Below are 144,179 nucleotides of genomic sequence, written 5' to 3'. Positions count from 1 at the left end.
TAAAATAAGAACAATTTTCTCCACTATACTTTACTTTTAAAAAAGATGGAGCTACTCCCACATCTTCTTTCAGACTTTAGCTGCCTGAACTAACTTACACTCAAAGCTTAATTAGTTCCCTAACTATCTATCCTATAAGTTGACCTAGCAACACTGAAAAATATCCACTTTTATTTGCATTTGAGAAAGACTTGTAAAAAAAGGGTAAAACATTTCATGTGGAAATATTTACGATCATTCAACAGAGTCAAATTAGTCCTGATGACCTCTGGAAGCTTCCAATGTTGAAAACAATGGAAACCGTGACAGAACTTTCATCATCAAAAAAGGAGAAAGGGAGAAGGAAGAAAGGAAGGAAGGGAGGAAAGAAGGAAGGGAGGAAGAGAGGGAGGGTAGGAGGAAGGGTGGAAGGGAGGGAGGAAGCAAGGAAGGAAGGATGGTTTTCCTATAAATGTAGAATGAAGAGTAATTTTATGCTTTCAGTTTATTTATTCATAAAATAGTCAATAGACTTATTTCTGAATTCATGTGTCTTTTAAAATAGGATGTCAATACACAAACACTTATTAAAGAATTACTCTTTAGCCTGCTTTAAGAATACTGAATCAAAAGGAGTAAGGTATGTCCTTAGCTCTAAAATATTTATCTGTTTATAGAGAAGATGCATATTTATCAAAGTAACTGTGACATAACAGACTACTGCAGCGCTTGTAAGAAATATATTTTGCACCATGGGAACACAGGAGGTTCACTTAGCAAGTTCCATGAATGAATTCACTGAGAAAGTGCCATTTGCTGGACCTTGAAATATGGGCAGATATTTTCTGAAGTAGAAAAAAGTTTTACAGATCAAGGGAACACATGAGCCAAATATCCAGACTATAGATTAATCTTTTGGTATTATCAAATTCCTGATACAATATGGTTACAACATGGTATCACTGATAATATCCTGGTCAGTAATAAAATCATTGTCAGTCTTATATTCAAATTTCAGCGTTATGATTAAATGCTAGATATTCATTTTGTAAAATAAAATTCTTATTTGAAGATCTCATTAAAGTTTAAAAAGAGAAAAAAATGGACAGCTATCTATATTATTAAGGAAAGATTAATCTGCCACTTCAGTATTGTACATATAACATTGTAATTTTCTCTACTAGATTCTTGCTTGTATTCTGAAAAATATTTTGTTGGCAACATACAAGTGACTTATCTATAGTTGACGATGCATGCCATGAGTGTCACAAATGCATTCATTTAAATTTAAAATTAGAAAGAAGGCTTGGTTTACATCTTCTAAAACCGTATTTCACAAACAAAGAACTAATTTTTCTAAGCATTACTGATCACACATCAAAAACACATGCAGCACACCGACTGCACACACACAAAGAACCTCTTGCTCAGGAAGCTGGCTGAATTGAAGGAGCATAATACCACCTTGTGTTGGCCACGCACAGCATCTATCAACAGGAGAAAGACTGAAAGACCAAATTAGTAGGCAATAGAAAACAAGCCCCGTTCATTTTTTCTTAAATAATCTGCAAAGTAAATGTTATTAACTATAAGCACCCTCTGCCTCTCCCTACCGCTTTTAAAATTTTGTACCAAAATTGTCAAGAAAAGAAGTCTGCCATTTTGCTGTTGACTGACCTCACAAGAGCCCGGCAGATTACTAAACCATATGTCTTAATAGTGTGACCTGTCCAGTCTTCCTTCCAGCCCTATGGCTCCACTTTCCATAGTTTCCTTCAGTTACCCTGTTCAAACACAGTCTGGAGACATTAAATGAAAAATTCCAGAAATAAACAACTCTTAAGTTTTAAATTGTATGCTAGTCAGAGTAGTGTGGTGAAATTTCAGGCCAGCCTGCTCTGCCCTACCATGAATCATCCCCTATCCAGTGCATCCATGCTGCATATGCTACCTACCCCTTATTCAATTATCATAGCTGCTGTCTCAACTATCACATCTACAGCTTTGCCATTTCAGTTCTTGGCTCCAGCACTACATACTGTCATGTTACTGTATTTTAATATTAGTTATTATTATTGATTTTTTACTTTCTCTCATTTATAAGTTAAATGTTTTCATAGGAATACATGCATAAGAAAAAATGCGGTTCATTTAGGAATCAGTACCACCTGCAGCTCCAAGCATCCTCTGCAGACCATGGCACATATCCCACACACACGGATGATGGGGTACTGTGATCCCACGCAGCCTGGTTATCCATTGTACCATCAGCAATATGTCCTCTTTGTTCATAGCATCTATAGTGAGACTACTTTTATTGATTCTTGCCTTTTCTCTTGTTACAGGAAAAAATTGACACATCCCTAGATTGGAATGAACTGCTTTAGGAACCTGTGTCTCAGGAACTTAGTTTAAACTTAAATGATATTTTCTACATGAAATGTCCTTACACCTTAGGATCTCTAAAAGATGGGGTGCCAACAATAAATATTTTGAATTGATTATAATGTGTGTCTCATTTCTCTTTATTTCTATGTACCATCCAAAGTCGTCACAACCAGATCATAAGACTCTGATTTCAGAAGGAGAGTTCTACCTATTTTTACTAAGAAGCACTTATCTATCAATGTTACTCCAAAAAGCTATTATCTGTAATCTGTCTTGGAATATATCTTCTCATATTAAAATTACATGGATATGATTTATCATTGCACTTCAGCAGAAATTTTACAAGAGCTTAATCCACGTTTCTTCTAACACATTTTGACAATGTGTAATGAGCTGTAATGGACACATAATAAAATGTCTATATTTTGTAAATTTCATTTGATCATTTTGACATATGCATACTCCCATGAACCCATCATCACAGTCAAGACAACAAGCATCTCCATCATTCTCACAAATTTTCTTCTGTCCTGTGTACTCCCTCTGTTTACCTTCCATCCCCAGGTGTCATGCACTGAATTGTGCCCCCTAAATTCATATGTTCAAGTCCTGAACCCCATCACCTAAGACTGTGATTGCATTTGAAGACAAGCTTTCAAAGAGATGATTAAGTTACTATGAAGCCATTAGGAAGGGCCCTGATCTGATCTGGCTGGTGTCCTTTTAAAGAGATGAAGTTTGGACATACAGAGACACCGGGGTACATTTGCCCACAAAAAAGGTCAAGTGAGGTGCAAAGCATGAAGGTGCAAGCCAAGGAGAAAGGACTTAAGATGAAATCAACCCTGAAAACATGTGACATCAGGCTAATAGCCTCCAGACCCATGAGCAACTAAATTTCTGTTATTTAAGAGTATCAGTCAGTGGTATTTTGTTAGGGTAACCCTAGCAAACTAATATACTAGGGAGCCACTAACTAGCTTTCTGTCACTATATATTAGATTGTATTTTGTGGTATTGTATATGAATTCACTCATTTTGGTCTGTCTTATTTGACATAGCATATACCAACAATTCATTCTTTTTCATTACCAAATAACATTCCACTGAATGCTATACCATAGTTTATTCATTCATTTACTTGTTGCTCTACTTACAGGTTACTTGCTTATTGGAATTTTTACACATAACACTTCTATGTATATTTATTTACAAATCTTCTATGGATATGTGCTTTTTTACCTTTTGGGTAAATAAGATTGGAAAGACTAGCCATAATAGTGGCATATATTCAACTTCTGAAGAAATTCTTGAACTATTTTCCAAAACTGTACCCAGTAGCAGTCTTTTAGCCTAGGCCAGCCTGCACCATGTCCCTGCTATGTATGCTTCCCTCTTAGGTGAGATGACAGATGTGTGTCATCATCTCCAGCTATTGATGGAAATGGGGTCTTGTTAACTTTTTCCCAGGCTGGCCTCAAATCACAATCCTCCTGATCTTGGCTCCCTGAGTAGCTAGAATTACAGGCACAAGTTACTGTGTCTGGCTCCCAGTAGCAGCCTTTGATTTACAGTTGCTCTGTATTCTTGTGTCAAACTGATATGGTCAGTCACGTAGAGTTTTAGACTTTTTATTTTATATAGTAGCATGCATTGTGTCTTCTTATTTGAGGTGGTATTGAGCATCTCTTCAAGTATTTGTTTGCTGAAGTGTATCTTTGGTTCAAATTTTTTGCATTCCTTATTGGGTTGTTTGTTTGCATATTGCTGAGTTTTAAGAGCTCTTTATATTCTGAATACAAGTTCTTTATCAAACAGGTGATTTGAAAGTATGTTCTCTCCATTTGTCTTTTCATTCTCTTACTAGTGTTTTCCATAGAATAGATAATTTTAACTAAGTCAAGTTGTTAATTTGTTCTTTTATGAGTGCTGCTTTCAGTGTTATATCTGAGAGGTCTGATTAACCTAAGGTCAAAAAGATTTTCTCCTATGTGTGCCTCTATATGTTTTATACTTTTAGAACTTAAATTTAGGTCTATAATCATTTTAATTAATGTTTGCATATTATCTGTTTGCTTTATTCTACATTGACTTTTACAGCTTAGTAACACATGTCAATTCTGCTTATCTTTCATTGATGTATCTCAAGATGAGGGGAGCATGATCCTACTGATGCCCCGGGGGATATCCAGAAATGTTTATTTTATGTCAGTCTTTTACATTAATAGTTAATAAATACATTTGGCATTTAGATATTTTCAGTTTAACAAATGAATAATAATGACAACCACTCCTTGAACTGAGACTGACTGTTTAGGGCCTTTTGGGAAAAGCTTTGCGCCCATGATCTCATGCAATTATCATACTGGCCAAGAGGCAGCATGACCTGCCACGCACTGTTATTTGCCCTCCTAATATCCATTCCCTGATTCTTCCCTTTTTTTGCATGAATTGTGATTTCCTTTCGGGTAACAGTGCTTAAAGCTCACATTATCCTTAGAGTTATACTGTGAAATGAGAAACTTCTGCTGTATGTTGAACTCCCTGAAGAGAACAACTCTTTGAAGTAATAAATACACACATAAGCAAAGCCAATTAATCCTCCCTCTTCTTTGTGCAGAAGAGATACAGCAGCCTTTGGGACAATGAAGCAAGAAGGCTGGGGGAAGAGGATGGACACATCAGCCATGACATCAACATACAGCTCATCTGATGCCAGCACCCAGGTGCCTCCGACCTCACTTTTGCCTTGTATGGGAACTAAACCTGTCCACTTTTCTCTGAACCAAAGTTTAAACAATGTATTCTGTTATTTTAAACTGGATCATTCTTAGTAGATATGGCCTACACTCTTGTGGATTAATAATAAGATAAAATCAGTCAGTGAGAGGTTGTATATACTGACCAAATAACAAGACACATTGCTGTCAAAACCAGAACTTTGATCTATAATGGCCTGATGCTAAAATCTAGGTGATTAACTAGGTACTATACTATTTCCTGAATATTCATTCAATTCTCAACAGTTATGCATCAAACCCTAAACATTTAACATTTCAAAACAAGTTATTAATAAAATTTTATTATCACTAAAGAGGTATAAAACCTTTGAGGTTTATAAAATAGAATTTGCATAAAAATTTCAGTAATGTTCAGTAATTTTCAACTGATATAAGTTAGGCAATGCAATTTCATTACTTCAACACTTTTTTCAATGAAAGACTAATATGAATGAATATAGTGACTAGTACTTTCATTGGATTTCAGTTTCCTCACACATAAATTGAAGTGGTTAATCAGATACTAGTCATTACTACTGAGCCTGTGTAATCTGTAATTTTATTGTGGTGATGAAAGCAAGTAAGTTTTAGAGACCTATCCATTCTTTGCATGCCATCCCTCGAGAAACCAGTAATTGTTTGTTTTCTATAATCTTCTTTAGCACTATACTCCTTAGGAGGGTCTGCGGATGGCTGCCTAGTCACTGTGCCATTAGCATAGGATCTGCTTAAAATATAATAATTGATGGTAAGATGTTAAATATTCTGCTCAAAAAGAGGGCAGAAAGATTTTTTTTAAAAAAGAGTGGCTTTGAATTCCCTAGAGCAATTCCTGTTTGTTCTTTAATTTGGAGCCAGTGTGAAAGGTTCAAGGAAGCAAACCTAAGTTTAACTAAATTGAAAAGATTTTCTCTACTGACGTATGTTTATCATCACCATCATCATTATCTGGCATTATTATGAATTCTTAGTACCAAGAAATAACAAAAACTGTAGTACACATTTACCTTGAAAAAACAGATTTTTTTCTGGATCTGTTTGTTAGTATTTATTGATAATAATCAGATTCTAAAATTTGAGTGATTTGACAAAATAAAAACTGTGATTTGATGGTTCCTGTAACACTTGTGTGAGTTTTTTAGTAGCGTGGTTTTCCTTCTTGAAGAAATCCTGGAATCTGGGTTATTGCACTCTCCTACCTGTCCTTGGCCTCCTCTCCATCTGTACATATGTGGCACAAGAGAAAAAGCATGGGAAAGAATTTGTCACAGGATTCTTTGATCTGGCCAGGGAAGAGGTTTGTAATACTAGAACTCAGATTCAGTGAAGACCTAGTAAAGGGGTTGGGAAAGTATAGACTAACTTTATCCAAAGAGGAAAAAATAAATCAGTAAACAATGGGTCTTTGTTACTTCTGCATTACAATTCTGTAATCCGCAATTGTACATAAATAATGCAGACAGTATTTTGATGTAAAGACAAGCAACCATTCTTATATATTTACTTTGGTCTTTCAACCACTTCCCTCCCCACCACTCCAAGCATTGCATTGTCTGTTTTTCTGCGTTGACATTAAAGTTTGTGAAAATAAACCGATTCAATCCTGAGAAGTTCAATGGGGAGCTGAGAATGGAATTCCATAAAATGCTTGCATGACACATTCTTATTTCCTTAAAGACCTCATCAATGGAACATTTCATGACACTAATTTAATCTCAATCTCTATACTAATTCACATTATTTCCATTAGAAGTTCTAGTCATAACAGAGACTGGAAAGCATATAAACACAAAATTGGAAATACATTTAAATTAAGCGTAATGAGTCAGCTGCTGAATTCCCCTTATTATCTACAACTGCTAAATGAAACTTTTAGTAATGGATGATGGCCATTCTTGGGTTTCACAATCAGCTCACATTTGCTCAAAAGTCAATTGAAATGATTCTTTGGTTAAAATAACTTAAGATCATCTATAAACTGATTTATTTGTGCGTATATTCTCTCTCTTAACACTCATGTATTATTTTGAAAATTATTTTGGAATGCTTCCTTGAATTTAAATAAAAATAGAAAAAAGCAAATAGGAAATAAAATTAAGGAGAAAATACAGTGCAGTTGTTACCTTATTTTTTACTTAGTTCTTAAACATTAGACTGGTAAATTTAATGTCTATTTCTCTTTTTTAAATTTATTTTTAACTGTTACATGAAAATATAAAAGTTATACATACTACTGGGTTGTTACCTAGCTTCTTTAATATAAAATCATTTTTAATCTAATTAAATTTTAGTCTCAAAAGTCAGGGATCATTTCTCTCTGTCTTAAAATTATATTCCTTATAACTGTGTGCTGGACACACTTTATGCATTTTATTACTTACTTTAAATGTTGAAAATGAATAGACCTCAATTTAAATATTAGGCTTACCCTTACATGCATCCACATCCACCCAACATACAAATGCTCAGATACACAAACACAAGTATATGCACACAAAGTTATTTTAGAAAACCTTTAAGAAAATGACTTTAGTTTTTATTCTTAGTTATTTCTACAGACTGGTCTTTTCTTAATACTTACATAAATTTTGGAGATCTTTTAAAAAATATTATATTTTATGGACCTATGAAGCCTATTTTTATAATAGGATTTTATTAAACGATAGCAGAGGAAAGATATTCACAGAGCCAAGAATATATTTTAAAACAGACTCAATTGGGTAACTATTGTTTTGTTTTTCTTAATGCAAAAACCAGTACCAATATTTTATAACCCACAAAACACATGATTATTTTATGTGTAAACTGACATAAGTATAAAACAACACTCAGCCACTCACCTATCCGATCCACTATAAATAAAAACCCATACAACTCTAATAACTTTTGTCTTATCATTGTGTGGGTTCTTCGCAATGTGTTCCATTTACAATATTCTAATATTCTATTACACAGACATGCATGAACACACACACACTCACAGGAACCATCCTCCTCCTCTTTTCATTCCATTGACTTACTAATAACCATTAACTACACTGCCACCTGTTCCTACTCTCAAAATAAGTTTCAAGATAAGACAAGTCAGAATGTGACTCACCATGGACTTGGTCTTGACCACTCATAGAACAAGACACATTGTATTTTTAAACAGCTTCTCATCATTTTTAGCAGCACTGGGACTATGACACTTCTAACTTCTGACCCCCTAAGGAAGTATGTGTCATGACACATTTATGATCAGGAATATCTGTGAGAATGTGCCAAATATCTTATCCCATAACTCAGAGTTCATTTCTTTCATCCTCCAATTCCTCTTTAAAACCTTTGTGAACAATAAGACCCAGGCTGAGTCAGACATCACTTTATAGCAAATTGTGTTCCTATTATTCATTCATTATCTTTTAATTTTTTCAAAACTGACTTACTGTCATTCATTATTCACTGTTATTACTGAGAACTAAATAAGTAGAAGAATGAGTTTATTGTGACAATTTCATTATTGGGATATAAGGAGGCCGCTAAGATGCTTGCTAAAGATTGAAAAATAACAATGAATAAATAAAGCAATGTGAATCACTTCTCCTTATTATGTGCATTTTGGTGTGCTCTGAGTCAAGTCACCGTTCAAAGCAAAACTTTGAAAATGTCAAGGAGAATATAAACAGTATAGTCTGCAGAATCCTGAGGTTCCTTCCAATATTTTGATTGCCTGGTTATTTGATAAAAGAGTAAGCTAGATAATGCTGTGAATGGGCTTTACTAATGAGAATAAGGTTAGTAATTGGGTGCCTTTAGATAGGCAAGGTATCTTGGATTTCCCAGTGGGTCAATATTGTCCCAGAAGTCCTTAAAAGCAAACAAGACTGGCTGAGAGACAATCAGAGAGATACAGCAGAAGAGGAAAACAAAGGAGATGAGGTAGAGGAAAAGTCATATGAGGAGGACTCCACCTGCCCTTATTGGTTTTCAAGGGGATCATGAGTCAGAAAATGTGAGCAGACCCTAGAAGCTGGGGACAATCAGTGAGGAAATTGGAACCTCAATCCTACAATTGTCATGGAAGTCCAGTGATGGGATACTAATTTTGGAACTGAATTCTAGCAATAACTTTGAATAAGCTTGGATGCAGATTCTCACTAAGAACCTCCAGAAAGTACTCTTGCTGTTATCTTGTTTTAGGCCCTTTATGAATCTAAACAGAGAACCACCTGAGCCACAGTTTGTCCTGAGTCAAATAAATTGTGACATAAATTTATTTTATGTTAAGTCACTAAACCCGTGATAAATTGTTATAGCAATTCCTCAATTGGGTGTGTATGTATGCTTGTGTGTGTTTTGCTCATACAGTATCCTTAACAGTAGAGCCAAACAGTACATAGACTTCAGTTAAAAAATGGTTGGTAGATGAAGATTTGTACTTGTAGCAATCATATAAAGCTGAAAGTTAGGCAAAGTTATTCTAAGGATAATAAGATAGTTAACAAATATTTCTCCTATGTAATAAAACCATCTTTGTGACATTTCTAAAACGTAGCTTTTGAAACTGATGTTGAAATTAAGTGTCACACAGAGAAAGGATAGAGGTTAATAAGATCTTGTCAGAGATAAACTTTCCTAACAGACCCAAGCTATCTTGTTTTTCAAGACTTTGATGGAACATGTGGCATTATTTTGGCATGATAATGAAAACAATCTTTAAAATACATTCATGATTCCACTGAAAACAAAGTAAATGCATTAATAAGACACATTCTTTTAAAATGTGTAACTATTCACAAAACTAAAAGTGCTGTGAAGGACTCAGCATGTCTTTTTCGTGGTTAGTGTAGATTAAAGTCAGAGTTGTAATCATTATTCTCCAACTAAACATTTAAAGAATTTTCTAAGCTTCAGAGAACAAAGATATGCAAACACAAAGTGCTGTATAAAACACAAAGTACTGTGTAAAGAATGAGACTTACACACGTGTATACTTGAACACCTGTCTACAAAGCCAATTTTATTTCATCAAGCTCCTAGATGAGAAGCCAAAAGTAATCTTTCCAATCTAAACTGGTTTTTTGTCCCTCCCAGAGCTGACAGAGGGTAACTTACCTATATAGGTACCTCTGGACAAGTTAAGCCACCATTAATGTTCAAGACTATAAAGTGATCCAAATAGTCTTTTGACAAAAAACATGAGTAGGAATTAAAAACACTCCCCTCCTCCTTTAACATGTTTTGAGGTCTCAAATGTATCCTATTCAGTCATCGTATCAACAAACAGTGTAGTGTCCCTTGTAAAAGTCACCTGAGAAAAGGAAGCTGATAAGTGTCCACTAAAAGTCCATGAGACTAACATAAATACCCGAAGTGGTGCCTTTGGGGGTGGTGGAGGCTCTTTAGGATGTAGGGCTTTGTGACAAGTCCTTAGGTCATTTGATTCATGTCCCTGAAGGCAATTTTGGGATCCAACCCTCTCCAGTCTTTCCCTTTTGCTTCCTGGTGATGTAGTAACAACTTTGCTCTGCCACATATTCCCCACAATTACTACCCAGCACGTCTTCCCTAGAGACCTAAAAGCAGTGGGTTTGCCCAATCATGGACTGAATATGGTAGAAATTATGTACTGTATGTAAGTGGAAAAATGAGACCTGTTGAAGCTATTCCAGGAAGGGGGAACAGAAAATAGAGTGATGGAAGGGGTGAATTCAACTATGTTATATTGTAAGAGCCTTGGTAAATGTCACAATGTTATGTGCCCAATCATAACAGAAATAAAAAATCATAGACTGGAGCCTATAAAACTGTGAATCAAAATAAACCTTTTCTCTTTATAAGTTAATTATTTCAAGGTTTTTGCTACAGTGACAGAAAACTGACTTATCCAGAAGCTGAATTGCTCTCAGTCACACCAGGGAGGGGAGATGACAAACACCATAGGGGATACTGTTGGATGCACTAGGTAGAGATCCTAAATAGGTGTGGGTGTTGCTAAAAAGAAGTGGGAAGTGCATCTGCATCTAAGCCCATTGTGGCCAGCTGTTTCCTCAGAACACTTGTAGTTGGACACAGGCTGACAGCACAAAGAGGACACCAGTTACACAGAGCCGCAGAAAGGCAGACACATTCTAGGCCCAATGTAGACATGGAGACAAATTAAATCCCCTATAAATGTGGACTCTGATTCTTTGTCTAGGACAATCTTACTTCAAGTGTATTTGGCCAATACTTTGGTACAAGACAGACAGCTATGAGAAATTAGCTGCATGAAAGAAAGACTACTAAGCTTATATACACTGAGAATATTGGGGAGGAAACAAATTAATTTTTCTGTCAGGTTATGCTTCACCCTACTAACATTTTACCTGCTAATTTCTTAAGAAGTTCTAGACTTATGGTGCAAGTGTTTGCTCTGGTATAAAATAATGAATTAGGAAGTTTTGCATTTTTATGACACTATTTCCCAGTCAATACTAGCTATTACCTTATTCTTACCCTTACCCACTTACTTATTTTCTCTTCTTCCATCCTGTACTTGGACTTAAACACCAACTCTTAGAACCCAGTGATCTTAATTTACCTTAGTTCACATAGCAGCTAACTTAATGCTTGACAAATAGAAGTTTAGAAGCATTCTAAAAATACTCATTTGATTAGGAAAGCTGTTGGCAAGAGGAGGAAATCCTTATCTCTTATATCCCAGGTCACATTAAGTACTAGCATAGGAATAGCAAATATCTATCACCCATGAAGCTCTAACTCAGAATCCACTGCAGATATCACTCATCAACACCTTCACGTCCCATGAGATGGCCACAATATCCATCTCAATACAGAGGTCCAAAGAGACACTTTTTCTAAAGTAACACACATATCATAGAGTGCATAATTTTCTCATCAAGGGAGAGGCAAACTGATTTGTAAGAAATAAGTTCTTTGGATAAGGATATATAAGTAATGAGCAGTTGAAATGAAATTTAAATCCAGTTTTGTATAGTTAATGAGCTTCTTTTTTTTAAGTGCTATACTACTTGAGCCTTGCTTCCAGCCATTTTTGGTTTTAGTTTATTTTCACAATTTTTCCCCCAGGGCAGGACTTGTAGCATGATCTTCATACCTACACTCTCCACATAGTTGGAATTATGGGTGTAGGACACCACAGATGGGTGGTTTGTTGTAGTGGGGTTTTGCTAACTTTTTGTCCAGGCTGATCTCAAACGGTGATTCTCCCTGTTTCTGCCTCCTGAGTAGCTGGCATTACAGGGATATGCCAATGCTCCCAGCCTAGTTCCTAGCCTGTTCACCCTACCCCATTAGGTTTCTAGGTAAAAATAATAAAATCTGCTAAAATCAGAATGTTTCATAATAGGATCCAATGGAGAACAGTCTCTGGTATCAGAAAGAACATTTATCTTTGGTACCAATTATTTCTGAGAGCTGGACATGGTTGCTGGGATTTCTTGTACTCAGTTTTCTCATCTATAAAATACTAATAGCACATACTTCATTGTGTTTTTATGAGGGTAAATGAAACAATACATGGAAAGTGCTCAGTCCATTACCTGACACCTAGTAAGTGCATGGTAGAAGGTACTGTATATAATTATTATTGCTACCTGGTATTTTAAGTGGATGAAACCTCGATATAATACAAATTTTAAGATGGAAAATTTGTCTGTGAACAGAATAACCAAGTGCCAATTATTTTAAAGAACAGAGCCAATTGAACAACATGAACATTTTTCTCTGCAGTGGTTCCAAACAGACTTATCTCCTATCATAGGTAAGTACTTATGGTCTATTGGAATAGTTTGTAAAGGCCCTGTGCTGCTAAAGGATCTTACCGAACTATGTGGCTGGATAATGTGATACATAATATATAAACTTTATTTGTTTGAAAAGGTAAAGGGGCAGTCAGGATTACTGGGAGAGCTGTGTAAATTCAAGAGCTGCTGTTGACAATGCAACGGTGAGCACTGCAGGGGAGTGGCAGCACTTAAGAGAAAAGCAGAGGTGGTACTGAGAAATTAGAATGAGAAACTGAGCATGTGGCTACCCCTGGAGACATGTAGTAGTCATTCAGTGCGAAGGAGAGATCAGACATTCACAGCACAGGAATCCACACTCCCATGCTGTGTTCTCCACTTTTGAAGAAGCTCATTAAATGACAAGGGCAATGCCAAAAAACCACTAAAATCTCACCAAATGCCTGTCATCTAGTGTTGAAATACAGCCTTATGGACATGAGCTACTAACATCTAAAGAAGCTACAAGGGCACATTCCAAGTCATGAGGCAATCTGAAGTACCCTGGGAATTCCACCACCGTGAGGCTTCTTAGAAGGGGAGAATTAAGCTTTGTATTTTTTTCAACTTTGTGCAGTTTTTCCATTTAAACTTTGTGGAAATTGTTAGTCTGTTAGTGCATAGCAATTAAAGACAGTACAGACAGATAACTAAAGAAAGGAAAACTGGCAAACAGCACTAGAAAATTCTCACTTCCTGAAGAAGTAGCTTACAGTTCCAGAACGGAACTGTAAGTCTAATTTTCTAGAAAGTAAAATGAGGGTTCAGAGAGGTGATGTGATTTAGACAATAGTTACTAATACTCCTAGCTTGCAAATGTCACCAACAATGCCATATGACAACACATATCACATCCTTTGACTCATTATAGTAACCAGATTTCAAGAAGTCCCAAGATTCCCAATCCCTGGTGTAACGAGCCCTCTAGAGGTTATTCAGTCATGTAATATTTAGACTTTGCTGGGAAGGGGTTTTCTAAATATAATTAAGGTCCTAATCCATTGACATTAACATAGAAGAGTCTCCTCAGTGAGTCTGGTCTACTCACATGAACTCATAAAAAACATGGGTCTTTTTCTAGTGAGAGAATTTCAAAGCATAATAGGAAACTGGCATGAGAAAGTGGTATACACTGAATTGTGTCTGCTCATAATCCATACATTGAAACCGTGACTATGTTTGGAAATAAGTCCTGTAAGGACGTTTTCAAGATTAAATAAGTTATGAAAGAAGGGCCCTAATGTAATAGAAGTGATGTGTTTGTAAGAAAGAGAAAGGGACACCCCTCCCTGTGGTGAGCACACAAGGAAAGGCTGTGTGAGCACACAGAAAAAGGCAGCCACCTACAAGCCAGGAAGAGAGGCCTGCCCCAAAACTTCCCTTGAGGGCTCTTTCATAATGAGCTTTTCAGTTCAGAATTGTGAGGGAGTAAATGCCACCTGGTCTGTTAGGGCAGCCCAAGAAGACTAATACAGGAAGATTCTCCATTTCAGGTGTTGAGACTAAGAGCATCATATGACAAGGAATGTGGAAAACAGCCTCTAGCTGAGAGCCACGGAGGAAACAGGGCCCTGAAACCTACAGCTGCAAGAAACTGAATTCAGATACAATTGTGAGAACTGGAGGACAGCCCCAGGCTCCGGGAGAGGATACAGACAGCCCACACCTTGATTTCTGCCTGTGAGAACCTGAGCAGACCTCCCCACCACACTGTACTTATCCGCCTTGCAAAACTTTGCTTTATAAAGCACTCTTGTTTTAAGCTGCTAGATTTGTGGTTGCTTTTCAAAGTGACTAAAAACTAATACTTTCAATAATGCTAGTTCTAAAATTTGATGCTTAAGAAATAATCTGAGGTGTAGGCAAAAATGTCTACATTATTTAATAAGTATTTTCAAAATAATAGAGTTAAAAACCTCCACTCCACTAGTGTTTATTGTATCAATTGTGACATATCCACATGATGGAATATTCTGTAGCTATCAAGATGTATGTGAAAACAATACCATAAGACATGACTAAATGAAAATAATGTTAATATTTGCATGCACATGCAGATATTATTCATGTACATAGAAAATATTTTATGTTTCAAAAATGGTTAATGAATATAACTCTGGACATAGGATTAGAGGTTACTGATTTGAAGATTTTTCTTTTTGTGTTTTCCTGTGTTTATCAATTATTACTTATTATTAAAACAACAATTATTATTTATAATGAAGAGAAAACAATAATAAGTTGCATTTTAATGCTATTTCAAATGAAAATATTGTTATTTTTCTATCATCCTTCAGAAATGAGATACAGAGATATTTTTCGGTGGGTTGCCAGTATTATTTGGGAGAGGAGCTACTTTTTGTTTTTTGTAAAATAATTATATCTCAATTTGTGTAGGTCTTCAGGATTCATCCTGTTCACAAAGGGTAAGGTTTCGGGATCATAAGACATTCACCCCACAGAGATTGGACCTATCAATGTTAACATGTATTTTTGCAGCTTCTGAGGTATTTTTTTTATTTTTTATCTTTTATTTTCTTTATTGCTGTGCTGGATGTGGGTACATTGGGGCATTTATGAAAGTTCTTAAAATATATCGAATATATCATACTTGAATTCTTCCCCTCCACCATTCTCCTTTATCCTCCTTGTCCCCATTCCTGGAACAGTTTCAACAGGCATCATTTTTCCAGTTACATACATGTGTACAGAGTATTTGCACCATAAATACATTTTGGTAAGCTATAAGTCATCAAAATAACAATTATAATTATTATAATTGAGAAATTAACTTAGATGGAAAATTTTGATTATATTAGTCAGCTAGATAGATACATAACTGAAAAAACTGACAAAATGTAGAGGGCAAAGTATAAGAGAGAATGCACTGAGGTGTTTCAATGTGTTCAGTACCTGAGTACCAGAAAAAGTACAGCAAAATTCAATACTGATTTAATTTAGAAGTTCCCTATGCTTTATTTTTATGCTTATAGCTAGTTCATTAATTACCTTCTTCAGAACAAAGTTTGGAAGCTGAATTAAATGATACTTATAAAGCTCATTTTTAAAACAATCAAATGAAGGCAAAAATAATTGGTAATTGCTATAACAACTGGACCTGATTAATTCCGCTTTAGAAATACTGCTGCTTAGATTTGGGTAAAATGAGAGACTAGAAACACTACAAATAAGCACAAAAATGTCAAAATAAAGACAAGCATTTCATCACATTTGACTCAAGGGAAAGGTGGCAACTTTAGCAAGATAAATTATAACATTGTTTCTGGGGAATAAAAATGGCTGATGAAAACCTAAGTTTAAAACTTGGAAAATGATATTTTCAGTTTTCACAAAAGTATGGACTTGATATAAACAAAGAATCTTGTGTTATTCTTATGTCTTCTGGAAGGAAGAACAACTCTCTTGAAGGATTCATTTGTATCTTTTAGAGTTTCCAAACTGCATTCTCACAGCAAACTGATTACACAGACCCTTAGTATCCATAATTACCTGATTCCATGGAGACTGCAAGGAGGAAAACCAGGAATACTCAGGAAGCATAGTACTATATTGAGGATTCTTGATTCATTTTTCCCATAATACCACCCAACTTCCATGTCACCTTTCAACAAATCTAAAATTTTCACTTGATCACTTCAAGTAAACACATTCAACTTTTGCCTTTCTTTTGTGGGCATCCTTTGCTTTTTAGGAGGCATATTTTCACAAAATTAAGGACAGGGGAAAACACAGCAGATTACAAGACAATTTAAGCACAACTGATAATAGCACAGGACTTCTCTGCATCAACTGAGCTGTGTAATGCACATGTAGGAATTTAAAATTTAGGTTTTTTTATTTTACAAATTTATTAAATTTTTTTACATCACTTGGTCAAAACCACATGTAATAAGCCCACAAATAAAGCAGGTTTAACATATGGGATTTAGATATATTGAGTACTTACTCTGTGAAAACACTATGCTAAATGTTAGACATGGACCTATCAACCTTTCTCTCCAGCTGCTTAGTCCACCAGAGGAAAACATGACAACATAGCAAAGCAGCCAGAAAGCAAGGCGGAAAGTGACACAGATGCAAAGGTTTACGTTGAGTGTGGGCTGACAAGTGTAGGTCCTTTCTGGGCAGGACATGGATGATGTAAATAGCACCTTACTAGATAGCTTGGATGGTGATGAGACCCTGATAAGGAAGCACATTTCAGGTAGAAAGAATAGCACAGAGAAATTTGGCACCTGGGAACAGATATGTGAGTAAGCTTCTAGTAAGGCAGAGTTCAAACTTCTTAGAAGACTTCAGAGATTTTAGAAAAGGTCCTATCCTCAGTATATTTTTATTCACTTATACATCACTTAACAGCAAAGAATTTCTGCTTCAGATGAACAAAATTTTACAAAGTCTTTGCCTTGGTGGATCTTATAAGGCATCAGGTGATAGACAAGTTATCAGGCAAAGCTAATATAAAGCAGTCTTAACTATGGGCAATCCCTAGTTCTGCTCCAATCTCAGAAGACAATATTTTTGTTGTTGTTGTTTTATGATTATTTATTTATTTTAAGAGGCAAATGTTATCCTTGGTGAATGAGTTGTAACTGAGCCAAGCTATCATGGCAATTCCAGTCTCCTTCACCCAAACCTCCTTCTTTCCTCCCAAGCTGGGAGTTGCCAGTGAGCAAATTAGTACAAAATACTAACAATGTGCTCTTAAATGTGCTTTATTACATTAATGTTATATATTATATTTTGCAAACCATATATATTTCCATAGTGTATATAGTTATCTAAATATGCATGTATGTTTTCTCTTTTCCACATAGAGTACTCCAGGTATCTGCTTAAAATTATCATACCAACCTATGTGTAGATGTTAGAACCTAAGCTTCTATAGCCCTATAATCATATGCCATATGATAAAGAGTTTAGCTCGCATTTCTTTCCTAGCCTTTTAGAGACATACTCTGGTATGCCAGTGTGCTTTTTTAAGAAAGACATTTCTCAGACCCGGCCTGTATTTGGAGTGAATACAGTACACTGGGGCTGCTGGTTTCCTTGGTACAATATGGGAGTCCTTACCTTCACCTAGAAATAAACTGTCATTGAACTATACCTAGAAAGAGTCCCCTGTTTTTCATAGTTTATTTTTTATGGGTCCCTTTTTTCAGGATACCAAGTTTGAAAATAAACATCAACACAAGAAGTAGTAATGATTTTATCTTTGAAACCATTGGGGCATTGTCAACTTTACACCTGCCTCTCCACTAATTAGATTAGTTTAGTTTTTTGTGGCCTGATGCCTACTATCCTCATATCTCGAAGGACTGGTGCCTGAGATACATTCAGAAGGATGTATTAATTTTGCTTCTGCTTCACTGTGGCCCCTGTGCCCACCTTACTCTACACATGGACTCAGATTCTAACAGTCTCACCCAGTGATGGTCTGACCTCCGTCTGTAGATGTGAGGAGTCTGATTCCTCCTCTTCGCCTTGGATTATTTCTGATCTTCAAGAGTCTGCTAAGATTTCCTTTCCCCAAAATGATGCATTTCTTTCTTTCTGCAGCTAATCAGGAACACAGAAGCGTTGTGAGAAATAACACAGAAAAGACTTAATACAGATTTCTCTTTCTATCCATTATTGTCCCTTTTCTGTAAAAACTTCTTTGCATCAGAATGTGGGACAAGTGTCAATTTTAGAGGAGCCAGGTAACATGCAAAATAACTTCAACCTATTTCTACGAGTATATATGAATATGCCAGCCCCCTCCCTTCTCTGAAAAATTGAAATGGTCTGAAACTACAGAGGAAATATTCTTTCTCGTGGGACAAACTGAAGTTACCACCATGAAGAGTAATAGAAGAGAATGGTTTGTATTATGTACATGGGAAATAATCAAAGTACAACATTTTGGTATATAAAAGAGGTAATACTAAGAGAATGCTTGGATACTCCTCCCCCCCAAAAAAGACTCAGAACTTAGAAGATCCAATTGTGAGGAAAGAAATTTCCACAGCAAAAGGAATGAACTTTACTTTCTCCCATTATGATGAATAAAGAATCAGTCACTGGACAGACCAGAAGTAGGCAAACAGCAATGAGGAACAGATCAGAGTTGAGAACACACAGAAAACAAAACTCATTATGATGGATGACACTGGTAGGGATGAGTAGAAGGTTCACCTTGACTTGGTGATCATCACTGTCAAATTGTTCCACAAAAATTGCAACAACTTGCAAACCCACTAAGAATATGTGAAAGTAAACAATTCTTCCATCTTCACCTATACAGAATGTTAGTGTTTTAATTGTTAACATAATTTCATTTGCATTGTTTTATAATGAATTGCAGAGACTTTTTATACCTTTATGAATAATCTGTGTCTATTTATCTATAAATTAATAGGAAAGCTGACAATAGATATTATGATGATAATACATGATATTAAGTAAGAGACTCTACTCTGCCCTTGAGCAGTTCGCAGGTGGGTGCACTGCTGAGCTGACAAGCTTCCCATGACACTCACTCCGATTCTGAATTTTTGTTTTGAGATGATGGGCATTCCAATAATTGGAGGCGTGAAGAAGTGGGAATTACTTGCTTCTCATTCCAGCCACCAGATTAAGTATATCTTGCTATTGTTTTTGGGTGACTGATCTGCTTATATCCAGGTGCCAAGACACTTAACAAAATTAGATCTAAGGAGAAAGAACAAGACCAGCTCCAGAATAATGGTTATATTTATGGTGTTTTAAATCTTGATTTGTCTCTCGTAACAAAGGCAGGTACAGGCATTATAATTGCTTTGTGGTTCTTTTTTTCGGTAATTGCTTCAGATTCTTTTAGGTCGTTGGTACAAGAAAGTCTTCTTGACTGTAAGTTTCTCTGGAGCCAACAAGTGGCTTTATTGTGCTTTTCCTAAGATTTACAATGTGGCTTAATACATGGCAGTTATTAATCAATACTGTGGAATGGTTTCTGATTATGCAAGTGAACATTCAACAATTAATATAAGAAAAATAATAACAAAACATAAATGACATCTAAGAATATAAATTATTAAGAATTCCAACCCTCCAAAATCAATCCTGACATCTCTTCATGCTGTTGAAATTTTTAAAATGTCATTCTTCTGAAGTGGTGCTTCCCTCTCTCATTGTTCCTGACACACACAGTTCTCTCTCATGTTATGGTATGAAGCTTTGGCATGCAGCATTTGCAGGGAATATACATTCTGACAGTGTGGTGCACTCTTTGATAGAAAAATGTGCTGTATTGACCTGATAGTGGTAAAATGCTTGAGATTTACTCTCTTTTCCTTCTGTGGATGATGAGTAAAGTTCTTTCAGCTAAACAGTAGAGAAAAATTATTTTTCTACATAAATATTATTAGTCATAATATGTATCCTCTTTATAAATAGATACTAGTTATCTTTAAGAATGTCATGATCATCAGGAAAGTCAAGGCAAATAAATATCTAAAAAAATCTATTAATCTTTATGAATCAAAAATATCATACAGAAAATATATTACCATTTCCCCTTATAAAAACATTATTTTCTAATTTTATATCTGATTATGGAGGAAATACATATAATTTTCTACCATTAGAGACTATAGACATATATTCAAAAGACAATTTCAAAACATTTATATCTTCTTTACTACTCTGGGATAAAAGCTAATAGCAATTTGTTACATTTTATTCTTTCATTTTCCTACTTATGAGTTTATAAAAGAAATTATAACTTTTTTGTAAATACAATTTGAAAGTCTGTTAAAAAGCAAAACTAATTTTTTTCTTATGATTATACTTTCATGTCACTAAACACTAATTTAAAGGACATTGTTGGAACTTAACTAAAATTTATGTAACCATCTGCCTACTGCAGAAAATTTAGAACATTACAGTTGTTTGGCTATACTACATAACAATGCTGTGAACATTTATGAGTCTGTGTCCAGTGCACCCTTAATTTGAAACCTGGAATTCTCACCAACTAGTTATACCCCTTTAGCTACTATTTGCTCTCCTCCAGAGGCAGTAATGACTATGCAATTTTAAGTGCTCACTACCTAACGTTACATTGTTATCTGGAAACCTAAACATAATAAATTGACATCTACAAGATATGAGTGCTCACATAAGATTTAATATTCCATTTTAATAATGATGTTCCTCCAAAATTCATCTACAGATTTGATTTCGAATAACATAGGTGTTGCTACACCTATGTTATGTCTTACATGAAAAATACAATGTTTTTGCATATATTTTTCATCCCTAATGATAAATCCAAGGCAGTTTAAAAGAATAAGTTTAAATCACACATATATAAAATAAATCATGAAATCATCCCTCATTCCTCAAACCTACTATATTCCTTCCCAGAGTAAATCAAATTATTTTCAATTTGTGTATACATGTTATCTCACACATGTGTGTATGTGGGTGCACATATATACATATGTACAAAACACATACTGTGTATTTTTGTATAACAGCTTTTATTTTTTCCAAAATTGGGATCATATGCAATGTGTCCTTATGAGTACTTGTCTACTTAATGTCGATCAAGGGCAATTTCATTATACCTTCTTTTTTAATATAATTTTTTTACTTATCTCAACATGATCAGTTTACATCTATTAGATCAGCAACAAAATATAAGTAATTTTGAATGAGAATACTAACAGAGTCTTTTTTAAATGATTTTTAAACTATTGTTAAAGAAAGCACTCAACAACTCTACAGGTTAATCCAGTATCTCTAGGTATGGTCAAGTGAACTACTGAGTTCTTGATTTAGAACCAGAAAGCATACTATTTAACTTTTGTATATTTATGTGTTACATAGTGTACATTAGGAAAATAAGAGATGCAAGAGGATGAGACCAAGCACAGAACTCACAAATAAGCATATTCCCTGAGGAATTGCACTGAAATATAAAATAAGTGTCTTTCCAAGTAAATTTGGTTTCTTATTAAAAGGAAGAAATAATTTTTAAAAAGTAGACAGCACAGCAGGATCATATTCATAAAATATATTTTATTACAAAATAAGGCAAATGATTTGCTAAAAATACAAATGTATCGGAAGTAGAAATCTAATGTTTCTAGATTCCTCTTTTCATAGTTATCTTTGTTAACAATTATTGTTTATACATTCTCAGTTTTCTTTTATATATAACATCATTTTCTGTACAGGTACTACTAGCCTTTTTCAAACATCTTTTCCAAACCTTTTCCTCTATGCCTTTTTCACTTGTGTGTGCAAGTGTCTGTGTGTGTTGCAGTGTGACTGTGTGTTCCCTTTTATGACCCACAGGCTTCAAGTCTTGCTTTGTAAAGCCATTTCTATTTCCAAAATTATATGATTTTTTTTCTTTTGTATTTTGTAACTTGTGTGTTGTGATAGTATAAAGAGTGATTGAAAAACATTTCTTCTCACAATATGCTTTTTATAGACAATGAAATCAATTGTTCCCTAGGAAAAGAATGACATTGCATTTAATGGAGCCAAATATGTTTGGAATCATCAAGTACAAGATCAATTAGCTAGAAAACTGATAGTCCTATAAATTTATAGAGAAACATCTCAACGAACCCCCCTACAATTCATGAGCAATTGGCAAGAAGGACACTCACAGAAATTACTCACACATTTTACCATTAAAACACGTTGAAAGTTACATATGTAACTATGCTTGTGCACACACATGTGTGCACACATGTAAAGGAAACTTGTAGATTTAAATAAGTTTTTAATGTTCTTAGACAAATTCATATTGTGGGCATATATTTAAGTTGTGCAGGTTTACCTGTATTTACTAATGCATTTTTGTCTTTATCCATTATAAGAAGTTTCCCAAATCATCTTCACAATCTCTTTATAATAAATTAGCAATCCTAGGCTTCAAGACCCTTTCCTGGTTAACAGCTTTTAACAGCTAGCACATAAGCTCAGAGAAGGACAGTAATTTTTTAATTTCTTGCTCTATCTAAACTGCACATAATGTCTTTTCCATTTATGCATCTTTCTGAGCATGATGCTTCAGTTTAATATCAGGCACGGTGGGTGATACAGAATTCAACCACGGAGCCTCCCATGCATTGACATTAGATGTCATTTTCTGATGGTCATCTAAAAACTGATGACTCCTTCTAACCCCACTAAAATTCCACAGTGCTTCGTATCCTTCAGGACAACATGAGGGACAATCTACTGATGTAAACATTCTGTACATACTGAATTCCCTAGCTTTATCAGCATAACAACCCCATCACATGAATGGAAGAAAATAAACTTGTAACTGCCTTTGTGTTTCACAACTGTCAGTTGTGAAATGCTACTGTACCAATAAAATTTCTTAAAGAATGGGATTAAGTCTCCCAGTTTGTTTTTTGTTAATTGCAGATTTTTGGTGCTTGCTTAATTATACAGATTAAACACAATGACTGCAGAAATTTGGATAACAAAAGAACACAAATAAATGAAATATAATTTATAATTCAAGTATCTGGGGACAATTTGTATCAGAAATTTGTTGAACATCCATCATAACTGTTTCTTTATGTATGTTGTTTTCTATATGTTTCTTTACTCCAAATGCAGTTCTACCTCTACCAATTGATGAGTTGGGAAAACTAACAAATGTATCATACAAAAGCTGAAACAAAAAGCATAATGGCATAAAAATAAAAGCCACTAAATACATATAAAGAGACAGTAAGGAAAATATGCAGTAGTAGCTGCTGAAGAAATGTTTCCTTTCTCACTTTGTGCATGACAAGTGGCCTGGTCTTCAGCTGCATGCTAGCTCTTGTAAAGTATGGTGTGACATCAGGCCTTATGGCCTTTCTCTCAAGAGTGTCTTCCCCCACTATTTACCTGGTAACTCATGGAAGTAAATTATTACTTTTCTTCACAGAATTGAATTCTCTCTCTCTCTCTCCCTCTCTCTCTCTCTCTCTCTCTCTCTCTCTCTCTCTCTCCTTAACCCCCCTCAGCACGTACATAGACCAGAAAATTCAACTACCAAAATTCTTTACTATCTGTTAAGTCAATTTTGAATTATAATCAAAATAATGCTCTTCAGGCAACAATGATTTTTCTATCACTACCAGTGCATTTCATGATGCACAATTGCTAAATAGCTCAATCACATGGAATAATCCTAAATGGATTATTTCATGAAAATCTTTGATAACAAGACCTTTGAAAACTGCACAGTATAACAAAGGGGTTGTTCAGGATGGGGTATACCCGCAGTCTCTTAATGAACCTACTGAAAGAACATCAGAATCTTGGTACAAGGAGAGAACTTTTTAGGATTATAATCTATAGCAGTCCCACCCCTGCTTCCTCAACCCACAGTAGCCTTGAAAATCAAACATAGCTCCATAATCCTTATATACCAGCAACCTAACATCCCCTAGACAGGAATCCAAGGGATCCAAGGGGGATTTGAAAACATCTGACATATTCCAGGCAATTATAGAAAATCAAGTGTTTATATAGGATTTTAAATATATAATATATATTTTTTAAGGAAAATAATACAAAGGCCCTAAATTCTCACCGCTGTTTGACTTTAAGCAAAAGTGAAGGCAAGGACAATAACTACGCAAGAAAGAACACAAACTACAGATAGACATGGTGTGCATGACTTCCCAGTAATTGGGAGGCTAATGAAACAGAATTGAGAGTTTGAAACTAGTCTGGGTTGTACCCAGAGACCTAGACTAATGCTAAGAAAACGTGAATGGAACACGCAAGACATCTGGGACACCTAACATGTGAATCAAATGTGTAAAAGAAGAAGAGGAGATACAAACTAAAGGCAGTGACAACCTATTCAACAGACCAATGGCTGAAAAATTCCCTAACCTCAAGAAAGAAAGAGTCACCCAGGTGCTGGAAGTTTACAGAACACCAAACCATCAAGAACAAAAATGAAGCACCCCCAGACACATCATAATCAAAACAGTCAGCACACAGAACAAAGAAAGAATACTGGAAGCTGAAAAAGAGAAAATACAAATCACATATAAAGGCAACTCCATTAGACTAACAGAAGATTTCTCAATTCAAACTCTAAATACAAGAAGGTCATGGAAATACATAATCCAGGCCCTGAAGAAAAACAACTGTCAACCTACATTAGTCTACCCAACAAAACTATCCTTCCCAATTGAAGGAGAAATTAAAACCATCCACAAGGGAAAAACTAAAGGAATTCACAACTACCAAGCCAGCACAACAGAAGATACTTAAAGGACTTTTACATACAAAAGAAACTAGAGTGAGACAGGAAGACTCACGAAAGAATAAACCCTTTTGAGCAAGCAGACTGGTAAACAAGAAATAGGTAAAACCAAATAAAAGAATTAAAATGAATGAAATCAACAGGCACATCTCAACATTAATACTGTATATAGATGGCTTCAATGCCCCAATCAAAAGATACAGAATAGCAAACTGGATTATAAAAGAAGATCTTAACCATATGTTGCTTACAAGACACTCACCTCACTAAAAAAAAACAACACTGGCTTAGAGTCAAAGGATAGAAAAGGGTTTTCCAAGCAAATGGACCCCGTAAACAGGCAGCAGTAGCTACACTCATATCTGACAAAGTAGACTTCACACAAAAATCAGTCAGAAGATACATGAAGGTTCCTTCATATTAATTAAAGGAACAATTCATCAAGAGGAAATACCAATTCTTAACATGTATACACAAAACACAGGGGCACCTATCTACATTAAAAAAACAAAACCCTCTAATGGACCTAAGAGCACAGATAGACCCTAACATAGTGGTAATGGAGACCTGAATATCCCATTGTCACCAATAGGTAGGTCATCCAGGCAAAATATAAACAAAGAAACTTCAGAGCTATTCTTAACACTAGAATAAATAGACACAGTAGATATCTACAGAGTATTTCACCCAACAACCAGGCAATGCAGAATCTTCTCTGTAGCTCAAGGATCTTCCTCCAAAATAGATCATATTTTAGGACACAAAGCAAGTCCCAACAAATTCAAGAAAACTGAAATATCCCTCGGCATCATATCAAATTACAATGGAATAAAACTAGACCTCAACAACAAAAGAAACCACAGGAAATATTCAAACACATGGAGATTGAACAACATACTGCTGAAAGACCAGTGGATAAACAAGGAAATAAGAGAATAAATCAAAAAGTTCCTGGAATTCAATGAAAATTAAAATACAACCTATCAAAATCTGTGGGACACAGCAAAGGCCATGCTAAAGGGAAAGTTTATAGCTACAAGTGCCTGCAATAAAAGCAGAGACCTCCCAAATAAACAACCTAATGATGCACCTTAAACACCTAGAAAAAGAAGAACAAATCAAACCCCAAGCCAGTAGATGGAAAGAAATAATAAAGATAAGGCCAAGATCAGTGAGTCTGGGACTAAAAAAAGAAAAAAGAAAAGAAATAAAGAATCAATGAAATAAAAAGTTAGATCAACAAACCCTTAGCCAACATGACAAAATGCAGGAGGGAAAAGAGCCAAATTAGGAAAATCAGAGATGAAAAGGGACACATAACCACAAATAGTAATGAAATCCAAAGAATCATTAAAAAGTACTTTGAAAACTTATATTCAAGTAAACTGGAAGAAATGGATACATTTCTGGATGCATATAACAACCAAAAATGAACCAAGAAGATACAAAACACCTTAATAGTCCTATTCCAAGTAATGACATTGAAGCAGTAATAAAGAGCCTCCCTACAAAGAAGAGCCCTGGACCTGATGGATTCATGGCTGAATTTTACCAAACTTTTAAAGAAGAACAAACACCAATATTCCTCAAAGTTTTCCAAGAAATAGAAAGGGAAGGAACACTACCAAACTCATTCTCTGAAACCAGCATTACACTCATTCCAAAGTCCAATAAAGATGCAACCAGAAAAGAGAATTATAGACCAATATCATTAACAAATATATACACAAAGATTCTCAACAAAATACTAACATACAGAATTCAACAACACATCACAAAGATCAAAAACCATGACCAAGTCGGTTTCATTCCCGGAATATAAGGAAGATCCAACATACATAAATCCATAAACTTAACACAGCATATAAACAAAAGCAAGGACAAAAAGCACACAATCCTCTCAACAAATGCAGAAAAAGCATTTAACACCCTTTCATGATAAAAGTTCTAAAGAAAGTAGGAATAGAAGGAATGTTCCTTAACATAGGCCATATACAACAAACCTACAGACAACATCATAGTAAATGGAGAACAACTGAAACCATTCCTATTAAAGTCAGGAACAACATAGGGATGTCTGCTTCCTTCACTCTGATTCAAATGAGTTTTGGAATTACAGCCAGAATAATAAGTCAAGAGCAAGAAATAAAAAGGATTCAAATAGGGAAGAAGTCAAACTACCCTTATTTGCAGATGACATACTACTACACCTAAGAGACCATAAAACCACTACTAAAAGCCTGTTAGAAATCATAAATTCTTTCAGCAAATTAGCAGGATATAACATTAACATATAAAAATCAAGACCCTTCCTATATACCAACAACAAGTAGACTGAGAGTGAAATCAGGGAAATAATCCATTTGCAATAGCCTCAAAAACAATAAAGTACCTTGGAATAAATTGAATGAAAGAAACCAAAGACATTTTAAATGAAGACTATAAGCCAGTGAAGAAAGAAATTGAAGAAGACATCAGAAGATGGAAAGATTGGTAGAATCAATATTGTGAAAATGTCCATAGTACCAAAAGCAATCTACATGTTCAACACAATCCCTATTAAAATTCTGATGACATTCTGCACAGAAATAGAAAAATGAATCTTGAAATACATATGGAAACACAAAAAACCTCAAATAGCCAAAGCAATTCTCAGCAAAGTGTCCAATGCTGGCGGCATCACAGTATCCAACTTCAAACTATACTACAGAGTTATAACAATAAAAATAGCATAGTATTGGCACAAAAACAGACAGGAATACCAATGGATCACAATAGAAGACCCAGACATAAACTCACACAACTACAGCCAACTGATCTTCGACAAAGGAGTTCAAAACACACAATGGAGAAAAGACAGCCTCTCTAACAAATGCTGCTAGGAAAACTGGATATCTATATGTAGAAAACTAAAAATAGATTCTTGTCTTTCATGCTGTACCAAAATCAACTCAAAGTGTATCAAAGACTTGAATATAAGGCCTGAAACTTTAAAGCAATTCCCAAGAAGCAGTAGGAAATACACTGAAACAGATAGGTATAGGGAATGACTTCCTAAACAGAATTCAAAAGGCTCAGCTACTAAAAGAAAGTAAGAACAAATGGAACTGTGTCAAACTTAAGAGCTGCATAGCAAAGAAAACAGCCACTGGACTGACTCAAGAGACAGTCCACAGAATGGGGGGAAAATCTTTGCTAGCTACTCATCTAATAAGGAACTAATATCCAGAATGTACAGGGAACTCAAAAAACTAAATCCCCAAAGAATTAATACCCCAATGATAAAAAGGTCACTTGAGTTAAATGGTATTCTCAAAGGAAGAGGTATAAATGGCCAGTAAATACATGAAAAAGTGTTCAACTTCCCTGGTAATAAAAGAGATGCAAATCAAACAAAACTTGGATTTCATCTCACCCCAGTTAGAATGACCATAATCAAGGGCAATGACTACAATAAATGCTGGCAAGGATGCAGTGAACTCTTACACTTTGATGGTGGAAATGCAAATTAGTACAACCACTGTGGAAAGCAGTATGGAGATTCCTCAAAAAGACAAAACATGTAAATGCCATATGACCCAGTGATACCACTCCTGGTTATCTATCCAAAAGAATATAAGTCAGGATTCCATAGAGACACCCATACACCGATGTTCATTGCAGCACTATTCACAATAGCCAAGCTATGGAAACAACCCAGATATCCTACAACTCATTAATGTATCAAGAAAATGTGGAATATATATACAATGTAGTATTACTCAGCCATAAGGAATAATAACATGTGGTTTGAAGGTAAATGGATCCAACTGGAGCTCAGAAATACAAATGCTGCATGTTTTCTCTTATATGTGGAAGATAGGTCCAAAGATAAACATATACACAAAAATAGGCATGAACAGATGTAGACATGTTTGTAATAGTGGAACTATTCTATGGAACTTGGGGAAAGAGGGAAAAGAAAAGAGAATGACAGAGTATCAGTAATGTCACATAACAAGATATAAAGGTAGAGGATATAAGGATGTGTATTGAAACCTGTTGAAAAATGGGGAGTGGGAGATAAAGGAGTAAGGGAGAGTAATGGAAGGGGTTGAATGGACCAAAGTTAAGTATACCCACAGTGGGCATACATTGAAACACCCCTTTGGACATCAACTTAAATATTAATAATGAAAACAGGACTGTAAAAGTAGATACAGTATGGGCTGGTACTAGTGGGCAGGGGAAGGGTGAATGAAGAACATTAAGATAACAGTATAATGGTAGATGGACATCATATACCCGTATGAAACATAACTATGAAACCTCTTCCAATTTCTTTAAGTGGGGCAGGGAGGTGGTAAGGGAAGAGACAATGGGGGTAATGTAATGTACAATATAAGTCTAATCAGAATTGTCACTGTGAATCCCCCCACATAATAAATACATCCTAATTAAAAATTTATTTAAAAATGACTTCAGAGAAGGAGCTCATGAAATTCACTAAGTGAATGTTAATGTTTAATACTAATAAATAATCCTATAGAGAAATCAGATTTCTTGAGTTCCAAAGGAGAATGGTGGACAGGGTGAATTCAAGTATGATATAGTGTAAGAACTTTTATTAATGCTCCACCCAGTACAATAATAAAAAAAGAATACACTTAATAAAACAAAAAGAAACAAAATGTGCAGCTTTAACAAAAAAAAAAAGATATAACAACCAAAAAGAAATAGAAAATTATAGTCCAAACACAGGAAAAGGTAACCAATAGAAACTTTGGGGAAGTTTTAGTGATGGAATTCACAGCTGTCTTCCCACCAAAATTCATGTAGGACAGAAGTCAGTAGAATGACATATTCAAAATTATGAAAGGAAAAGAATTTCACCTAAGACATCTCTACCCAAGAAACTACCCTTCAAAAATGAAGGCAAAATTCAGATTCCCCCAGAAAAACAAAGCAAAATTGAAGAATTCTTCAATAGCAAGCCTTTCCCAAAAGAAATACTAAAGGGATTTTATAGTGGAAGGACACAATACAATAACTAAAATCAAAAAGAAATAGAGTAAAACTAAAGGCAGCAACAAATATAAATTTCGAGACAGTAACTACATAGTTTTGTTTGTAATTCCTTATTTATCTCTTATACAAAAGATAACTTCATAAAGCAATAACCATAAAATTATTGATGGGTTTGTAATGCATAAATGTAATTGAAAAAACTCAAAGAGGAAGAGCAAGGAAAATTATATTAAAGCATTTTATACATACTATGAAAGTTGTTATAAATTTGAGATTGTTTTAAATTAAGATATTAATTATAATACTCAGGGCAGCCCATAAAAATATCCAAAAATGTGGTTAAAATCAAGGGAATCAAAATAGCATAGAAAAGGTACATATTTTACATAAAAAGGCAATAATGAAAAATTAGTAGAATGAAAATTATGAGATAAAAACTGCTTGTCTAATTTAAATGATGCTATTTTGCTAATTACATTAAAAGCTCAAGGAATAGAATCTTCTAATTGAATGAAACTTGCAAAATAGACAAAAATTATGATCTACTTATCCACAGTTTAATACCCTAATAAGTTAAAAGTAAAAGAATAAAAATATTACATGCAAACATTATCCAAAAGTGACCTGGAATTGTTATACTACTGTCATTCTATTAATTTTCTGTTGTTATAACAAACAAATGAGTCTCCAACCACTGTGCCTTTTGCTTAAACTTCTCTGAGCTCCATGCCAGATCCAGTCTCTCTCCACAACCACCTCTCCTGACCATCTCCCAGAAAGTCTCCCAAGACTGCCTGAACCATGATTGTTCCTTGTGTTCTAGCCTCTAGAGTAACTCAGTCTCAAATAATAGGTCCTCTCTCAAGATGGTGTTTTGCTATATAGCCTTCCAAGATAAGAGGAGCAACAAAATGTCTTTCTTCATCAAGGCTCGCCTTCCACACCTGTCTAGTAACTATCTCACTAATCCTTGCACTGGGTTTAAGGCTTGTAGGAAGAATGGGCTTATCTTGAAGTTAGAATTGCCAATGTGTTGCCAGGGCCTCCTGGCTTAATTTGTGATTAAATCATCATCTTCCTTTGACCCTCCTGGGGAGCTAGGGATCAACTTGTAACTGTTCACTGTCTCTATTTCTCCATACTTTTTTTCTGTTCTGCCACTTATTTCATGATTCCCAATGCTCTTTTTATCTTTCCCCCTTGAGAACATAGTCTTCCCATGTTACCTGACTCTTCTCATTCATGGAGTCAAAATAGTGGATGTCATTTTCCGCCTCTATCCCCCACTTTCCATAATGTATAGAAAACTCAACCAGGCCAAAGACCAATAAGGAAATGGAGTACTTGAAAGATAAAGTAAGCCAAATAGATATAACAAGTATTTGTGGGAAATTCTGCCCAGTGACATATAATATAACACACATTATTTTCAAATGAACATGGAACATTCTTTAGGTGGACCATATGCTAGACCACCAACAAGCATCTATAGACTTACACATATTGAAATCCAACAATGTTTCTATTTTTCCCATGAAATAATAATATTAGAAAAAAGCAGCAAAAGGATATTTGGGAAGTAACAAGTATGTGGAAATTAAACAGACTCCCCACAAAGAATAAATTTATCAAACATAAATCCAAATGGAAATTAGAAAATACTTTGAGATGAATAAAAATTAAAACTTCACATCACAAAACATTAGATGCATCTTAAGCAGTATTCTGGCAGAAATTTATTATCATCAATATCTATACAAAAAAATAAATGCCTCCAATCAATAACAAAACCCTTCACTTTATTAATTTAGACAAAAGGGCAAATTAAACCTAAAGAAAGAAGGAAAGAAGAAAGAAGGATATTATGAAAATTAGAATGGAAATAAATGCAGTAGAAACAGGAAAACAATAGCAAAAATCAATAAACCCAAAGTTAGTTCTGTTGAAATGCCAACAAAATTGACAAAAGCTTAGAACACTGATTATGAAAAAAGAACAGAATAAGCAAAGTATTAAATCAGGGTGAAATATAAGATAATTTGTGGTAATATATCATAAATTTTATAAAATATGGAAAGATTATAAGTAATATGAAAAACTCTATCTAGTGCAAGAAATTAGATTAGTTACATGAAGTAAATAAAGTCCTAAAAAGACAAACTACTAATCCAAGGAAAAAATATAAAATCTGCTTAGAACCATAACATTAAACAGAGTGAATTCATAATGTAAAAAAAGAATTCATGTATATAATAGCCATCATTAACAACACCACCAACAACAGGCGTTGGCGAGGATGTGGGGAAAAAGGAACCCTCTTACACTGTTGGTGGAACATAAATTAGTACAACCACTCTGGAAAAAAATTTGGAGGCTACTTAAAAAGCTAAACATTGATCTACTATATGATCCAGCAATACCACTCTTGGGGATATACCCAAAAGACTGTGACACAGGTTACTCCAGAGGCACCTGCACACCCATGTTTACTGTGGCACTATTCACAATAGCCAAGTTATGGAAACAGCCAAGATGCCTCACCACTGACGAATGGATTAAGAAAATGTGGTATCTATACACAATGGAATTTTATGTAGCCATGAAGAAGAACGAAATATTGTCATTCGCTGGTAAATGGATGGAATTGGAGAACATCATTCTGAATGAGGTTAGCCTGGCCCAAAAGACCAAAAATCGTATGTTCTCCCTTATATGTGGACATTAGATCAAGGGCAAACACAACAAGGAAATTGGACTTTGAGCACATAATAAAAGCGAGAGCACACAAGGGAGGGATGAGGATAGGTAAGACACCTAAAAAAATAGCTAGCATTTGTTGCCCTTAATGCAGAGAAACTAAAGCAGATACCTTAAAAGCAGCCGAGGCCAATAGGAAAAGGGGACCAGGAACTAGAGAAAAGGTTAGATCAAGAAGAATTAACCTAGAAGATAACACACATGCACAGGAAACCAATGCAAGTCAACTCACTGTATAGCTATCCTTATCTCAACTAGCAAAAACCCTTGTTCCTTCCTATTTTTGCTTATACTCTCTCTTCAACAAAATTAGAGATAAGGGGTGGGGGTAGGGGGGAGAAATGACCCAAGCCTTGTATGCACATATGAATAATAAAACAATTTAAAAAAGCTTCATTCTTAAATTCTTAACCAAATAAATAAGAATTATCACCAATACATCAAAAATGCTTTTAAGATATATGTAAAGAATGAGATAGGGACACCTCCCAACTCTTTCATTGAGATCAGGATTGTACTATTATCAGAACTAGTCAAATAGCATTAGAAGAAACAAAACTGAAAATCAATATTTCTGATGAATGTTGAAACACAAAATCCTCAGAATAGTAATAAACTGAATCTATCAAAATATAAAACAAATTGTACAGCATGGCCAAGTGGGAATTACTTCATCAATGAAAGGTTGGTTTGACACCTGAAAATCAACCAATGTAATACACCATATTAATAAGCTAAAGGGTACACCCCACATAAGCACCACAGTAAATACTGTGGAAAACATTTGATGAAACTCAATACAATTTCATAATTAAAGAAAAAAAGCACTCAACAAGCTAGGAAAGCAGGGAACTTCCTCAACATAATAAAGTATATCAATGAGAAACCCATGGTTAATATATTTAATGGTAAAGCTAAATGATTCTCCTTAAGATCAGGAATAAAAAGTGACAAATGCTTTCACTCTTTCTACTCAGCATTACACTGGATTTTCTACTAGAGTTTACTTGGTCAAGCAAAAGAAAGAAATGACATCTAGACTGAAAAGGAAGATGGTGGGCCAGACATAGTGGTACATACCTGTAATCCCAGCTTCTTGGAGGCAAACATTGGGAGGATCATGGTTTGATGCCAGCCAGTGCAAAAATTTAATGAGAACCCATCTCAACAAACAGCCTGGGTATGTGGTATGTGCCTATAATCCTATCTCCATGGGAGGCTGTAGGTAGAAGGGTCATAGTTCAAGACCAGTTCCATAGAAAAAAACACAAGACTCTACACAAAAAAATCACTAAAGTGAAAAAAAAAAGTTTTGGGGAAGTGGCTCAAGTAGCAGAGCATCTGCTTAGTAAATGTGAGGCCCTGATTTCCAAGCCCAGTACCTCCAGAAAAAGAAAAGAAAAAGAAAAAGGAAGATGGTATTTGCAAATGGTTCTTACACTTCACACACACACACACACACACACACACACACACTTTGAAAAATAAAGAGGTCCAGCAAAATTGTGGAATGTGAAATCAATAAACAAAAGAAATTGCAGGGCCATGTGTGCTGGCATGTACCTGTACTCCCAGTTACTTGAGAGGCAGACACTGGGAGGATTATGGTTCCAGGCCCATGCAGACAAAAAGCTAGCAAGAATCCCTTCTTAACAAAGACACTGGTTATAATGGTATGCACCTGTAGTCCCAACTATAGGGGAGGCAGAAGTAGGAGGATCGTGATAGGAGGGCTGCCCAGATAAAAATGCAAGAAACTACCTGAAAAATAACTTAAAAGCAAAAGAAATAGGGGCATGGCTTACAAGGGCAAGGCCCAGAGTTCAAACCCCAGTACTTCCACCTCCAAAACAACTTTATTTCTATATACTAGCAATAACTTGTGTAAACTAGTATAAACAATCTTGTTAATAATAGCATCAAATTGAATAAATTACCTAGGAACAAATGTAATGAAAGAAGTGCAAAACTTGTGCACTATGGAAAAATATTATTTTAAATTAATAATTAAATAAACTAATCAAATATTTATTATAAAGTAATTAATTCGTAATTAAATAATTAAAGTAATTAAATATGCCTTAAATAAATGGAAAGATTTTTCACATTCATAAACTGGATGACTTAGTAATGTTACAACGGCAATTTCCCCAACTAATCTGAAGCTTCATTTCAAATGCTGTCAAAATCCCAGGCAGTGTTTTCTAGAAACTGAGAATTTATAATATAATTTCTATGAAAAAGCAAGGGCTGCTGAGAGGCTAAAACAATCTTTAAAAACAAATCAAGCAAAACAAGAAGACTCACATTTCTCTATTTTAAACTTACCCTGCTGGGCACCAGTGGCTCACACCTGTAATCCTAGCTACTCAGGAGGCAGAAATTAGGAGAACTGTGGTTCAAAGCCAGCCCTGGGCAAATAGTTTGCAAGACTCTACCTCAAAAAAAAAAAAATCACAAAAAAATTGATGAAGGACTGGCTTAAGTGATAGAGCGTCTGCCTAGCAAACCTGAGTTTAAACCCCAGTACCACCAAAAAAAAAAAAAAATAGAAAGAAAAAGACTTACCATGAAGGTACAGGAATGAAGAGTATGTGGTATTGACCTGAGAGTAAATACATAGATGAATATTTATGAGATGTATTTAGGATTAGTTACTGTATACATGGTGGCAAGCCAATTCAATATATAAAGCATACTTCTCTCTGACTGAGTAACTTAGTAGTTACTAAAAAAGATTTAATTTGGATTCCTAGATCAAACTGCAAGCTGGAGACAGATAGGAAAGCCACTGATATAAATTACAGTCCACTGCAAGAGAAGAGCAAAGTCCAGCTTGAAGACAGCCTGCCAGAGTGAATGAATTCTCCCCAACCCTGACATTTTCTTTGACTCAGTCCTCAAATAATAGAATTAGACTTACCCATGCTGTGGAGGGCAATCTGATCTCAAGGTCATTGCTTCCAACATAATCTAGTCCAGAGACAGCTCCACAGACACAGGGAGAACATGTTTAAACAAATATCTGAGCAAATAGCTGGTTGCCTAGTTGAAATGACATAAAATTAACCATCACAATAAATACTTGGATGAACAAATGTATATAGAAAATAGTGAATGAACAAATTAATATTTGTCAAATGTAATCGGACACAATTTCAAACAGCCTATGATACACAAAGAAGAATATTTGTAGTAAGCAAAAGAAAAATGCTATCACTATATCTGCACAAAGTCCCTATGGAGATCTTTTGGGCGAGGGAATGGACAGCATGGTAGGGTAGCTGTCTTCATGGAAAATAGGAAGGAGTAATTCATCATCAGTAAGCCAGTAGGCCCTGAACACAAGAACCCTCCAAAACTTATGCATCCAACCATCACGCACATTTTCACGCAGGTAAAGCAGCTCAGGAGCGTAGACCTTTTGTCCTCAACATCCTGAGGTCTAAGGCCGAGAGGCAAGGAAAGGAATTCCACCAAAAATAACCTTTTCTATATTGTTATATCTCTAAATAAAACTAAGAGCATAAATAATGATTCTGAGTCATAAACTATTTCTTGACAACCACAGGCTTAGACACAATGTATTGTTTGTATTTAACACAACTGAAATTATATGACATCAGTTCATGTGGAGATAATAAGGAAAAGAATAGGAGGTCTAAAGTAGTATTTCTTATACTATGAAGGCTTTTATATTACATTAATATGTACACATATTCTTATATAAATACAGTTCAATCATATTCCTAAATTTCTCAAAATCTAGGATAAAGAAAGTAAAAAAAAATCCAAGTAGAATGAACAAGGAGGTACTTTTTGCATTGTGAATTGTAGTTAAGATTTAAATAATGCTTTAGTGTTAAGCAAAGGCATATTGGATGTGCCAAATCAATGGTTGTTCAGTTCTTTGAGATTAATTGTTATTGCTATTTCTGTTTCTTTGAGGTTGTTGGGATAAACCAATGTGGCTGATGTAGATGATATTAAGTGTGGAGGTCCCCTCTGGCACACATGTCACATCAGGACTGCTGCTCTAGGTGAGTCTACCCTATAGAATTTTCGTTCTATTTCTGTGAGTAAGTAAATTGGGTTTAAACTTGGACAATTTGATGTAGAAAATTAAATTTTATCATTAACTATTTTAAAGGGAAAGATAAATGCTGAAGATTCCAAAGACAATTTTCAAGTTCAGAAGGAAAGAATGAATGAATTTGGTAAAGTGAATACATGGCCTCTGCCCTCACTCTATTCAAATTGAGTTCCTGAGGACAGAGAGTATCAAGCAGGAGGGGTTTGCATTATCAGCTGCTTTTATTGCAGTGGAAAACAGCCTTTCCAGCATGGCAAGGTTGATCTTTCTTTTACTCAGCAGTGCCCACCATGTCTTATTTGTGTGTGAGATGATCACATGCCCTTTTATCAGGCATTCTTGGGAGGAAAATAAAAGTGCAGATGTGGGACTTGACTAGATTTGTACGCTGGTGAGACCTTTGACTGACTCTGAAAATCTCTTTTCTTCCTCACTTGGGAACGAATAAAAAGCAATCATATATCTGATTATTGGTTTGTGGTTAGAGTCCTAATGTCTTCTCCTCAAAGAAGCAATAAGGGTATGCTTTTACCATACTTTCCCCAGTATATATCTTCAGGAATTTAGCTACTGTGGAAGCTATTCCAAGTTATACTGCATTTTTACTATAAGTATATGCCCTTATTCTAATCATTCTTCATAAACAGTATAAGAAAAAATTAATGGCTGAGTACAGTGACTATCTCCTGTAATCCTAGCTACTTGGGAGGCAGAGATCAGGAGAATCATAGTTTGAGGCCCACCTGGCCAAAAAGTTAATGAGACCCCCTCCGCCCATCCCAAACAACAACAAAAAAGCTGGATATGGTGGAGCACTCCTCTCTTTACAGGAATGAGGGGAGCTTAAAGTTCAGGCCAGCCCAAGCAAAAGCATGAAACCCTATCTCAAAAATATCCAAGGGCATGGCTGAGGGCATGGCTCAAGTGGTAAAGCACCACCCTAGCAATCTTGGGACCTTGAGTTCAAAACCAGAATGCCACCAAAAATAATTACTATAGTTCAACAACCAGAAAAATTCTGTTATATACATATCATATGAGCTATCTTTGATTGAGAACACATGCCTGAGAATGCCATACTCTGTGATTCAGTCCATGGGTCCCAGAATCAGACAGAAACCTGGCTCTACCACTCTGGGGAACCAAGGTTTTCTATGTGTCCAGATCATCATTTATTTAGTTGTGATATAATAAATGTATGATATAAAATATGGATCAATAATCATACAATAATATTTTTAGCCTACCTTTATTGTAAAGAGTGCTACAATGACAAGTTCTGTACTGCCTGTCTAGTTTCTGAAAGATGTAACTTGGCAATTTCTTGACTCAAGAAATTCTGTGCCTCCTGGGGCTCTTTGATGGGCAGCTTGAGATGTTCAGAAGAACTACCTGGATGGGGAAATTAAGGGACTATGAGCTGTCTTTGACATGGCGGATGGAATCCAATGAACAAATGTTTCCTCCTCTTTTTTCTGGGGCAGATGGTTATGGAATATATTTCATAAGGCCTCCTAAATGACTGAATGAGATCACATGCCTAGTCATCCATAGTAGTGGTCAGCTAAATAATATAATCTTTTATTGGCCCTCCAAGACAAGAGATTGTTTTTCTCTTACCAAAAAAAAAAAAAAGGGATCAATTACAGCAACAAAGACTTCACTCAATGTCTTAAATATCAGGTAAAACAAGTATTCCTAAATTTAGCACATAATATCATGGAATTCAGATTTAGGCGGACTGTATAATTCTAGTTTTGTGACATGGAACAATATACTTGTTTCCTGGTTGAAAAATGAGAAGGATGGGCAACGTTACCTCAATTACCCTTCCCAGTGCTTCTTCACTGTGGATTTTATCCTCAGAAGACAATAATCTCCATCTTTTCATAGCTTTCCTATAAATCACCTATAAAATATAATTACATATAAAATATTATTTATAAAATTTCCCTCCCTAAAAGAACATACAATGGAAATTATTAGAAACATTTTAGAATTCAAATTGTAATATAATTAGAAGGTATTTATCAAACATAAAATACCAATATATTTATTTTACATCTAATTGAGGATATAAAGAAATTAATGTTAAAATTATTTAAATAAGTATCTGCTTCACAACTAGTTATTTAGATTAAAGCATTTTGAGATTCAGTGTGGTTGATTATTCTTCAAAGCCATGGTTTGCAGCTATCTCCCTTTCATTGTTTACTTACAACCTTAGTACTTGATCTTAAGATCTTTTTAAGATGAGGGAGACAACACAAGCGTTTGTGAGCCAAGCACTGCTCAGTTACCTTAGGATCCAGTGTCCATGTATCTAGACTCCAGTGACCTTCTGTATCAACTTTGATTTTTGCCACTAGCCCTGTGAAGAACTTTGAGCAAATGCTTTCTTTCCGGTTTACCTTAAACTGTGTTTAACTGAATTCAAAACCACAATCTTACCCTGTCATACACACAAAGAAAAGGAAGCAGTGGTGTCTTTGTGATTTATCAGGATTAGAAAAAATAAAAAATAGTTGACAGTTATAAAAGTTCATTTTGATAAATCCTTTGCATTTGCATAATTTCTCCACTTTGTTATGATATACGATGGTAAAAGGCCTCTGAGCTGCCAATGAAATTACTAAAAATACATTCTCCTGCCCTGTACTTTTACTATAATTCTAACTTTTAACTTCATGATGAAGTACACAAAATTAAATTTATCTTATAATTGAAATACAAATAGCACCCAAAAAGGTTGCTATTAATTTGAACAGTTGTATTTCAATCTTTAATGTTTAAGTTAAGGAAAATATAATAAATTAAACAGCAGGAAAAGATTAAAATTGATTCCAAGAATCTAATGAGATAATGATTGCAAAACACCTTATGCTCTGCAAAATTTCTTGCTCTTTATAGTACTCTCTGTCAATGTAAAACCTTAATTTACAAAATAATTTCCTTACAGCTAAACAATTGGCTTCTTAGCTACTTAAAAATACTTATTTTATTTTAAATATTATATATAGCCATATAATAGATTATTAAGGGTATTCAGTGACCATTGCATAGGCATAAGCAATCCAGTAAAACACCATGGTCTATCCCTTGGACTATTGAGATAACTCCTGTTTCTCTTGCCCTCACTATTCATCTCATCACAGCCCAAATTAGTCTCCATATTACACCCAGAGTAGTCGTCCAAAGCCATATGTCAGACATATTATTGTCATGTTTAATGTCCTTGCATAAATTCCCACAGACTAGGATAAAATCCAGGCTCCCTTTTGTCACTTGTAAACAATCTCCCCATGTCCAACTCTCAGGTAGAAACCTCTGTTTTACTTTTTCCCAACCTCACAGAGTCATGCCAGCCATTGTTGCCTCAGACCCTAGGAAAAGCTGGGGTATTAGTGCTTTCTGTAAGGTAGAACAATAACCAGTCCTTGGGGATTTCTTCAGAAACCCTTCTGCCTCACCAACTCTGTAAAAACACACTTCAATTCTCCACTTCTCCAAGCCTTTCAGAACCATGCCAACCACAGCTGATCCAGGAATCTGGACTATGTCAGTTTCTTCAGTGCTTTGTGTAAGGCTGAGAAGAAACCTCTCTTCGGGGAGCTCACTTAAAGGTGGGGACATTGACGTCATGTTCTGTTCCTCCCTCTCTCCTGGGGAAAACTGAGATTTCTACCATCTTCACGTCTTGCAGTGCCATACTGGCCACAGCAAGATGTCCATCCTCTAGCTACCCCAGGTGTCCAGACGATGCTAGTTCATTCATTTGTTCATGTGAAGCAAGACAGAAGCCAGCTCCTTGGAGAGCAAATTGAAAGGCCAGACACATTGGACATTCACTCCATTCCCTGAACAAAACACAGGGAAGAGTCACGATCCCTTTGGTATTGAGCTGTGCCAGTTGTAGGCAGGGGCAGATACAAGAAAAGTAAAATTGCTTTACTCAGCAGTCTTAGCGTGGCTGACATCAGAACAGTATATGAAAATAAAATAAATTCATGTAAATGAAATTAATTGCTTAAAGTATTTAATCCATACTAAAGAACTAATTAGTAAGGTTATTTAGTGGTTTTTTTTTGCAAGAGAATGACGTTTGTATAACCACAATGGCAAAGAATCAATCTTATTTTGTACAGACTACTTTGGCTCAGATTAAAAACTAAAAGAAATGAAAAAGGCTAATTTTTAGAAATTATTCAGCAAGAAATCATTGCCACTTGAAAATCAGGGAATAGATAGTGAGGTTCAAACTTTGATCAAGTTTAAGATTATGTGTGCACCTCATTTCCAATAAATCCTTCTAAACAATGAAGGAAATGAAAAGTTAAGAAAAAAACATGGACATATTCAAAACCAAGGCAAAATCTCCTTTTTATCATAAATCAACAGCACAATAGTGAAAAAGACTAAAGGCTCTGTAATCCTTTCTGGGGACCAGCCAACATGCTGGGAATTTTGCTAGATGGGATTGGGACCAGCCTTAAGTCTTGAATCTCAAAAAAGAAGAAATAGAGTTGGGCTCCTTCAGTTACAAAGGGATCCTAAAAATTCTTCCTTTTGTATATGGGCTTGGGCTTATTTAAACTTTATGCCCAGGTTTCTAGGACTCTGAGTATTAGAGTCAGATGTCCCTGGGCTCAAATCCTCATATGACCCCCATCTCTTCCCACATGCTAATTTAGTTAACCATAATGAACTTTATTTTCTTTATTCTACATTTGAGACAATACTAATTGCCTTTGTGGGATATTGTGATGATTATGTGAATGGAATGGCCATTTTAAAGGGGATGGGTCAAGTTCTCCATTGACCCTTAGCTATATTTGTGAAAATGAGCATGTTAAGTATTCTGGCCTTAAGTAGTTCACACATTTCTTTATACACTATAGATATGCAAAATTTTGTAGATTATTAAAAGTATTGTCCTAGGGCAATTTTAAATTTATTATTTTCTAAAAAACAAACTCATGTGTGTATGTATATGTGTGTGTGTGTGTGTGTGTGTGTGTAAGAGAGAGAGAGAGAGAGAGAGAGAGAGAGAGAGAGGAGATAAGAGATAAGGAGGGAAGGGGAGAGGGAGAAAATGAAAGAGATATTTTTCTCTAAAATGTTCATCTTGTGAACTGGGCATCTGTTTAACTTTAACACTTCTTTGTTGACATAGACTGCAGTTGTCACTGCAAGGCACATTTATCATCTGTTTTTGTTTGAAGCTTCATATTTTTCTCTGGTGTGAATCCTATTTATTATTATCTTGTAAGAAGCATGAATATGAAACGTTGGCAAAACCTCCCACCTGAACTTGTCAAAAATGTGAAATTACTAAGGTTGTATTTTCTCCTAAAGACAGTAACTTAAAAATATTTATCATTGTCACTCCATAAGTTAATGTATATTTAATGTATGGCAATGAATGAGGAGATTTTTTAGCATGTACAGAAGAGTGTGTCAGAAAACTACAGTGTACATAAAATATCCCACATTATTCAAAAACATTTTCATAATATAAGAAAACATTTTTATTATATTTTGGATTTTCAATTAATTCTACCCAATTAGAAAGTTAAGACTAGGGAATATGTAATTCTTGGATAAAATTGAAATTTTTTCTCTGAACTCTCCCTTCTGCTAGAGGCGTTTCATATATATATTTCAGAGGAACGTCCAATATCAAAGCCAGAATCAGAGGCGTTAGTGGCAGTTCAGAGAATAGTTCTATGAAAGAAAGCTTTAGACTTGAGCCCCATCAATTACTACCCACCCCGCATACACTGGCAATTACTGAGTGTCTTCGGAAAAATTGATAAATCTAGGTTCCAATTTAGTTACCTGTAAAATAGACAGGAAAAAGCCTTTCCAGAGACCAAGGAATAAATGAAATAGATTTTTGCATATTTAGAACTTAGTGTATTATCAATAAGTGTCATTGGTAATAATACTATTATTGACTCTTACATAGTAATTGAGAATTAAAAGTCTCATCTTATGAAGCTAAGTATTTCATTTAGATCTGGGAGAAATACTAATGTTTTTGTCTCTTCATGGTTTATTTTATTTTCCAGACACCCTTCCTTATTATATAGACTCAGCACCTGTCACTTCCACTGACCACCAGGAAGATTTGACAGCTCCTGCAATCTTCCCTGATAGGAAAATGGTCCTGCTTCTATTAGTGACCTCCCCTCATCCATAGATAACCCATGTTGTACGTTGATGAACCTGCCTGCTATGTGATAATAGCTAACATGGCTTTCAGATGCATCAACTTGACAAGATTGGGTTTTCTTTGAGTTCTTGGAGGTACCCAAACTTCTTCCTCTGGATGTCTTTTCTAGACCTCACTACAATCTAGTTGAAAGAAACATGGGAGAACATTTGTATTAAAAGAAAGAAATTGTTGACATTTATTTCCACAAACGTAGGCAATGGTCAGGGTTAATTTAAGAAGAAAAATAAATTATATTAGCACCTTCAAAAAATCTGTCCATCCTTGACTTTATCATCACAAAAACCTCTATAGTGGTAAATAGTGCTGTTTCCAATACATAAGGAAAAATCACCTCCAGTGTTTTCTAAAGACATTTTATCTATGTTAATGAGTGTTACTGTTTGGTGATTTTATTACCTTGGCCAGGTTTAATAATTACTATTATGTAAGACTTAGAAAACACTTTGGAAGTGTCTCCTCCTGCTTTATGTTCTGAAAACTTTTTATAAAGATTGTTATAGATTCATTAAATGTTTGAGAGAATTCACTAATAAAAGCAACTGAATGTACAGTTTTTGTTGTGAGTATATACTGATGATGAATTAATTTCTTTGATAAATTTAAAGGATTTAGAGATGTTCATATTTTCAACTTTTCTTTGAGTCATTTAAGTAAATTGTGTGTACAGGGAATTTTTTTATATCTGATAACTCATTGAAGATATATTTTCTCTCTGTCTAATTTGTAACTTTATTTTCTACAATAGCCTTGCTGATTCTAAAATGTTCTGTTCTCTCTATTTTGTTAGTGTATATTGATTTTACAAAGGAGTTTATTGTGATATTTCCATACATGTATATAATGTACTTTGATCAAATTTATCCTTCTACTACTCATGTGTATCCTCCTCCTTCCCTTTTTGAGCAATTTTAAAGAGTTTCATTATTCTATTTTTATACATGCATCTGAATATGACTTTGATCATATTCACCCCCCATTCACTCTCTCCTTTCACCATCCCCACTCCTGCTAGTTTCTATCCCCCAAGAAGCCCCCATTTCAAGCTCACATCTTTTTTGTTTTTTAGGTCTATATTCCTCAGAATATAGGATGGGATATTTATCTTTCTCAGTTTGGCATCTTTAATTTAATATGATGATTTCCAGTTCAATCCAAAAATACTTTTTTAATTAAAGCAAGATATACATAGCATAAAATTTACCATTTTATAGTATATAGTTCAGCACTGTTAAGCAGATTCATCTTTTCATCTTACAGAATTGAAACTCTATAACCACTAAACAACACCCATTCACTCTCTTTCCAGCTCTAGGCAACTACCTTTCTAGTTTCTGTATCTACAAATGGACTACTCTATGCATCTTATATTAGCAGAATCACAACATTCATCTTTTTGTGACCTGCCTATTATTTCAACTAGAATTATATCCTCTAGGTTCACTTAGATTGTAACATGTCTCATACTGTTCTTCTTTTTTAATGTTTTATAATATTTTATTATATATATTTACCATATTTATTTAGCCATTTATTTATTGATGGCATTTTGGTTACTTCTGCCTTTGGGTTACCATAAATAATAAATGCTTCTATGAGCATAAGTGCATGAATAGCTCTTCATGATCTTGATTTCAATTATTTTGTATATGTACCTGGAAATGAAATTGTTAGATTTCTGAGAAGCCTACCTACTGTTTTCCATAAGAGCTGCATCATTTTATATTCTTCCAACAGTGAATTGGGGTTCCCACTTCTCCACATCCTCATTAACACTTGTTACATTTAATTTTTCTGTCCCATACCAGGCACTATTCTAAGTGCTTTATGTATGTTTGTTAACTCATCTAATACAAAAATATTATGAGCTAAGGGTCATTATAATTCCATTAAAAAAGCTTTGTGGATGCAATAAAGGCATTTGGAAATAATCTGTCCTTTCAAGACTAGCTGTGAGCCTTATCATCATATAAGAACACTTTTACCAAGGGACAGTAGCCCTGCTTCATTTAGCTCTTTGTTTATATCCTCCTTGATATCACTTAGATGTTCATTTGTACCATGTTTTTAGTTCATTTAGTTCTTTGCATTATTATTGAATTCATTTAGCCATTTATCAGTATTCTCTTTGGTTTCATTTACATTTGCTTGTTTTTACATGTCTTCTCTCATCTCCTTAATCCTTCTTATCATCATTCTTTTGAGCTCAGAATTGAAGTTTTATCCCCTTCACCAATTATCAGATCCTTTATTGTGTCATTGCAGACCTTTTGAGGAGTCATATTCCCCTGTCTTTTTATATTTCTATGTCTTTATTTTGAGATTTGTTCATCTGTAGGCAATCGTTTGGTTGGGGGTTTCAGTCAGATAACACTTTCCCTTGAATTAATTTTTATGTTCTGCAAGGACCAGTTATTGGCTAGATTGTTGTGCCACTTCTGGGGCACTTCTAGTTTGGGAGGGTATAACTTAGCAATAACAAACTCACCAAATCAATACCAAAGCAGACATTTTCATGAAGTAGAATATCTTTGGTGACATCATCTATATACAGTAAGGATTATAAAAATGAAACTTGCATTCACAGAAGTTAAAATTTATGTAGTAGTAATAATAAGGGGATGGGGAGGTGATAAGATGGGGAAAGGGGTGTGAAGTATGAGGGTTGCAGGTAAACAAGACCTTAGTGTGCAGAGATATAGTTCAATTGTTATGGAGAAGGGAATTATTGTCAGAGATTGCAGAAGGATAGAAAGGTTGAGAGTAACATAAGAAGGAAGGAGAATAAACCACTAGGTGAATGGCTTATAAATATGAGATAGGAAAAGTGAGGAAAAAAAAGAGAAGCAAAATTTTTTTCAAAACAGACAGAAAATAAAGAAAAAGTCAGAAGAAAAAACTGTCAATATAAGGATAGACAAATTGCAACTTTTTAAAAAAAATTAGGTCAGTATTTCTTCCTTGTTGAGGAGATGAATGAATGTCTTCTGTGTTCTGTCAGTGTCTGGATGCTTTTCTGTAATCTCTGTCAGGTTTTTGTTTGCTCTTCTGTTATGTTTACCCATGTGTACCCTCAGGCCCTGGATTGCCCAGATGTAAGGGGGAAGGGACACAACGCTCCTGATTAGGGCAGCTGCTAGAGTGAGTTAAAGTAGTCCCATGTGTATGAAGGAGCCACTGTAGTCAGTTGTGGGATCTCCAAACACAGCTATCCAGCTACCAGGCTGGAATTCACTCTGCCACTTCCTTCACTTGTACATTTCCCTATGCAGAGAACTCAGTGTCTGCTTTCTCTTGTCTACATGAGCCGTTTGTCTTTATCCTCTTTATCACCTAGACTTCTAATTTGTTTCTTTGGGGGAGTGAAGGATGAATAGCTCCTGTCACTTGTGTATATGTGTACACTTGTGAGTTGGGCATTAGGTTAGCTAGCCAGCTCAACTAGGTGCCCTCCTTGTTTTGGAATGCAGACCCAGATGTTGAGTTCTAGCCAACTAGTTTGATGGCTTCCTACCTCTCCCTTGGATAGAGACATTGGTCTGAGTGGTTTCAGCCCACCCCAGCTGGGTTAGTAACTGGTATAGTCTATTGTTGACTTTTGTAGTCAAATGTCTACTTGAGCCTCCAAACACTAGCTTTCTCTTCAAACCATCTTGTTTCATTAAAAAGATATAGGAACTTTGTATTTGCTTTTAAAGAAAGTATGTTAAAGATTTGGAAGAAAATTAAAATTTGTTGAAGCATTAATCATGTGTCAATATCTCTACTATAAACCCCATAGGATCCAGAATCATATATATTTTTGGTAATCTTTAAACATTTATAGGTATATTAGGTACCTAGCTACAAGCAAATGTTCATTGACTAGTGAAGCATATAATTCTCTGAGATTATGCTGGTATAATTGCAGTTCTTCTCTGAAAGTTTTCTAGAAGTACTCATTTTGTTGTATGGAAGAAAAGTGATACTATATCTAAGCTAAATATATTCTATCCTATCTTAACAAAAGTAGGACACACCAGTCTAAGTAGTACAGCTAGTACTGCTTAAATACTTTGAATTTAAGGAGCACTATAAATTTTCTTCTCTAAAATTTATTACCGTTTTTGTTGTTGTGTGTATGTTAGTGTATTCAACTGGACCCTGTGTGGTTGTTTGTTCACTAGTATCTGAATAGTATAATCCACATGTACTTTGATAGAACAACTTTAATTGACAAAATATATTGTGAATTTCAGTTCTCAAATATTTTCTCAAGAATCTTTTACTTTAGAAAATATTGAGGACCATAAAAAGAATATGTTTAAGTAAGTTGTAACTACTAATGTTACCTCATTTGAAATTAAAACTGATTTATTGGATGTATTTATTTTTAAATGTCTATACAAATCATTAAACGTTACTCTAAATAACATTGTATGAAAAATGCCTGTATTTCTAAAAGAAAAAGTTGTAGTTAGAACAATGACATTGTTTTATATATTTGCGAATAATCTTTACTATCCGACTGATAAAGTCCTCATATACTCGTATCGACTTCTGCGTTGAGTATGTTTCAACACATTATTTAATATGTAAAGAAAATACATTGTTACTTAGACATTTGATGCAAAGGAGAATATTGTGAATATTCTTGTTTCATAGTATGTTAAAGTTTAGTCACAAAATGGAATCTGAACTCATATTAGTGCTGTTTTCATATCCTGCTACATTATTTTCCTTCCCTCTGCACACTGAATAAATTTTTATCTGAGCCAAATTTTGATCATTTGGAAATATTGGTTTACTGAATTATACATATCATCTAAATGTTGATATATTTCATTACACAATATAAAAATCACCTATTGTCCTGTTGAATTAATTGTAGTAAAGTTTTCTAAAAACACATTTTTTGCTTGAAATTTTGAATTCTTATCTTCCCAGAAAATACCTGTCCATTGTCTTCCTTGATGTGAGAAGATCCTTTTGTTAATGTTAAAGAAACTGCCCACCACATTGCCAAGTCTGTATAACCATATTTATCTTAGTCATTATTTTAAATAATAATAGTGATCCATAAATAATGAGGTAGAGCACATGCCAATTCAAACTCTCACACAAATGGTTTCTGTTAAGAAAGCCATGATAATTCAGAAAGGAAAAGTTCTTGCTTTATGTATACTTCTTACTTGTGACACTATAGATTTTACACCATCACTGCAAATGTTCACAGAGTGAAAAGGCTAACCACCATCTTGTGAAAATATGTTTGTCTGAATTAACCCAATGAAGGAGTGTCAGGGATATGCATAGCTCCCTAAACTACACCATCTGAATTGGTGTTAGACAATGTACCAAGTCCTTCACTGGCATCAGTGCACGTCATCTTCATAGCACACCTGTAAGGTAGAAACTGCTTTTCCTCATTTTACACATTTTTTCTTTATTTTACAGATGGAAGTACCATATTTACTTTTGATAACTTGCTCACTCTACTAATCTATCTTTCCCAGTATTAGATGTGAATTATACAACATAAGCTATAATTTTGTTCATTTTCTAATAATCTCAAATTCTACTATTATTTGCTATGCCTGTTGTTTACATACTATATCACATTATTTTTAGAGTTTATTACCCCTGCGCTTATATTTCACAAATACATATCTCCTGTACTACACAATATGTGATTAATAAATTTAAACTTTCTTCCCTTCTGCTTGTTTAATTCCATGTAAAAATCTCTTTTAATGCATCACTCCCCTAAACTGGACATTTCCATTTCTGATGCCATTGAGGTCTTGAAGATGTGGTAGACAGAAAAAAAATTTTTGTGGTTTCTTTCTGAACATTCTAAGACTTACTTATGAAGTAATTTTTTACATCAACAAAGCATGTCAACATTTTCTTGTTTCTAGAAATGTGCATTCATTGTTAATAAATATCATTTATATGAAAAATGAAGAGCCATAATAAAAACCAAGTGACACTGAAGATTGGGATGATCATTCCCCTGAAAAGGTTTGATTCTAGTCCCAGGATTCTTTGAATTTGCTTGCTCGTTGATGTTCCATAAAATCTTTTGGTATAATCACAGATTCTTCCACAGAATAATGAGATGAGAATTATTTATTGGTTTAAAATCATGCATAATAGTTCAACACTAATAAGCTCTCTAGTCTTGCTTCATCTTTCACCATTGTTCTTCCAGTCAAAGTAATTTTCCCTAATAAACACAAGAGACTATGCTATGTTTGGGAGACACAACTTAGGAGAGGCTTTTTTCTTTTTCTTTTTTCTAATACCAGGGTTTTGAACTCAGAACTTCATTCTTACTAAATGGATGCTTTATCACTTGAGCCCCTCCACCAGCCCTTTTTTGTGTTGGATATTTTCAAATTAGGGTCGCGTGAACTATCTGTGGGGCTGGCTTCAAACCAGGATCCCTCTAATGTCTGAGGGTTACAGCTAGGATTACAGACATAAGCCACCTGCACCTGGCAGGAGGGGCTTTCAAACACTGTTATGTCACTCTCTGCTTTTGCCACAGTCTCCCAACACTGGTTCTTTGCTCTTGCACAGTTTTCTAAACTAAGAGGTTTGGCTACAACAGCTAAATTTTTGTACTTTCCAACATAAGATACCACCAATATTTCCCTTTCCATACCATACTTCAAGAAATATTTCTTCACCAAAATAAAAGAGAAATGAGACAGACATAAAAGTGAATTCAAATATCTTCTAATCCCACTGACTGCTGAGAAAAAAACATATATATTCATAAAATTAAAAATACATTCTTCAAATGCTAGAAATTCATCTAAAGATAAATTAAAACAATTACAGGATACCACTTCATTTTGCCGTATGGTAAGTTGGCTTTTAAGAACTTAAAATTTCTAAAATAAACCATCAAAAGCCTTAAATAGTGCTGGGTATGAAAACAAAATGTTGTAGTGTTATATACCTTTTTCTTTAAGGGAAGGTTAAAAATGAGTATTTCCAGCCACTTTACTGATAGTACTTCATTTACAACATGCTGTATTTACCTCAGAAGTTTACTGTCATAATCTTTTGCTACTGGCATCTAGGAAAATTCTCAATGCCAAGAAGAAATAGTGATGGAAGGGAATCAAATTTGTGTTAAGCATTTGTTTAACAAAATTCCCCAATCAAATCTTCAAGAATTCAAAAGAAAATACAATGACAATGCAATTTGGAAAACTAAGTTCCACACCTAATGCCTGCAAAATGTATTATTAAACTTGGGCAAATTTTGCTAGCCTTTTATCAAAGTCTATTTATTTAAGTTTATAACCCACCTTTTTTTTAATCATAAACTGTAGGTTTTAAAACTTACTTTCTGCAAAGGGGCAATGCAGAAACAGAAATAGAAAACTACTAAGCAGTTGTAGTTTTATGTTTGTAAGTAACTTTTGAACTAGAACAAGATTACCATAACATAGGAAAGATGGTTCCCCTGGTTGTTAGTTTTGTTGTGGTTTTTTGTTTGTTTGTATTTTTAAATTACAGTTCTAGGACTTTTTTTTTCAGTGCCAGGCCTCTTGCTTGCTAGGCAAACTCTCCATCACTTGAGCTATACCCCAGACTTTTTTTGTCTTTGTTTTTGAGATAGAGTCTCACTAACTTTGCCCAAGCAAATTACCACAACATGATTTCCTGCTTTCACTTCCTGAGTAGCTAGGTTACAGTTATGCACCACCCTGCTGGGCTTGGGACATATTTTCCTTATTGAAATTTTACCAATAAGATTATTATATTCATTTCACTATATATTACAAGAACTTATATTGTACAAAGGTGTAATATAGTTGATGATCTGGGTTGAATCAGGAATAAATCCGACTTCGATAGCTTACTACAAGTGTGATGAAAAATTTAAAGATTGTGTCTTTTTAATCAGCTTCTATAACTTCAAAAAGATTTTCTGGAGAAAATATTGATGAATAGTGAATTTTTGAAAAGTAGATTTATGAGTGACCAATAAGTATGTGAAAAGATGTGTGAACTTAATACCGGAGACATTCAATACAAACAATAAACATACTGGCAATTTTCCCACTGTTGTTGAAGGTGTAGAAATAACACACAATCTGACATTCTCACACAATCTTCACCAAAGTGTTATTTTTGAACATGAATAAATAGTTACTACAGCTTAATAAACCACTCACAAATTTAGATGTTCAAAACAAGTTCACAATCCTGCAAGTGCCCCAGGATGCCCTGCTAATCTGTGCTGGTGTCCTTCACATGTTTAGAAACAACTGGAACAACAACCCAGACATAGCTATTGTCCAAATGGATAGCTCATAAGGTGGAGGCAGGGTTCTAAACAGCAGCCAAAAGTTCATCAGTCTTCTTGAGGCTTACATTTGGAACTAACACAATGCCATTTTCAGGACATGTTACTAGGCAAAGCAATTCACAAAACCAAGACAGGTTCAAAGGGTAAAGAAAAGTATGCATGTACTCAGGGGAGAAGTAAAATATTTTTGCCATTGTAACAATAAACTATAGATAATTTAAGGTATATATATATATATATATATATATATATATAAAGATTGCCCATATTCTTAGAACAACCAATTCTATTTCTATTGATACAAGTCAATATATTTTAGGTGTACAAAATTTGTAGAAAGATATTTATAGCAACATTTATACCAACATTAATTATATTAGCAAAACATTGATTAAGGTACGTACAGGGTAGACTTTATATCTTCTATCTTAAATCTTGTGTTCTAGCTATGAAAGCAGACATTAAATAAATAGTTACAAAAGTAGTTGCATAGACACAATTCTTGTATGTACTAGAAATGAAAGAGTTAGTAATGAGACTGCATTCCAAGGAGACATATGCTAATTTGGTGAATCACAGATTTCCTGTTCAAGAAGAATATAGAGATGTCTTAATGACAGTGACATTTTGTCTCCTATCAAAAGACTGAGTAGAATGACTTACAAGTCAAAGCACAAGGAAGATCACTTCTGACAGGGGTAAGAAAAAATGAGAAGGCCCAGAGCTAAGAGGGAAGAACAAATGAGAGGTTAATGTTAGATGTAAAGTAAATATTGATTGTTATTTTATCAAAAATGTCATGCATGCATGTGAAGAAAAGAAAACCACAAAGTTTCTATAAGGAAATATAATTTATCCTGTCCCAACTAATCTTAATAAGAGCTACAATCAAACTGGAATCTAAGTAACCTTAGAGTCCAAAAGATTTCAGAATCTCATTTGCACAAGCTTAGAAACTATTTTATTACTCATTTCAAAGAATGAGATTTGTTCACCTCATCTAGTGAACTCAGTTCTGGCCACCAAATACTTCTATTCCTCTCATTTTTTTTTTCAAACTGCCTGTCCTATTTCTGCCTCATCATCATCTCTAACTGCCCTCCTTTCCCATCCTTTCCACTGTATACTCTGTACACCTTCCCTGCTACAAAAACGCATCTTTAACCTCCATACAGAATGTGCTTATACCTTTGAATCTAAATTAAAAGCAATTTTCCCCCAAGGACATTGCATTTTATATGTTGCACAACTACCTTATTTGTAGAGCAGGAGAAAGGTCCCGATATATTTTCTTTATCTTCATCACTTTCTTTAAACCACTGGCTTTGGGTCTGGCTGCATCACTCTATACCCCTCCACAATGTGATCATCTACAAATCTTTACATCATTCCCTGTAGTCCTAGAGGGATTTTCAGGATGGTACAAAGTCTTTGTCAACACCTAATTCTTGCATATTGCGGGAGGTGATTGACAGATCCCAGTCAATCATCTCTCATGATGTTCTTCAATACAGAACCTTCATTCTTATTCCACTTTAGCCTCTATCCTATATCCATATATTACATTTTTATCATCACCTGGCACTGTTCCTCCTGTGAAACTTCAAATGCCAGTCTTCTTTCCTCTTAGTCCCTCATTCAGTTTCTTAAATTGTGCAAGTGTTTCTGCTGTGCTGAGGAACCTCTATTTTCTCTCACTCTCTCAATTTTCTCTTGAGTTTCCTTCACCTCTTCCTACTTGAACTCTGTTGGTAACCTCAGCTCTTCTCTCTCCTCCAATCTTAGCTTCTTTAAAATTATCCTATTGTTTTATCTATTCTTCAAAATTTTGGACCATTACTAAATATTTTATGTTTAAGCAATTATGGATAAAATTATAAAATTAAATAAACTGGCATCACAATCAAACAATAGATTTCAATTTCACCTGGGTTCTCAAAAATACCACTGGCCTTTAGATTGCCTTTCTTCAATTCTATATTTCATTGCCTTCATCTCTATCCCCCATTCCTCCCTCAGTAATACTCATCTCAGATTTTCTAGCCAAATCAATTTCAAAAGATGACATCATCTTTTTTGGTTATTATTAAAGAATAATTGGATCTTTAGATCCAAAAGAACTGTCTTTCTGATTGTTCAAGTATGCTTCCTACATTTGTATTTTGATTCTATCCCAGTGATCTGTGATCCATCAAGTCTATTAGTCATTCTTAGGAGGAACTTAAGAGTTAGTAATCATTTTGCCTTCCAGCATTAGTTTCTATGGATGTATAGTTTGTGGTGTTTATCCTTGTATAATTTCTTTTTGCTCTAATTTTCCTTTCACACTTTTTCATGGTTTTTTGAAAAGCATGGGATATTTCTAACAGTATTTTGAGACATTTTAAAGTAAAGAAAAATTACAACCAACAGTCATGAATGTACCACCCAGATTTAACAATTTATATATATGTCCATATTTGCTTCCATTTTGTCATTATTTTTTTTTCAGTGCTAGGAATCAAACCCAAGGCTTTTGCATGCTAGGCAATTTAGCACTCTATCACTAAAGTACACCTCTATTTCCAGTTCTTTGGGGTTAAAAAATCAACTGTTAGAAATATTTCATAAATACATATATACTGAAAGTATGAACCTAACATATCTCTCAGGGTATCAGTTAACATCATATGTGTTTTTATATATTTAACTGATAATATAAATACTTGGACAATGTACATTAGGAAATATAGTTATTTTAAAATAGAATAAACAATCCTTTTGCTCACTAATACATTATTCAAAGTGATTCATTTTTTAACTGTTGTTGAGTTTCCAAAACAAGTGTGTACTTTTGACATATGTTTCACATAACTAAACTTCAGGTTTATATTGCTACAAGAGAAATGCACAACATCTGGCAGTTTTGAAAATGATCCTTTCTTGATTTATTTAAGTATAATACACATCTTTATATGCTTGTGATTCTGAATTTTGTAGTAATAGACTCTAAGACTAATGAATCTTAGAATGAGTTAAATATCCATTCACTTCCCAGCTTCACTGCAATGACTCTCTAATCTATTTTCCCTCTTAGCTATTCTTCTAATTCATTACCTAATTGCCTAAGATATAGAGACATTTGCTTAAATGAAGCGGCATCAGTAAAACAAATGAGGCTAGACTTTGACTATGATATTCATTCCAGCACTTAATCATTTATCCAGAGAAAATTATCTCTAAAGAACTTATACCTACTTTTCAATAACACCCACCTCCCATTTTATTGATTTGAATTTTAGTGAAAATAAGCTTATACATGGGAAAGATTGCAAAGTTTGAAGCCATGTGGCAAATAACTTTTTAAAAAATAAGTATAAAAATGTCACCTGAGTTCCATTCCCTAAATTCCTATTTCAACAATATATGGCAAATTGTTTTGCCATGACTACATAAAATTGACATCACCTGCTTTTGCATGGAGCAGAAAGAATGCATCCACAGCTTTCAGAAGGATAATCAGGAATCACTGTTGGATTTTAGTTGAAAGTATATAGCAAGGGCATCAGAAGATGAAGACAAAACAAACACATGAAATCACACATCTCCAGGTCTGTTTCCCACTGATTATCACTCACGGGATCTCTAATAGAAATGCCATCTTTCTGATTCTATTTCTGAGTTTCATTTCTGCCTCCCATCAGGGTCCCAGGAATGTGAGGAGGAAATGCAAGTAACTGAATGAAGGGACTAATTATAAAGATGCATGGAAAAGGAGCAAATAAAAACTATTGACAAATTCTGGTACCAGCAGAAGTGGAAATTTTTTAATGGAGCTGTGGAGATAACATTCAATTCTAACTCTGCAATTAGGGCAGCTCTGTGACATGGTCTCACTAATGGTATTTTCAGGACCTACCCAATATGCACTGTAGATCAGGTACAAATTGCTGGCTATTTTGGAGAAAATATGAAAGCCATAAGAAGAAAAGTTATCTCTAGATTCCTTTGGTTAGAAGCTATTGTAGACAGTCCAGAGTCTACAATAAAGAACTGATAATCTCTCTTCTTCATACCACATGCTACACAAAATAAGCTGTTCTAGTCTGTAAAGATACTCTCTGACTATTGCAAGCAGCAAGAAAACTCTTTGTCCCTATTAATTGTGCTACCATTAGGGCAGAATGTAAGATGTTATGTTTCTGACTATTCTCTCTCTCTCTCTCTCTCTCTCTCTCTCTCTCTCTCTCTCTCTCTCTCTCTCTCTTTCTCTCTCCCCCTGTGTGTGTTGGGGGGATTAGGAGGGTGTGTGTGTACACATACTTTTTTCAATAGGGAAAGAAATAGTAGAAGCCTTATAAGAGCTGGAGTCATAGAAGTTCCTGGAACAAGACGTAACTTTAGAAGTTGAATTAGACACGAAGCAAAATGCCAAAGCCTGGAGAGGAAAAGGGGAAAAAACAACTCATCCTCTCTCCTCATAGTTAGGTCCTCCCACTGGACAAGCAGCTGAAGCCAGAGTGCAAAAATGTTCTGGTGAGGCACCTATATGTTCAGCCCCAAGCAAGGCAGAGAGGCAGGGCAGAGAGCTTATAGAGAAAGGAGAGGCAGGCAGAAGATAATCTGCATATTAGAATTATTGACATTTTGTAAATCAAGGTAAATTTTAAATGGTAACTGCTGAGTTAAAGAAAAATAGAGGTGAATCATCATTTTAGACAAATTTTTACTTACTTTACACTAATGTGTAAATGCAAACTATTTGAGCATAACATGAAGAAAAATAATTTCTTTTCAGAAAAAGTTTTCTTTCTAGCAAAAGACTTTTTTAATTTTTAATTTTTTTATTATCATATTATTGTTATACTAGGAGTACATTGTGACATTTACAAAAATTCTTACAATATATCAAACTTAAATTTACCTTCTCCATCATTTTCCTTTATCCTCCCTTCCCCCATTCCTGGAATGGTTTCAACTAATCTCATTTTTTCATTTTCTTTCATAAATACATAATATCTTCACTGTGTTAACCATCCTACACTCTACCTTATATCCTTCCCCCTCCCACTGGTACCACCCCTCTGAGAGGACCTATTTTATCTTCCTGTTCTCCATTTTTTAAAAAAGACATTTCTATTTGCTTAAGATAGCTATATAGGGTGTTTCATTGTGACATTTCCATGTATATATGTATTATAACCCAAATTGTTTCAGCCTCTCTATTTTAGTTCTTTCTACCTTGTCCTCTTCTTATGGTGATTTCAAAAGGTTTAAAAATTCTATATTCATTCTTGTATAGGAAGTACATCAACCATATTCACTTTCTTAACTTCCTTCTTTTACCCTCCCTCTCCTGTTAATGACCTCCCCTTAGTGTGTCCTGTTTCTCATAATATTGCTTAGATTTGCATTGGGTCCATACTTCACATACGAATGAAAATATGTGACCTTTAGCTTTCTGAAGCTGGTTAACTTTACTTAAGATAATGTTCTCCAGTTCTATCCACTTACCAGCAAATGATAAAATATTATTCTTCTTTAGGGCTGAATAAAATTCCATTATGTATAAATACCACATTTTCTTAATCCATTCGTCAGTAGTTGGGCATCTTGGATGTTGACTCCACCTCACTCCCATTAGAATGGCTACCATCAGGAACACAAACAACAATAAATGTTGGCAAAGATGTGGGGGGAAAAGAACCCTCATACACTGCTGGTGGGAATGTAAGTTAGTACAACCACTATGGAAAATATGGAGGCTTCTCTAAAAACTAAAAGTAGAATTGCCATATGATTCAGCAATACCACTTCTAGGATATACCCAAAGGAATATAAATCAGATTACAAAAAAGTCACCTGCACACCCATGTTTATTGCAGCATTGTTCACAATAGCCAAGCTATGGAAACATCCAAATTGCCCCACAGCATAAGATTTTTAAAAAAACATTGACTTTAGCTTTTCATCTGAAAATAATTTAATCTAAAATGACCACTAAATGACATTATGGATATTATCACAGTTCTTTTTTCATAATATTGAATGATTCCTAGATTAGTTATATTGTAGCCCAAGGAAAATATATTTTTCAATGTTTTATATAACACATAATGCTATGTTACTGAGCAGCTAGATTAGAGCTTTCTGTATTTGTTTTTGCTCTGTGAATGTTTTTCATTATTGAGGTATAATTTACATATAGTAAAGGATAAAATATTAAACAGTTTTCTTGCCAATTGATATATCCTACACACACCTATTGTGCTCTCTACTTGTCCTTTCATTTCACTCATCACACTTTAATTACAAGTTCAGTGTGTTTCTTCTGAAGCAGTCCATAAGCTCTTTAGGAATAAAACTTCAGCTTGTCCTATTTATCAGATGTACATAATATGCAGCAAAATAGTAGACATTTAATTGAAGTCCAGTAAATGAATTTATGAATAAGTAAATAAATAGATGGAATAATGTCCACTGAGAGTAATTAAGACAACTTACATTCTACATTCTGATAGACTTCTCAGAAAAGTTCTAATCCTATCCAAATCACTTATTAGGAGAACCAGAGGAAGATGTGGGGTGAAGGAGAAAGTACTGAAGGCTTTTACTGTTGACTAAAACCTTCCCTTGGATGGAACTCTTGGAATCATTCCATCATGGGTCATTATCCTGGAGTCACTACCACAGAGCATGGTTGACTTATAGGCATATCTTGTAAAAGCATTTCCTAGGCCTGGATAATTTGTATTCTAAGATCTGTGATTGCCTTACCATATTCTTGTGACCCTGATTTGAATGTTTCTCTTGGTACCATGACAGCTACATTAGACATAAAGCCAAACTGCTATCCTTCTTCTCATACAAAGGTAGGTTCTTCATAATCTCTTATCTCGGGTTATGGCTCATCACCACAGTACAGGTAATAAAAATTAAAGGATAAATAGATAATCAAAAATAAACTTTTTTTCCTGATGATGATAGCAGTAATAGTAGTAGATATATTAATATATAGAGAATTTACATACATACTATATGTTACTCATTTTGTTAAGTACCTTTTGTATATTATTTTTATTTTATTTTCACAACATCCTTATAAGACCATTTTACTTTCCTCACTATGTAGATAAGTAAACAGGTTAGAGAGATTAAGATACCATCCACCAAATTTATCCCTACACATGGCTAATAGAGACTCAAGCTAAGATCCCTATGTGAAGATAGAAGGACAACACTTCAGAACTGGTTCAGGATAATGGCTTTAGTGCCAATTCTGGTTATGCAAGACATGTTGCTGCTCCCTTTCTAAAAAGCACCTCATTTTCTCTGCCTTCTTTGGAAACCTGCAAGCAATTTAACTGAATACAATCTCATACTGACTCCCCTTTCAAAAATAAACTCAGTCAGGATCTATAATATGCTCTCCAAATTGGACAGATAACAATACAATTTTACACAATAATAAGAACATGGTATATATTTATAAGTAACTGTTTAATATCGACTAATATTATAACATTTTGTCTCCACAAATCCACAGAGAACAGTTATATCTATCTATCTGCAAGTTCTTTATGTTAACATAAAAGATGATAGCAATAGTTCTATCTTTTAATAATGTCCCTGGATACCTCATCTTTTAAATGGCTGTCAATATTTCTGGTACCTTACATTTTTAATGCTGCATTTATATACAAGCCATCAGTTAGATATCAAATCATTATAATGATATTTTCTGTTCTCTCTCAAAACAAAATGATATAAGAGATATCTGACATTAAGAGCATAGCATTTGTTTTAGGTTAATAATGATTTCTAAATTTTTAAATTTTAATACATTGTCCCAAAACATTAAAATAATTGCTTTAGTCACTTTTGTGAGTCTCAAAGCAAAAAAGAACATTTTCAGTATTTGCATACAAAAGATAGTCACTGTCATGCACTATCATTTTAAATTGAGAGCTTAATAGTAATGGATCTTCTTGTCTCCTCTCTTCTCCTCTTCTCTCTTGGACTCTTCTCTCCCCTGCTTTCCCTCTTTCTCTCCCACATGGGTTTGAATCAGGATTTTCCCCATGGCTAAATGTTGTTGGAAGGTCCTGTCCAGTTCAGTACTGGTGTGGAGGACTTCCAAGATGCTAAATTTTTTTCCAAGGATCCTCAGAAGGCACAATTCTTCAAATCAAATGTTGCAACAGTTGATATTTGTGTTATTTTCTTTATTTTTTATCACATATATTTAATCTTCAATATATGCCACGCATTTTGGTAAGTGTTTTCAATAGATGACACATTTTTAACTCCCCCATGAGTGATGAGATTATGTAACTCACCCGGAAAGAGTACTAAGCCAAAGATTTAAGGGTCACCTCTGGTCTTAGCTGCTGTGCTTGTCTGTGTCCCAGATCAAGACGTATGAGGTATACAAGGAAGTACTGCACCCTTGAGCATCACAGGTCCAAATTGCAAAGCACCAGCATTTTCATGTAAGAAGTTACTTAAAACCGACATGAAACCAGACTGTTCTCAATGGATCCCTCATTTGTTACACTAATGAACAACCATTGCTTGTCATCCACTGGCAGTGCTTCCCTTGGAAAACAGAGTGAGCTTGACATACTGAGGGACAACAAAACTGAAAGTACCCTACAGAATTGCTTTTGGATATAAGGATGTGCCAGATGAAAGCAAGGCCAGATTCACATCAGCTGGATCCAATCCACAGAAACAAATACGTTGCTCGGTTTTCTGAGAAATATTAGCTCTGATGCAGTTTAGATGCTTAGAGAGTGCCATAAAATGAGATCCTTGTCAGGTGCAGATGTCTGCTAGGCCTTCGCAGTCTTCAAGACCACGAGACAAAGTAGTTCTTTTGGTATCCAGTCTTGGCTGTTCTGATACAACATCAGAAAACAGACTAAGACAAGGGATAAGACAAGAGATGTAATGCTGAGCCAAGCAATGGTGCATTTAAGCACATTCCAAGAAACCGAGAGAAAAGTGAATATCGAAAATCTAGAATATATCTGTAGAAAAGACCTGCGCCTATGAAGTGACTAAGCGATGGTACACCTTCGGTGGATCTGTGAGCTTGATTCCTGATGGTTTCAATGATATTTTCTCAAAGCAGAGTGCTGGGCATGGTGCGTCTAGTAAGAATCCAGAAAAAAATTTATGAAAGGACTGAAACCACAGATTTAGTGCAAAAGATCTCACAAGTGCAATATGCCAGATACATTAACAATTCAAAAAAATGTAAGTACATAAAAGAAAATATCTGTACATTTAAATACATTGAGGAGAACAAAACTAAATCCAAATTTAAAAACAGTTCTTTTAATTGCTTAGGAAAGAAATATGTGTCTTAGTAGATTGAGAGAAAGCTTATTTCAGTGCACAGCTTGTTCAGTTCAGTACTGCTTTCTGGAAACATTTACAATGGGAGAAAGGTTAATAAGTTCCCCCGGTGGTCATCAGGGCATATCACTAGAGAGGAGGAAGAATGAATTCTTATTTTCATGCAGCCTGTTTCTCCTTTTCAATCTAATGAGACATGCCAAGTACTCCTATTACAGTAATTTACCATAATATATATGGTGAGATGATTCCGACACCAGGAAAAGCAATGAATGTGTCTATTTCTCAAATAATTGAAAAACAGACACTGATGCATTTTCTTTAGAAATGGACCATTAGATTGTCTATACAGCCTGCTGACTATGGAACACTTAAGGAACACTGTCACCTGTATTTATATATTTCTGGACAGGTACAGAAGACAGTATAAACTCATTTTATAGGATTGCTAAAACAGCTGCAGGAAAGAGATAAAGACATTTTATCATTTTAATTTGCTATCACCTAAACATAACGGCAGTGTAACAAAATTGCCCAGGATTATTGAAAATAATCTGTCATCAGAATTGACGGTATTTACCAAAGCAGTTCTGCTAGCACACTTCAGTATATTCTCAGGTTTGAAAAATAAAAACCTACTTTATGCCAGGTGGAAATGCCCTTGGTTCTACCTATATTAATAAATAATAATATCAGCCACAAGAAAACTGATTTTGGATTAAAATACTGCTTTTTATTCAAAAATAAAAATAATTATCCTGGAATGGTTGATCGGAAGTATACCCAAACTTACCAGTTAAGTGGAATAAAGCTATGTTAATACCTAGATTTAAAGAGAATCTTAGTATTATTCACCAAAAATAATTTCTGTATAATTCTTCATATATACAAGAGCCAACAATCTTGATAAATTCAATAGAGAAAATTATTCTCAAAACCTTATCAGTTTTAAGTCAGATCATGTTCATATAGGAATTATATCAAATAAGTACTTTTAAATGGTCAAAGACAGACTATTACAACATAAAATTTAGTTTAAATTCATCAGGGCACTGTGTACAGTGTGGGAAGGTTATTAGTTTGTCTTGTCCATTAAGGGAGAAGAATCTTTGCTGGTTGGATAAAAGGACCTAAGACCCACATCCCTGCTTCACACCCTTTGAGAAGATGCACCACTCCTGTCACAAAGTTCCACTATTCTTCCAGGGCTGTTATTGCTTCATCCTTGGAATAACAATAGAACATATCATTTGTACAGCCCAATTAAACATCTTATCATAATCTGTTTTCAGTCATAGAATGGAGAAAGAGTTTCAGGAGAAGAGCATCTGGAATTGACATCCCAGGTATGCTGAGCCAGACATAGGTCATGGACAAAATCTAGCATGAGTGGGTGAAACTGGGGATTTAGAACATTTTCCTCCAAAGCAAGCTCTTCAAAACCTCTCCATCATCACATCTTCATTTCTGTCATATTCCCAGATAAGTTTATAAGCAATTTGAAAGGAGGGACAAGGTTTTACATATTTCTGTGTATCCAGAATTACTGATTCAATTGTACTTATACAAACTATTTAGTAAAGATTTAACTGAGAAAAATACATAGGTTACAACTAAAAGAAATGTTGCTAAAATAACAGAGTTTGGGAAAGTTGACTTTATAATATTTTATACTCCAAAGGTTATCACAACCATAACCATATTATTCAACATCATTATTTTTTTATTCTTAATGTTTACTGTATCAAAGTAATAAAAGTACATAGCTTCAAAAGTGAAATTGTAAATGTCCAAAACAAAATGTCAATTCCCCTCTTCATACTCTCCAGTGTTTCTTGACTATTGATCATTTTGTCCCCAGGGGATATTCAGCAATGTACAGAGACACATTTAGTTTCCATGATTTGGGAGACAGGGTTGCTGCTGGCATCGAGTGAGTAGAGACCAAGGATGCTCTAAACAATGTAAAGTGTACAGGACAGACTCACAAGTTTCAAACAGCTACAGCAGAAACCCTGCCACAGGTCCCTCCACAAGTGTAACTACTTTCCACTTCTTAAACTGTTTTATACTTTTCCACGTTTGTAGATAACATGCATATCCTGTTATCTTTTGCATCTCCAGTAAAATAGATCATCTATTGACTAATTATGCAGATGATAATTCAGATGTTTTACTATCATTTTTCTTCTTTTCTACAACACTCTCCTAAAATACTCATGCTCAAATTGTTAAACACATATTCACTGTTTATAATTATATATTTTGCCCATACAAATATTCACAGTTGAGCATCATTTTGAGTGTTCATTTGATTTTAATGTTTAGTTTTTTCATGTGTTTATGTTTCTTCGGATCTCTTGCTGATTATTCATACCCTTTCATAAGTTCTCTAAGATAAATATTACACATAAGCAATCAATCACATAATTTACACTATTATTTCAATTTTCTTAAAGGTATCACTTCTGTAACTTCTATTCCCTGGCTATCCTTATGAGCATCTCTCTAATTCTATGCATAACCATTGTCAGGAACTTTTCTCTGCTCACATCCTTGGAACTCCCTTTGCCTTCTTCCAAATTTGATTACCAGTTTTCTAAAGTCAGTAATTCCCTCTTTCTTGGTTTACTCCCTTGTTTTGGGGGAGCATATTAATCCTCCAATAGTTATATCAGGTTCAAATATCAAAGCAATAACATATTGGTTATTTTACTCTCAATAGATCAAAGGCTTTAGCTGATTTGCTCCAGTCTTAACTAACAGTCAAGCTCAATAATGTGGAAATATGCAGGTACTAATCAGAATTTCCGGGAAGACCTTGGTGTCAATAATCTCCAAAACTCCCCAGGTGATTCCAATACATAGCCAGGATTGCAAACCACTAATCTAGTTTCTTCTTAAATATTTTTAAATCCTCACCCTTATTTAATAGAATCAGAAGTAGCTAGTGCTGCCTTTTCTTGTCCATTTTTAAAAAAATATTATTAAAATGGATGTCTCTCAGTTGTCCCCACTAATCACTTCATACTCGTTTTATAGTCTGATAAATCAGTCATCATTAATTGTTCCATTTTACAACTTCCAAGATCGTGTCCTTGTTTTCTTCTTTGTTGTTATCCATTTTTAACATTGTTTTCCTTGACAATAAAAATCCCATTTCTATTTGTTTTGGTGGCTTAAGGAAAGTGAAGGGACTTTATCTAACATACCACCTCTATACAGAGCCCAGATGTGCAATCTGAAAAGTCCAAGGACTTGTCCAGGGTTGCATAGTCAGTGGCTTGGTCAGGACCAGTAATTTTCCTATCTTTGCACTTTGTGATTTAATACTTTATAAACACTGTTTATAAAGGATTAAATACTGTTCATCAAATCCACTGAAATTCTTTTTTAAAATACACTGATAGCAGGCTGTGGTGGAACACACCTGTAACCCCCAACTACCTGGGAGGCAGAGAAAGGAGGACCGTGAGTTTGAAGCCACTCCTGGCAAACTTAGGGAGACTTTATCGCAAAACAAAGCACAAAAAGGGCTGGAGGCAAGGCTCAAGTGCAAGGTCCTAGGTTCAATTCCTATACTACACATACATGTACACAATTACACTGATGACTCAAAAAATTATGTCTTCCACAAACACAGGATGCATATATCCATACACAGTAATTATCTATTGATTACTTACAATGTGCAAGGCATAATTTAGATACAGGGGACACAACAGAGAAGGCAACAAAAAGTCTTGGCTCATGGAAAGCTTGCAATTCAGAAAGGACAGGTATAGTATTTAACTAATAAATAAATTTTCTATTAAAGTTGTTATGAATATATGTCAAATTACACATAATACATGAAAATATACCCATATATCAGATACTAAATACCAAATGTTTCCATCCAAATACTCCTATTTCTAGTTTTACCTCACTGTTGAAATAGGGAAAAAAAATATATATATATTCATTTGTCTGGTTTTTTGGCTTTTTGTGAGTTTTGCTAGAGTCCAAAAATTACTGGAATATGTCCCATATGTAGGGAAATTTAATTTTCTCTTTCTAGATTGTCAACTCATTTTTAGCTGTTGAACTCTGAATGTGGGTCTTCTTTGATAAGAACTTCAAATTTTCTGAGTTTATTGACATGTAATAACATTACACAAAGATTATGTGGCTGACTTTTATTGACAAGGAATGCTGGTAGCTTTGCATTTGTACATGAAGCGTGCAGTTTTATGAAGTGAAGATTTGTGATCTAGGGATATTAGATATTGTTGTTTTGTAACAATTTTCATAGTATCTTTGTAATGGAATGGGTTTTCTAGCCACAGCAGCGCTGTGGATTTTAGATGAAACTAGTTTAAATTCAGACATGCACAAATTTTGAAGCGCAGCAATGACATACAAATCATATTTGTAATTCATCAAGCACTTTATGTACATTTCTGGGGTGTGAGAAGCTGCTTCTACATGTTTTAAATGCTGGAGGACATCAAAATGCAATTAAAGATGGTACTAAGTAGCAGAGCATGATGGTGGATGCATGTAATCCCACTTGATGCAGAGGTGGATGCAGGAGCATCTCCAGTTCCAGTACAGCTGAGTTTAAGGCATTGGGGCCCTGTCTCAAATAAATAAAAATAAAAGTACTGGGGGGTGTAGCTCAAGTAGTACAGCACACATGCAAAGCCCTTGAGTTCCATCCCCAGTACCAGAAAAAAAAAGAAAAGTGACCCTAAAGGTTCATTAATTCAAGAACTAAAGGTAAGTTTGCAACAACATTTGACTAATACTCGACACTAAAAACTTAGAAATCATGCTCACTTCTCTCATTTAGTCACCAAACTCTGTAGGTTTTAATACCTAAATAACTATAAAAATCTGTCTTTCACATCTGTTTCCATTTACAATACCACAGTAGGACTTTTATTGCCTCTGATCTTAGTGATTTCAATAGCAGCTGAAATGCTGTGTCCTGCCCCAAACAGCACAAGGTTTTCCATGCTTCTAGTGTCTTCATCTTAACCTTCTTGACCCAGTGCTGCAAGGATGTACTCAACATCACCTCATCATTGCAGCCCCGGATCACCAAAATCCCTGGAAGAGCTAGCTATTCTGTCATTCTATTTCCATATCACTTAATTTATTCCTTTATTATAAGTCTAATCACATTGTATTATTTGTATTGTGCCTGACTCTTCTGAGGGACAACCATGAGGTTTACCGCATCCCCAGATTCAAAGGATTTGGTCAATGCCTGGCACATAGCAGGCAGTCAGTGTTTGATGAACTGAATTGAATTCCAGGCTGTTACCCATATCTTGAATGTCTCGGTTCATGCTGCCCATGGGAGTGGAGAACAGGACTAGAATTGACATGCTGTGCTCTTGTCACTCTCTTCCACTTCTATCCTCAGCCAGAAGATGAGAGTGCAAACTTCTGTGAAATTAAGAAAATCATACTCCAGAGATTTTAGGTATATAGACTATTTGATTATTTTTACCCTAGCAACCTTATCAGCCTGCTTTATAATAAGGTACCTGTTCAACCAAATTTAAAAAGACAGTAAAAAAGTGTTAGTGAATTATTTCAGGAATAGAAAACAAAGATATGACTTGTCACTTTCTTAGAAGATATTCTCCTAACTTTTTTTTATAGAAAAACATTAAGAATTTTGATACTTAAGCCAAACTGCTTGCATGATTGCACATGTATTTAAGTTATTTTGCTTTGGTTTACAGATAGCTAGTATAACAAAAAGCCTGCAATAATACATAAGTTATGAATTTTTTAGTAAAAATTACTTTTTTAAACCAACTGCTTTACTCCAAATCAAAACTAAGTCATTATATATTTCTTTAAAGCACCAAGTCATCATTAATATAATAAATCCTGAAAACAGTAGTGAAAAATTACCTTTTTCATTGCTCAAATATACTATTCATATCTCAAATTCAATTTAAAAGCAATTTTTCATGCAGATATAAATGCTTTTATATTTCATAATGATCTAGGAATGGTTGATCACAATTTGGACACTTTTTGTTTTTAACAAAAAGTGTTTGATTTATGTGATAAAATCATTTCATTCATATAATGACTCTAATGCATTTTCTTTAGTTTATTACATATAAAATTACTTGAATTTTTTTCCTTAAGCAAAATGGCCACAAGATAATCCTTGTATCAGAGGATATGACCACTTATATGGCCCTTGACCTATTTTGACAAGTTTCTTGAAAAGCATTGTGCCAAGTTATGCTGACCCTTGAGAAGGTGGACTTTACCATATTCTCTGGGTCCCCTTCCCTTGTGTTCTGCTGAGAAGAACCTTTCACTCCTGGTGCTTTTGTGCAGATCCCAAGACTGCATCTAATGGGGGGCAAGTTGGCAGGAGAAAAGAGCCTGAGACACTTTCCTTTGCACTATCACCTCACCTACTTTTATTGCTAATACTACCATTTATGCCTGCCATAGAGCTGCAGCTCCATCACTGAGACTCTCATAGGGTGAAAACAGGGAAAGTCAGAAAAGCACTCCAAGGAAGTCCCTTCAGAACCCTCCAACTGAAGTATTTTCTGTCTGTGAGCACTCTCAACTCCAGGAGAGATAGATATATAAGAAAGGAAATATGAAATGTCCAGACAGACTACTGATCATCCTTGAGTTTTCATGTTTACCCAGTCCACTTATTCATGTTTACTTTTTAGAGTTCTCTCATAGTTGCTCCATGTATTTTGTGTAGTGTTTATAGATTTTCTCAATGTGAGAGACAGAATTCTTTTTTTTTTTATTGCTATTTTTAGTTTAATGAATGAATGAATGAATCATTTGTTACTACAATTTTTTTGTTATTGCTCTGTGACAGTGCACACCTGTTCCCCTGCACCCCACTTCTGGGCACTTCCTCTCCAACTCCCTGGCTATGTGTGAAGGGACATGTTTGTGTCAAGCTTGTCTGTGAGTTGGGGTCTGTGCTCTGCATCAATCCAAGAGCCAAGAGGAAGGGGAGAGACAGAATTCTTAATGAGCATTCCTATTTCTTCCTAACTAGAACCAGAACCTAGGAACAGATTTGTGACTTAGAAAGTGGGAAAGTGGACTTAATCCTTTGTCAGTGGTTTGTTTCAAAGATACTGAGTGGGTGAGTATTTGGTTTTGAGCTTATTTGACTGGTGATTAAAAGTTGCTATGAATTCATTTGTTGCTTATACATTACACTAGCATTATACCAGAGGGTATAATTAATTTATAATATAATAATGCATTAACTTTTTTCCCCTGCACTGGCTTTGAACCATGATCCTCCTGATCTCCCCCTCCCAAGTAGTTGGGGTTACAGGCAGAAGCTACCACATCTGTCTCCTATAACTGAATTTTAATATCTCCCCATCTCAGAGTCAGCAAATACTACATTAAATTGTCTCAGATTAGAAATTTGTGAGTCTTACTGTGGTGTGAAAATGCACATGTCTAAAATCAGCAAACTGCAGCCTGTTTGCCAAATATGGATTAGAACATTGAATTAACTTCTTTGAGTTTTGGTACTATTTACTAGTAAAAATATTATAGAGAAAGGTCATCATGATACCTTAAGCAGATGCCTGGCATGAAACTGGACCTTAAGCAGACATGTCCTGGTTCTAGGAATTCCAGGAGCTATTTGCTAACTAATTACATTTACTTTGTTATTTTTGTGTGTTCTTGTGAACTGCTAATGAGTTAAGATTTTTATATTTGGCACTATGTTATCTGAAAAAAAAGAGTTTCCAACTTTATTCAATAGGTTAACAATACAGAAAGATAGCATTTAAATTGGTTCAAATCAAGAATTGCCAGATTCTAAGTTGAAATGTGACCTTACTAGGGGCCAATTTAAAGAGATTCAGCAAGAAACTGCTTAAGCTCACAATTTCAGTACAGCATTCCAGACAAGAAACAGACTATATTTGGCTTTTTGACTAAGGAACCATATGAAAGTTCTTCCTATCTTCATATGAAATTCGAATCTTAAAAAGGCTATTTTTTTGGTGGGACTAGAGTTTGAACTCAGGATTTTGTACTTGGAAAGCAAGCACTCTACTGCTTGAGCAACACCTTTGGTTCATTTTGCTCTGGTTATTTTGAAGACGAGAACTCGAGAATGATACGCCCAGGCTGGCCTTGAGCTGTGATTCTCTTATATCTCAGCCTCCCAAGTACCTAAGGTTATAGGCGTAAGCAACCACCACCAGGCTAAAATAGTCTTACTTTTGTTAACCATTATCACGGAGTGAGAAGCTACTGTGGAAGTCAATAGCATGCTCAAATTTTTGACTTCACAATGCAACATTATCTAGCTTTGTTAAAACAGTCCCATTTTACTGTTGTATGGCTCCTGTTTCAGAAAGCAGTTGTCCCTGTCTTCAAAAATGACTGTGTGAGAGATATCATAAGATAAACACAAACTCTGGAATAAGAACTATCTAAAGAAGAAGGGTAACAAAGCCATAAAATGATATGTACATTGCTACATAAACATGAACAGTATCTATGTGGCAATTCATTCCATAGAGTAAGTCATCCTGTGAACACTCAGCAGACAATTCCATCTGAATAATTATAATCCAAAAACCAAAAGAATGTAATATGAGAACATGTTAAGTTCTCTAGTAAGGAATTTACAAAGAAATACCAATTGCACAACTATTAATAAAAAGATTATCAATCTTAGAAGAGACAGTTTTATGGAAGGCAAAATTTGACTTAAAGATACGTAGGATGAGGGAGAGACCAAGATGGCAGATAGCTGACGAACACTGGAATCTTGACCTGCACAATTTCAGACAAATACTCCAGATTTTCATGGTAGCAAGAATTGGGTAACCTTGCTTTTCATGCTAAGATACTGCCAATACATAGAAGGCACATAATATTAAAGACTGAACCTTAAATTAGCACATAACAGCCAAACACTGGGACAAGCTGCTGCCAGCCAACTGGTCTATTGGTCTGCAGGCTGAGAAGCCACTTTTTTTCCTTATTTTTTTTCCTCTTATTTCCTTCCTATCTTGGCTGGTAAAGCAAAAATGCAATAAAAGAACTGCAGAAAGAGATCTGTAAACCCATAGGATGACCTGGACATGTCATCATATGTGTGGACACAGAACCTCTGACTGCCATCTGCCTATGCTGCCCTGACGCTGACCCATTTCCACCCAAGTGAGTATGCAACCCAGCCAGATGAGTGCATCATCTGCTTTAGAGAGTACCACATATTCTCAGTGCAGTTGGAAGGCTTATTTCACCGCCCCTGGACAAAACAGGTGGCCAAATACACAAAGGGAACATTTCCCCTCTGCCTAGATGGGGATGGACAGAACACTGAGCTGAATTAGCCTGTGTGGAAGTGGAACAACTCAGAGGGCTCTGGTGAAAACTACACATTGCACTGCCTGGGAGAAACAGGGAATGAGCTGAAACTGACAGACTTCCAAGAGAAAAGCTCAGATCTACCTCACAGGCCTGCCATGTGGGTGGAAGACACGGGTGACTGCCTATTTACCAAACAACTGTTACCCCCCCTCTAATATTCACCAAGGGGTTTTCTATACATTATGTAAACAAATAGTCTGGTATTGAATCAATGAATTTGCTATTGCTAATTTATACATCCAGGTCAAGGAACAGAAATAACACATCAACTTAGCTAATGACTAAGACAGTCACAGCACAGTAATTAAGTCAAGGGAGAGATAGCAGGTGATTAAAATCCTTAAGTAGCCAATCAATAACACAGGATCATGGCAAAAAAAAAATAGAAACATGGAGAGAAGAAGGCAGGGAAAATTCAATCCCTCAAAAGACTCAAATTCAACAGAGGATTTAGTAGAAAATGAATACCCAGTTACTGACCCCAGGAGAGCACTACCTGTGTTCAATGAGTTCAGTGAGGTCTGTAGGGAAACGCTCATTGAGGAACTCAAAAATGATCTGAAGGAAAAACTCATGGAGGAGCTTCAAGAGAAATTTAAAGAGAACATACAAATCAACTCAAAGAATAGCAACACAACACAAATAAAAAAACTTGAGAAGAAACAGAAACAACTAAATGAACTCAGAGAGGACATCAACAAACTCCAATATGAAACTAAGGAAATTATAAAAAAAAGAAACATATGAAATAAAGAAGACAGCACAAGATATGAAAGAGGAGTTTAACAAAGATATAGAAAAATCTCAGAAAAAGAATCAAACAGAAATCATGGAAATAAATAGTCCCTTAAATCAAATTTTAAAAGTACAGTTGAAAGCCATTCCCACAGACTAGACCAAATAGAATACAGAATTTCAGGGCTCAAAGACAAAATAGAAATTAAAGAAAAAACAGAAATCTTATATAAACACTCAAGACCTGTGAAAGGAATGCTCAAGAATTCAGCAATTCCATTAAATGACCAAACCTGCAAGTCATGGGCATTGAAGAAGGAGAAGAGGTGCAAGCCAAAGGGACTGATACATAGTACATTTGACAAAATAACACCAAAAAAATTGCCAAATCTCAAGAAAGAAATGCCTATTCAGGTACAAGAAGACTCTAGGACACCAAAAAGACAGGACCAAAATAGAAACTCTCCACAGCATATTATCATTAAAACAACTAGCACAAAGAACAAGGAAAGAATATTGAAGGCTGAAAGAGAGAAAAATCAAATACAATATAAAGGTAAACCCATAAAAATAACAGCAGCTTTCTCAACTGAAACCTTAAAAGCAAGAAAGGCATGGAATATGGTATTTTGAGCACTGAAAGAAAACAATCTCAGCCCTAGGATTCTGTACCCAGCAAACCTATAGTTCAAAATTGATGGAGGAATAAAAGTCTTCCATGATAAACAGAAACTAAAACTATATTTGACCACCAAACCACCTCTACAGAAGGTTGTGAAAGGAATCCTACACAGAGAACACGAAAACAAACATAACCAAGAAAAGAGAAATATTAAACCTCAAGAGAAGGACAGACAAGTACTCATAGTAGCACTGAATTGGTTGCACAAACACAAATCCTTAAATAACAAAAATAACTAAATGGCAGAAATCACCATGGTATTAACACTGAATGTTAATGAATTCAAATTCCCCATCAAAAGAGACTGTTTGGCAAACTGGATTGAAAAGAAAGAACCAACAATCTGTTGTTTACAAGAAACCCACTCCATTGATAGAAATAAACACTGTTTTAGTGTGAAAGGGTGGAAGATTTACCAAGCTAATGGCCCCTGAAAACAGGCAAGAGTAACAATACTGATATCAGATAAAGTGGACTTCAGACCTAAATTTCCTTAAAAAAAAATCAAAGAAGGATACTTCATACTGATAAAAGGAGCAATATATCAAGAGGAAAAAGACATCATAATACCCAACTTCAAATTATCCTACAGAATCATAACAATAAAAACAGCATGGTACTGGCACAAAAACAGACAGGAAAATCAATGAAGAAACCCCTCTGAACATCAACTTAAATATTAGTAACAAAATGCAGGACTATAAAATAGGTACAATGTGTGGGGGGAGGGTACTAGTGGGAGCGGAGAGGGTGAATGAAGGAGATTAACGTAATGGTGTATGGTTGATGGGCTTCATATGCCTATATGAAATAGAACTTAAAAACTTTTGTAATTGCTTTAAGTGAGGCAGGGAGTGGGTTGAGGGGGAGATGTAATGGGGGCACTGTAACTAAATGTAAAATATTATTCTAATCAGAATTGTCATTATGAATCCCCCATAAAACAGAAACTAAAAGAATATATGACCACCAAACCATCTCTGCAGGAGGTTCTGAAAGGAATCCTACACACAGAATACAAAAACAAACAACCATGAAAAGATGAGAAATATTAAAAATCAAGAGAAGGACAGACCAGTACTCACAGTAGCACTGAATTGGTTGCACAAACACAAATCCTTAAACAACAAAAATAACTAAATGGCAGAAATCACCACAATATCCTAATAAAAATTTATAATAAACAAATAAATAAAAAGAGGAAATAACAAATATCATCTTATATACACCCAACATCAATTAACACAACTTCACTAAACATACAGTAATGGACTAAAAATTGCAGATAGACCCTAAGATAGAGGTAGTAGGAGACATTACTACTCCCTAATCACTGATAGATAGATTATATAGGCTTAAAATCAACAAATAAATTCTAGAATTGAATGACACCATAGATGTAATGGACCTAACAGATGTCTGCAGAGTATTCCATCTTGCAATGGCATAATATACATTCTTTTCAGCAGTCCATGGAACTTCCTCCAAAATACACCATATCCTAGGGCACAAAGAAAGTCTTATCAAATATAAAAAAACTGAAATAACCCCCTGCATACTATCTGAATACAACACAATAAAACTAGATCTCAACAACAAAGGAAGCTGCAGAAAACACCCAAACAATTGGAAGCTGAACAACACGTTGCTCAATAACCAGTGCCTCAAAGAACAAATAGGGGAGGAAATCAAAAGGTTTCTGGAATTTAATGAAAATGAAAAGATAACCTATCAGAACCTATGGGGCACAACAAAGACAGTCCTAAGAGGAAAGTTTATAGCCATGAATGCATACATTAAAAGGACAGACAGATCTCAAATGAATGACCTAATGCTACATCTCAGCTTCCTAGAAAAACAAGAACAAGCAAAACACAAAACAAGCAGGATAGAAATAATAAAAATTGGGGCTAAAATTATTGAAATAGAGACCACAAAAACCATACAAAGAATCAACGAAACAAAAAGATGCTTCTTTGAAAACATAAACAAGATTGACAAGCCCCCAGCAAATCTAACTAAAATGAGGAGGAAAAAGACCCAAGTTAATAAAATCAGAAATGAAAAGGAGGAGATAAAAAGAAACACCAAGGAAATCCAGGGAGTCATCAGGGACTACTTTGAAAACCTATATACAAATTAATTGGAAAATCTAGAAGAAATAGACAGATTTCTAAATACATATGATCATCTAAAATTGAACCAAGAGGATATTAATCACCTAAACATATCTATAACACTAAGTGAAATTGAAGGGGCTCCCAAAGAAGAAAAGTGCAATAGATTCTCTGCTGAATTCTACTAGACCTTTAAAGAAGAACTAATACCAACATTCCTTAAAATTTTCACAAAATAGAAGGGAAGAAATTTACTCTATGAAGCCAGCATTATACTCATGCCAAAACTGGACCAGGATGAGCAAGCCAGCTTCATTCCAGGGATGCAAGGATGGTTCACCATATGTAAATCATTAAATGTAAAACAACATATTAACAGAAGCAAAGACAAAAACCACTTTATCATCTCAATTGAGCAGAAAAAATCCTTCCATAAAATTCAATACCATTTCGTCATAAAAAGCTCTGATGAAATTAGGAACAGAAGGAATGTACCTCAACATAATAAAGGCTATATATGACAATAAAGGCTATATATGACAAACCTATAGTCAACATCATACTTAATGGGGAAAAACTGAAACCCTTTCGCCTAAAGTCAGGAATGAGATAAGAGTGCCCACTCTCCCCACTCCTATTCAACATACACTCTTGGAGTTCCTACTCAGTGCAATAAGAGGAATAAGAGATAAAAGGGATACAGATAGGAAGGAAGAAATAAAATTACACCTATTCACAGATGACATGATTTTATACCTAAAAGACCCAAAAAACTCCTAGACACCATAACTAGCTTCAGGATACAAAATCAACATGCAAATCTTTACACCAACAATGAACAGATTGAGAAAGAATATAGGAAAACAATTCCATTTATAATAGCCTCAAAAAAGAATCAAATATCTAGGAAGAAACATATCAGAGGATGTGACTGACCTCCAGAAAACTACAAACCATTGAAGAAAGAAATCAAAGTAGACTACAGAAGATGGAAATATCTCCCATGCTCATGAATTGGTAGAATCAACATCGCAAAAATGGCTATACTACCAAAAGCAATCTACATGTTCAATACAACTCCCAACAAAATCCTAATGACATTCATCACAAAGATTGAAAATTAACCCTAAAGTTCATATGGAAGCAAAAAAGACCTCAAAGAGCCAAGGCAATACTGACCAAAAAGAGCAACACTGGAAGTGTCACAATACCCAACTTCAAATTAAACCACAGAGCCATAGCAATAAAAACAGCATGGTATTGGCACAAAAACAGACATGAAGATCAGTGGAACAGAATAGAAGACTCAGATATGAATCCACACAGTTATGGCCACCTAATTTTTTAACAAATGTGCCAAAAACATACAATGGGGAAAAGAAAGCCTCTTCAACAAATGTTGCTGGGTAAACTGGTTATCTGCCTGCAGAAAACTGAAACTAGATCCATGTTTGTCACCCTGTACAAGTATCAACTCAAAGTGGATCAATGACCTTAATATAAGACCTGAAACCCTGAAGTCAACACAGGAAAGAGCAGGGGATACACTGGAAGCAATAGGCATAGGCAATGACTTCCTGAGTAGAACTCAATTGGCTAAGCAACTAATAGAAAGGACTGAAAAATGGGAGAATATGAAATTAAAAACTTCACACAACAAAAGATATGGCTTCTAAATTGAAGAGGCTACTCACAGAATGGGAGAAAATCTTTGCTTATATGTATATAAGACAAAGGACTGATAACCAGGATACAGAGGGAGCTCTAAGAACTAAACTCCCCCAAAAATCAATGATTCAATGAAAAAATGGGCAAATGAACTCAACAGAGCATTTTCAAAGGAAGAAGTAAAAATAACTAAAAAACATGAAAAATGCTCACCAGTCTCATCATAAAAGAAATGCAAATCAAAACCACAATAAGATTCCCACAATATTCCTGTTAGAAAAGCTTCCATCAAGAACAGAAACAACAACAAACATTGCTATTGATGAGGAGGGAAAAGGGAACCCTTATACACTCCTGGTGGTGGGAGGAATGTAAGCTAGTACAACCACTATGGAAAACAGTATGAGACTAAAACTAAAAATAGTTCTGCCATATAATTCAACAATATGACTCTTAGAGATATATCTGATTGACTGTGAGTCAGCTTACAACAAAGGCACCTGCACACCCATGTTTATTGCAACACTATTAATGATAGCTAAGCTATGGAAACAGCCAAGATGTCCCACTACTGAAGAATGGATTAAGAAAATGTGCTGTTTACATACAACAGAATTTTATGTAGCCACAAAGAATAAAATTTTGTCATTTGCAAGAAAATGTATGGAACTGGAGAACATCATCTGCAGTGAAGTTAGCCAGGGTCAGAAGGCCAAAATGCTGCATGTTCTCTCTCATTTGTGGAATACAGACCCAACACAAATGCAGCAATATTATGAAACACTGGTCACACTAATAGGAGGTCACACATGGGATGGGTAGTGTGAAAGAAGGAAACTTGAATATGGTTGATAAATGTATACAAGAATAAATATAGAAATATTAAACCAGCTGAAAGCACCATAAGAAAGGTACTAATGTAGAATGAAGAAAATTAGAAGAGATAAACCAATTGGGGTTATAATACATATGTGCATGGAAATATCAAAAGGAAACTCCTTATGTAGCTACCTTTATCTCAAACAAACAAAAATGTCATTGGTACTAGCGGGAGGGGGTGTTGAGGAAAGGGAGTAGGAGAGTGAATACAGTGTACACATACATGTAAGTGCAAAAAGGATACCTGTTGAAACAACTCCAAGAATTGGGGGAGGGAGAAATAAAGGAGAGAGGACAAAGGGGTGAATTTAATTTGATATGTCTAGTAGTGTCTCCTCCTTTCTCATTTCATCTAGTGTGATTTAAAGGGAAAAATTTTTTCAGTGCAAATGAAGCAAGCCTAGCAAGAAGTTTCCTTTGAAGTGCTAGCAGTTTCTCAAAATTTAGGAAAACATCAATGTCCCCAAAATTATCATTTCTCATAACTGGTTATCATACACTTAGGGAAAGATGAAAATAACCTATATAGCCATCAAATCTCTATGCTTATTTAAATTTTGATATATTAATTATGCAGCAGTTTAACTCTGTTCTTAAGTTTCTTCATCTATAAAAGGAAGATGTTAGTATTACCTCCCACACTGAGGTGATATAAGAATATCACATAGTTGATATCAGAATAGGAATAAATATAACAACTGTTGGAGTGATGTGATAAATTTGCTTTTGGGGAGCAGGGATTGTGTATGCGATACTTCTGTGTGTGAATACATATACATGGATATGCTTATGATGGCTTACATCTTCATTACTCTCACCCTACATTTCTTTAAGCCAAAATTTGTCTTCTCTATAGCTTTCTTCCGCAGCAATAATCATCTTTTTATTCACAGTTTTTACAGTTTTATTTTTTTGTCAATTCCTTTATGTGTGTGTATGTATTCTGTAAAACACAAGTAGTACTTTATGTAATAGAGAATAGTAAAAACAGCACAGAGGGAAATGCATGACAAATCCACTAATACACAGCTATAAAAGGACCTGGCTAATTTATTGTGGAGGAACATAGGGTTGCAGGTCACGATGCTACAAAAATAATGTGGGGTAAGGTTGTGAAGTGTTTCATGGCCTTGATGAGTTTCAAATTTGTGGTTTGCATGGAAATCCATAAAATATTTTTAACAAGCAGAATGTTATGATCAGATGGAGCTATTTGATGACCTTCACAGAAGCATGGTAGTTTTAGCCAAACAATTATGGAAATAAGCAATTTTGGCTATGCTGTATCAAACCATATAAAAACCAATCCTAAATGAATTGTAAAACCAAATGTAAAATGCAAATAAAGACTTTAGAAGAAATATGGATTGTCTTCATGATCTTAAGGTAAGCAAATATTTCTGAAAGGGACATGGAAAAGCTTAAACTATAGGGGAAATTGTGAAAACTCAAGCTATTAAAATTAAGAACAATTATCCAACCAATGACAACATTGAGAGTAAAAAAGATAAGTCATGGAGAAAGAAATCCAATATTTATATCTAGCAAAGAATATGCATCCAGAAAATACCAAGAACTCTATAAATCAATAAAATATAAACTAATAAATACAAATTAGAGTCAAAACATGCACATCTGTAATCCCAAAATTATGCTCACAGATATATACAGTAAAAATATGTACATGTATTTACCAAATACATGTGTAAGAATGTTTAGACTATGACTACTTATAAAAACCCTAATCTGATGCTAATGAAATGTCCATCCAGAAGGATAAATGCTCATACAACAGAATTCTACACAGCAATGAGAGTAAACACCTCTGTGCACCAAATGGATAAATCTCCCAAATGGAATACAGTGTGTGAGAAGCATGACACACAAAGAATAATCTATATGATTCCATTTCTGTAGAGTACTGACAAGGGTGAAATACCATCTGATGTTAGAAGTCAGCATAGGTTAATTATCCTGGATGACTTGGGTGTCATGGCTGAAAGAAGGAATGCTGAAGCATCTGAGATACTGACTGTGTGCTAGCTCATGAACTTGTGCTGGGCACATTTTGTGTTCACTTTGAAATTCATAAAGTTGCATTTATATTTGTGCACTTATGTGAGTGTTCTTAATTAAAATATTACAATTATGAAGAAAATTAGAGGCACTTCTTTTTCCAGCATCTTGGCTAACTAAATATTCTGAAAAAAAACTTCCAGAATAGAAGCCAACATACTACACAAATCTCAATGATCACTTTTAAACACAGAGCAGAGGTGACAAGAAAGTATAGGAAATTTATACAGTGCTAATAAAAATAAAGGAGCTGAACTCTGGATATTTGCCAACTGATGTTCACTTGAACTCTAAATCTATTGCTCTCCATAGAGCACAAGTTTCCTAGGAATCCAGAGTTTGGGGTTTAAATCACCTCCATCAGTTGCCAGCATATAAGACAAGACTAAACGCTTCTCTCTTCTCTTGAGCACTTACTCTTTCCTTCTCTCCTTCCCTCCTCTCTGATGTGACTTTAGGGAAGGAAAGCTAAAAACAAACTGAAAAAATATAAACAACTCTGTGTAGGAAAGAAATGTGTCACTTCAACTGATTTCTTTTCTCACCTAATTTCCATTGTAATATAGGCAGTCCTTTCAATGTTTTGACTTACAATTTTTCAACTTTATCATGGTCCAAAAGTTGTACACATTTGAAGGAACTGTTAGTCAAATTTTGAATTTTGATCTTTTCTCAGGCTAGTGATAATGTGGTGTGATACTCTCTTGAGGCTTTGGGTATTCACAGTCAGCTTCAGTTCCCAGTCAGCCGTGCAATCACTATAGTGAATTGGGTTTCTAGTGATTTTGGTGTACAAGTATTCAATAAGTTACAAGAAATGTTCAATATTTATTACAAAGTATGTTTTTTGTTAGATAATTTTCCCCAACTATTGTAAGCTAACTTAAGTGTTCTGAGGATGTTTAATGTAGGTTAGGCTAAGGTATGATGTAGTAGGTATATGAAATGCAGTTTCAAGTGAATGTGTTTTCAATTTTGAATGGATTTATAGAGACATGACCCTTTCATAAGTCAAGGAGCATCTTTGTATAAATAATTTCCTTGCTTTTCTCATTTTCTAAAAGAAAATAGGCTTTCCATCAGCTATCCCATTATACATTAAATCCCCCAACCATACTCTTTTTTTGCTCTAAATACATTTAAGAGACCAGGTAAACTTCAGCTTCTTAGATGCCTCATGAGCATCTAATTCTAAAAGAAAATAATATTTTGAAAGAGTTCTACATTGAAATTCAGAAGGAAAAAAAACAAGCACCTGGCACCTGGTCATGACCTATTGAGGCTTCAGAAATTTCATTTGTCAAATTCAGTGACTAAACACTGACTTTCTTCCTAGGCTTATGTTACTGTAGAAAAGAGCATCAGCTTTACAGTCAGGCAACTGAGACTCAATTTGTACTTTGGGCAAGGTAAGTAAATTGGTATACCCATGCCCTGAAACTCTGGGCCACCCATAAAGAGATAAACAGATCTACACACCCTGAAATAGATAGATGTTCATGATGGATTGTTAAGTAATATAGTAGAGGATATATGCGTGGTATTACCTATAAAAGAAACATTGTAAAACAATATATATATTATAAGCAAAAATACCTATAAGAAGCTATATAAATCAAATATCCTCTGTGGATTAAAAAAGGGTACTAGTACAATTTCTCCACATGAAGCAATTAAAGTATAGATGCATGGCCTTTATAATTTTGCAATTACAAATATGAGTTAAAATTATTGCACAAAACTGCAATGAAATAAAATGTAATCCCCTTTGTAATGGTAAACAGCTAGTCATTCTTTTATTTTAAAAAACATTTAGGAAAGAAAATAATTGAAATTAAGGGATATTATGACAACATAATAACATTTTTTTAAAAAATCAAGTAAATGTTACAGGGATTCCTATTTAGTCAGAGTTAAGTGATGTTCAGTTGAACAATGAAGCTCCTAAAGGAAGTACTTAGATATACGCAGAGAAGAGAAAAGGATATAGCCCTGACACTTTATTTGGGATAAGAAAACATACAAAACTGATGATTAAATAGAGGTAGATCATGACAAGTGACATTGTTATAGCATCTTCCCGAGATGACAGAAGCAGCAAGCAAGTGTCGTGGGTGGAAAGACCTACTAGATCCTCAAAGGAATTAAACATTTCAAATATAGGCTCTTAGACTGTAATGGCAATAGAAAAGAGCCATTCAGTAACTTAATACAAGACTTTTAGTCTAATTGTGAAATTCAATTTAAGAAATAAAAACACAAGGCATACCAGTGAGAGAAAATTGTTAGGTGAGTTTTTCTCAGATGGGTAAGTAGTGATTTAATGGACCCCACTTTCGAGACTCAGAGCTCAGCAAAATGAGCAGTGGGTCATTCTGGTTATGAGACTGAATCAAATAACTGCACTGTGCTCAGAGTGACATACTGTAAAGGAGACTATTTCTCAGAAGTGTCCCTATTGCTCACTGATCACAAATTGTAAGCTGGCTTATTGAAGGACTCTTGTGTCAATGTCATCACTTTTGTCTTTTAGCCTTTTGTACAACTAACCATTTCAACTCCTTTCAAAAAATATTTTTCTTTGCTCAGGTTTATTAGATCTTCAGTATCCATCAGAAGTTCTTGATTCCTGTAATATTTTTCTTTTTCTTCAATCATGGCTGTTGTAGAACATAGAACATATTCTCATGAGATTGAAATACGAAGGCATTCCAAGATTGCAGGGAACTAAATTTGCAAATATGAAATATGTCAACTGCAAATAGTAATATACACTTAATTATAACTAAATCCAAAATGCTCCAAGCAGTCAAAAAAATCCTAATCTCAGAGAAAACAAATGTCTTCATAAATGACAGAAGTCCATATAAAAAAAAGATAGGCAAGATAAATGCCTCAATAAATTAGATAAAAGATATATCTGAAAAATCTGACAAACAGTATTGTCAGAATACAGACAAATTCTCAAATAATTTAATTTGAATTTAAATTATGGTGATATACCATTTTCGTAATATAAAAATGAAATTTCTAAAAGTACACATTGTCAAACACAACTAATATCAATTTTTTAAATCTAAATTAAACCTTCCTTAAGTATTTATTGTCAGGTATAGCAAGAATGCCAGCATCAGATCTCCATGAACAGCGGATACATGCACTGAAACCTTAAGTAGTAGAATGAGCCAAGCAAAGGCCAGTCAATGGCCAGCAGAAAACACATGTACCCATTCAAATCCACATGTTCTTCTGTGTTTTGTAGCTTTCTTTGCAATTAAATTGTGCATATATGACTGAATTCTAACCAATAGCATGTGAGCAAAAATAGTGTGTAATAATGATTTTATATTTCACCTTTTTTTTCTTTATTGTTGTAATGGATGGGGATCTCTTGTGGCATTTACACAGGTTCTTATAATGTATCAACCATACATGAATTCACCCCCTCAACCACTCTCCTTCATCTCCCCCTCCCTGATTCCTGGAGTAGTTTTAACAGGTATCATTTTTGCATTTACTTACATGTGTACACATTTTACTGCACTGTATTCACCCTTCCACCCTCTTTCCCCAACACCTCTACTCTCCCACTGGTGCCAGCCCTTCCTGCTGTGTAGGGCCACTTCTGTCCTCCTGTTCTCCAATTTTGTAGGAGAAAAAAGAGACAAGATAAAACAAAAACATGACATTTTAGCTGAGATAAAGTAGCTACACAGGGAGTTTCCTTGTGATATTTCCATGTATGTATGTATTGCAACTTCACTTGGTTTATCTCCTCTAATTTTCTTCATTCTACTTTAGTCCCTTTCATATGGTAGTCAGTTTAAGATTTCTTTTTTTTATTGTTTTATTATTCATATGTGCATACAAGGCTTGGGTCATTTCTCCCCCCTGCCCCACCCCCTCCCTTACCACCCACTCCACCCCCTCCCTCTCCCCCCACCCCCTCAATACCCAGTATAAACTATTTTGCCCTTATCTCTAATTTTGTTGAAGAGAGAGTATAAGCAATAATAGGAAGAAACAAGTGTTCTTGGTTGAGATAAAGATAGCTATACAGGGAGTTGACTCACATTAATTTCCTGTGCATGTGTGTTACCTTCTAGGTTAATTCTTTTTCATCTAACCTTTTCTCTAGTTCCTTGTCCCCTTTTCCTATTGGCCTCATTTGCTTTTAAGTTATCTGCTTTAGTTTCTCTGCATTAAGGGCAACAAATGCTAGCTAATTTTTTAGGTGTCTTGCCTATCCTCACCCCTCCCTTGTGTGCTCTCACTTTCATCATGTGCTCAAAGTCCAATCCCCTTGTTGTGTTTGCCCTTGATCTAATGTCCACATATGAGGGAGAACATACGATTTTTGGTCTTTTGTCCAGGCTAAAACATTAGAATGATGTTCTCCAATTCCATCCATTTACCAGCGAATTATAAAATTTCTATATCCTTTCTTGAATAGTTGGTATATCAACCCTCAAGTTCTTGGTTTCCCTACCCCTTTCTTGCGTGACCTCCCCTTAGTGTGACCAGTGTTTCATAATACTGCAAATTTGTATTAGGTCTATATTCCACAAATGAGAGAGAACATGCAACTTTTTGCCTTCTAAGCCTGGATAACTTCACTTAAGATGATGTTCTCCACTTCCATCCATTTATCTATGAATGACAAAATTTCATTCTTCCTTATAGCTGAGTAAAATTGTATATAGATATCACATTTTCTTAAACCATTCATCAGTAGTGGGTCATCTTGGCTGTTTTCATAGCTTAGCTATTGTGAATAATACTGCAATAAAGATGGGTATCAGGTGACTTTTTTGTAAGTAGACTCACAATCCTTCAGGTATATCCTTAGGAATAGTATTACTGAATTGTATGGCAGATCTATTTTTAGTTTTTGAGCAGCCTCCACACTGTTTTCCATAGTGGTTGTAATTAGTTTACATTCCCTCCAGCAGTGTATGAGGGCTTCTTTTTCCTCAAATTCTCGCCAACATTTGTTGTTGTTTGTGCTCTTTTGTTTTCTTTTTTTTTTCCATTTATTCATATATGCATACAATGTTTGTGTCATTCCCCCCCCCCCCCCGCCTTCCCCACACCCCCTCGCTTCCAGGCAGAAACTGTTCTGCCTTTATCTCTAATTTTGTTGAAGAGAGAGTATAAACAATAGCTCTTGATGGTAGCTATTCTAACAGGAGTAAGGTAGAATCTTAATGTGGTTTTGGTTTGCATTTCCTTTATGGCCAGGGATGATGAGCATTTTTTCATGTGTTTGTTAGCCATTTGGACTTCTTCCTTTGAAAAAGCTCTGATCAGTTCATTTGCCCATTTCTTCATACATTTCACACTAAGACTTTTGCTCAATCATCCATTTCATGTCATAAAGCACTTACCCACATCTTTTCTAGGCACAAGCTAGGATATAGGTAACAGCAGCTTGGAGAAGAGATCCAGAGGGACGAGGAGGGTCTAATTGTACTTCCCCTTTCTTCCCACATGCGAGCCCTGATAGCATTGCGGATAAGGCTAGGGATGTAGTGGTATCTAATTTGCCCACTGGTAGTAATGTGGCAGCTCCTTACTCTGTTAGGCACAACTTCTTGTTTTGCTAACACTTTTGTGGCAAAAAGCCAGCACTTCCCTCTGAGTGATGTGCTTTTAAATCCATTTTTTATGAGGTAGCATTTGTGAGATTGTCAAAACACCTTATGACGTTATGAAGTGACAGAGAAGCAGAGAAGCTGCATTGATGGTCCTGGGCCAGCCCCTCCAAGGGGAGAATGAATCTGTTTTCCAGTATTTTTTGAAGCAGTAACAAAACAAGTCCATGGTAATAATAATAATTCATACTAAGTGTGAGTTAAGTCCTTCCCCTTGTGTTTTCTCCCTGTTTAAACGAGTTGAGTCGATTTTCTAGCACATACATAATTTTATGTTTTAAGTGGGAGGATACATATGAAATCCTGTGTTCTGGAACACAGAAAGGACTTGGTTAATACATTTTATCCTTGTCTGTAGTGCTACACAATACATAGAGTAAGCCTCTCCTGTCCAAAGCTATAATCATTCAAAGACAATCCCTACTTTTCTTTTCTACAAATAGTCTGAGGAACATGATATTTGATTCCTCCTATCTTGACTATTTCCATAAAATAAGAAAGGGATCAAGACTTTGAAAAGAAAATCAGTGAAAGCTTAGAAAAAAAGCCTGGAAATCAAATATTCACATGTAGCTTCTAGTTCTAGCACTTCATCAAATTTCATGATGATATAGGCATCAGTTTTATCAACTAGAATCTATTTTTGCTTTTATAAAGTTAAGAAACTGCACAGCATTGTCTTGTATATCCCATTGCAGAACTCTCAATTTTGAGTCAATTGAAAAATCAAGAACTCTATGTACCACCATCTGAGTGATTTTAGTAAAATGATAACCACTTATTCCCTGTGAAAAAGAAAGCCACAACAGGAAAACAGAGTTGTGACTGACACCTCTGAAAAGACACTTGCACCCACAAAATATAAGCATCTACTATAAATATTTGAGAAAAAGACAATCCAATCAAAAAAGCAAGTGGCTTGACCAGACACTTCAAGAGGGAGGGTAGATAAGAAAGAGTAACACAAATAAGGTGAATTTGATCAAAGTACATTATATGTAATTACAAGTATCATAATGAAACCCTTTGTACAATTACCTAATAAACAAAGTTTCAAATTCACCCAATAAACAAAAATAAAAACTATAAATCAAGGAAAAAAACATGGACTAGTCATGGTTGGCCCACACTTATAATCCCAGCTGCTCAGAAGGTGGAAATGGGGAGGGTCATTGTTCCAGAGTGACTCAGGCAAAGAGTTAGTGAGGCTTAATCTCAATAAAACAAGCCAGGTATAGTGGTAGGCAGCTGTCATCCCAGCTATGCAGGAGGCAGTAGGTAGGTAGGAGAATTGCCTTCCAAGGTTGGCCCTGGGCATAAAAGCGAGACTGTCTCTAAAACACAAATGAAAGCAAAAATGGTTCACATGGTAGAGTTCCTTCCTAGCAATCTTAAGGCCCAGAGTTCAAACCCCACTACCACCAAAAATAGAAAGGAAAAAAAAAATCAACACTGAAAACTTTTCAGAAACAAGTGAAAAACTATGAAAATCCATGTATACATGAAAGAATATCAAGCAATTCATAAACACCTTTGTCTCTTTTTCCCTGTATTTTAGTTAAGTAGTCTCTAACTATGTCTTTAGGGTCACATAACATAGTTCATATCTCTGACAATCAGATACTTGAGGTTAAAATTACAATGAGAACTTTCCGTTCCAACCAGGATGGAGTTACTGAAAGTAGATTTGCCCTCCCACCTGAACAAACTAAAAATGGACAAAGTATATAAAGCTACAGTTTTCAAAACACTGGACATCACACAGCGTAGAAGAGAGATCTTTGATATATGGGAAACAATCAAGAGGAGACATTCATAGCCCTAGTTTACCACTTCTGGAGAACTCCCAAGCTATATTGCTGGAAGAAAAGGCCAAAGTGGAGCCCTGCTTGAATCAAACAGATGGCTCTGACAAATCGGAGAGCTCAAGATGGCTGGAATTCTCAGGAGAGATTATCAGAGAAGAGAGAGCTGCAAAATGAGCAAACTCCACAAAGCTGCCTCCTTTACTCTTCTAACACATAATTTAAAATATCTTCATTCCTCTGTAAGTAACATGTGTTTTCCCCCTGTGGCTATTTCTGAGAGTTTTTTTCTCCTCTCTGCTTTGAACAATTTGATTTTGACTTGACTTGTGGTTTTCTTTATGTTTCTTGCATTTGAATTATGTTGATCTTCTTGCGGGTTCTCACCATACTTGGGAAATTTGTTCTGATTCCTCACTGTCCCAGCACTGTGGTTCTCACTTCTACTTCAGGGTCCTTGAAGTTACCTCACTGCTCACCAACACTGTTTATTTCTTTATTTGCTCAGATTTTCTTCTTTTTGCTGAATTTCCTTGTCGATTCTTTCCACTGCTATGTCCATTTACTTTACTATTTTTTTTCTTTTTTAAAAGTCTAATCTGTAACTAATCCCATCCTGGGAATTTCTCTTCTCAGACATGATATTTTTAATCTCTATCAGCCCAGTTTGGAACTTTTGTGTAACTTCCATGACTTCTAATTCTGAACATATAGAATAGAAACACTGTTTTAATGTCCTTGTCTATTAATAATAACATCTGTGTCAATTTTTAGTTATTTTCAATTGACTGCTTATTATACTAGAGGTTGCATTTTCCTATTTTTTCCATGTATAGTAATTTTTATATTGGGATGCCTGGCATTGCCAGTTTTACCCTGATATTCAAAATATTTTTGAATTGAGTAAAACTACCAACATGACATATTAAAATTTGGTGAATGGTGCTAAGCATGTTTTGTTCATTAGAAAAAAAAAGGAAAGTTCTCAAATTAATTTTTAAGACACTCAGGGAAACTTGAGAAAATTAAACCCAAAATAAGCAGAAGAAATGAATACTAAAAACCAAGATAGAGTGAGTGAAATAGGAAAAATGTACAAAGGATCAATGAAACAGAAGAAAGTGTAAAAAAGATGAATCATTCTCAAAATAATTAAAAGTAAAAGAAATTGGCAAAATAGTAGAAACTAGTGACTGAAATCACATCAGTAGTGGCCTGAAGTTGGGGGAAGTAGGGTAGGGTAAGGAAGTAGAAAGTATAAAGGATTGCAAAAGAAGAGAAAGCTTTTAGGGTTGGTGAATATACATTCATTACTTTTATTGTCATTATGCCTTCATGATCACATGCATATTCACAATCAATTAAATTTTACATTTAAATATTTGAATTTATTGTCTGTCAGTTTTCAATTAAGCTACTATTAAAAACTGAAGTGAGGAACCAATTGACAAATGACATGTGTATAAAGTTGATCTAAATAAGGTATAAAAGCAATAAATTCAATGCAACTTAAATGTCAAGGAACAGGGGACTTGGTAAATTATATCCATCTAGTTCTTAGGGAAAAAAAAACAGAATCTCTTTATGGATGGCTCTGAAATATTTCCATGATATATTTTTAAGAACTCCTCATCCCCACACACAACCCTAACAGAACAAAACAAAATGCAAGCTGTATGTATTATACATTTGTATTTTTAAAAACTGACAAAGAACATTTGTTGGGTCAGGCAAGTATACATAATAAAACAAAAACTTTGATTAACATCAACATTGTGACATGAGTTTCTAGAATAAAGGGGAGTGAGGGTAAATTTTATTAAAGATCATCTTAATCCTTTAATCTTTGAAACATGTAAATATCTCACCTATTCAAATATATTTTTAAGAGCCCCAGCAGTAATGTATCTGACTAAAATTCAGTGAAGGTCCAGATTCAGACAGCTTGTTTGACTTTGGCCAACTTAGTTGAACCCTATCTCTTAATTTCCTCAAAAGTGAAACAGGTATAATGATGGTGTCTGCTCATAGGATAACTGTGAGCATTGAGTGAGCCCTTGTCACAGAACCTGTCACATAGTAATCATATAGTAGTAAGTTTTTTTTCAGTAGCAGTTTTTAGATATTACTACTGTTACCTATTTAAGTTAGCGATCTAGTAGATTGCTCATGAGGGCTATTGGGTTAAAATCCGTAAGTTATAAAATATCCTCAAACATTTGAAGATTGATTATCTTCATCTCTCCTTTCAGATTGGACTGACCCACTAACTCTAGAAAGTAAGCCCAATGTTTACAGGAGTACATGTATTGTTTGAAGTAGATGGTGCTTCAGAAGTAGCCAAGGGTTCAGGGACACAATGTGTCATCTACCCTATCCTAAAGGTCCATACAATGTGTTGCCATCATAAGTTATGAAATAAATTGTGAACGGACTCTGAATGGAAATACATGTATATATAAAATATATATATATATATCCATTATATAATGTATGTATCCATCATATAATGGATATAATCCGATTACACACACACACACACACATATATATATATATATATACACACATAAATTTGGTAATGTGTCAAAATTGTTTACTCTCCTCCACCTAGGATCTCCAGTATCAATTTTTTTCAGAGATGACTTTTTCTTGTTTAAAATATAGTAAGTCAAATGCATGCTAATTTTCCACAGAATGTTTAAAAGTCAAAATTGACTGAACACCTCCTACATGCCACATGACTTTATATTTATTTTTAAAAACAACTTAATAATATGACTAACAGAACTGTTTACTAATCAAAAAGAAAATAATTAAGAGGCATTAAGTCTTTTGCCCATGATCACAAAGTTTGTTTCATAGGAGGCAAGAATTGAATATGCATAATGGCATCCAGGTTATAGTACATTACAGCAAATAACTTTCGTCTGTCATTCGCTTTCTGAAGAATAACATAATTTCATTCTGCCTTATGGCTAAACAAAACACTGTGTACACATGCCACTTTTTCTTTATCCCTTCATCCATTAACAGACATCTAGGGTGATTTCATATCTTGCCTATTGTGAAAGCTGCCATAGTAAACATGAGTGTGCAGGTAACTCTAGTGTATGTTTACTCTGATTCCTTAGAGTACAGACTCAAGAATGGTATAGCTGGTACACAGAAGTGGTATATTTGGCCATTCAATTTTTAGTTTTTTGAGTAACCTCCATACTGATTTCCATTGTGACTGGGCTAAATTACATTCCCACCAATAGTGAGGAACACCAGCATTTGTTGTTTGTGTTTTCTTGATGATTGCCATTCTGACTAGGGTGATAGGGAACCTCACTGTACTTTTAATTTGCATTTACCTGATGGCTAAAAATGTTGAACAGTTTTTGTTGTATCCATTGGCCATTTGTACTTCTTCACTTGCCTATTTACTGATTGGATAATTATTCTTTTGGTGTTTGATTTTTTAATTCTTTATATTCTTGATATTAATCTCCTGTTGGAAAAGATTTTCTCCCACTCCATAGTCTGTCTATTCACTGTGGTAATTGTTTCTTTGCTGTGCAGAAGCTTATTAATTAGGTAGAATTTCATTTGTCAATTATTGCTCTTATTTTCTGAGCTATTGGAATCCTGTTGAGAAAGTCATTCCCTTTTCAGTAGCCTAAATCTTGAAGTGTTTCCCATGTTTTACCACTAGTACTTTCAAAGTTTTAGGTCTTAGATTAAGATCTTTGATCCATTTTGAATTGGAAATCTGGCCTCCTTAAAGAGCTGTGGCTGAAAAACTGTCCTTCTTGATGTTTCCAACTTCCCTGAACAAAGTGTGAATAAATTTACCAGTGCTTCTGAGAACAGTTTGAACACTAGTAGACTGCTAACTTTCCAGTGTTTTTAAAATAAGGACTTCTAGATGGCTTTACATCTTCTCAAAAAAAATGAATGAAGATAACTAAATTTCATACATTTTAATTCTCAGAGATTCTGCTAGGTTCTTTCATGTATTTCATTTAATCCTCAAAACAAACTTCTAAGGTAGATCTTATTTTAATTTTCACTTAATGGATGAGCCTATTAGGCACTAAGTAAAAATTAAATTTCCCAGAGTTACACAGCTAAGATGTAGGTAAAGTTATGATTTGAATCAAGCTACTCTGATTTTCCAGGACTATGCTCTTTTTCCTTGCTTAAGAATCAGAAATCAGAATGCTTCTCCTAGATAATTATTAATAACTGATTGGCATTAAGAACCAAGAGACTTACAAAGAGCTCCTTTACCCATAAATGTGACAAACATTACTTACCCTAGACTTTTAATTGTAGATCTCTATGCTAGTCATTTATTTATTTAAGTGCCTTATTTCCTTAATTTCTCTTGTGAATTTTTTCATTTCTCACTCACCCATTGCTATTTTATTTCATTATCTTTTATGTATTCAGTGCTATCTGTCTTGCATCTCTTCCATAAATAAATAACTACATGTAAAATGCATGCAAAAGCAGTCACCTCAGAATCAGGAAGGTGAACAGTATGACATATAAGTAATAAAACTGTGATTACCAAGTAATTACTTCATTACATTTCCATTACTCCTTAATTAAAAATTCATTGTCAATAGTTAAAAATGTCTACAAAATCATCATCAATTTATCATGTTAAGGATTTTTAAATTCTTAAATTTTGAATAGTATTTATATCAATATAAATAAATTAATCTACCAGTTAGGAAAGTCAATGAGGCAGCCAGAATTGACTTTATAAAAGTAAATTCTTGGTCAATTCATCATTTACAATATATCTTAAAAAGAGTGACCTTTTTTTGAGAACAGTGGCTCAAGCCTATAATCCTAGCTACTAGGGAGGTAGAGATCATGAAAACTGCAGTTCCAGACCAGTCTGGGCAAAAAGTTGTCAATACACCATGTTGACCAATGGCTGGTGCACCGGTCATCCCAGCTACTTAGGAAAGCACAAATGTAAGGAAGCACAAATAGGGACATGACTTCCCAGACTGGTTGGACATAAAGCAAGACCCTATCTCAAAATTAACTAATATTAAATGGACTGGAGATATGACTCAAGTAGTAGAGCCTCTGCCTAGCAAACATGACACCTTGAGCTCAATCCCAAGAACCACTAAATCAAATCAAATTAAATAAAAAAGGAATGGCTCATCAAATTTCCTTTCCCTCCATGGATCTAAAATTTAGGGCTTAAAATGACTTTGTAGGTAATGTCGTGTTTTGTTTTTGTTTTTTAACTAATGAAGGGTTTAAGTTTTGAGGAGGATTAGTAATTGCTGAGATCACACTGCTTGCTAGACTCAGTACTAGGACTAGATTTCAGGTACCTCAATATTAATTCTTTGATATTGCTAATGTGGCCTCACTATAGTTTTCCTAGAAAAAGATTTTGATTCTTATAGCTATTGTGGTAATTTACTAAATATAAATTACTACCATAGAGTATAGTAAATTCTTATTTTCCTAAAAGTGAAAGATCAAGTATTTTCTACAAAATTCCTTCTACATTTTTGAAATTTCATCTTATGTGATGGGTAAATGGTTGGAGAGTACATGATAGAAACTTACAGAAAAAACAAAAAACTCAGCCACTCTGAACTGGAATGGCCAGCCACATGTGGACACCCTTTTCTTTTTTTTGGGTTTTGAGTTCAGCCACACAAACCACCATGATGAGAAGACATGAGAAATGTAAGTCATTTTCTCCACAACAAAAACAACTAATAATTTTTAAAAATTAATTTAATTTAGGTAAGAGGGTATTTTGAGAGCATCTACTTCACTGGTACATCAAGCTAACAGTACAATCATTGAAAATTTTTCAAAACAAAATTTTGCTGAGAAAGATGTTTTCCTTGTGGTGGTTAAGGCTAGCACACTAGGGAAAAGATCAAAGGTAGAAAGAATGCAAGTGTTTATAATGGTGTAAGCGTGTTGGTGGTGGTAGTGGTTTTATTTCTTTGGTTTGTTTGTAGGTAAAACTAAAATTTGAGGGTGTATTTTCTTACTCAGCAGAAAGGATATTACATTTAGGTTTCACAAGGACTACTTATTGAAGACCAAGTGAATATTTTTATTTTATAATTTGCTAGGACAAATATATCAAGTTACAAGACAGATTTGCTGCCAGTAATAACTGAGTTGTCTGTGGAGCTTGGGGAAAAAAATAACACAAGCACTTAATGCAACATAATACTTCTACCTTATTTGATTTTCAGTATGTTCCTGGTGACTAAAAAAACTATATGATTCCTTTGTGATTAAATAGTGTTGTTTTTCTGGTCCAGATGAACCAGATACTTTTATTATTCATAATCTAAAGCTGTTGGATCTTAGCAAACAGTATGCATGCAGGGAGGATTTGCAATAGAAGGTCAGCTCTCTGTAGGACTTAATGAGAGAAAGTACATTGAGGGAAGTGCAGCTGGCACTCTCTTCAGCACAGCCTACTTGCCCATGTTTTCAACAAGCAAACAGACATCCCTCAGTCACTGATAGGGCAAGTAGTAGAGAGAAAATCATGCTTTTAAAGGCAGCTATGATTTTTGCCTCTCAGATCTAAGAATAAAGGAACTGTCCACGATCTCTGCATTTAGCTGTGAAAGTAAGAAGCCTGTGCTTTGATTCACTTTATGCTGACCTACCTAAACATGTCTTAGACAATGTTTATTGTCTTAATTATAAACAATCTTATTTTATAAGATACATTTCCCTAATAAATCATTTCCTCACAAAAATTAATTTGAATGTAGCCTATGGTTCATTTTGCATTTAATTTTAACTTTACACAACTAAAACACTAGGTGTGCTTCCACTTACGACCAAATAGAAAAACAGTGATTGGAGTTACCATCACACATGAAAATGCCAAATAAAATTGATGAAAAACATGAGACAATTGCTAAAGATGTTAGACATTAAGCAACAGAGGTTAATGATGTGTGAGAAAGGGAAAACAAATAAAATACGCCATGACTGCCTTAGTGTAGGGAATGGAGAGTTTTCAGATCTCAGTGCAGAAACTCATAAGAGCCCAGGATTTTCAGGGAATGAAGGTGATGGAGTTGTACTTCAAGAAACTATGATTGCCAGAGGTTACAATTGCAGAGAACTAGAGAAGAGAATGCTGTCACAAAAAGGGGGCTCTGGAAATAAATGGAAATATAACAAGTCTTTAGTTATGTACTATGCTAGTTCACTTTCTATTGCTCTGTCAAAATATGAGAGATAATATATTTAAAAAGTAGAAATGCTCATTTTTTTACTCCATTTTGGAGATTGTAGTCCATGGCCAGTTGGCCCAGTTGCTTTTAGGCGTGTGGTGAGGAAGTGCATTAGAGCAGGAAGTACATGGTATAGAGAGTGAGCTGCTCATCTCCTGGTGGCTGGGAGAGGAAGGGACTGGTGTCCCATTATCCCCTTCAAGGGCATGTACCCAGTGACCTAATTTCCTCTTAAAAGTTCCACCACCCCCAATAGCACTACAGTCTGGGACCACGCCTTTAACATATGGGATTTTGAGGGACACTTAAGATTTGCAGTACAGCACATACTAATCAGCATATATGTATAAGGTAACTACCCAAGGTCAGGGAAACAAATACTCAAAAAGATCAGAAGAAATGATGTCTGGAGCTCACAGTGGGCTATAACTAGGTGTAATCTGCTTGTATTTGTTTTGAGTGTGTTCCCCAAAGTTTGATGTGCTGGAAAGTTGGAGCCCAATGTAGAGTGTTGAGAGTTGGTGGCATCTTTAACAGGTCTGGCCTAGTGGACATTTGTTACGGTTGATAATGAAATGTTATCTGCATGTTCATGTGTTGGAGACTTGGACCCCAGGTGGTGGCAATATTTTGGAAGGTGATGGAAACATCAGGGGATGGGCCCAATTGAAGGAAGTATGTCACTGACAGCATATTCTTTGGGGCCCTACCTTGTCTCTGGCCTCTTCCTCTCTTGCATTTTAGTCACCATGTGGTGACTAGCCTCTGCTATAAGCTTCTGCCACCACAATATTCTTCTTACTTCAAGCCCCAAACAAAGAATACAGTTCACCATGACATGAAACCTCTGACCCCCATGAGTCAAACTTAATCTCTTCTCCTTCAAACTGTTTTTCTCAAGTATCTGTCATAAGAGCAAAAAGTCTGACTAACTTAGAGTTAATTAGGTTACTGAGGGTGTCAGCCTTGGAAGAGATTAAGGCTGATCTTGTAGAGTGACTTACCTCTCAAAATAGTAGATTTTTGTAAACTGAAGTCACCTTATATTCTTGGTACTATTTGCTTGCAGCTATTTGCCTTCTTGCTTTTCCCTATAGTGAACCAGCTAAGGGGCTCCTAACCACAAGTTGAATGGTTGGGGCCACATAGTCTTGGACTTTCAACCTACAAAAATGTGACCTCAATAAATTATTTCCTTTATAGACTCTTTTAGTAAGTGTCTGGCATTTTGTTATAGCAACAGAAAACAAACTAGTACATAGTCCTAGCAGCCAGAGGAGTCAAGGTAATATCCCTGGTAATAGCTAATTGCCTAGGTAGTCTAAATGAAAGATTACTCCAATCATGCCTGACACAGAGTAAAAGCACACTTCAAGAGGATTGCCTTTCAAAGTAGGTAAGTATATTGTATAACAAAACTCAGGAATATTCATAGGATATATAAATGTGTATGTGTATACAGATAGATATTCATATACAGCAGAAACACTTAAAATGTGCAGTGTCCCAATTTCAATAAAATTGTTAAACACTTAAAAAAACAGGAAAATACAGTTAAATAAAATATGTTACCAGGAATAATTTTTAAAATGACACAAATGTAAGAATTAGTGGACAAATATATTTGAATATATTATATATATTCAAAAGGGTAAAGAAAGAGAATATTGGGTAAAGACATGGAATATACAAAAAGACAAAATCAAACTTTAAGAAATGAAAAATATATCTTAGATAAAAAGGTGTACTGGATAGATTTAATGGCAGATTACACACTGTCCCTTAATGATATTAAGGGACAGCAACTAAAAGCCATCTAAAATCAAGAACAAAAATTATCGAGAAAAAATGATCTGAGTTATGTTTGGGCAAAGCTTTAAGAGGCCTAATCTGTTTTCCCTGAAGTTAAAAAGAAAGGAAGGAATCAAAACTTAAATAATATAAAAATAAAATTTGTTGAAAACTATAACCCTACAGATGGAAGAAGCTGGACAACTTCTAGGAAAAAGAAACATGAAGAAATCTCTAGTGGAATTGGAGTATAGTTCAGTAGTAGAATGCATGCCTCTCATGTGCAAGGTTCCAGGTCTAATCCCCAGCACCACAAAAACAAGAAAATTACACTAAGACATGCCATTCAAATTTTCTTAAAATCCAAAATAAAGTGAAAATTCCAAAAAGCAGTCAGAAACCAAAGTCACATTATCCACAGAGACAAAGATAAAAACAAGAGTTGATTTTGCACCAAAATTATGCAAGCTAGAAAACAATGAAGCAATATCTTTAAAATATTGAAAAAAGTCAATCTACAATTAGGTAACCTACAGAAATATTTCTCAGAAGTGAAAGTGAAATGGAGTCTTCCTCAAAGAAGAGCTGAAAGATATCATGACCAGTAGTCTAAGCACTAAAAGACACTAGCAGTATTCAGTTAAATGAAAAATTAAATTAAAATAGAGAAAAATAAAAAAACACATGCTAGCATTTGAAGTATATGAACCAAACTAAAAATCTGGTCTGGTGTGTGTGTGTGTGTGTGTGTGTGTGTGTGTGTGTGTGTGTGTGTGTGTTTGTGTGAGAGAGGAAGAGACAGAGATTATTAATACTTCCAGTTATGAAAGAGTGACATTTCTGAATTATTTTCTTAGAAACTTTCATCTGCATATGACACATAATGGATAATACACTATAAATAAGTAATATTGATATTGGCTTAAGGTATACAAGGCTGGTTTATTGCTCAAAAACCATAAATTTTATTCACCATTTTAGTAAGGTAAAGAAATATATGTGGTCATCTCAAAGAATAAAGAAAACTATCCAACATTCAGTCCTGGATAACATCTCAGCAAATCAGAAATAGAAATAAACTTTCTCACTAGGTCAAGTGGCTCATGCTTATAATCCCCGCTGTTCAAGAGGAAGAGATAGAGAAGATTACAGTTCAAGGCCAGCCCAGGAAAATAGTTCACAAAACCCCATCTCAACCCATAAAAAGCTGGACGTGGTGGCTCGTGTCTGCCATCCCAGCTTTGTGGGAACCATAAGCATGAGGATCATGGTCTAGGAAGAAATAAATGCAAGACCCTATTGGAAAAATAAGTAAAGCAAACATGGTTGAGAGTGACTCAAATAGTATAGCACCTGCCTAGCAAGCATAAGTCTCTAAATTCAAACCCCAATAACATGCTCCCCCAAGAGAAATAAACATGCTCAATTTTAAAAGGTACCTGTCAAAAACCATAATTAATATTATAATTAATGATAATGTCTGAAGTTTTTATCTTAAGATCAAGAGATAAATACACCGAGGCAGGAGAAATTAAGTTAATTTCACAACATTACTGTCCAATATCCAATGGACTTCAGGAAAAATATCTTCATGAATTGCCACTAACATTTACAGGACTCTGCATAGGGGGTTTCATTATGAGAGACTTTGACTTTGGTCATATTTTATATAGGTTACTTTTTTATTTTGTTTCTTTTTGTTGTTTTTTTGTTTTGTTTTGTGGTGCTGGGGCTTAAACTGGAGCCTACAACTTGAGTCACTCCACTAGTCATTTTTTGTAATGGGTTTTTTTGAGATAGGGTCTTGCAAACTCTTTGCCCTGGCTGGCTTTGAACATTGATCCTTCTGATCTCTGCCTCCTGAGTAGCTAGGATTACAGGTGTCAGACACCAGTGTCCAGCTTATTTTGCTTTTTAACCATGAACTAAGTAATTTTATAAAATGTTCAATGTCATCCAGTATTTTCTGTAAGAAATATAACTTTACCCAGGGAAGACAATAGTGTCATAACCCAATTGGTAGTGAAGGGCAAAAGCACCTTCTAATTTTCTTGAACACTGAACACCCATATAAGAAGAATCCCTTGCTTTTAAAATTAGCCATAATTGGAGAGTATCACATTGTAACTAGTGATTGCTTTTGGAATCTTCTAGAAAATATGTGTAGTGGGGCTACCCTTGCAGGGCAGTAAATGGACAGATAGTTCTTGGAGCCCAAGAGAACACCATGTGAAATTTGCTTGGTGAGAAGTTCATTATTCAGTTCAGGTAAAACAGCCAGCTGGTGAAACCCAGCAAGGAGGAAACTGAAGTAATAAATACCCCAGTCTCACTCTTCTCTCTTACTCTAGCCTCCAGTTGATGTCTTCCATTGACCAAACCTAATCAAAAGCCAAAATCAAGATGCAGTGCAAAGAAATCTGCCTTTGCACTATGCAAAAGGCAGAGAAAAATAATGGATCTGGTGGAATAGACAGATACTATCCAACCATCCCTTTTACTCCGCTTGTTCTTTTGATCAGGTAAAATATGTGGTGAAAGAGAATCCCAAGAACGATGATATCAATGTACCTACACTACCACCTTGAACCTGAAATAGCCATCATCACTGTTCTTCACACAAAGTAGTAGAGAAGGAATGTTGAAAAAGGAATGATAGAAACATAACTGTTTCTGCTCCTGCTTCTACAAGGCCCAGATGATCAAAGCTACCTTATTCTACCATCCAGTTCATATTCCCTTAGCCTCTGCCATAACCTTCATTCAATGGTCTCCAATTCTTGATAGCATGTTTCAAAATTCATTCCTTTAGAATCTGAGTCTATCACTCATGGTGGCTGTATAAGACAGGACTAATACATAGTTATCCTTTCTTGGTCCCCAAATTTAACAACAACCCAGCTGCATAATGATCAGTTTCCATTATTCTAGCCAATAGAATGAGTTGTTTTTTCAAGCAAAAAAGAGCTTGAAATGCCCAGGAGGTACTATTGGTTTCCAATATAATAGAACCATGACCATACCCCACAATCCTTGATAGAAGCATTCTACCACTGTGTGCTAGGACTTCTAAATACACGAAGATCAAGAGAAAGAAAAGCACTGGTGTCATACAAAATTTGGGGACATTCTCATCTAAAGGACTTTGTACCACACAATCCCTGAACTCAGGCTTTGGGAAAATGCTACCATAAATCCATTTGTTTAAAGCATATAGTACTTTCCATAGAACAGAATCAAAACTTAGTCTTAAGCCAGCATTCCATGTATACAGAGATATCCGCCAGCAAAGATTGTTGGAAAATTGCTTATTTTTATTTCCATGTATGTGAACCATCTTCATATGTCCCTTTGCGTTAAAACACAACCCACTGTCTAAAGCAATTTGGTATAGGATAGATGGCAATGAAAAAGTCTTTCTGTTTATAGGAAAATCCCCATTAAGTTAAAACTTGATGCCAAAGCTGTATGGGAGTGTGAATCATTTATTTATTATTTCTGTTTCCTGGGTCTCCTGGAACACCTTTTCATATATACCATTTCCATTTTTAAACTGAAATACAGCTATGTATTTTGTTATTCATTGATCAAATAATACCTAGCTCTTGAAAGCCAAATTGTCATGTGGTGTCTTAGAGTCAAGGATTCATTCCCACCAAGGTCTAACAGCAAAGCTGAAGCCACAGTGAGGCAGCAAATGAGGAACATCATTACAAAATAAACCATGGTCTTACTACAAAACCCTAGGGAGGTTTGAGGCTTGCTATATAATTCTGTAGAGCATTTTGCCTAAATCTGATCTTTCCAGTAGCATTGGTTCTACTGAGTCATAAAACCCGAGTAGTAGAGCAGCTCACACACAACCTAGGCCTGTCTCAAAACTCCTTTCTTGTTGAGCTCTGGTGGCTCTCGCTTGTAATCCTAGCTACTCAGGAGGCAGAGATCAGGAGTATTGCAGTTCAAAAACAGCCCAGGCAAATAGTTCACAAGACCCTATCTCTAAAAAACACCCATCACAAAAAAAGGCTGACAGAGTGCTCAAGGGATAGGCCCTGAGTTAAGACCTCAGTATGAAAAAACCAACACCTTTCTTGCTCCAGGCTTCATTCAATACTGCAATGATCATTGAAGCAGCCTACCCCAGCATCATCTATGTCATCTCAGAAATCCAAAGTTCACCAAAGATTATTCCCTTCTTTATTCAATGAATGAAGTGGAAAAATTTGTTCTGCCTTTTAATGAGGATAACCTGGCATAGCACTAAGTCCTAGAATATTCAATATGTCAAGGACTCTAATCTTTTATGTATTGTTTATCTCCCTTCCTCTCTCCAGCACAAATCTTAATAGGACATGTAGGGTGCTTGCTTCACTAGATCCATCTAGTACAATGGCTCTGACATAATAGATGAACTTGATGTCCTGAGGGTATCAAGGTGATTAAGAACACTCTTTAGTGTATTTTAATTAAAGGTAGGAAATGTGACCTATCCCCAAGGCAAGATAGTAAACATACACTTTTACCCATGAAAAATGTTTCTTTACTGTTAGGGTTAAACAACAGGAAAAAAAACCTTTCAGTTGGAAATAAGAGATGTATTAACACATTCCAATAAAGATATCATATCTGTAATTGGTTTCATCTGTGAAAACACATTATAATTCTTCCCAACTCATCTGGCTTTTGCCCTGGCCAAAGAACTGAGCTAAGTAGGGATATGGTGGCAATCACTACCCTCTCATCTTTCAAGTTTATAGTGATGGAATTAATTTTTGTAATTTATCCAGTGATGCATTAAGGAGTCAAGATCTTGATGAAAGTTTTTGATGAAAGTGGATAGCTCCATTGGCCTCCTCTTGGACCTTTCTATCATCTTGTTACCTTACTGGTCAGGGAACCATTAGAAGAGAGAACTACCTATAACTATTCTTTCCACTCTCTATCTTAGGACTGGGGCAGTAACCAAAGTGTATATCTGTAATTCCACCAACATTTCTCTCTCAACACAAAGAGTTACAGATGTCTTTTTGTAAAGCTTCAGGAATGTTTGACAGATTAGAACTAGGCCAATATGTTGGGGTTCTCTTTCAAAGGACCAAGGCTAAGGGATTCTGGAGCTGTGAACCAACTTCAGTATGAGAACAATGCTAGTTAGTTTTCTGCTATCTCAGTCTAGAACTTTTCTCCTTCTATATGTAAGGCACAGTACAACAAGCATCAGCTTTCTTCCCTAAAGAACCCATGATCTACTGTACATAAGTACCTCTTTCTGTGGTCAAAACCTCTGACCTTATGATGTATTAAACATATGTTAGCACTAAGAGTCAAGTACTTTCATAGGCCATTATCACTCTGGGATTCACTCTTTATTCTTATGAAATCAAACCACCCAATTGTCCTGTAGCTTTTAGAACAAGCCATGGTACAGATTTTCATGTACCCTCATTGTTTGTCTTTATGCCTTGGTGAAGGGAGTTTTTTGTGAGCCTTTCCAAGTAAAGACATGATTAGAGAATGACTAAGAAAGCAGGTAATAGATTCAGTATTCTTATTTCCTTTAACTTCCCAATTCCTTCATCTGTCATATACCAGGGAAGTTCTAGCATTTCAACTACACTGAGTACAGGTTATAAAGTCCAGGATTCAAAGCACTCTAGTTAACACAGAAGATGCTATCATTCAAATCAATAGAAGGAGAAATAGGGTGAAAATATCTCAGCATCATATCATTGCATGAGATTAGGAAGATTCCAGTGATGCAAGGCATCATCTTTAGTTGAATTTTTGAGTGTTGTATTGCTTTTCTTTGATCACGCACACATGCCTCAGCATGACTTCAGCTACATAAAATGAAATACTTTTTAAATCATTAGTAATAAATATTCACAGTGTCCCTTCATTGAACTAAAAAAAGACCAAATTCCTTAGTAACACATAATTTACTATGTGAAACTATCGGTTCTTTAACATTTTACTGCTATTTTCAGTAAATGTAGACTCCTCAGTAAATTTCATTCTCTTTTGCTTTACAATGATTTTTATGGGATTATCTGCATGACTATTCTAAGATCTTTTATGTATTCCCTTGCTTAATGCATTTCTTTTTATTTACTTCTTTTGTCTTTAGTTCTTTTGTCTAGTACTTTTGGGTTTGGGACTTTTAAGTCTCTTATTATCTCTGCAGGTGCCTTTCTTAGAAAACATTTACACTTAATAATGAGAGGAAGCAGAAAACTAAGATACAAACACATTTAAATGCCACATGCACAAGATATGGCTCCACAGAAAAAGCACTGCTGTGCATTCTGTAATCTCTTACCGGGATTGAAGCATAAATACTACAACTAGCTTGCCTTGTGGATTTTCCTCTTTCCAAGCAGATAAATTGTCAGTTTTTATGCAAATAATTTTTACAGTTTTTATGTAAACTTTACAGTTTTTATACAGATAATTAAATAATTTTACAAATTCTCACATCAAGGACACAGAAAATGAGGATTACTTGCAGTTAGCAGCATCTGTGACCGAAATCTCTGGACTCTACTCTTAAAATTACTTAGTAACTATTTATAAGCCTATTTAATATGCCAGGTTCGGTAAAAGATGGCTTCCTCCCTGTCCGATAACCACCTTCCCTGTCCCACCACCTACAAAAATTGTAGACCTGCATCAGTTTATCAAAGTACAGTTATGCATGGCTTAATGATGAGACGTACATCCTGAGCTAATCAGTTTCATCACTATGCAAACATAATAGAGTTTCACATGCTAAGATTGCTGCAATGTGTTAGGCAATATAATCATACCATTGCATTGTCTGTATGCAGACCATCATTCACTGAAATGTCATTATGAGCACATGACTATAATTAAATCACATCTGGAGTTTGAAAATTAACTTACTTTCTAAGAATGAATAAAGAAAAAGTAATTTTTAAATAACGGATTTTTTTTTCTGTATACACATTTACTTAGCTCATTATAAGTACAAGGCTGAAAAATTTGGGAATCCTCTGTTCCAATCAAAGTGACCAAAGCTTCTTAGCTGAAACAAGATTCAAATATGCTTCTGGACAAAAAAGAAAATTCAAATTCATGCATAAAAATCCTTGTATAAAAACTGCATTCATACAGGCCTTTAAGAAAGGGAAGAGAGAAAGCATGAAGCTTACAACTAAAGAAAGTTGACCAGAGGAAGAAGGATCCAACACTTTTCAGCACTGTCCAAATAACAGGGAAGGTGGATAGCAAGGATATCCTGATGTCTAAATACTTGAAGGCTGGAGTGATGCAGGAATGGTCATCACACATGGGGGGATTGTTTGTTTTCTTTTATTAGCCATGGAATGAGCCCCTTGAGAATTGTTCTGATTTTCCACTCACAGGCTATCTTCTAATCATTAAGCCTTAGTCTAGGAATGACTTATAAATCTCCTGGAGATTATTCAACACTTGGTTTCTTGCATAAAACACTGTTTATATCTTTTGCACAATGTCTAAAACTCACTACTACAATTAGGGATACCTTCATCCAGAGTTTGCTAGCTAATCTGGCAGCAAAAACACTGAATTATATATGGAATAAGGTAAATATAAGGTACAAATCAGATTCTATCTGCACTTAGAACATCTATCTTACAAAGTGAGGGGGAAAACTTTGGAAGATCCTTATTTATTTTGTCTAAAATATATCCTTAGGTTGGCATGGTGTCTCAAACCTGTAATCCTACTTTCAAGGCTGAGCTCAGGAGGATGGTGTTTCAAGTTCAGCCTGAGCAAATGTTCTTGAAACCCCATTTCAATCAATAAAAGCTGGGTTTGGTGACAAGTGTCTGTCATCATAGTTATGCAGAGAGTATAAATAGGATCATGGTCCAGGAAGACCAGGGCATAAATGCGAGACCCTATCACAAAAACAACAGAATCAAAAAGTGCTAGGGGCGTGGTTCAAGTGTAGAGTGCTGGCTACCAAGTGGGAGGCCCTGAGTCCAAATTCCAGGTCCTTCCAAAAAAGAAAAAGAAAAAACAATATATACATACATACATATAGATTAGCAAGCTGTTGTCTTTAATTTTTAACACTGAGTAAGAAATGCCAATTTGGGACCAAGATTTTGTGAACCAAAGATTCCCATTGTTCAGAGTCTATAAAGCAGTAACAGGTGCCACACCTTCTCCTCTGCCTGCCTCTGATTTAATCACATACAGGCATAGATGCCTCATCTCAGAAAGATGTCCCTTTACTGGTTCCAGGAGAAGAACCAAGATTAGTCTAAACCAACAATGGTAACACCACCCCCCCTTTTCCATGTGTTTTCTCAGTCTCCCTTGATAGAACAGATCATAGAACATAGGTTCCAAGAAAGACACCAAAAGAGGAAGTTCTGTTAAAAATTTTTGGAAGACATTATCTTCGCAGATAAGTATAAACAACTCTTGGAAAGGGGGAACATTTCCTTAAGCCCTTTCTTTTCTCTTTTTTATTTGCATATGTTAATTTGCAAAATAGTTTCATTATGACATTTCCATATATGCATTAAACATTCGTTAATCATATTACATTTTTTATCCCCCTGAACTCTCCCACCCTTTTCCCCTCTATCTACTCATTAGTACTCCTTTTATTTTTTTGTACCTAGATTTTCACCCTAGATTCCATACGAGATAAAACATATTTGCCATGGTGAGCCCGTTATTTCAGTTAGCATGATGCTCTCCAATTCACCTATTTTCCTGCAAATAACATAATTTCATTCTTCATTATGGCTGGATAAAACTCCATGGTGTATATACACTACATTTACCACACTTTCTTTATGTATTCATCCACTAATGGGTACCTAGGCTGATTCCATAGCTTACCTATTACAAATACTGACATAATAAACATGGGAATGTAGGTATTTCTATAGAATCTCTTTGATTCTTTTGGCTATTTACTCAGAAGTGGCATAGCTGGATCATATGGAAATTTCATTTTTAATTTTTTGAAGAGCTTCTTACTGATTTCCATAGTGACTGAACTAACGTACATTCTGGTTTTTTTTTTGTTTATTTATTTGTTTGTTTGTTTTTTCTTTTTGGTGGTACTGGGGTTTGAGCTCAGGGCCTCACACTTGCTAGGCAGGTGCTCTACCACTTGAGCCACTCCTCCAGAACTTCTGTATGACAGTATATAAGATTTCCTTTTTCCTCACATCCTCATGAACATTTTGTTTCTTTTCTTGATAATTGCCATTCTGACTGGGATGAGAGGTAGTTTTGGTTTTCATTTCAATGGCGGCTATAGATGTTGAACATTTTCATGTATCAACTGGCCACTTGTACTCCTTCATTTCAAAAGTATCTATTCAGTTAATTGGATAAGTCCCTCTTTTAGCATTTAATTTTTTGTTATTTATAAATCCTGAATATTAATTCCCTGTTGTATGTATAGCTTGCAAAGGTTTTCTTCCATTTTGCCTTTTAATTTCATGCAATACTATTTATCAGTCCTTACTATTATTCCCTGAGGTATTGGAGGCCTGGTCAGAAATTCATTGCCTGTGCCTAGATCTGGAAGTGTTTCCCCTATGTTTCATGTAGCAATTTCAAATTTTCAAGTTTTATATTAAGATCTCTGATCCATTTTGAGTTAATTTTTATACAGATGAAAAAAGGGGATATAGTTTCCCAGCAGCACTTGTCAAAGAGGCTTTGGTTTTTGCCATGCATGTTTTGAGCACTTTTGCCAAGAATCAGATGACGGTAATTATGTGGACTTCTTTCTGGAACTTCTATTCTGACCTATTTCCCCATGCGGCTGTGTGTGTGTGTGTGTGTGTGTGTGTGTGTGTGTGTGTGTGTGCCAGTTCCATACTGTTTTTGTTATTATGACCTTGTAGTATAATCTGAAGTCAGGTATGATGATACCACCAGCATTGATCTTTTTGCTCAGGATTCCTTTCCTTTCATTTTCAGGGAGTAGTTTTTTATGGAATAGTTTAAGAAGCATTGGTGCTAGTTCTTATTTAAAGGTCTGGCAGAATTCAGCAGTGAATCTACCTATTCTAAGCTTCCTTCATTGAGAGACTCTATTACTCTTTCAACATCACTATTATTTATAACTCTATTTCGGTTTTCTATAGCTTGCTAGTTTAACTTTGGAAAGTCATATGCATCTAAAGATTTATCTATTTCCTCTAGCTTTTCTAATTTATTGGAGTATAAGTTTACAAAATATTCCCTAATACCCCTTTAATTTGAGTGAGATCTTTTGTCTCTAATTTTATTAATTTTGGCTTTTTCCTCTTTTTAAATTAGTTTGGTTAAGGGTTTATAAGTTGTTTATTTTTTCAAACAACCAATTCTTTTTGTTTCATTGGTCTTTTTGGTTTCCATTTCATTAGTTTCAACTCTGATCTTTCTTGTCTTTCTTTCCACTAGTTTTGGGCTTGGCTTGTTCTTGCTTTTCTAAGATCTTGAGATATATCATTGGGTAATTTATTTGAGATCTCTCTTGTTTGTAATGTAGGCACTCGTGATATAAAAATGCTTTAGAACTGCCTTTGCTGGCAAAGCGATATTTTCATTTTAATTTGATTCTAAGAAGTTTTAGACCCCTGATCATTTTAAAATATTGTGTTCAATGTCTATGTGTTTGTGCATTTTCTTTGTTTTCTCATGCTGTTTATTTCTAGTTTTATTCCCAATTTTAAGAAATTATTTTAATTTTTATATATTTTGTCTTATTTTATTATCTAAAATATGATCTATTTTGGAGAAAGCTCCATGTGCAGCTGAGAATATGTATGTCACAATTGTTGGACGGAATGTCCCATCCATCTTTGTTGAGTCCATTTAATTTATGGAAACTTCAGTTTAACTCTGAAGTTCCATTGTTAATTTTCTTGTCTGGATGAGAGCTGAGTATTGAAGTTTCCCACTATTTCGTATCTGAATCTATCTGTCCCTTTATGTCCAGTAGCGTTTGTTTATGGCATATGCAATTATAATAATTATATCTTTTTTTTTAAGTAAATGAGTATTTTTATTACTGCAGATGTGTGTATTATGTACATATTTATATATCTCACTGAAAAAGCACAATTTATAAAACTACCAACTGATACCAATTATTATAATTGTTAACTAGATTATTAAAATAAGCTATTTCATTTAATCTCCAGTAGGATAACAAAGAAGTCAATAACTCTTCTACAAATTTATCATTCTTGTATTTGCATATTATTAGAACCTAATCACCATTATCCTATAATTTAAGAACTCAATCCAACTCTTAATTGGTTTCAAACTCACAGTGTTTTTAAACTTAAAAACATATCTCTGAGCTGGGCCCTGTTAGCTCATGCCTGTAAAAGGCTGGAGATTGGGAGGATAACGGTTCAAGGCCAGCCCAGGCAAATAGTTCACAAAACCTCATCTCCAAAAATAATCAGACCAGCATGGACTGGAGATGCAGTTCAATTTCACGGATTGTTTCTTTTAAGTAGTGACTTTTGTTTCTTCTGATAGGTTTTGGCTTGAATTCTACTTTATCTAACATGAGTACAGCTATTCCAACTTTCTTCCAGATTCGATTTGCTTAGGTATAATTTCCATCCTTTCAGTCTGTGCCTTTGCCAGTAAGGTCTCTTGCATACAATAAACATTTGGGTCTCAATTTTTAATCAAATTACTCAATCTTCATCTTTTAACTGGAGATTTAATACCATTTACATATACAGTTATTATTAACAGATATTGCCAATTCCTATCATTTTGTTCTTTTCTTTTTCCTGGTTGATTTGAATACCATTTGTTCTTTTTTTTTCTCTCTCTCTCTCTACCCTATTCATCCTTGGTGTTTGCTGCTTTACTTAGTTGAAACTCTGAAATAATCTGGACATACATACTTTTCGCCAGTATAGAATTCTTGCTAATATATTAAATATCATCATGCCTTAAGGTATTTTGGGGGTTTAGTTATCTGCAGCCAAATCAATCCCAACACACCCATCTTCAAGCACAGAGCTGAAGGAAATGTGGATAATAATCAAATATTATTTTGACACTGCATTTGACAAGATAAATGAAATCCTTTCACTAGTCTTTTGTTCTCTCATTGTATACTTAAATGTGTTTCATTTCAAGCATAATGAATTGTGTTCTCAGACAAAGAAGAGAAGCATATCAAAGACTGCTAACTTCTAAGATAAATGAAGTTTTACACTTAAACTCAGTAATTATTGCAAATAATCAGTAATATCACAAATAAGACATGGTTTCATTAACACAAAGACCTGACCCTGGCTACTGTAAATGGAAATTTTAGTTTCAGGTTTCTGAATTGAGGTCCCCATTTTGTTATACCAGGTCAGAGAGGATGGTAATTCTATTCTAGCTATCAACAAACCCATATGGTTGTTTTTGAATCTTTGTTTGTTTATTTTCAACTGAACTTTTGACCTGCTTTTCAAACCCTCATTCCACCTCTAAAAGGTAATTCAATTACATAGTAACGTAACTTATTAAGCAGATAAATTTTTAAATAACAATTTCTTTTTAGTTACCTCAACATACTTTGTAACTTTCACACAGCCCAAAAAATTAAAGACGACATATAAAACCAAAGTCTCCACTGATGCTTGGACCAGAGGAGAAATCTATTGATAGTCTGTGGTTCCTCAAGATGTTTCTTATTTATTTGCTTAAAAATAGTTTTACCTATAGAAAGATATGTGTATATTTGTGTATTTATATAAACATAAACGTGTTTGGGTGGTTTATTTTTTTTTCCACTCAATGCATCTCTTCTTTAATTACTCCACCCAACTTTACAGAGCACAAAGTGTAATTGTAGACTTACTGCTGGATATATAGGGGACAGCTGATATTTTGTCTTATACACAATGCTACAATGAGTATCCTTACATATGAATAAATTACAGTTGAATCTTGTGATACTTGGGTATACATAATTTAAATTTTAATAGAATTGGCTATCTGAAATCACTAACTGAAATTTTATTTCCATAAGGTAAATTTATTAGAATACATACTGCAAATTCACTCAAGATTCTCATATCTTTCCATTTCTGATAGTTTCATGGAGGAAAATGAGCATTTAAGTGGGGTTTTTAATTTTTATTTTTGCAGTACTGGGTTTAAACTCAGGGTCTTGCACTTAGAAGGCACATTTCTATCACTTGAGCTGTATACCCAGTCTTTTTTTTTTTTTTTTTTTTTTGCTTATTTTTCAGGTAAGGTCTCACATTTTTTTTTCTGGGGCTGGCCTCAGATCATGATCCTCCTACCTATGGTCTCTTAAGTAGCTGGGACTACAGGTATTCATTACTAAATCCAGCTTATTGGTTGAGATAAGATCTTACTAACTTTTAGCCAAACTGGCCTCAACCTGCTAACCTCCCAATCTCTACCTCTCACATAGCTGGAACTATACTTGATATTATTTTGCTTATATATTTTCAGAGTATAAGTGAGGCTCAGTGTCTCTTTTGTTGACAGCTTATGCTTCCTCTTCAGAGAATAGTATGTGTTATGTCTATTTTTCTATTGAATTTTAAGTTTTTCCTTGTTTCTTGGAGTTCTTTAGGGATGATGAATATTAACTACAGGTTTTAATAAATAAACAATCATTCTTATTCAAAACACTGTTCAAATTATCTTTTAATTTTTATATTATCTTTCACGAAAAAGAATGCAAATTGGAATAGTCAGTTTATCAGAGTCTTTCCTATATGGTCTTGGCTTTTGGTTTTATTTATATGCACATTCTCCAAGTTCATGTACATATTTTATTAATGGTGCTTCAAGAACAATTGTTATACCATTGGAAATTAAATGCAATCATTTTATTCTTCTTATCATGAAAATATCTTTCAGCTAGATCTAAAACTTAAAGGTAATATCCACAATGTTAGATGTGACTGCCACTGTATAGAACAGACATGAGTCACACACAGACAGCACACTGTTGACCTAACTTGGGTTTAGAGTAGCACCTCCTTTGGAACTCTAAAACATCCTCCTTGGACTCCCTAACACAATCACCTGAGCATCTGTTTACTTGCAAATCTAATAATCACATTATAGCAACACTCTAAAGCTAATACATTTTCCCCTTGCTGAAAGAAACAAACAAACATGATGACTGGCGCTGCTCTTATTTCTGTGAACATAAGCAAGTTTTCACGGAGGTCGTATGTCCCACTCAGGAAAATGAATTTTATAGTAAAATAATTTTGTTAAAAAAAATTTCTAGAGTCAGGAAATAGAATATTAACAGAATGTTTTAGGTGGAAGAAAAGAGTTGGCCTCATGCCATGCTACATAACTAAGCTTCCTGACATGCAAGGTACTTAATTATTGCTACCAGCTTCCTAGAATGTGCTCAACAGAGAGTGGAGATGTGCTATTGGAACATGGAAACCAGACTAGGTAAAAAATGCTGGGGTGTTTTTTTTCCTAATGGCTTCATATCCTGTAAAAGGCATTAGTTTTCAAGAGGATGATTATGGTTGGCCCTTTATGTACCATTATGTCTAATTTGTTTTATGCTCCAGCAGTGAAAATTATTTTCCTCCTCCAATTTATATGACAAACATAAGTGAATATTCAAGTTAAAAAATTCTGCTTCACCATAAAAGTACATACTTTATTCTGAACTAAGAGAGTAGAAAAAATAACTGGTCTTTAATTCATTCATCTCTTAGAGTTAAGGTATATTCTTACTCTAGGAAGGTACAAGGGAAAGCAAGCATACCTGGAGAAGTTAAGATGACAATAATGCTTAAAAATAAACAGCTCAGTGTAGCCTGGGCTCTAATTAATGATTTCTCATGAGGAAAGTGCACAAAACATGGATGGACAGGGATTTTTAAGCAACTATGTCTAATAAAATGAATGTAGAATGGGGTGGGGGCCTCCTTACCTGCCTTCCCTTGGGAGCTGTGAGAAGGTACCACTGAGCATGTATCACTATTACATGACATAGCATTTATGGAGACCGAAGAGCCTCATAAAAGTGGGCTTGGCTAGTATGAAAGATAATAGTAGGACTAGTGCCTTGGCCCTCTCGATAATATCAGCATCACATACAACTACCTTGTAGACATTGCCAATTTTTTAAACCATAGCACAGATGTCTGGAACGTAAAACGGATAGAAACATAAAATGTTGTCAAAATTTCATTAGATCTCAAAGTTGTGCATTCAAAATTAAGTCTTCACCTATAAAATCAGAACAGCAGAAATAGTACATACCTTAATGGTGTTAAGGACAAATCATTTAACACATATAAAGTTCTTAGATTTGAAAAGCAGCCATATGACATAACTTAAGAGACTTAGAGGCTGGACATGTTGTAATCCCATTTCCTCAGGAGGTGGAGGTAGGAAAAGGCTCAGTTCAAGGCCACCAGCCCAAGCAAAGTTAGCATGAGACCTTACCTGAAAAACCCACTAAAAGCCAAAGATCTGCAGGTGTGGCCCAAGTGGTACAGAAGCTGCCTAACAAGCATAAGACCCTGAGTTCAATCCCCGGTACCAAAATAAAAAAAAGAAATCTTAGCTATTAATATGAATAAATGAAATTAACATATGGATCTAAGTCATAGTAAGGCAAGTCACCAAAAAGGCATACTTTAAATTATATATGTAACAGGAACATGAACTTCATATTGAATGTTAAAATGAAATTAGAATGGTTATACCTGAAGAGACACAAATAATTTTCTTTTCTTTTCCTGCACAGAGTGTTGGAACTTCTTGAGAAAAAATTGGAGCTGTTTTTCAAATTCACTACTCTTCTATGTATCTGGCTGCACTGTGAATAAATTCAGGACACTATTAAAGTCACAGCCTCTGAAAAAATTTATAAATAAATAAAAAGATTCTGGAGTAGAAAGTTAGGTTGGGTAGCTAAGTCTTGAGGAGCTATGGTCAAGCCATGTATAAAGGAGGTAAAGGACAAAGGAAAGACATGTAGGGATAAGTCAACAGCCTCCAGATATAAGGAAGTTCTAAATGGAAAAGGCTGGTAAAGCTGTAACTGCTGAACTTTCTATGGCTAGAACAGAATGGGGAGGAGGAAGAGAGCATATGAGGATGAAGGACTGTAGAAAACAATATACATAGAGGAGTAAAATGATCTGACTTATAATTTATAAAGATCAATTTATATTCTACTTGAAGAATGGAAGAAACAAATAAGAATCAATGAAGTCCTAGAGGTTTCTCATCTGAATGCCTGGATGGATAAAGTCACAGAGATTAAGATAAAAATGGGATGTAGAGGACAGCTTAAAATGATAATAAGAATTGAGTTTGAGCTGTATTTAGTGTAGTGCTTTCTATGCTACAGTGGTATGAAGTCCAGAGGGAAGATTAAAAGATTGATTTAAGCTCCAGAAAGTAGAAGTTGGAGTTGAAAGCTTTTGCACATATAAGATCATTTAAGTTAAGGAATGTTAAGAATATAAACAAAGAGAAGTTGATTGCACAGTAGTGTCCCTTTGTTGAACGTAGTCTATGGAGTCAATGTCTGGTTGTGGCTTGGAAATGTGCATTTTTGAACACACATGAAGTTGTTTTTTTAATAATTCTAAAGGTTGAACATCACCTGATTTATATTTTATGATAAGCCTCAAAAGTTAGACTTCAAGCTCTTGGATCCTGATTCATCATCTAATGTCCATATAAACTAAGGCTTGTAGTAGAACTTTTGTAGCTAGCAATTTATTCACCTTAGAACAGACAGATAAAAACACCTGTGTTATTGTGAACATGACTGAGATTCTGGGTGCAAAACCTCAACAATGTCACAGTGGTATGAAGTTAGTTGCCTTGTTATTGCAAGAAATATGACTTCGAAGGAATATATTATTTATAGATACAGGTCCCAGGTGTTTGCCTTTCTGAATTTTGTATTCTGCCAGTTGGATTTCATGTTGGCAAAACTTTTAGTTCAATAATCACCTAGATGTAGATTTGAAACCGTCAACCTACTGCATCTTCTACTCCTTGTCAAGGGAAATGTCAGATCTTTCTCACCATAATTAGCTACCTTTTGGAATTATCCTAAAAAAAGATCTTTAGGAGAATTTATGGTCCCTTCTCTGTTTATTGCTTAGACTCCGAAGACTAGTAAACAATTCTCTCTATTTGTCTTGCTTTAGGGCTTCACAAAAGATGTTTCTTGGGCTGGCAGTGTAGCTCAAACGATAGAGCACTTTGGCTGGTTAAGTGCAAGGCCCTGAGTTCAATCCCTAGTACAGCAAAAACAAATTCTAAGTAGTGAGATTTGGCTATGAAAAGTATCATAATGACTTTCCAAATTTACCTTAGCAAGAAAGAGACAATTTTAGGATCAGGTTATGAACATTCCCAAGAAAATAATCACAAGCATTAACATCTAATTGCCCAAGCTAATAATTTCACAAGAAATTTTGACCAATTTCTTTTTGGCCAAGTATTACTACATTGTCTACATTACAAAGTCCTCTCCCCATAAAAAGATTTTTACAGTTAATTCTGATAGTATTTGATAATACAATTTACCCAGTTGCCTAGAATAGTCTTACAATAGAGGAAGGAAGATTTTTTTTTTTACTTTCTGCATCTAGAGTATAATAAGTCAAATGGTAGGATTTCAATCAATGAAATCTTAAACTTAAATTCAAAATATTTATAAACATTCTCCTGCATCACTTCTGTGCAAGAGTTAGAAAGTTTTGTCGACAGAACCTTTTTACTTACCCTTTAGGCTTTCCAGAAAACCACATTTAGCCTCATTCTAGTCTTAGGGATGATTTCAATTTCCAATAGGACATTCTTAAATTGGATAATTTTTGTCTGACAAGGATCCACTCAACAACAAAGCTAATGGGCTCTCCTTGAATTGTCATTGAATGGATATGCCATATTGTGACTTAGTTGCCCATTGCCAAGTGCCCCAAAGTGTATTTCCATAACTACAGAATTATCTGTATGTTTTCTATTTATCCCCTACTCCCCCCAAGACAGCATCCTGACTTGTCCTTGAGGAGAACCTTATAAGAGAACAGTATACTCATTCTTTGCCCTGGTTTGAAGAACAAAACAGACATTTTCAACTGACAGAACTTTTCTGAGAAATGTGAATTATTGATGATAGTAATTTTTGGATTTCCTGTTTTGCACATTTCTACTCATTGGGGAATCTTAATCTTTATCCTGGTTCTTTCTGCCTGTTTCTTGTTTGCCTGGACTTTGCCCATTGTTCTAAATGTAGGTTGATTATTTGCTGTGTTTCTGGTATTAAAATGGCAGGAATAGAGGTGAGAAAAATAAAAGCAAACACTGGTGGTACCTAACCTTTAAAAGCTCACAATGCCTTTAATGTTTGTGTTCTGTGCTTTGTGCCTGAAGCTAGAATGTATTTTCTAGTCCTGAGGCTGCATCAGATTCCCCAGTACACGTTTGCCCAAGAAAGCAAAGAAGAATAAGATAATTCCTCCTTTAGGTACAGACTTCCCAAACCTCTGAGTAAATGAAATATAGATCTGTTTCCAATGGAGATGGCTCATAACCATAGCATCCTGATACATTGTAAAACATGATACAAATGTTTTTCATACTGATTGCGTTCTAGAGAAGTAAAATGTTTAAATTATTTTCTTTGTATTTAATATATAAAATAAGTTCTGTAATTCACAAAATGAAGTCATAGCCATTCACTAGGACCCTTTTGGACTTATCCTAAGGAAAAAAAAGGCAGAGCTATAGCTCTTATGCCCATGCAATTTCTGTCATAGCCCATAAACTTCGGTATGCCCCTGGGAAAATGATGAACATGAATATTATACGCTATTCATTGTATAGGAGTCATAACAAATGTTGGTAATCATTTGTTGAAAATCATTGTTGAAAAAATTATACTTCGTGAATAATTGGAGAAATAGCCTTCTGCCTGAGTTTTGTTTAATGCAGAGGAAGAACCAATCAGAATATTTTTAATCATTAAATGGACCAGTTGTGTAATAAAAGCACAACATAGGAAATTAAATGGGTAATCGCACAAAATTTCATTAGACAAAGGAGGGTATGTAACAACAGTACTCAAAAAACATATATAAACTTGATCTGTGAATACTAAGATAAAATTATTTTCCCAGACAAATTACAAGTTTTATGAAAAAGCATGAGAAATCTTTTTTAAAAGGCAATGGAAATATAGTACCATATTGGAATTGCAATTTTCTGTAGTGGAAAATAAACTTTTGTGGCCTCAATTATAATAGAAGTTTCCAGAATAATGAAACACCATAATGGTTTTATAGCATTCTTGCAAAAATTTGTAAGGAAATGCCTTCATTAATTTACTGAGTGTAGACTTTTGATCATAAATGTGAATTCTCACTTACCTTTAACCCTCTCACATGGTATACATATTTTCTTCTCAAACCCCACATTCCACAGGTTTTTGAGGAAGGCTAGTTTCCATCCACCTCCCACCACACCATTTCTTTCACTTATATATCTGAATGCTTTGATATATGGATGTTTTGTCAGTTTTTTATCACTGTGACAAAGTACCTGAGAAAAGCAACTTATGGGAGGGAAGATTTATTTTGGCTCATAGTGTCAGAGTTTTCAGTCTGTTGCTTTCATCCTGTGGTGAGGTACAACATCATAGTGGCAGGAGTGTGTGAGAGGAAGCAACTCATAAGTGGGTGGCTAGGAAGCAGAGAGTCAGGACGGATCTGGGGACTTCAAGGGCATACCTCCAGCCACCTACCTCCTCCAACCAGATCCCACTTTCTAGTTTTCATCACCTCTCAATAATGTCATGAAATAGGAATCCATCAATGAATTAATCCATTGATGAAGTTAGAGCCCTCATAATTCAATCACTTCCCAAAGCCTCATCAGCTGGTAAAAAAGCCTTTAACACCTGAGACTTCAGAGGGCATTTCAGATTCAAATCATAAAATTTTGTCCCTCCAAAGGCTTATGTTCATCTCTTAAAGCAAAATTCATTCAGTCCAACTCCAAGAGCCCCCAAGATCTCAAAAGTTCCAGCATTATTCAAATGTTCAGGCCCAAAGTCTCCTCTAAGACTCAAAGAGAATCTTAAATTCAGTCTTTATAAGATCAAAAAGAAAGTTATGTATTCCTAACATACAATGGTGAGGCAGAGTATACATTCCTTTTCTAAAAGACAGTACTAGAAGCATAAAAAGGAGTGTTGGGACCAAAGCAAGACCTAACCCTAGCAAAGTACACATTAAATCCTGTAACTCCATATGTGGCATCCAGGTGGCATGATATGAGCTCCAAAAGGCTTGGGCAGCATTGCCTCTTTCTCCTTGCCAGCTGCAGCCCACATGACCTCTCTTCTGGGTATGCTCTGCTTACTCCCTGAAGCTTTCCTTATCAGTCAGTCCATGTTCCTGGCATCCCTAACTTCTAGGGATCTACACTGCAGCTTTTGCTTCACTTTAACAACTTCACACTTTGACATCTCAGGGGCTGCTCACAGGGACTCCAAACCTACCACACATCACTTGGCTTCCCAGGGCTTCCTTGGAAATCTGGACCAAAGCCTTCATGACCCCATAACTCTTGTGTTCTGCATGCCTACAAAACCAGCATCACACTGAGCCTGGTGATGAACATCTGGATTCCCAGCACTCAGGAGTTAGAGGCAGGAAGATTATGAGTTTGAGGTCAGCATGAGTTACGTAGTAAGATAGTGTCTCAAAGGAAAAAAAAATCAGCATCACACAGATAAAGCCAAGGTCTGCCACCAACTCAAACAATAGCCAAGCCCCCTTGAACCACAACTGCAGCTGTCTCTGACTGCCTGCAGCATGGTAAATGAATCCTGAGGAAACAATTTTCAAGGAAGCCTACGTGAACATGTTGCCCAGGTGTGCTCTCTTCTCAAGGGAAAGTCTTTCAAATGAGTTTATACTTTGACACTGTTGAGCCTCCTATGGATGGGGTCTGGTAAAATCTTGAGATGCCATCAAGGCAACTGTCTTATTGTCCCAGTGCAAAATACTTGATTTCCTTTTAATAGCTCTAATCTTTTCAGTGACTATACCTTCCTTGGCCCGAACTTTACACATGCTTCTTTTCTGGTCAACGTACAAATTTTTGAAATCTTTCTGCTCTGCTTTTGGCTACCAGTGCTCACTATAAATCTGGCTAAAAGCAGTCAGCAATAGCTATGCCATACTCTGAATGCTGTATTGCCTTGAAATTTCTTCTATCATGTTAATTAGTCTGTCACATTAAAGTCAGAGAACCACAAAGTATTGGGACACAGATAAAATATAGACAACTTATTTGCCAGACTATAACATGGATGGCCTCTAATCCAGTTCCTAATAAATCCTTATTTCCATCTGAAACCTCATGCACACAACCTTTACTGTTCACATACCTGTCATCATTCTGTTCTAAGTGCACAGAAGAATCAACCCATTAACACTGCTTACAGCATTCTAAGCTTTTTCTAGCCCACTTCTCCAAACTCTTCCCAATTCCTCCCACAAACTAAGGCTGAAGGCCAAGATATTCCATGTGCAGTTGGTATGTCAGTCTAAAGGTTGAAGAATCTAGAGTCTGCCTGATGTCCACAGGCAACAGCAGTAGCAACAGATGCACTCACAAAGGAAGAATGGAGCTTGCATGCACTGACTAACTTCCTCCTTCTTCCATTTTATTCTATGTATGTCCCCAGGCTATTGGGCAATTCTGTCTACATTGGGGCAGCTATTTCCCCTTCATTATTACCCCACATGACAATCTGGGACAATGTTGGACTGCCATTACAGACCCAGAAATGTACTTTACTAATTTCCTAGGCATCCCTGAGGCCAATCAATTTGACCCTCAAGATTAACCATCACAGTAGGCATTAGTGATGCTGACCTTTGCCCCTCTTTATTTACATCAACTGTTGATTGATATCACAGATTCTCCTCATTACCTGAAGATTCTAGCCTATAAGCCACCATCTTTCTCTCCACTACTGACAGCCTCCCCATCATTTTTGGTAAATTCAGCATCTATGTATGTCATCAAAACATCATCCTCGGTTTTCATTTCCTTTCTTTCCTGATTCATAGCAGTTATTTCTGTTACTTCATTTCAACTAATGATTTATAGTGTCAGTGCAAATAACTGCTCTTCCCCGGTGCACTATATTCTGACTCCATTTGGTTTCTCCATTTGGGAATCTTATCTATGACCACTTTCACTTCACCTTCATGTTCCTTCTTCAACTTATGATTCATGTTCAGCATAATCATTGCTATAATTATGTAATCATCCACTTGTCCCCCTTTTATTAATATACTTTCCCAGAAACCTACTGTTTTTAAGACTTAAAAGTCTTTTGCTGATGAGACAGAACACATTGGCACTCATATATATAAATGGCAGAACATTTTGTTACTTACGACTCTGAGTAGGAAAGGCTGTCAGACAGCATCATACAAAGGGTCTCCCTTACAACTGTAAGGGGTAGGTAATGTTTCATAAGTGGAGTACAATTTGCTAGGTTTGCAGGCTCCCTATGCATTGGCTAATTTGAATAATTTCAGTGGGCTCTGGGTACAGAAGCTATCCTTAGTTGCCTTGAGGTGATTCATCTGGAGTGTGAACACCAGATAAGGAAAGTGGCTGAAGGTATGTACTTAGCTGCTCACTAAGGGAGTTAACTAGCTCCTAGCGTAGACCTAGAAACTGGGTGTGACACACAAAAACACTACATTACACCTTGGTAAAAAATAATTTTCCACTCATTTCATGCTTGTACCCAAGCAAGTGAACAATTCTAGAGGTAAGCCTATAACTCTAGCTTCTTTCTCTCCACCATCAATACAAGACATGTCTTATTTAAGCTTCTCATCCCTCAAGTCCTTACCCCAGTTCTTATACACTTTGGTATAAAATACCTCCAATGAGTTTTCTCCACTGCCTTCACTTTCTCCCTTTCCTGTCTTCCCTTCACCCATTCCTGCAACGACTTCACTGCCATTGTTCCACAGAAACCTGCTTTCTCCTAGTTTTCCCATGAATCCCAGCTCATAAAACAGTGATTCTCACTCTTGCTACCTCTGAGCTGCACTTGAGAATACTTCCTCCCTCTTGAAAGTCTTTCTTCAGTGGGCTTCTAGATTGCCTCACTGTTAGTATGCTTCCTATTTCACTGTTATTCATCTATTCTTCTTCTAAGTGTAGTAATGGAGTTTGGTTTAGTCTATGCACTCTGGCCCTTCTTAGCTACATTCATCACTTAGGTGATTTCATACATTTTCACTGCTTTAGATGACATCTTATGTATTCTTAACTAACATTGTAGCTTCTCTTCTCCTAATACTCCTTTTTATAAATTCAGCTAAGTAGCTTGTCATTTCCATTCCTTATTGGGACACAAATTATTTGTTGTTTACTCCAAAACCAGTCTCTCTTCCTCATCAGACAAATTTATTCTGGTATGAGATTCCCACTAATCTCAGGAAAGTTAAGCCACACGTCTTGTGTTTGATGCATGTGAACTGGTTCTGCCACTGAGTCATAAAAGTAACTGAAGAAGTTCTAGGACATTTTTCCTATTAAATTAAAGGAAGACAAGGGAAAGTAAAGCCTCTGCTACTTGTGAATCTTCCTCCCTCAATTTGCTCTTTCTGAATAATGATGTCTGATTCTGCACTGCAGCCACCATCTTGTACAGGAAAGGATGAGAAAGCAAAGAACATCATATAATGTGTTTATCCAACCTCCTGCTCTCCTTCTAAATATGGGCCTCTATTTATGGTCTGCTCTCAGAATCTCTTGTAAGCATGGAAGAGCGAGTGAGAGAGAGTGAGAAGAGAGAGAGAGAGAGAAACATAACTATTATCTACTGCCAAAGCATGGATACATGATTATACATTTAAACTTAACATATACAAAGACAAGACACCAACCTCTCACCTTACTGGTTTGGGCTCCCACAGAAGATTCTGAAATAATAATTTAATGCAAGTAGTTTACTTCAAAGATGAATCCAGGAAAAACTGGTTAAGGAGTGGGAAATTAGACAGGCAATGGAAAGCAACAAATAGGGAGTGTGTGATTAAGCTGATTACCACCATGGGTAACTGAACAAAGTCTCATGAGAAATTCTGGTAAATGGCGTTGAATATATGCCTCAGAGTTATTCCACCCTAGGGATGAGAAAGCTGGTATTTGTATACCAGCTTCTGTCAGCCATTGCTTAAATGAAGCTGCTCAGAGTGTTAAATCTCTGGCACATCTAGCCTACCCTGTATGCAGACAAAGCAAATTTCCTTGGCTTCAGATAAAATGCAAATCCTCACAGTTGGAATTTGTCATCTAAAATCCAAAGGATGTAGGTAAAGAACCAACAGTGTTTTTTCTGATAACCCTTTCCCTGCTCATTTCTATCACTACTATACATTAAATTTACCTTGTGCTATTATTTCCTCAAAGAACTAGCCCATCATTTTTTCTTTGAAAATCAATGTAAAGAGAATTGACAGGACAAGGTGCATTCTTTGCTTTAATCCTGAGGCTGTAGCATATTCAGTACCTTCCAAATCCTCCAATTCATGTACTTTTCAGGCTATGCATAATGACTTTTCTCATTTATAGTTATCACTGAACTTGGAAGCACCAAGGGGGTACCAAGCAAATTGTCTAAGAATTGTATATTATTCTTTCTGACTCCTTTTAGAAGAGTAGCCTTATCTTGTTCTAATAGTCAGAATCAATTATCCCTAACAGTGTAGCAACTCATTTCTTTTACTGCTGGTCTCCTGGCATGAGGAGTCCAAATTAAATAGATAGTGGTATATTAGGAGCACAAATTTCTCCAAGAAGGCAAGGGAAAGTGTTAGTGAAAGGCAACATTCCTATTTGGTTCCTGGGCTCACATAATTTACCTGTACTCTAGTGGATGTCACTATAAAGTTTACTTAACAGTTTTAAAAGTAATGACACAAACTCTCAAGGTATCATCTTCAAACTAGCTTCTTGGTTGTTTCATTTTTTTTTGAGGGCAAAGAAAGGAGATATTACACAGCCCAGGACATACCATAGGAAGAGACAGAGTAAGACCTCAGCCCATTTTCCAGTTGTCTAAAAAGATTATTCAATGTTCCCCTCAACCCTTAGCTTCCGGTTGAAGCAATATACAACTGTATTTGTCTTTATGCAGTGATGCTATGTTTATATCTTCATTTTCATGCATCTTTCATTATAAAGTGCATCCCCTGGTCCAATACAATATTTACCACACCCATGCTGATAATTCATACATCCCCTGGTCCTCCATGGTGTTGTTTACCAAGATGTTGTCAGCAAGGAAATGAATTCATAAAAAAAAAGCATGTGTGTATATTCCAGGAAGGATGAATCACTCTCTCTTCCAGAGTAAAAGATGTCTGATTTAATCAATTTAGGAGTAACTGATTCATTGGTCTTCTCAATTGATAGTGCCAAAATGAGGACACAGCATCTTTCCTTACTACTGATAGCCCATCCAACTGGACATGGAGCCTCTAATGGAGCACAGCCTCCATCTCAGACATGGTGACTATTCCATTCATGAACTCACTGTGCAAGCACTGAAGTTGTGAAGGATGAAGACTGACTTGATCCTCTGCAATGGATTTTCTGATGTCCCCCCTAACTCTAGATTTATATTTTATAAAAAATACCACTTGATTAACAGTAATGTCACTGTAAGACTCTGCTCTTAAATGTTTTATATATTTCTAAATACTAAGTAAATTCACATGTCCCTCTACTAAAATACAGAATGATAAAATCCAGCAATTTTTCATTCTGTACTAGTTTCTGTTTCAGTCTTTCCTATATGCGTGAATAGATTTTGAAGGGGCAGTACTGTTTGAACTCAGGGCTTCACCTGATAGGCAGGAGCTCTACCATTTAGCCATTCTTTCAGCCCTTTTTTCTGTGGTTGTTCTGGAGCTAAGGCCAGTTTTTGCCCAGACCGGCCTGGACCTGGACTCTCCTATTTTAACTTTCTGCTATCACTGAGATGATAGATACATGCCACCCATTCCCAGCATTTCCATTGAGATGGGGTCTAGCAAACTTTCTTGCTTAGACTGTCCTGAAACCACAGTTTTCCCAATCTCAGCCTCCCAAGTTGCTAGAATTATTAATTAGATAGATATACCATTAATAGAAACACTTCAGTTGAATACATAATATTCTATTATAATAAATTAATATTATTCCTTTCTTCCTTATGGTGCATAAGTTTACCTTTTTCCTCATCTAATTTCAATTTCAGTCCTATGAGAAACATCCACCAATGAGGAAACTGAGTTTCAGAAATGCAGAAGCACCTAAAAATGGTTCTCATCTAGGATGAGCGATGAACAAGGTTTGGTCACAGCATGACCATTCTGTTTCTCCTCCTCTTCCCTTTGCTTCTGTTTGGCTGGCCCCAGTGTAAACTCTATCTCCTGCACTGCCTCCCTTCCTCATGCACTGAAGCTACTGTCCAGAAAAAAACCTGCCTTATTCTCGCTCAGAATCCTTTCATGTGAGATGACATGACCTAGTTCATCCTAATAAGAGTAGGCCATGCATGCTTTCTCCACAATGCACAAAAAATCACCTATTTTTCTTTTCCATTAAGTCTTCTGAGAGAGGTGAAACTCTCTGCAATTCAACCATTATCATTTCTTCCTCAGTATGGAACCGTACACTTTCTATTTTCATACAATGTCTTTAGCCCCATATTTCTGCTGATCAAATGACTGCTGCTGCAGTCTATGAATTATTTTTCAAGTGTGGTAAGAGAAGTTCACTGAATGTGATAAAATTACTTAGCCTTTGCAGCCTATGTCACACTCCTTTATGAGCCCCTTCTCTCTTTTTTTTAGTATAATAATTTAGCAATAAACTGGCATATATGAGTGTTTTATGTATTTGAAAAATAAAAATGCCAGAGTTAAACTCAGGTTACATTAGAATGAATACACTAAAGCCATGAGGAGATTTGTCTTATTTTGGTGTTAACAGAATGTGGCTCAATGGCTGATTAGAAAGAAACAAAAATAAGAAACTTTTATGATGCCTCTGGGAGCCCTCAAAACAAGAAATAGCGCAAAAATTTCAAACTGTATTATACAGCTTAAAATTTCATGTGGTGCCTTGACATTTTTGAGCCTCACTGGTCCCAAAAGGCCTCACTGTAAGTTTCCTTGCTCTGGCCAGCTATACTCCCAACACAGAAGGGAAAGGTCTCTATCTGGCTAGTTCTCCATCAGCTATACAACTGCATGTATTCTAACAAGTCCTAAGTCTAATAGGATTTTCTGTCCTGGAAGTCCATAGAATTATTCAAATCCTTTGGAGAATGTATTATTCAAATCACAAAGCCTGCTACTACAAACTCTGCCTCCTACTCACACCCTACTGTTGATTCTATGTTCCAGTATAGTCCCCAGTGAGGCTCTACATGGCCTGTGTAAGTGCATGTGACTAACACACTACTGTGCATTCTTCAACCCAGTGTTAGATGTCATGTGTCCAGACATCTTAGACTACTTAGGCCAGGTGTCCTTCCCTCACAGGTAGAGGATGATTTGGCCATCATAACACAAGCCCATGTGTGGAAAATTGGAAATATACTTTCTCAAGAAAGCTTTTAAATAACCTTTTCATTAAGAAATTAATGTATGGAAAAGTGGCTACATAAAAATGTGTACATGATGTTCATGAACACTTTTCCATACCTATTTTAAAGTTTAGAACAGTTACTGTGTTAGTCAGGTTTCTCTCACTGTGACAAGTTATTTAAGAAGAAACAACATGACAGAGGGAAGATTTATTCTGGCTCAATGTTCAGAAGTTTCACTCCAACATGAATCCATTGTTTCTGGGCTGTGGTAAGGAAGAACAACATACTAGTGAACATGTGGTGGAACAAAACTGCTCACCTCATGGCAGCCCGAAAGTAGAGAGAGCAAGGAAGAAAGGGGCTAAGGACAAAGGTCTTTCAAGAGCATGCTTACAGGGACTTACTTCCTCCAAACAGGTTATGAGCTTGCCACGAAATTAAAGTTAGAGTCTTCATGATCCAATCACTTCTCAATACTGCTGCAAGACCAAGCCTTCAACACACAAGCGTCTGGGAACATTTCATGCCCAAACCATAACATTCCATCCCTGACCCCCAAAGGCTTGTGTTCCTTCCATATATAAAATGAATTTAGGGTCACCAAAAGTCTCCAAGTCTCAAAAGTTTTAGCATTGTTCAAGAGTTCAAGTCCAAAGTCTCTTCTGAGACTCATAGCAAACTCTTAGCTGTGAGATCCTAAAAACATCAAAACGAAAGTTGCAGTTTTTCAACATCAGTGGTAGTACAGGGACAGGGTAAACATTTCCATTCCAAAAGAGAGAAAAATCAACAAGAATAAGGCCAAACAAGAGCAAAATCAGCATGGCAAGCATTAATTTCTGTAGCTCCACAGCTGGCATTCGGGGCACATAGTAGCATGATATGAGCGCTAAAGGACTTGGGCAGCCCACTCCTAAGGCCATCCCGTGACAGCCCACAAGAACATTCTCTTGTACTGGGACATTCCACATTCCTGGGGTCTGTAACTTCCAGGGGTCTCCAGTGCAGCCTCAGCTTTATTCTCAAAGCTTTACACATCACCCTCTCAAGAATGTCCCACAGAGATTCTGACCCTGCCACAGGCCTGCAGGCCTTCCTTGAAATCTGGGTGGAAGCATCCATAACCCCAGCTCTCTTGCATTCTTCATACCTTCAACAACAGCACCATGTGGATGACACAAAGGGCACCCCAGCTCGAGCAGTAGCCAGGCCCTCTTGGATTATGGCTGCAGTGGCCTCTGAGTGTCCAGATGATTGGACATAAGAAACACTTCCTTAGGTATCCCTGGGCAAACAGGATGTACAAGAACACTTACTTCTCAAAGAGAAGCCTTTCAAAGGAGTTTTTACTTTTATACCTTTGAGCCTGGGATAAGTGAGGTCTGGCCAATCCTGAGATGCCCTCAAGGAATCTTTCTTATTATCTCGATGCAAACAACAGTAGCTTCTTTTTAATGTCACTAATCTCTTAAGCAATTACACCTTTCTTGGACCCAACATAACACTGTTTCTTTCTGGCCAAATTGTAAGTTTTTCAAATTTTCTGCTCTGCTTTTGGTTGCTGAGTCTCTCTACAAGTTTTGCTAAAAGTAGCCAGCAATACCCATGCCACATCCTAAATACTGTGATGCCTTGAATTTTTTTCCCACCAGACTGGTGAACCCATCACCATTAAATTCAGCCTCACACAAAGTATCAGGACCTGGACAAAATGTAGACAAGTTCTTTGCCACAAAGTAACACAAATGGTCTCTAGTCCAATTCCAAATAAAGTCCACATTTCCATTGGAAGCCTCATGAATAGTGCCCATATTCATATCAGCATTCTGATTTTTGGGCTCAGAGCAGAATCACCCATTAAGCTCTGTTTACAACATTGTAGGGGTTCTTTAGCTTACATCTCCAAACCTTTTCAAATCACACCTACAAACCACTTCCAAAGGCTTTTGAACTACATTTAGATAAAGTCACTGCAATAACTGTACTCCTGATATCAATTTTCCATGTTACTCAGATTTCTATTGCTGTGACAAAATACCAAAAAGCAACTTGAAGAAGTAAAGATTTCTTTGCTCACAATTTCAGAAGTTTCAGGCCATGTTCATTTGGATGTATTGTTTCTAACTGTTGTGAAGCAGAACATCATGGAAGGGAAGATGCGGTAGATCAAGCTGCTCACTTCATGGTGAAAAGGAAGCAGAGAGAAAAGGAAGAAGGGGGCAGAGCATAGGTTATAACCCTCAAGAGCATGCCACCAATGTTCTTCCTCCAAATGGGCCCCACCTCATAATAGTCCATTCAACTATGAGTTGATAATGGGTAAATTCATTGATGAGTTTAGAGTCTTTGTGATCAATTGCTTCTGAACAATGAAGAACCAAGGCCTAAAACACATGAGCCTTGGGGACATTTCACATATAAGCCACAACAGTTACTAATTGGTTGAGATATTATGGAAATCAGAGATGGAGCCAGAAAAAAAGAGAATAACCAAAAAAATAAATAAAAAGGGAAATGGATAGTCCATATGCAATTTTGTGTCAAGAACTAGTTAGTCCATATGCAATTATGTGTCAAGAACTAAAGACAGGATTAACAACAAATGTTCCCTAGTTGAGAAATCTCTGTCCAAAAAAGGCAGTAATATATGTACCCAGTGAGTGAGCATGTATGCATATTTAAAATGAATGCTTGTTTTCTATCTTGTAAACCTACTTATTTTAAGTTTTGGTGGTCACTAACTTTACTGAGCTATTTTACACTTTCAAATAGTTCAAGGTGATTTCTTAGGCTAATGATTTCAGGAATGTATCCTCATCATTGCAAATAGTGCTAACAATCTTCATCTCCTTTTTCATATGTGTCCCTCAGATTTCCATCTGTTTTCTAATGGAAATGTCTAGAGCATGTGGACCAATGGGTGGCTTTTCAGCGTTGGCTTCTTCTTAGAGTAATATCCTAGATAGTCTTATATTTATATTATTGTTTACAAGAAACACAATAAATGACATAATATAAAATGCAAGCAGTAGGATTCTGTAACTGCTCTCAGATTAATGCTGAGAGATATTACTACCTGAACATGCAAGTTTAATTAAGGAGAGTTGGGCAATTAACTTTGTACTTCCCTCCTTCGAAGTGTGGTGAACCAGAAGATTTTATTTTGTCTCTCAAACAGATAGACCTCAATTCTGTCTGCTCCAGAGACCATGTCTCTACTGTGACATGTTTGTTTTTAGTGCAATTATACTCCATGCAATCAGCAGCACAGGTTTCAGTTTTCCCAACAGGAGGTGTTTTGATGTCTATATTTTGCCCTGATTATGAACTGCATGATAGATTAAACTGTTTATGTTGTAAATTTTCTTCAATGTTTAATGATTTATTCAGATTTTGATGTTTGGGTGCAATTACTTTGATATAAGCTCATAAGCTCTGTGAAGGCACAAACAGCATCTGTGGTATCTCCAGGGCCTTGGTACATAGAAGATGCTCAATAAATATTTGATTATCTCTGCTTGAATTTGTTTTGAAACATGGACTTTCACTTTAGAACTTACATAGTACAGCTTTAGAAAATATTAATTGTGTAGGGAACTTTTTCTTCTAAAGTGCTATAAGGAATGCTTGAAAAAAATGATACCATTTTCCATTTAGCTTGGATATATAAGTGCCTAAAATGTTTTCATAGCTTAATTAATATTTTTATTGCTCTTTAAAGTAAACGAAGCATTTTCAGGACTTATTTCGATTTATTTCACCTAGACCTTTTGATGTATCTTCAGTGCTTTATTTTAAATAGAACACAAATTAAAATATCAAGGATCAGATAATTTGTACATTAGCATTGATTTGGTAACACTTGAAATTCACACTCAAAATTTTAGGTCCCAGATCACTCAATATATTTACAAAATATCCATACTTCCTTTTATATCATCTCCAGGTATCATATTCATAAGGTCATGTTTAAAATAAATATCAATAGCTATCTATCTAAAACCTGAAAGGACAGACAAGCTTAAAAAATGACTGGCTTGCTGGCCTACAAGTGTATGTATTATTGGTAGATAATAAGTGTATGTGTTTAGATAACACATTTATAAAAAGTCCTCAAGGTAGAGAATGTATTCTCACCTTTCCTTTCCATACCTATGTAATTGATAATTAATGTTTTTTAAGTGCTAATGTTCTAGTAATAAGAAGATAATCATGATTGTTTACTACACATTCAATTTTATACAAAACATTTTGAAAGTCATAGTAAAATTTCAAAATGAATATGTTAATTTTTTTTTACTCAAAAAAAATCATTGGTCATCTCATGATAGTGTTTTTAAAAGCTGTTCCCAAAATATATCATACAGAGGCAAACTTTTACTTATTTATTTTTGTATTCTTAAGGAAGGATAAATACACAAATTTTTGCCATGTACAGTTTGATGTGTTAACTCCTGTTGCTGTGACTTACCTCTGAGAATTATTTGAATGTACCTAATACTATACAGTATGGGAACTTGCACTGTTGAAGACAATTCTTCACTCTTGTCTCTATCCACAACTTTTGTTATATAACTTTGAAGTTTCTCCCCCTGGACTTTGGCTTTAGCCATGTGTCTTGCTTTGGCCAGTTGAATGAGACAGACAGTAAGTGTCACAGTTTAGAATCTAAGCCACAGAGATTTTGTTCATTTCAGCTTGTGCTTCTGTCATTGCTCTTCTTGGGGACTCACTGGCCCAAGGTTAATGGAACACACATAGTAGCACCAACAAATTGGAGCATGAAAACAAAGTCCCTCCAGATATTGTAGCCAGCTGAGATCAACAAAGACAAGCTGCTCTTTAAATTAGATCCCCTAAGGGCTGAGCTTATAGCTCAGTAGTATAATGCTTGCCTAGAATGTGTAATGTCCTGGGTTTATTCCCTGGTACCACAAATGTAATAAAAGAAAACACTTATTATGCCTCAGGCAAGGGAACTAAAAAAATATTATTGAAGGTCATTGGGGTTTTTTATTGTTTTGCATCATTATTGTAGCAATAACTGATACCTATCTGTGAGTTTCTATTTTGCAATATACATGAGTATCAAATTCCCTCATAGTTCACAAAAAGTATTCCAGTAAGCCCACCTTGTTTGTGGATTTATCACACATGGTTTTGACCAAACGCAGTCAAAAATTAATAGGTAAATTCAAAAGAAGTTACAAAACCAAAAATTTTAAATTCCCACACATGCATTACATCTCATTTGATATGGAGAAGCCCTCAGTCAGTCTCATGTTATCAGTTTAAATCATTACATGATCTGCCATTAATTTTGTGAAAATATGCTTCCCAAAAAGCAAATGGGGCTCCAAAAGCAAGATAAAAGTTAATTACTTAAGTGATAAAGTAAAATTTTCAGATTTGTTGAAAGGCTGCATGTCTTTAGCAGAAGTTGGGTGGCATTATGGGAAAAACAAATCAAACATCCACAGTACAGCACTGAACTCTGTATGTCCTGAGCATTCACTGTTTTCCTAAATGGAAATCTCCTTACAACCATAAACCCACAGACACCAAGAAACTACTGTATATAATTTTTAGCATCCTCAGCAGTTTATATTTGTAAGAAGGAAAAATGATAAGAATTAGGGTATATGCTTAAAAAAGTTTCATATAAAAGCATTCAATAACAAATGCCAAAGAGAAAATATTCCCTACACTTTCACTTGAAGAGCTTTGCCACATTTTTAATTATTATGCTAAATGTATATCACCTTATGGTACACATAGGTTGTCATCATCTGAGTCTTACATATCACTAATATAGTCTGAAAGTGTGCCATCTTTACTGTCACAGTACCATCTTAGTAGAAATTATAATTATTTCTTGCACATGACTTCTAAAGTAACTCTCCCCGCAACCAACTTGGGCTGTTTCAAAATATTATTAATAAACTTGTTCAGAAAGTTTAACTTAGCTAAGCAATGTTTTAGAGACTGGTAATACAGCAATGAAAACTAAGACCATCAAAACCCCATGGAATAAATATTCTGGTGAACAAAGGCAGATAATAAACAAAATAAATAAAATTGAAGATGTTAGTGGAGAAAGTGTTATAGAAAAATGAATGGAAGACTGCTGAGGTGCAGCACAGACTCAGAAAAGGTAGATAGGGTAAGTCCCTTTGGAAAGATAACAAAGATTGAGATGAGGGAATAAGTTGCATCAAAGTCTGAGTAAACACATCCAAAGGTAGTAGGAATAACAAGCAAATAATCTTCCTTGAGGAAGAGCTCAAGGAAAATCACAGAAGTCATTGTGTTGAGAAGGAAGTAAGCAATAAGTGTAGTAGAAGATGAGATCAAAGGAACTAGGAACCAAATTAGGTGGAGTCTTATAGCCTCATAGAGCCGTAAGTGGTATTAAATGCCATTAGAAGATTTTAAACCAAGAAGTGATATTACATTACTTATGTTTTAGTAGGACCATCATTGTTAGACTGAAGAGTAGTGAATTCATTAGCTACTGTTTAGTCTGAAAAACAAACTCCACATAAAGTATTTCTAACAGAGGGGCTTCAAACTGGAGCTTAATTATACAACTGTTGAAAAAAGAGGATCAAAAAGGAAGCAGAAGTAATATGGAGATTTCTATACCTCGCTAAATGCCTGCAGCACACTTGTTCTGAACTCCTGCAGCTGAACCTTCCTGCACTGCAGGTAAAATCACCCAAGATCATTTAGAGGTGAAAAACACTATCACCTATACCCTTACCATCCTCAGGCTGTATAGACAATAACCACCTTCTCCCATTGAGTGTACTCCAAAAGCAAAAAAGTACACTGGCCTCTTCTGTCTTTCCAATTTCCAATCTCCCTACAGTAATTCCCAGTGTCTGAATCCAAATAGAAACATGTGACAAGGGATTCTACAAAAGGAAGATTTTCAAGGTAAGAATTAGCAGAACAAAGAAGGGATAGAATGGATCTATATGAGAGAATAGTCAAAGGACTATAGAGAAGGCAAGGATAGAATTAAAACCATTGCTTCACTGTGATCTAAAGTCTCATGGAATCCTAAGGATGATCAAGGTTGAGTATGGGACCTACATACTCATCAATTCCTACAGTAAACATTAGATATGGTACAATTTGGGAGTAATTCTAGATAGCTAATTATGTTAATGGGCATGAGTGTTTATAATCAGTATTATTTATAATCAAAATATATGATATATAAGATTAATTAATGGGAACATTAAATTAAATGACATTTATTCGGTCATTTAATTCAGACATATATTTATCAATTTTTGTACACTCAATCTTTTCTGGTATGAAGGAGACAAAAGAAGACATGCTGCATAATCAAGGACTTTCATCCCAAATTTATAAAGGTATTTTTATATCTGGTCTTTGATTTTTGGCATTAAAAACAATGTCTATAGCCAGGCACCAGTGGCTCAAGCCTATAATCCTAAATACTCAGGAGTCAGAGATCAGATAGATTGCAGTTTGAAGCTAGCCAGGGCAAATAGTTCCTTGAGACCTTATCTTTAAAAAAACCCCTCACAAAAAAAGGGCTGGTAGAATGGCTCAAAGTGTAGGCCCTGTGTTCAAGCCCCAGCGCCGTTAAAAAAAAAGCCTATAGACAAAGCCCTTCTTTGTGAGCATGGGATTCTGGATAATATATTGATTTTCTTTCAGTATTGGAATTATGAGTAACTTTAAATGTTCTTCCTTGTACCTTTTTTTGTAGTTTGGATATTGTGTCATAAATATATAACACTTTATATTTAAAAAATAAATATAGCTTAAATATATTTTAAAAAAGAACATTGTAGAATAAGAAGTATCTGAAGAACAAGTTATAAGAAGGATACTTTGCTTTCTTTACAACTAAAGAGTCAGGGAGAATGAGTGAGATTTATGAGCTAATTGTACACAGAACAGTCCCAAATCCTTCCAGCTTTCAGAACTCAGTGCTTACACTACTCTCTCTGTCTTACCACCATAAGAAAACTATGCTTTATCCTACCCTAGAAACCTGTTAATGGATTTCCATAGCAAGAAAAAGTCTGTGTGATATTTGGCTTTGATGGAAGCTTCAGATGGTGGCAATGGAGCAAAAGAACAGAATTTTTTTGAGTATTAGATCTATGCAATTAGTATAACATCAACAGAAATGGTCATTATGGAAATAGAAAGGATAATAATAAATTGATACCCATTTATCCTTTACATGCTTGTGCATGTATAGACATTCACTTATGCCCAAGCACACATTTTGCAGTGAGGGGTACAAATTGTATTAGAATTAATCAGAAAATAATGGTGTGATACAAATGTAATCAGAAAATTCTGACATTCTAAAACATTTTTGGAAGTCTCATATTAGAAAACAAGTGCTCCTCAAAATAACATGACTTAAAGTTTTATTTAGACCTTTTTGTTTGATGTACCACTAGGTAATGGTTCAGGTCCTACAATTGATTCAGAGCCCTTGGTATTTGAATTGTCTTTCTATATTTTGAAGTCAATGAAATTACCTGACAGGTTGGCTATTACTTTGCTTCAACTCCTCCAAGGGTTATTTCCATGCCTCATTAATAATAAATTTGCCTCTCATATTAACTCAACATTGGATCAAGTCGGGACATGAACCCAATTTTTCAATTAACCAAGTTCAGGAACCATATATCAGAGGAGACACATAGTGATGCTGTTAATTGATCTTTTTTGCTCCTCATTGTTTTAAAGCTGTAACAATTGATTTTCCTTTTTAATTATTTAAAAATTATAAGGTTTTTTTATACCATATCCTTAAATATACACTGAAGGACCTATTTTTTTCCTCAGGGTGAAGTCACAGATAAAAATTTTTGTGCAATTTTTATATAAATATTTTCTCTAGAAACTGAAATCAAAAGATACATTTGAAGCCAGATTTACATATGCTTTCATTAAAGAAGTTCACATAAAACAAAAAAGAGAAAGGAGGTGATGGTATGTTTGGGCTTTAAGACTTTGGAAGTTACTCTCACCTCTTTATAACCTTTGCTTTTTTATATTCAGAAATGTAGAAAGTATGAATTTATCAGATAACCACAATATTTATCTCTCAAATATATATGTACATTTTATTTACTGTTACTCTATTTAAAAATGAACTATAAATGAAAGATCATCCAAGGTCACAAAATCATGTGGCTGTAAACTCTAAGCTAAGGCTTGAATCTCACTTGATTTCTAATCTTAAACAAGTAAAAGCTTTTCATTAATACGTCAATTTCATTAATACTTGAATCACATTTTAAATGGAGATGGGTAACACATAATTAGGCAATAAAATTTGCAACATCACATACTTAAAAGAAAATACACACACATATACACACACACACACACACACACACACACACACACGGGTAAAGACTGCAATCTCCACTCCTTAAAACAAATATGTACACATATTCAACATATTCAGTATTAGATTGGGTCAAGTATAGGGTTTGTAGTGATGAAACTAATCAGACTTTCCCCAAGAACCGTGGGGTTTGAACTCTAGCGAGAAAATAAAATAGAAATTACATGTATATGTGTGTGTATACATATACACACACACACACACATATATATATATATATATATATATATATATATATATAGAGAGAGAGAGAGAGAGAGAGAGAGAGAGATTACAATGGAGATTTGAAGAAAACAGAGCAGTGTGAGAAATAGGAAGAGCCTGATATTGAGATAGCAGCTGGTAGTCAATGATTACCATACATGGCATGTTTTCTCTATTCATTCCTTAAGGGTAGACACATCCATCTCTTAGCTGCTGCAGTCTGTTGAAAGTTTAGAATTAATCTATTTTCCAACATTTAACCTTGGTCACAGGAAGCTATTTCTTTTTTTTTATTCATTTATTCACATGTGCATACATTGTTTGGGTCATTTCTCCACCCTGCCCCCCAGCCCCACCCTCTCGCTCCCAATCCCCCTTGCTTCTAGGCAGAACCTGTTCTGCCCTTATCTCTAATTTTGTTGAAGAGAAGTCATAAGCATAATAAGAAAGACAAAGCATTTTTGCTAGTTGAAATAAAGATAGCTATACAGAGAGATTCCTAACATTGCTTTCATGTACAAATGGATTATAACCCAAATTGATTCATCTCTAAATGATTTTTACACTGGTTCCTGATTCCCTTCTCCTGTTGACCATGTCACTTTAAGGTTTCTGTATTAGTTCCTCTGGAGTGGGGACATCAAATGCTTTCATGTTTGGGTTTTCTACCTATCCCTATACCTCCCATATGTGCTCTCCTGTTGTCATGTGACCAAAGTCCAACAACATTACTGTATTTGCCCTAGATCTAAAGTCCATATATAAGGAAGAATATACAATTTTTGATCTTCTGAGCCTGGCTAACCTCACTGAGGATGATGTTCTCCAGTTCCATCCATTTACTTGTGAAAGAAAAGGTTTCATTTTTCTTCACAGCTGAGTAAAATTCCATTGTGTATAAATACCACATTTTCTTGATCCATTCGTCAGTAGTGGGGCATCTGGGTTATTTCCATAACTTGACTATTGTGAACCGTGCTGCAATAAACATGGGTGTGCAAATGCCCTTGGAGTAACCTGTGTTGCATTCCTTTGGACATATCCCCAGGAGTGGGATTACTGGATCATATGGCAGATCTATGATTAGATTTTTAAAAACCTCCAAATTTTTTCCAGAGTGGTGGCACCAGTTTGCAATCCCACCAGCAGTGTAGGAGGGTTCCTTTTTCCCCACATCCTTGCCAACACCTGTTGTTGGTGGTGTTCTTGATGATGGCTATTCTAACAGGGGTGCCGTGGAACCTTAGTGTGGTTATGATCTGCATTTCTTTTATGGCTAGAGATGGTGAGCATTTTTTCATGTGTTTTTTGGCCATTTGAATATCTTCTTTTGAGAAAGTTCTGTTTAGTTCAATTTCCCATTTCTTTATTGGTTCATTGATTTTAGGAGAGTTTATTTTCTTAAGTTCCCTATATATTCTGGTTATCAGCCCTTTGTCTGATGTATAGCTGACAAATATTTTCTCCCACTCTGTGGGTGGTCTCTTCAGTTTAGAGACCATTTCTTCTGTTGTGCAGAAGCTTTTTAATTTTATGAAGTCCCATTTGTCCATTCTTTCTCTTAGTTGCTGGGCTGCTGGGCTTCTATTGAGGAAGTCCTTGCCTATACCTATTAGTTCCAGAGTGTTTCCTCTCCTTCCTGTACTAACTTCTGAGTTTCAGGTCTGATATTAAGGTCCTTGATCCATTTTGAGTTGATACTAGTACAGGGTGATAGACATGGATCTAATTTCAGTTTCTTGCAGACAGATAACCACTTTTCCCAGCAACATTTATTGAAGGGGCTCTCTTTTATCCACCATATATTTTCAGCACCTTTGTCAAAAATGAGGTGGGTATAGTTGCTTGGATTCATATCTGGGTCCTCTATTCTGTTCCACTGGTCTTCATGTCTGTTTTGTGCCAGTACCATGCTGTTTTTATTGTTATTGCTTTGTAATATAGTTTAAAGTCAGGTATTGTGATACCTCCAGCATTGCTCTTTTTGCTGAGTATTGCCTTGGCTATTCACAGTCTCTTGTGTTTCCAAATGAACCTCAGGGTAGATTTTTCAATCTCTGATGAATGGCATTGGGATTTTGATGGGAATTTCATTAAACATGTAGATTGCTTTTGGTAGTATAGCCATTTTTACTATGTTGATTCTACCAATCTATGAGCACAGGAGATCTTTCCATCTTCTGTAGTCTTCCTCAATTTCTTTCTTCAGGAGTTTGTAATATCCCTTGTAGAGGTCATTCACATCCTTTGTTAAGTTTACTCCTAGGTATTTGATTTTTTTTGAGGTTATTGTAAATGGGCTTGTTTCCATGTATTCCTTCTCAGTTTGTTTGTTGTTGGTGTATAGAAAAGCTAATGATTTTTTAAGTTGATTTTGTTCCTGCCACCTTGCTATAGCTGTTTATGGTGTCTAAGAGTTTTTGGGTAGAGTTATTTGGGTCTTTAAGGTATAGAATTTTATCATTTACAAATAGGAATATTTTGACAGTTCCTTTACTTAATTATATTCCTTTTATTTCTTCTTCTTGCCTAATTGCTCTGGCTAAGAATTCCAGGACTATGTTGAATAGAAGTGGGAATAGTGGCACCCTTCATTCCTGATTTTAGAGGAAATGGTTTCAGTTTTACACTAGTAAGTATGATGTTGGCCACAGGTTTGTCATATATAGCCTTTACTTTGTTGAAGTACATTCCTTCTACTCCTAGTTTTCTTAGAGATTTTATCAAGAAGTGGTGTTGGATCTTGTCTAAGGCTTTTACTTCATCTGTTGAGATGATCAAGTGGTTTTTGTCTTTGAGGAAGCAATTTCTTCCAAGGTGTGTTTAACTGCCTGGGGACAGATTACAACCAACGATTGGCCAGTGAGGGTTACAAAGGTATGGCCCAATGGCTTCAAGTAAGGATACCTCTCAGGGGTCATGCTACCACCATCAGTACCTTTGGTTTTGACTGAGGCTTCAGCTATACTACCTCTCAACTTCTTCCTGATCTGTTCTTGTTTCTCGTACTGCCTTATAGGTATTTACACCAAGGAGTCCCCATAACAAACTTCCTGCATGATTTCTGCATCGTAGACTCTGTTTTCCAAGGAACCTATTGTATCTCAGATAGTTTGCAGAGTGGTTTGAGGTAGTTGACTATAAAATGGGATTTGGGAGCAGATTATCCACTGATTGCCACTGATGGTGAACTGGGATGGAATATCAATGAATAAAACTGCACTGATGGGTGTGATATCTTTGGCCTTTGAGAGGTTTCTTACAAAGACAATAAAATTCAAGATGATTATTCACCAACTTAGGGCAAAATGTGAAAGAAAAGGACCTCTAGCACATACAGAGATTTTCATCTCCTGAAACTACATGGAAAAAAAAAACTGAGGATCAGGCCAGGTGTAAGACTGGAGTTCAAGATTCCAAGATGGCAGCTAGAGGGAGGAAGTAGAAAGCATGCCTCCTATAGTGAAATCTTGGAGACACGCTGGAGACACACCTTGCAAGGCAAAACCACTGAGAAGAGGCAAAACTTTGACCCCTACACACATCCAGCCCATGCAGAGAATCTCCACTTCACGTTAAATGGAGAAACCAGGAGGGCCCCTGGGTCACCATTCGCCCATGCCCAGATGGCTTAGGAAGACGCGGATGAGGTGAGTTTAGCGGTACCATGGTACTCCCACAGATAACCCTGGGTGAGATCAGCATAGCCCCCTGGACAGACCGACCTCCACCTGGGGAAAAAAGAGAAACTGAGTAATAAGCAATAAGAACAGAGAAACTTTATTACTCAGAGAAACTGAGTAATAAGCAATAAGAACAATAAAGACACATGGGAAAGAGGGTGGGGCACACTGAGGACAAAAGAGAGGGGGAAAGGAATCTTTCCCAGAACTGTAAATAAACAAGCCCAGCTGGGCCAGAGAGTCTCCAGTGGGAGCAAGGGCATGCGCCCAGCAACCAGGAGTGGGAAAGCTTGTGAGAGTGGCAGAGGGAGGAAAACTCGAAAGGAGAAGGGGGAAGACCCACCTCCCACGTGAGCTGTAAACAAACACAGTGGCTGGCAGGAACAACAGCACTGCCCAGTAATCAGGAGTGGAAAAACTTGTACAAGTGGCAGTGGAAGGAAAACTCCACAAGAGAGGGGGGAAGACCCACTTCACACTTGAGCTGCAAACAAGCACGCAGGCCTGATAAAGCGAGTGCAGTGTCACCTTGCCCAGTGAGCTTGGAAAGGGAAAAGCTTGTAGCAGAGGTTTGCACACAGGAGAACTCTGAGTAAACAATGCCTGCAGGGCCAGGTGAGTGTTAAGCTCACTCCTGGAATCTGCATAAATAACGCCTCCACCAACAACAGACTGACAGCAGCAGGGAAGCAAGCCACAGCCGCAGATACCATTCACAGAACTGCCTCCAGACTCTTTTTTTTTTCTCTCTCCCTACCTTTGATGAGAAAACAACCAAACTACACCTGCATGCTGAAAAACTTACTAAAACTGTATTGCATTTGAACTTGGGACACATTGTGGGGTTTTTTTGTACAGTTTTGTTCTACTTTATGCACCCCCTTTGATGAGACAACCACAGAACAACATCTGAGGCACCAACTCCAGGATCAGAGACTGAGGCAGACACCAAAATTATTAAGACTGAAACTTCATTGCATTTGAACTTGGAGGGTTTTTTTTTATTTTCTATTTTTTATTGTTTTATTATATATATATATATATATATATATATATATATATTTCTTTCATTTACTTATTTTTTATTTTTATTCTTATCTTTATTCTTTTTATTTTTTATTTTCAATCCTCTCTCTGTATCTCTAATACCTATTCAGCATACTGTCGATTAGTACACCAACACTCCCTGTTTATACCTTTGAAATTTTCTGTTTGATTCCTTACTTTGTTTTTTTCTACTTGTCTGTTCATTTGTTTTTCCCTTTTTCTTTAACTTCTTGCTTTCCATCTCCTCTCACGCTTCCATTCTAAATATTACCATTGTTATTATTACAAGCTAGAAAATACTTAATTGCACACAGTACAGGGACAGTAACAACACCAAAGACAATGAAGGGAAGACAGAAAAAACAGGGAAACCAGTTTCCCCACAGCAAAAAATTAGTACAGGAACCAGAGGGGAATGAACAAAAGAGATACTCAGATCCAGACTCCAACAAAATGAAGATAAACTATACCAAAGAACCCAATGAAGCCCACAAGAATAATTTAAAAGAAGACATACTACAGGTACTCAATGAGAATTTTATAGAGATGATACTGGATATGGTCAACCAAAATCTACAGGAGACACTCAAGAAATTTCAAGACAACAAAAATAGAGAATTTGAAAAAGCAAAAGAAGAAATAAAGGGAACCATAGAAGCACTGTATAAACACCAAAGTGAAACAGAGAGCACGATGAATAAACAGATAAATGGACTCAGGACAAAAATAGACAACATTAAAGAGGAAACCACCCAGGATATGGAAAACCTCAGAAAAAAGAATGAAACACAACTGCAAAACAAAACAGAAGGCCAATCCAGCAGAATAGAACAAACAGAAGACAGAATCTCAAAACTTGAAGATGAAATGGTAATAAAAGGAAAAACAAAAAACCTACTAATTAAACAACTCAAGACCTGTGAAAAGAAAATGCAAAACTCACCGACTCCATCAAAAGACCAAACTGAGAATCATGGGCATCGAAGAAGGAGAAGAGGTGCAAACAAGGGAATGCGTAATATATTCAACAAAATAGTAACAGAAAATTTCCCAAATCTAGAGAAAGATATTCAGATACAGATGCAAGAAGCCTCCAGGACACCAAATAGACCAAATCAAAATAAAACTACCTCACGACATACCATCATTAAAACAACAAGTTCAGAAACTAGGGAAAGAATATTGAAGGCTGTAAGAGAGAAAAAACAAAGAAAATACAGAGGAAAACCCATCAAAATCACAGCAGACTGCTCAACAGAAACAATAAAAGCAAGAAGTATGTGGGGTGAGACCTTCCAGGCACTGAATGAAAATAACTTCATCCCAGGATACTCTACCAAGCAAAACTATCATTCAAAATAGATGGACCAATAAAAGTCTTCCATGATAAGCAGAAACTAAAACAATATGTGACCACAAAGCCAGCACTACAAAAGATTCTTCAAGGGATTCTGCACATAGAAAGTGAAACCGAACTTAACCATGAAAAGACAGGCAGCATCAAACCACAGGAAAAGAAAAAAGCAAGACAGTAGAGAGTAACCTCAACTTAGGTACACACAATCAAACCTTCAAACAACTAAGACAACTAAAGGACAGGAATCACCACATACCCATCAGTACTAACACTTAATGTTAACGGACTTAATTCACCCATCAAAAGGCACCACCTGACAAAATGGATTAAAAAGGAAGATCCAACAATTTGTTGCTTACAGGAGACCCATCTCACTGACAGAAATAAGCATAGGCTTAGGATGAAAGGCTGGAAGAAGATTTACCAAGCCAATGGCCATCAAAAACAGGTGGCAGTAGCAATACTTATCTCTGACAAAGTAGACATCAAACCTACATTGATCAAACAAGAAAAAGAAGGGCATTCCATACTAATAAAAGGGGAAATAGGCCAAAAGGAAACAACAATAATCAACCTATCTGCACCCAATGTCAACACACCCAATTTCATCAAACATACCTTGAAAGACCTAAAAGAATATATTAACTCCAACACAGTGATTGTGGGAAACTTTAACACCCCATTATCATCAATAGTTAGGTCGTCCAAACAAAAAAAATCAATAAAGAAATCCAAGACCTAAAATATACAATAGATCAAATGGACCTACTTGATGTCTACAGAAAATTTCATCCAACTTCTACACAATATACATTCTTCTCAGCAGCCCATGGAACCTTCTCCAAAATAGATCATATCCTAGGGCACAAAGCAAGCCTCAGCAAATATAAGAAAATAGAAATTATACTGTGCATACTATCTGATCATAATGCAATAAAACTAGAACTCAACAACAAAAGTAAAGACAAAAAACATGCAAACAGCTGGAAACTAAATAACTCATTACTTAATAAAAAATGGATCATCAATGAAATAAAAGAGGAAGTTAAAAAGTTCCTGGAAGTCAATGAAAATGAAAACACAACCTACTGGAACCTATGGGGTACAGCAAAGGCAGTCTTGAGTAGAAAGTTTATAGCCATGAGTGCATATATTAAAAAGACTGAAGGATCCCAAATCAATCACCTAATGATACATCTCAAACTCCTAGAAAAACAAGAACAAGCAAATCCCAAAACAAATAGAAGGAGAGAAATAATAAAAATAAGAGCTGAAATCAACGAAATAGAAACCAAAAAAACCGTACAAAGAATTAATGAAACAAAAAGTTGGTTCTTTGAAAAAATAAACAAGATCCATAAACCCCTGGCAAACCTGACTAAAATGAGGAGAGAAAAAACCCAAATTAGTAGAATCAGGAATGCAAAAGGGGAGATAACAACAAACACCATGGAAGTCCAGGAAATCATCAGAGACTACTTTGAGACCGTATATTCAAATAAATTTGAAAATCTTAAAGAAGTGGACAGATTTCTAGATACATATGATCATCCAAAACTGAACCAAGAGGAAATTAATCACCTGAATAGATCTAGAACACAAAATGAAATTGAAGCAGCAATCAAGAGTCTCCCCAAAAAGAAAAGTCCAGGACCTGATGGATTCTCTGCTGAATTCTATCAGACCTTTAAAGAAGAACTGATACCAACCCTCCTTAAACTGTTCCATGAAGTAGAAAGGGCAGGAAAACTTCCTAATACATTTTATAAAGCCAGTATTACACTTATCCCAAAACCAGGCAATGACACCTCCAAAAAGGAGAACTATAGGCCAATCTCCTTAATGAACATTGATTCAAAAATCCTCAACAAAATAATGGCAAACCGAATTCAACAATACATCAAAAAGATTATTCACCACGACCAAGTAGGCTTCATCCCAGGAATGCAGGGGTGGTTCAACATACGAAAATCAATAAACGTAATAAACCACATTAACAGAAGCAAAGACAAAACCACTTGATCATCTCAATAGATGCAGAAAAAGCCTTTGATAAGACCCAACACCATTTCATGATAAAATCTCTAAGAAAACTAGGAATAGAAGGAAAGTACCTCAACATTATAAAAGCTATATATGACAAACCTACAACCAGCATTATTCTTAATGGAGAAAAACTGAAACCATTCCCTCTAAAATCAGAAACCAGACAAGGATGCCCACTATCTCTACTCCTATTCAGCATAGTACTGGAATTCCTAGCCAGAGCAATTAGGCAAGAAGAAGGAATAAAAGGAATATAAATAGGTAAAGAAACTGTCAAAATATCCCTATTTGCAGACGACATGATCCTATACCTTAAAGACCCAAAAAACTCTACTCAGAAGCTTCTAGACATCATCAATAGCTACAGCAAGGTAGCAGGATATAAAATCAACATAGAAAAATCATTAGCACTTCTAAACACTAACAATGAGCGAACGGAAAAAGAATGTATGAAGACAATTCCATTTACAATAGCCTCAAAAAAATCAAATACCTAGGTGTAAACCTAACAAAAGATGTGAAGGACCTCTACAAGGAAAACTGTACACTTCTGAAGAAAGAGATTGAGGAAGACTATAGAAAGTGGAGAAATCTCCCATGCTCATGGATTGGTAGAATCAACATAGTAACAATGTCTATACTCCCAAAAGTAATCTACATGTTTAATGCAATTCCCATCAAAATTCCAATGACATTCATTAAAGAGATTGAAAAATCTACTGTGAAATTTATATGGAAACACAAGAGGCCACAAATAGCCAAGGCGATACTCAGTCAAAAGAACAATGCTGGGGTATCACAATACATGACTTCAAACTATATTGCAAAGCAATAACAATAAAAACAGCATGGTACTGGCACAAAAACAGACATGAAGACCAGTGGAACAGAATAGAGGACCCAGACATGAAACCACACAACTATAACCAATTTGTCTTTGACAAAGGAGCTAAAAACATAGGATGGAGAAAAGACAGCCTCTTCAACAAAAACTGCTGGGAAAACTGGTTAGCAGTCTGCCAAAAACTGAAACTAGATCCATGTATATCACCCTATACCAAGATTAACTCAAAATGGATCAAGGACTTTAATATCAGACCACAAACTCTAAAGTTGATACAGGAAAGAGTAAGAAATACTCTGGAGTCAGTAGGTATAGGCAAGAACTTTCTCAATGAAACCCCAGCAGCACAGCAACTAAGAGATAACATAGATAAATGGGACCTCATAAAACTAAAAAGCTTCTGTTCATCAAAAGAACTGGTCTCTAAACTAAAGAGAACACCCACAGTGTGGGAGAAAATATTTGCCAACTATACATCAGACAAAGGACTGATAACCAGAATATATAGGGAACTTAAAAAAACTAAATTCTCCCAAAACTAATAAACCAATAAAGAAATGGGCAAGTGAACTAAACAGAACTTTCTCAAGAGAAGAAATTCAAATGGCCAAAAAAACACTTGAAAAAATGCTCACCATTGCTAGCAATAAAGGAAATGCAAATTAAAACCACACTAAGATTCCACCTCACCCCTGTTAGAATAGCCATCATTAGCAACACCACCACCAACAGGTGTTGGCGAGGATGTGGGGAAAAAGGAACCCTCTTACACTGTTGGTGGGAATGTAAACTACTACAACCACTCTGGAAAAAAAATTGGAGGCTACTTAAAAAGCTAAACATTGATCTACCATTTGATCCAACAATATCACTCTTGGGGATATACCCAAAAGACTGTGACACAGGTTACTCTAGAGGCACCTGCACACCCATGTTTATTGCAGCAGTATTCACAATAACCAAGTTATGGAAATACCCAAGATGCCCCACCAACGATGAATGGAAAGAAAATGTGGTATCTATACACAATGGAATTTTATGCAGCCATGAAGAAGAACAAAATGTTATCATTCGCTGGTAAGTGGATGGAATTGGAGAGTATCATTCTGAGTGAGGTTAGCCTGGCCCAAAAGACCAAAAATCATATGTTCTCCCTCATATGTGGACATTAGATCAAGGGCAAGCACAACAAGGGAATTGGACTTTGAGCACAAGATAAAAGTGAGAGCACACATGGAGGGGTGTGGATAGGTAAGACACCTAAAAAATTAGCTAGCATTTGTTGCCCTCAACGCAGAGAAACTAAAGCAGATACCTTAAAAGCAACTGAGGCCAATAGGAGAAGCGACCAGGAACTACAGTTAAGGGTAGATTAAAAAGAACTAACCTAGAAGGTAACACACACGCACAGGAAATTAATGTGAGTCAATTCCCTGTATAGCTATCCTTATCTCAACCAGCAAAAATACTTGTTCCTTCCTGTTATTGCTTATACTCTCTCTTCAACAAAATTAGAGATAAGGGCAAAATAGTTTCTGCCGGGTATTGAGGGGGTGGGGGGGAGAGGGAGGGGGCAGAGTGGGTGGCAAGGGAGGGGTGGGGGCATGGGGGAGAAATTACCCAAGCCTTGTATGAACACATGAATAATAAAACAAAAAATATAAATAAAAATAAAAATGAGTTAACCCACTCAAAGAAAAAAAAAAGACTGGAGTTCAAGCCCCAGTACCAAAATCTATCTATCTATCTATCTATGTGTACATATATACATATATATTTGCATATATATGTGAAGAAGATATATATCTTCTTTATTTGGCTTTCAAGACATTATGCCTCAATTTTTCCTTGCCTCCACTTCCTCCACATCTGAATGTATGTTAATATTACAATTCATCAAGCTCATTCCCTAGACCTCTTCTTTACTCTGTGTTTCATCACCTCTTTAATTCTCTCATCAATTCTCATAATATTAAGTACCATCTGGTTGATGATGACTCCCACATTTATATCTTCAACCCAAACCTATTCCACAAAGCAGCCTCATATCTAATTACCCATTCAACATCTGTGAGTAGATGTCTTAGTGACATCACAAATTTAATATATCCTAAATTAATTTCCTTGTCTTTTCTCCCTTCCCTTTACCCTACTACCCCTGAAATATTCCCCACTTTGATTAATGGCAATTACTTTTGCTCTGACAGAATGCTTAGGTTTCCTTCTTTGACAGCAGACTTCTCTCTTACCTTTATTCTCTTTATCAAGTCAGTGAGTAAATACTTCACAGTGTATTTAAAATCTCATCATTTCTTATTGTGCTTCCTATTTCTAAGACACTTATCTTTTACATTATTAAAATAGGTATTTTTTCTTCCTTTGGGGGTTTCATTGCAAGAGAATAAAGTTTCAATAAAACTTTAAATTCTACATGCTAAGAGTCAGTGCTCATGTATTTCCTCTCTGGTCTAAGCACCTAAGTTCTTCTTCCAGTCTCATTATTGTTAATACTATTAACTATACCTAATTTGTACCAAGGAATGGACAGTTGTGTAAGTCCTATGGCCAATTATTCTTTAGAAATACATGAGACTTCAGACCATACAGGAGCAATGGTTTTCATTCCACCCTTCACCTCTCCATATTCATTTGACTATTCTATCATAGCTCCATTCTTTCCCTTCTTTGTTCTGCTATTAAGTCTTAACATTTAGCCTATTTGACCTCCATCATATTTTCCTCTACCCAGAAATTCAGCATGCTCCACACTTCAACTTTTCTCATTACTAACAGAGATATTTTCTTCTAAAATTAATTTCTTACTTCCTTACAGTCTTGTGTTTTCCTATCTGTACCGTCTAGTCCTGACTCGATTATAAAGTCCATGAGGGCA

The sequence above is a fragment of the Castor canadensis genome, chromosome 13 (genome assembly GCF_047511655.1).
Source record: "Castor canadensis chromosome 13, mCasCan1.hap1v2, whole genome shotgun sequence".
Lineage (NCBI taxonomy): Eukaryota > Metazoa > Chordata > Mammalia > Rodentia > Castoridae > Castor > Castor canadensis.
This window is presented reverse-complemented; position numbering follows the sequence as displayed.